This window comes from Lissotriton helveticus, chromosome 12 (assembly GCF_964261635.1).
Source record: "Lissotriton helveticus chromosome 12, aLisHel1.1, whole genome shotgun sequence".
NCBI lineage: Eukaryota > Metazoa > Chordata > Amphibia > Caudata > Salamandridae > Lissotriton > Lissotriton helveticus.
In genome coordinates this window covers 258,655,555-258,799,733 of record NC_136073.1, presented here as the reverse complement: position 1 = coordinate 258,799,733, position 144,179 = coordinate 258,655,555, and positions in this window count along the sequence as shown.

The window sequence follows — 144,179 nt, the reverse complement described above, 5'->3', positions numbered from 1 at the left end:
CAGAAAAAGGAATCAACCAAGCCTCAAGAGAAGGGTGGGAATAAATCTACAGATCAAACCACATCAGGGCCCCAAAAATCCTCTGAGGGGGGTGGGTCCCAGAATCCTTCTAATAACCAGAAGAAACCTTATTGTTATCCCTGTAAACAGGTGGGTCATTTGAAAACTGACAGCAGTTGCCCAAAGAACAACAATAAGGAGAACATACCCCCAAGTAACATTCCCAAACCTCCTGTTACTACTAGTAGTAATCCCCCAGGTGGTGGGAGTGCCCCCAAGAATTTGGGTGCATTTACTTTGGGAGTTCCTGGGGACTCTGGCCTAACCAGGTCCCCAAACTTAGATACTCTTGTCTGTGAGACTGGCATGGGGTTTGCCAACTTCACAACTTGTCCCAACACTTTGGGCAAGTACAGGCAGGAGCCCCTTATCAATGGTATAAAAGTTGAGGCCTATAGAGATACAGGGGCTAGCATCACCATGGTGACTGAGAGTCTAGTCCCCTCAAGGCAACTTTTACCTGGTGCCACATACCAGGTGACCAATATTGATGGAGTACAGAGAGATCATCCCATGGCAGTGGTCAATCTCAGCTGGGGAGGTGTCACTGGCCACAAGAGAGTGGCAGTGTCACCAAAGTTGCCTGTAGATTGCCTACTGTCGAATGATTTAGAGCTCTCAGCCTGGGCTGAAGTAGAGCAAGAAACCCATTCTAAAATGGTAAACATCCATGGTAAGGTTAGTGGGGCAGTGATAGCCACAGCCCCAGTCCAAGATGTCCTCCCTGAACAGGTCAGGAGGGCTGTGCCAGTCGCAGCCCAATCTCAGACACCTTCCTTCCCAGAACAGGGTGTCAAGGCTGTGATGGTCAAGGCCCACACCCAAACTGAGCCCCCTCCTGAAAAGGTTGGGAGAGTTGTGATGGCCACAGCTCAAACTCAGACAGATGATAGTGTTGTGAAGCCTGAAACTATGGATCACTCCACTCAGACAGAGAGCATTGAGGAGGAAGAGAAATCTACCTCCCACCAGACTTTAGGAAAGGATCAGCCTCCTCAGGGAACTGATCTGACCCCTTGTGAGGAAACTGCCACAGAGGTAGTCAGGCCTAGCCTGGCAGAACCCCTGATGTCAGTGGACCCTTCCAAGGTGGGACCCAGTCTGGAGCAGGTAACCTGACCCTCTCTACCCTGCCTCAGTCAGCCCAGGGCTGTAGAGGTCAGGGAGGCCAGTGTTGGACCCCAAAGGGCCCCCTGTCCAAAAGAATTCCACAATCAGCAGATTAAGGGCACTGAAGCTAGTAGTCCTAGCCAAGTGAAAATAAAACAAACTCCTGAGGGATCCCCCTTAAAATTAGTTAGGGACCTCCCACAGATGGACACTGTTGGGCACAGCCAAACTTGGGACCTGAGGGCCCCAGGCCTGACCTGTCCCTCCAGTAAGCCAAACAGAGGGACCCAGCCTCCAGCTTTAGGTAGCCAGAGGTTGACCCTGAGAGCTCACAGCAACTCAGTCCTGGAAAGAAAGGCACACGTGGTAGATGGTGATTGGAGGAAGTTGAGCCCAACATTAGTGGAGCCTCACTTCAGTACTCCATCCCAGCACCAGCCTTTTACTTTGCCAAAACACACCACAGGTAGAGATTCCCTATGGTGGAGACCCTCAGATACCCTTAGGGTGAGGGATTGCTTAGTAGACCATGAGATAGGGGGTAACCATGCCAGTGCTGGTACTTCCTTATATGGCCACTTAGGCAATATAGGCTTACCTGGTCAAGGATAGCCTTATCTCCTTTCGTTTGGGGGGGGGGGGGGGGGGTTATGTAGGAAGGTAGATCCCTGACTATGGTTGCCCCCAACTTTTTACCTGGTGTTTTGCTGGTTTTCTGACTTAGTTGACCTGGGGCCCTGCTATTCAGGACCCCAGGCCCACTGCTCTCTCTGTTAAAATGGACTCCATGTACCTTAGGTACATATCTAATTGGATACCGAGTCACCTTATCAGTCCCTGTACAGTGTACCTTAGGTACCCAGGGCATAGGTGTACCCAGGGCCTACCAGGGGCTGCAGCATGTATTATGCCACCCCTGGCTGGCCATCCAAATCTGACACAACTGGCTGCTTGACAGCTGGGGCAAAGTGGTGTACTCACCCTTTGCTTTAGATATAGTATACCTATATCTAAACCTAAATGGACACACAGATCTCCTATCAGTCACTCCTATGGCAGGCCTTGACAATCCTGAAGGCAGAGTGCGTGGAATCGTGTGAGATGGTGCTCTGGCATGAGCTGAGCCTGTCTGCGGCTTTCGGGATCTATCCCTTAGCCGTTTCCATGATATCGCATACCATATACTCTTAAGTGCATTATAATCCTCGCGGTTGTATGCCAACTCTGGTATCACTTTATCAAAACATGTCGAGTAAGGTGTCATACGAATTGGAATACTAACCCCTCGCCAATTCTGGCGACGGGGTTAGCATTCCACCCTTCTAGAGGGACACGACATGTATGTAGCCTATAACCCCGGTTAAAGTCAGACAGAGCCTTAGCTCCACAAAATGGATGCTGCCACCGAGACACAAGTCTGCCCTCCTGCTGCTGGGAGTCCTCCCAGAGCAGGAGGCAAGGACAAAGGGTTTCCTGCCAGGGGCGGTGCCAGCACCGTCCCAGACAGGGTTTTGTGTATTCTAGGTAGGCAGGGCTTTAGAGGAAGGTGACTGCAAGTGGCACCCCGGTGCTCACTGTGCATAGGCCGGCTTGAACCAGTTCCAGGGGCACACCAGACCCTGAGCTGGGGAAAGCCCGCCAAAGGAGAGGGGTGTAACCACCCCCCTCCTGGTCCCACCCATAGGGCAGGACTTAGTCGCGTGCCAGCCCCCTTTTTCAGGATAAAGGTAGGAGCAGGCCCCCTTCCAGATCAGATCATCTTTGAATCCTGAAACTACTTTCCACGAAAGGAACTCAAAGACTTCTTCCCAAGATTCTCCCTTGTGACTAAGGAGTAGTCACCCTGCAGCAGCAGGCACCAACCAAGCTCCGCGGTTTGTTGCCAGTCTCTCCATCGGATCAAGACTGCTTCATCACGACGAGAACCGGCTTCCCTGGCACCTCTGACCTCAACCTACATCATCAGCCCAGCTGTGATCCGTGGGTGCGACGAGACCTCGAGGGACCGGCCATCTTCTGAACTGCACGACGCTTGTCCAGCACGACACACGAGTGACCCTCGACCGAGTGCTTTGGGGTAAGAGAAGCCCCGACCCTGAGCAGCTCCAGCACCGAAGTCCAGCCCCCTTGCATCCACGAGATCTGCGTGGGGCCCTTCTGCTTGTTGCTGCCCACCGCGTTGTCCAGGTCGCTTGCCCGTTGGCTAGTGGCCCCTTCACGACGCTCCACGACAATCAACACTGCTGGTCTGGTTGCTCCAGACTGGCCCTTGCTTCCCTTCTTCAGAGAAGCACCTTGGACCCTCCTGGTCCCCTCAAGACGCCATTTTAGGTCCACCGCGTGGGCCTTGCATTTGCCAAGACTTGTTGCCCCAATCCTGGGTCCAGCGACGTCGACAGCAAGAACCTTTGTGGGACAGCTCGCACCTCCATCCTGGTCGCCGACAACGCCTCCTGGTCCGAGAGACTGCAGAGCCCAGCAGCGCCCACTCACCTGACTGCGGTGACTTCGCCCGGTGCCATCCTGGTGCCCACTTAATCACTGGCTAGTGATTCATAACTTGGTCCCCTCTGCTTTCAGGTTTTCTTCTTCCCTGATCCAGGCTTGGATCTCTTCGAACTTTTCTTCACTGGCCGCCTGCCAGCAACTTCTTCTTCAGGCTCCTGGTCTGTCAACGTGGGTTTCCGACGCAACTTGAACCCTATGCAGCCGCAGCCCCTGGGCTAGGTAAATCCAGCACTCCGGTGCCCCAGCATAGTCCAACACTCCAAGTGTTCGGATCCACTCCCGTTTTCGTCCCAGCTAGTCGGGTTCCCCCGAGAACAGTAACTTTGTGAATTCTAGCTTCCATAGGCTTTTTCCCGCCTTACGCGTGAGAGTTCCCACTCTGCACGTGGCTTCCCTAGGCCTCCTGCTTCTAACCTGAGTGTTCAGTATTGTAGGCCTAGCGTTTCTAAGGCCTCTGAGAATCGTTACTTACCTGCTAGTAATTCGCATTCCACTTTTGTAGTATATGGTTTTTCGTGCCCCTCGGGCATTTGTGTAAATTGTGCAACTTGAAGTATTTTTATAAGAGTTTTGTTGTGTGCTTAGCTCCCTGTCTCATAAAGAGCCAGGGTAGTCTTGTTATAAATAAATATACTGTTTATTTTCATAACAACTTGTGTGGTGTCCTTTCACTTGGTGTTCAAGGGGTAATGTGATGGTAAAACAGCTGGCTTAACACGCCCTCTAGAGTCTTAGCCTTAGACTGCTCGTATCCATGCTACTAGGATAGCTGGTCTATAAGGTTGACTTACAACCAATCATCAATAAGGGTTGTTTGGACTGATATATAGTGATCACTAGAATAGTGAGCACTGCACATCAGGCCAACTTCTCACAATGAGCCAATGCTGAAATCCGAGATGGAAAATATAGCCATTAAAGAGTCATTGGCTACTAGTGCCCATGAAGGAGACTCCCTCCTTCACTGAGAAGAGCAGCCCTGAAATCCCGCCCACGATCCCACCCCGAAGTTGTTAAATATTCCCCCACTAACGCACACGCTGGTGCCATGTGTGTTCATCAAATTGACCCACACTGTCTTTTGAGGCTATGCATGATGATATGTTCTCCAGGGTAGCGCAATACTCTGCTGCATACATGTGCCTGCTGAGACGAGGGCTAGACTAACAGGGATAGCGTGCTAGAAGACAGCCCAAGACCTGTGTGGGTGACTCCAGCCCATGGGGCTGGGAGAAGGTCTGGAATGGTTACGACCTCTGCTCTGAGGAGAGGAAGATGGTGTGTAGGCGGGAGACAAGACGGAGCCGATATGGGAGGAGGGTGAGATAGCTGGAGAGTTAATATCATCCTTTGAGTGAATTGAATGAATAATTCGTTCGAGCTCCAGGGGTGATTAAGGGACGGATTGGTAGGTTTTTGTGATTGTATTAGTGAGGCTGAACTTGTATATTGTTGATGATAATTGCTCTTGGATCTGTCCTATTAAAGTGGCCTGTTCAATAGAATGAGTGTAGACTTTGGTTAGATTTCTCATCATGACCAGGGTGCATGACTCCGGACCACAGGGTTCACAGTTCGATCCCCGGCACCGGCGGCAGGTTAGCCCAGCACCATGTGACTCTGGGCAATAGCTTGCTTAATCTTCCTGACGGCCCTCAGCGCCAGGACACCTCTCCGGAGGTAGCTGTGCGCTTTACAAATGCTGGTATTTCATTTCATCATGCCCGATCTTGACAAGAGCAGTACTCCCAGAGTTGATGTTCTTTGGGCAGCTGCTCTAAGGCAAAGGAAACTTGAAGTGTCACATCAATGCTGGCAGTTACAAGGAGAGGCCACTAGCTACGAGGGGGAGGAAAAGGGACAGAAGATAAACCCATGCAAAAACTGTACTTTTAGGGGGAAAAGGGAATGGAAAAACAGCAGCCAGGCCAGATGCTTCCCCTAGTGGTGGGCCAACATCATTGATCATAAAGATGCTGCGCACTCAGAGAGGCAGCCATCAGTAGTGCAACTGGTGAAGCAGCACCAGGGCACAGGGGGTCTGAGGTGTCCACTACAATCAAATTATAGCTTTTTTGAACTACCAAACCAGGGGACAATGGGGCCCATTTCCTTGCATGCATTAGGACCCGTGGAACATTTCCTTGCCACTGTATGATAATTACAGTAAGAAAGAAAAAAATACTTAATACGGTAAAAGTAGATCCAGAGGTGTATGGGGTGCAGAGGGATTTTCAGAATTTAACTGAAGAGACAAACTTTGATGGCCAAGTTAAGGCACTCAATGTGTGTTTTCAAACACAATGAAATTCTGTAAACAATTCTAATTTACAAACACACTACAAGACCGAGCAGAAAGAGTGAACTACAATTACGCACAACTTCATTATTTAAATGCCTCATCTACTTATTGTGACCCCCCAGATATTTACTTGCAACTGATTTATGAGTTTTGTAATCTACCCTGCTATACTGCTGTCCAGTTGCAGACATGCACAGTTGTAAAGAACCACAAATAACTAACGTTCATTTGTAATGCACCAACCCAACACCCCTGGTGGGAATGAAGCTCTAGAGCGCTGGACGCGTCAATTAAAATTCCACTAGTAACAGCCAGGTTGCGACCGAAAAAAATCAGCAGACTATTGCTTCAATTACGTGTTCTTTGCAATTACATTGTTATTTGTTGCATACATAAATAAAAATACGTAGGGGTTCGGCAACTATGAGTTTAGCCCTCAAAATGGGGCATAACATACAGATTTTGGTTCCTACTGCTCCGAAATCTGCATGTCAGATAATTTTCCAGAGTTTGTTTTACATGGTAAATTTCAGCAGGTTTGACCTCACAATATTTATCAGGTGAAAGACCCGACTGTTTTCCCCCCCCGAAATGCTCATATTTTCAACACCTATTTAAACAATGGTACTTATAATTAGAAATCCTTAATTGAACCTTTTGAGAACTCCCCACACACGCAAGAAGTGTTGTCCATGTCTAATCATTGTTTCATATGATAAGAAGGGGAAACATCCTTTACCACACAACCATTACAACGCGTAATGGTTACATCGTGGTTTTAACAACAAGTCGTTACATCGATTTTCAATGGAGGGCGCTCTAGACTAAGGACTAGTGTGAATTACTATTCCAACACCTTCCCTACTGTACGTAGACTGAAGTTGGAATAGTAATTCACACTGTTCCTAAATCCAGCGCCCTCCAACGCAAGATGATGTAACGACTTGCGTTGTCAAAACCGCGATGTAAAATACCGTGTTGTGATGATATGCGTGGTATCATCATACATTCGATAAGAAGTAGATGTGGCTTAGTGGGCAGAGCTGTCAATTTTGAAACTTGGAAATTCTGGGTTGAATCCAGCTTTGGTATTTGGTTTAACATAATTTGATATTGGGCAAATCACTGTACCTATCAATTGGGAAATGTATTGGTGTAATAACCACTTGATGTATAAGATCTTGCTGATCGCCTCCTCATCTAATGCTCAGTTACTAGCTGGTGATCTAGGTTCCTGGTATATAAATACCAATGCACACGAACTATCACTTACTCTGCAGGCAACGTTTCTTATAGGAAACAGAATATCAGCTGCAGAACATGCTGGTAGTGTTAGCACATGAAAGCTTCTGTAGTGATGCACAGTATGGCCAGTGGTGGCACCTCCGCTAAGGCGGAGGACAGTCGCCCCACTGCCAGGAGCAGCAAAGAAAGGAAAAAATAAAATGATAATAACAGAATGTTATTATCATTTTATTCTGTCCTCCTGCTGCGGCAGTGCTTGGGGGGTGAGGCTGAGCTGCATGGGAGGAGTGGTAGAACACTCCTGTCCGCAAAAACTGTTTGGTCGCCCTCTTGTGCCGCCCAAACTAGTCATGCGCACTTCCCTGTTCTCCATGTAGGCTACATTACAGCCAGCATTGAGAACATTCCCACCTCTCCAGCCGCTGGCTGAGTGCCGTTTTACAGTGCTCAGACCAATCACAACACTGCATTGCAGCGTTGTGATTGGCTTAGGGGTGAGAGCCTGGCTGCCTGCTTCCTGTTCTTACCTGGAGTCAGACGCAGGCGAGCAGGAGAGAAGACCCGGGACTCGGTGGCGACAAAGTAATTTGCCCCCCCCAACTGTGAGCTGTGCCAGCCGCCTCTGACTATGGTGTGGCACCTGGTCTGAAGGCCTCCTTGGCGTGCCTGGCCACAATGACTCCGTATTGTGGTACTTTAGACTGACCATGAGTGATCTGTTTTCAGTTGTTTATCCCCTCAGATGTGCCTAGCATTCAGGGTGCGCGTTCTTGCATTGTGGCCTAGTTGCCCACAACATCCCTTTCAACTTGCATTCGATTTGTACCCAACCGGGTCTGCTGAGTAACTCTGAGTAACTGCCTGTTTAACACACACAGTCTCATTATTTCTGAGATGATGTAGGATGAGGCTGAAGGTTGGACTGTTGACTTCTTCTGGATGAGGTGTTCTGGGGAGGTTCTGGTTCTTTCTGAACCTCACTCTGGTCAACTCTGCAAGCCGCATCTGGATCTGGGGAGCCAAGGGGGCTTATTGGAAGAAGGAGGTAGATTCCAGTTCTATTCATTGTCACTTTGTCACCGACTCTTGGCTGTTCTTCGAGACTGGCTTATTAATGGGGTGTGACTCTAATCTTTTGAATAGCAAGGTGTTGCAAGTCACATGTTCTTAGCCTTGCTGGGCGGTGACCATTGTGCCCTTCAGATCAGTGACTGTGCAATGACTTTTTTGAAAGGTGTGCAAAACAAACTTCCAGCCAGGGTGTCGATCTTATATCAGAACACAGGCCCTGATCTGGTGGTAGAGAATTTAGCTCTCCTACTTCTGGAGACTTCGCAGCAGGAGAGTTTTCACTTTGCCTGCTATGCTACGTTATTCAGTAGAGTCCAGAGGGAAGTGTATCCTTCATCTGTCTTCCGACCGTTAAGACTGCAGGTGCCGTGACGTGGTGCAATGAGGATTATTGGACTACATTGGCAGGAAGTTGATTATGTTCTACTTTACATGTTCTTGTTACTTAACATCAACACTGATCATTTTGTTTAGGGTTCTCATGAACCTGTTCACTTCCCCGTTGGCCTGGGGTCAGTGGGTTGAGGATGGTCCAGAGTTTCTGAAGACATGCTTGAAACTCATTCCTCTGAAACGGGGCCCATTGTCTGTCTTCACTTTGGAGGGTACTTCGTAGACTGCAATGGTTTCCTCCAACTTGTGCATGATAAGTGCTTAGGGCCACTGGCGAGACAGTTTCTGCCACTTGAAATTTTGTGCACAAGTCGTTGATGATCAGCTATTGCCTGTTCTCTACACTGATTTTGGACCACAGTCGTTCATACCTTTCATCAGCTATCTCGCGGCTGGACACTAACCTTCTTGTGTGAGTTGGCATATTAGGCACACTTGGACTGTGGTTTAAGCGAGATTGTCCAAGTTGGAAAACAACACTTTCTCCCTCAGGCTCACTTTGGTCTTAGCTATGCTCAGGAGTCCCTGATGAGTCAGTCGAGTCACTCGTTCTTTGCGTCCCTTCAACACCAATTCCTCAAAGGTGGAATTTAGTTTTGACCTAACACACCACTGTATTGTAAGGTGCGTTAAGAGAGTTTTCCAAAAGTTCATCCTTGATAACTTGATAGGCCAGCTGCAAGCAATTATTCTGCTCTGTAGCTGGTGTGATTTCTTCAAGCGACACTGTTGGGCCATGTCAATTGTTAATTGATATTTATATAGTTCCAATCACTGGCGGGTCTCTAAGCGCTTTAAGGGGAATAGCCAGAGGAAATGTGAATTGAATAATGAGATTGAGCTGCTGTTCAGTGCCATTGGCCTTCAGACTCGCTTTTGCCTAATGGATAGCCAGGTGACTCGAAAGATAGCCAACATCGTTGTTGACTAGTCATAGGTAGGCTACTGTGAAACCGTATTTCTGCAGCTTTATTACAGCTTCTCTATGTTCAGCACAGCATGATGGGACATTCCAAGGAACAGGTTAGTGGTCCATGAACACCTTGAATCCATGACTATGCAGAGAGTGGAAGTCTATGCACCCCTGCTTCATTGCCAGGACTTCTCTTTCAATTTGTGAGTTTCGAGTCTCTGTCTCGGTGAAAATCGATTAGTGCCACATGCCTTTAGATTGGTCTTGTAGCAACACTGCCCATAGGCCCGCTGGGCTGGCTTTGGCCACCATCTCGGTTTCCTTTTGAGAGTTAAAGTGTTTTCTGGTAGTGTCATGTAGTAATTCAGACTGGATGTCCTCGGTGGCAGTGCACTGCTTCTCTGACTATTACCAATTTACTTGGTCCTTTGTGAGATTTAAATGGGTTCCATCAGAATTGCAAAGTTTGGTATGAATCTGCAACAGAGGTTGGCCTCGCGAGGAAACTCCATACTTCAGAGGCGTACAGTGGGGCTGAAGCATTCTGCTGTCATCAGATTTCTTGGGGTCTATGTTGACGTTTTCTTTTGAAATCACGGACACAAAGAATTCACACTTGTATCAGTGTAGGGTGAGCCTGCACCCGGACAGTCTCCTGATACTGTCTCGGAGCAGAGTAAGATGCTCGTAGCCATTTTTGCAGAGATAAGTATATTGTCACAGGTTTTCACGATGCCATCCAGCCTCCGTAGGGTCTTTCAAATTGCATTTTGGAAGGCTCAGGCAGTATAGGCGTCTGCAGATTTTTTTTCCAGCTTGAGGGAGGGGCATAATTAAGATTATATAATTAAGTATTACACCAGCAGCGCGATATTGACATTTTATTTAATGGCATTTGAAAATCCAGGTTATTTGGGGGGAGAGGGGGAGAGGGGGAGCACCCTCCCTCCCACCCTTGGACGCCCATGTGCAGGCAGCCAATGATATTCTAAAGTTTATTTTCCTATATCTTCGAGACTCTACATGTGTAGAAAACATTGTGATGTGCCAGCTGTCAGCAGCTAGGAGAAACTGCTAGTACCCACAGCTGTGGTCTGATTAAAAAAACCACTAGGCTCTATTGAGATCAGCCAATATGTCATCAATCGTGAGGGTTATGTGGCATTCCTCTTAATGTCCAGATACATAGTTGAGTACACACCATTGGTTTCCTTCTGTTCCAAGTTGCTCCTAGCATGCTTTATCCACGCGTGCAGACTGGGCATGTGCCCGGCCCCCATGGCACGACTATGTAAAACCTTCAGAACTGGAGCGCAGTTACGCCCCTATCCCAATCGTTGTCCATAAATATTCACAACATCTCTATTTTCAATGTGTAAATCATTTTTCACAGTTTTATTCCGGTTTGTCCACTGTGTTTTCTAAATGTTCTCGATTCTCATGTAGGGCCCCATGCAGTCCAATTTCTTCTTATGCTAAAGATATGCCCCTCCGGGCCTTTTTCAAAAGCATGCGGTAATGCATTGTTCCTGCTGGGTAGTCTCAGTTGCATCAACCCAAATGCATTTCAGGCTCACTAGCCCTTCCTCAGGGGTAACTACAAAGTTAAAAAAAACACCATTAATTATTTTTACTACATTAAAATTGTGAAGTAATTTATATTTCATTCATCTAGATATGTAAAAGCTATAATTCATGCAACCAACATCACCCGTCATTTATCCCACAAAAAACATGATTGTAACCTAAAGCAATCCAATGACGTGTCCCACTAGTGTTTTACAAATCTACATGCATCCGCCGTCAATAACTTTTAACCCTGTTTCACCACACCCAAAGTGTTTTGAGTCAACTCCTACCAAAACGAACGAATAAAAAACAAACACCACGCTCTCAGGTGTGCCTGCAAAATCTTCCTCCTGTGTTTAACAGCAACACCGCTTCAACCGCTTTCCATAACTCCCACGTGAGAGTGCTCAACTTTGATCTCTCACATGTCGCTGATCATTTAAACTCTACAAACATACCCACACCCTCCTATTCCTGTGATGATGTTTTACGTGACTGCAATTTCCCAATCAAAACCCCATGCCTTCAAATAATTTGCTAAAAAAAATACAACTCCCATCTACCATTGTATCCCACCCACCACTGCTGCATGAACAGGCAATTTCCAACTTATTGTTAACATAATTATATGCATTCGCAAAATCTTTGTTTTTCATATTCCTCATTATGTTGGTAAAAATAATTACAAGTGAAAACTAGTAATTTTCACCAACACTCAGATGGTTCTTAGCCCACCACATAAACTCCAAAGTTGTGAACTTGATGTTGCCCAACTGCCCTGCATGTGACATTATGTTGTTGCATCTGTTTCATTCTTGATTATGCAGGGTGCAAACGAATAAAGGAGCACAAATAAACTGTACTCCAAATTTGATGATTCCCTCTTAATAGCCTATATTTATGCATATTGTGACCACTAGAAGTGAATCCCATGGGTTTGGTCTAATACCTTCTTATCACTTCCATTTTGCCAGCTCTTGCTCTACCAGTGGCCTTAAATAAAACATAACTCTCCTGTGACTCAAGGTGGTTGGCCTAACGGTCTTATATATGTGTAGTTTGGTGATTTTCGACTTGATGCACTGTAATTCGTGTAAGAGAGAGAAGCAAATTAATTGAAGATGTTATCGAAGCCATGCTTACTGACCCTCTTGCCCCCTTTGGCCGTCTTGCACCTGACTTATGTTCTTGACCATTTCTTGGTTGCATAGAAAAGGTGCTTTCAACTGCCACGCCAACATGTCTGACTTTCACGGAGAACGTTCTGGCGATGGTGATGGGTCTTATATGGAATTATTCTGGTTTTCCTGAATAGCAGTTTTGGTCTGAGTTTGAACTGAGCCCTATCCATTACATTGACTGAGGTTCTGGAGTCAATGAGGGCTGTTACAGAGAATCCTCGTACTTGTACCTTGCATTTGGCTTGAGCCCATCTGTCCTTTGCCAGTTATTCACATATGAGATGAGGTCCTCTTTCTCCTCTAGATCCCTGCTAATTGTCAAGCTAGATGTGGATCCTATTCAAGATTCTGCCTTCTGACAGACATTGCCAAGAGCTGTAGTTGATGGCGGGTGCTTCAGCTTTTTCTTCCCCTAGCACTTGCCCTATTGGCTAGTGATTTCTACCCACCCACAAACTCAAAATGGGCATACTTGTGGCACCCCTGGCTACCATCCTCAGAACACTGCCGGTCTTGGAAAGAACAGAAGAAAGACTGAACCTCAGAAAGAAAGGCTGCACCAAAAAAGACTGCATCTGCTGAGTAAAGACAGGCCTTCAGAAATAGAAGGCCGCTTCTGCTGTTGAACCCCTGGCGAGAGAACATAAAGTCTAGGTCTGCTCCCACTTGTGACCAAGGACCAGTGTGTGGAATCCAAGGGCTAGTTGGATAACCTCCAGTTAAGCTTCAGGGACACAAAAGGTAAAGAAGCCCTGCACAGTGTCCAGCTGACCAGTTTTCACTGGACTTGCTCTGGTCTCTGTTGATGTAGCTGTGCGATCCAGACCTAGTCCCCAAGAAGTACCTCCCAGGCCTTGGACCTTTGGCTAGTGCTAGAGTGTAACCCTTCTCCCCAAACAACTGCAACTTTCAAGCCTCAAGCCAAAGATAACGGTTTCTGAGTCCATATTCCGACGCTCATAGACTACCTCTACTTGCCAGTTTGTGGCTAGCCTTGAAGTTGCTGTGAACCAAGGCTTCACAGGACCATGGGACTTTGTCCATTCGTTGATGTCAACCCCAACTGTGAAGTCAAGCTGCAGAGGACCCAGTCAACCTCACTGTCGATCAGAAAAAAAAACCAGAAAAGTTTCCAAGTGGGAGGGTAAAATCTTCACTGGGAACAACCCGGGGCATGCATCTGAACTAGACTTCCATCATGGTTGACCTACAACTTTGAATTTGCCCGGGCCCTCGCGTTTGAGGCTCATAGACTTCCGCTATGAATGAAAAACAGTGATTTACCAGCTTTTAGGCATGAAAAGCAGTGGTATTATTTCTATTTTTATAATTGGAGTGAGATTTTTATTGTGTTGTGTTTCTTAATTATTGACTGTTTGGGTACTGATGAACGTCTTACACCTGTTTCTCTTTCACTTAAGCCTGCCTGTTCTGTGACACAGCTACCCAGATCTAAGCTACGGTTTGATTTAAATAAACATAACACAGATTAGTGACATTATTACTTGGTAAGGTCTAACACCACCCCAACTACTAATCCCCTTTTCTCACAGGCATTATAAACAGTCTGAGAAGAACCGTGTGTCAAACCTTTAATAAACCTCATCACCACAGCTGATTTAAAAAAAATGCAATTGGTCTGGAAAACATAGAAAGGCTAAAAGGCCAGAATAATAGCCTTTTAGAGTGCCCACTGCTGGGGCTTGCTGGGCTAACAACAACACAAATACAATGACGTCTGACAGCCTCACTCGTACGGGGTCAGTGTCCCGGGCACCACATCAGGTTACAAACTTGTCCCAGCACCCAGGGTAGATGGATTTTGTAGAAGGAACTCTGGAGGCAAGAATGGTATCCACCACTTCAGATGGCAAACTGAATGCAGCCAGTTGCCGTTGTCACATATGGGGGTGTAATTTACAGAGGTTCAGGTGTTGCTGGGACAAGAGGTCCTCTCAAAGTAGTAACCTGTTCAGAGAGTAAATGCTCAAGAGAGCCAGGTATCACGCTCACCTGGCCCAGTCCAGGGCAATGAGGATGACTTGGATTGTTTATTCTTGATCTTCTTCAGAACTCGGAGCAAGAAAGGTAGTGGTGGTATAGATGCACAGGAGTCCCTTGTCCATTTCAGTCAAATGCGTCTCTTAATGAGCAGCCCGGCGGAAACTACAACGCGCGAAATTGTTGAAACTGTGTGTTCTCGATGGTGGCTAAAACACTTAGCTAGATATCTTCCCACTGGTTGAATACTCTCTGCACCCCCAGGAAATGTAAACACCCCTTGTGCTCTGCCAGTCAATGTCGGCTCATTTCGTCTGCTCTAGCATTCATGGATCCTGCTAGATGGTCGTCAACATGGAAGATGTTCTGGTGTTTCAGCCACATTCCAAGAAAAAGGAGCCTCCTGGAGGAGGACCGAGGACTCGACTCAGCCCTGCTTGATAAGTACAACATGCCATCTCCTCTGACACAATCCTGATTTCACAATTAACAGGAGAAAACATCTCTCTGAACACCAAACTTGAAAGTTTTCCCAATGTTTAGAGTAAGCCTTCAGAGTGGAAGGATGTCTGGATTGGTTATGGGAAGTGCTAAATGACCAAGAATATCATTTTTGTATATCCTAATCCTTTGAACTTCGATACCAAAAAAGCTAGGTTTCATAGAGAAAGGGTCCCCAAGGATAGAACTGGAGATGGAAGGAGAGGACTCTTCAAACAGGGGTTATTGCTATAAATAGAATTGTACGAACACAATTGTTTCTGCTGCCTCCTGGATTTTTGCAATAAGAGCAATTGATGGAATGAATGCTGATCAATGTAACATATTCACCCCAGTACAGAGATCTGGGCCGAAATCCATCGTTTTTTTGCTCCCCATTCCATTCCAGTTTAAACCCAGCCATATGCAAATCAGTCTTGACCCTGTTCCCCATGGGAACAGTCCAGCCCGAACTGGATTTTTGTCAGAAGATGAGGAAGTAAAGGAAAGGGAGGAAAAGGATAAAGAAGAGAAGACCAAAGAATAGTTAGAGCATCCACTACTGAAGCAATCCAGTGCCTGAAATTGAGGGCGGAATTTCTTCAGGTGTGCAATGTGATGGGAGGCAAAGATATCTATTTGTGGATTCCAGAATCTGTGGCAAAATCTCCTCGAATACAGACTGTGTCAGACATAAATTTTGAGATATTACGAATTTTCCAACTGAGGGAGTCTGTTGTCATTTTCTCCTACCTCTAATAGATTTGGCAGTCAGAGATAGGAGATTACATTCTGACTAGACTCCTATATTCTTTGCCACAACGTTCAGGGATGATAATTTTTATCCGCTCTGTCTGATCACATAGGACATTTCAACCTGATTGTCTGTCTTGATTAGAACATGATGGTTCTTTACTCTTTTCTTTAAATTAATCAGGGCTTTCAAAATGGCACGTGTTTCTCAACAGTTCGAGGATTGTTGACCCTCCATTGAGAACCAGTTGCCCTGGGCTATCTGATCTTCTAATTTTGAACCCCTTGCATCTCTTGTGAAGATTTTTGGAGTTACAGATATTAGAGAAAACCCCCTTTTCAAGAGATTCCTTCCCCTCTGAAGTTGCCTCGAGATGAGAGGATTCATAGAAATCTGGCTTTCGAAATTCATTGATGAAGGTTACCAATACTGCAGAAGACTATCAGTAGAGTTTCATGTGTAATCTGGACAAAGGCATCAGAAATACACATGAAGCCATGTGTCCTTGGAACTTTTAACCAGGTTTTTGCTGATGCTTGACTCTGTGATAAGAGGTGGGTAAGAGCATGCCTCAGTGTGTTTGCTCTTTCCTGAGAGAGAAACACTATCCAGAGTCTGTTCTGAAATATACACCTTTGAAGATCTGGTCCTGAAAGGGGGGGTCACACTGGGACATTCAGGAGTAGACTGTGCCTGGACAGACAATCCATCATTATTCTTGAACCTTCTAAAGCTGCTTTTTCTGCCAGCTGCCAGCAGTCTGACGTCTAGATATGGGAAAACCATGAAGCCTTGAAGGTGTAGAAGAGAGAGAAAAAGAGCCGTCATTTTCGTAACGACTCTCATGGCAGATCACATGATGAAGTGCAAGACCTACAACTGATAATGTTTCCCGAGATGACAAAGCTTAATAACTTTTAATCAGCGACAGCTACAGTAATGTGGAAGTAAGTGCCCATGAGATCTAGGAAAATTAAAAATGCCAGTGGTTGAATTAGGGAAATTATTTTCTGCAATGTTTCCATCTTGAAGTCAATTATTTTTATCCACTTGTTTAGTTTCCTGAAGTCTTTGATCAGTCTGAAACCTCCAGTTGCTTTTTTAACAAAAAATATTCACAAGTAAGTTCCTTTGATCTCCTAGTTCTTGGGAGCTCGAGTTACAGCTCCTTTTAGAGTGAAGGAATGGCCGATTGTATAGCTTCTAGCATCAGGCAGACTTGACGTTTTTGCACAGGAATAGTCCCAGTTACAGGTGGAGTGGTTAAAAACTCAATTCGGCACCCTTCCTTTGCCACTGATAGAACCTATGAGCTAGATGTGGATTTTTTCCATTCTTGAAGTAAATGTTTTGTCCCTTCCCCAACCTGTCACTCTGGGCCATTTCTGGCATCACCTGGACAGATGTAAGCTCTTGGTAGAAGAAGATTTATTATTCTGATCCGATTGACTCTTAAAGCTCTTTACTTTTTGCTTCCTGGAATAGACGTTTTAATGTGTTCTCAAGGGTTGTATGAATGAAGATTTAGATATATTTTGACCCGTAAAGTAGTATAGTCTGTCTGAAAGAGGAGTGTTTCTTCTCCCTAAAAATCTTATTAAGTCTATCTTCAAGTTCTGATCCAAAGCGTTTGTCACCTTCAAATGGAAGACATAAAACTGCGTTCTTTTGTGCAGTCAGTAGGTCAATTTCTAAGGTTGATGTTGTGTCTGGCCGCTATGATGGCACCCTCAGAAAGAGCAGCTGCTCAAACAACATTAAAGGACATGTCTGAAAAAAATTAAGTTAGTTTTTCTTAAGTTAGTTTTTCTTGACTTTTCAGAAGTTTTGCACATTCAGTACTGCTATGGGTGGCTTTAATAAGTTCCTTGAAGTCAGAGATATGGCTCCAGCTAGAATAGTCTCCATATGTTCCTGCTCTCAAAGTAAGATTAGATCCAGCATAAGTTTTTTCACAGCAGAGTCTATCCTCTTATCAGTAGAATCCTTTAAAATATTTTCCTCTGCAACAGAGGATCTTCCTACCAGGCTTGCCACCAAAGAATCAATAGCGACTTTCTCTGGTATTTTCTTTTCCATCTTCTCAAATGGGTACTGCTTGGACATAAAACCAGGTATGCCAATTCTATCTGGATTCTTCCATTTGAATAGGATAACATCTTATGAATGTTGATGTAAGGGCAAAGAATGGGTGTTTGTTTTAAGATATTGGTGCCAAACTGGCTCTCTAGAAGATCTAGGATTTTTTTCCACTGGAAACCCCAAATTCTAGCGAATTCTGGATAATACCACTGGCAGGAGCTCCTTATCAATGTGGATGCCCCTCTGTTCAGCAAGGGATACATGTACTTCATCTTGTAATTAAGAGGAAATGTCAGCTAAATCAGTGTTCCTCTTGGTCTTTTCTTTAGATCTTGCTGGGTACAACGTTTCCCATAAGATTCTTCTAACTTTGTCCCCAAAATCTTCATCATCTTATCCCTTAGTGTGCTTCCCAGTCTTCTTCCTGGAAGGAGGAGAGGGGAAATCTAGAGCACAACTCAAAGGAAATATCAGAGGAAGAAATGCTGTGCTTCGATTTCCTCAAGGGTTTTCCAAGGTTGATCGATATCTGCTCAGGATCAAATTAAAACACCTTACTTGATACAGCGAGGTTCCTACTACTGCACCTGCGCCGAGAGCCAACACCGATCTCTCGCGCATACGCTAATTGAATCTAGAAGTACAAGGGCTCACTGCCAAGCCCAGGCTCCAAGAGGACACTACTACCAATCAGAGCACCGATACCATTCACAACAGAGTGAAGGTACTCACCTGTGTTACTTGCTAACTCACAACACCCACAGTTAGCAGGCTTTGCCGTGAGCTAACAGCCTTCCTTAAGGGGCTCCATGAAGCTTGTCCAATCCTGCTTTGCTCTTTACATCTGTATCACAGTCTTAAAGGTCCAAGTCCAGTAGTAACCCTTCTACCATCCGGGTCTATGTCATGAGACAGGTAAAACATCAGGGAGAACTGTTGGTAGTGGAGTCTATTATCAATGCCCATAGGGGATAGGTAGTATGCCTGAAAACACCTACTTCCTGGTTTGTTTCCCTTTCATGAGGTGGAAATCAGCTCAATAATAACGAGTGGGATGAGGATATAGGACGCACTGATAAATATAATTAAATGTCAACCTCTCCTGGGTGATTCTCACAAATGAAGGGGGTGTTGCCAGTGGAATGGGTGTTCACAAACATCCTGCGGCCAGGCAGGGTATATGCATCTAGTGTTTGGATACGTAAGCAGCAGCGCTGGGGCACAAGGTGACATCTCTCAGCCTCATGGTAATGGGAAGCTAATCCTTTTTTTCTAAGTTCAAGTTTATTGAAACCCAGCACAAAAAGATAGTACAATAGGAAAGCATCATACAAGATAATATAAATATATATATATAAATACATAATAAGGGCATATGAGTAAAAGGAATCAATAAACAATAAAGCCTGAGTAAAGAATAAAAGGGGGAGAGGGAAAGGGAAAGGAAAGAAACATGATGTTGAGAAGCAGATAGCAAAAAGTCAAACTTTTTTGTATAAGACTATACATTGTATGTATATACATAACAATAAAGGTAAAAGTACAAGCAACTTATAAAAATAAAGTGAACAATAATAATGAAAAAGAATTTAAAGAAACAAGACAACAAGGGAATGATCATGGGAAGCTTATCCTTTTAGCTTCACTATTTACACGAGCGTCCGACGTGTGCCCTGTAATGATCACATTGACCCCTGCACAGAACCCCGTTTTCACTGTTTGCTGTTGTCCGCTGCAGTTGCAAAGCAGGAATGAAAATCACATTTACTTTATGGCAGAAACTGTCTACTCGCCGAGTTCATTTCTCACTCCAGGTCTTTATTGTAGGCGCCTTTCTTTGAGACCAGTGTTTGAGCAAATCACTCTCGGAGGATGTTGGGCATAAGCACCAATGTAGGGCTCTTCTACTTATTAGTGAGGGGAGCAGGTTAGACCTCACAGTGCTTCTAGGCACACATGAGACTACAAAGAACAGAAGATCTTTCGAAATTTGCCATTATCGCTGGTAGCTTCAAAATTAAAAAAAAGTACACTTTTGAATGTTGATTCATTATCCACTTTGAGCGCTGAAAATGTGAAAATAGTCAAGTTTCATGGCGTGATTAAAAGAAATTGCATAATAACTGCCAAACTCGCAGAACTTTCCGCTTTACAACAGGGCTTACCCTTACTTACTGGCAGTTATTACCCAAATCATTGGTACTCATTTTTATCGACCTCGGAAGGATGAAAGGCTGAACCTAGACCGGGGATCGAACCGGCCCCAAGGAAAGCAATTTACTTTTACACACACAACGGATTCCATAGGAAGGAATGGGAAGTTATTCTCAATTTGCGATTCTCAATTTGCTAATCGCAAGTTGAGAATAATTTCAAGGGTGTCTTAAGGACACCCTGCTGCACCCCTGAAATTTACATGTGTGCGCATATGGCGCACATACATGCCCTGAGGGCATGTATGAGCGCCACATGGCACCTTTACAAATTGCAAAAAGTGCATTTCTAAAAGAATTCGCAAATTACCACCAACTACAAGTTGGTGGTAATTTGCGATTTCTTAGCCTATATTCGCAAAACTTAAATGATTCAAACATAGCATTTAAGGAATCGCAATTTGCGATTCCTTAAATGCTTACGCAATAATAAGAAATCGCCAAATTTGCGATTCCTTAATATTGCGAGGATTTTTTCTTGATACATTCCATTTTCCAATTTTTTGGTCGCAAACGCTGTTTTTTAGCGATTCGCAGCGTTTGCGACAAAAAATAGTTTGATACATCTGCCCCCGAATCTTTACTGCGCTATAAAACAGCAGCCAATGAAAAAACTGTAACATATATAAACACTACAAATCCCATGAGGCTTTGAACTGTAGTGTAGCTCCTATTTTCCCAATAGGCTCTGCGCATTGGAATAGTACCTACAGCAGTAAAGGCCTAGGCCAGACGTTAACTAGGTCTACTACTGTCGATACTAGACTTAATTTTTGGGTTTGCCAGCTAAGCTCAGAGTTCGCTAGAAACTTTCTCGAATGTTCAAGGAAGGATTAACTTCCCTGATTAGACAAGAAGGGATTTAGTTTCTGACAATCATAGAACATGACAACTTTGCTCTCCCCTAATCAAGAGTCAATCTCAAGAGTCGTGTGAGCATAAGGCAATTATTTTACTCAGTCAGTACGTGCATTCTTAGTCTCATCAGAATGTAGAGAAAAGGAAGAGACGGGCGTGTTCAATAAAAGATGTTATTTATTGATCAGTCTCTTTTCTCGTACAAGAGAAATGGATCGATATTATTGCGATACTTATAGTTAAGTAAAGTGCATACATTAGAAGCAATAGTATAAAATAATACTGTAAAAACATTGATATGGTTTCTGAGCCATATGATGTTTAAAATGATTAAAATATATTTACATACACATATACATTTGACTAAACGTACTCAACTGGTGTTTCTAAATACGCCTACCCCGTGTACCTGACCTAAGTCTAATACGTGGGCGGGAATAGAAAGTTACAGTTTAAGTTAAGTTTGTTTTTGCCAAGTGAATAACTAAAGAATTCTCTGTGAGGGGTTATTCAGTTCTGTACCTGGAATTTAGGATGAATGAGGAATGGTATCTCTTTCTCTGCTCTCGATATTCCAGGCTGCCTGCGAGGGCTGCCCAGAAGCGCCGGTGCTGGGTCTCTCGGCTTGAGATAGCAGCGCGTCTCTCAGCGCGTCAGGAAGGCGGGGCTGCTGCCTGCGGGGTCTGCTTCGGCTCTCTGCTTCGGCAAGTATGGCTGCTCCGTCTTGTCACCACGCGTGTGTTTTGCATAGGGCAAGGTCGGCAATATTTATACCTTAAAGGTGCCGGGATTGACGTAAGGATGGACATAGGTACGTCAATAAAGATGTCATACGACTTGCTCGTTAGCACATTCTTTACTAAAGTTCTCTGTGAAATCAAAACAATGGCCGCACGGATTATCCAGGTTGTCATAGGTTTGATTTGTTATGAGAACGTCGTATGCCTTATCAGGGGCTGGAGGAATATCGCTTGTCTAATTAGATCTCAAGCGTTATGACCTAATCAGATAACACGTTCCTGTGCCGTAGTGTGACTGCGTCAGATAACGGTATCTGCATCATGGGGGATTTCTTGCCTCATGGGCTGACTGTTAGTTAACTAGCTAGTAAGTTTAACCAGAATAGGGTCAGGAATAGGGGGATCGATTCAGAACCTATAGAAATACACGACACCCACTCCACGCTAACTATGGTCATATCTACTAATCTATGCATAGTATAACATAGTACAACATACTATAGAGTATTGTGTATACCTTACCACCCCAAAATACATAAATGCATTTTGAAATTTTCAAATATACTGAAAAATTGCAGTCATATATATTGTATGCACTTAAGCTATGAATTAAATGCAAAAGTAAACACGCATTGTTATGCATTATTGCTTGTTGGTATATGAGAAATACACATGAAATGGCTCTTAATATGGCTATACAGAAAAAAAGTCGAAACCATTTCATCACATAAAATATATTGTGAACATACCAGTGGGCAGCTAAAGTCTATATAAAGTCTATAAAGTATCTAAAAAAATAGAAATCTTAGTTCTCTAGGAATAGTTTCTTACTTTAAGCAGAAGATCAGTGTCCCGGGAAAAAATATATAGAAAAATATTTTAGGGGTTTGCTGAAAAAAGTTGCTGTCCGTGAACTGGATTGTAATTGTTCATGTGACTTTATTTTTAAAGTTGAAGGCCGAATTCAGGGAACGCCGTGTGCGAGTTTACTCAAAAGTCTCTATTTCTGTTCCGGAGAGAACATCATATCATTCAGGCTTTCGAAAAAACTGTCAACAGCTTCATGGGAAAGTTCCTCTAAGTCGGAAATAGGGGTAACCATGCATTCGTGCGCATGATTGTCTCCATTGACATTCTGATTTGCATTGCTGACAGAAGGTCGTACCTGTTCGATGCTGCTTTCATCTTGAACTTCACTACTCTTCAATCGCAGTGGTGAAGATTCCAGGAATGCCGTCATCAGAATTGGCAGCCTTTGAGGGCAGCACAGTGCGTGAACCTTGGTAGGAACCAACAGTGTATCTGCATCCACCGGCGCATCCGATTGTAGCGTCAGACAGGTGTCTAACACGCATTCTTCTCCGCATAGCAGACACCTTAGTACAGGTAAAACACACCTTTGCCACATTGGTCGAAATGATAGAAACCAAGTCATGTTTAGGTCTCTAAGCCGGGAGAGTCCCAGGATTTTTGATATCCGGTCCCGGTATCCAATGGCTAGGATCGTATCTTCCATTGTCGTGAGATTTTGTTCTGTGACATGGGTTGCCATAACGAAAAATAAGGACCAGGAATAGGATTCCTGCAATTAGTCCTAGGATCAGGGGAAGTCCGCCAAAAATCGAATGGACGAAATCTGGAAAAATACCCAGTATGGCTTTGAATGGTGTTAATGCCATCGAAAATACTGTCTTAAATACCTTTGAGACCCCAGTGGTATCAGAAATATTTAAGATTTCGCTCAGGATTTCCGCGAAATGTACGGGGGAATTGGTTGATAATAATGTATGTATCTCTGCAGTCGTCCTTGCGACTTGTAGATCATACGTTTCTTTAGATGACGTGAGCCTTGTAGGCGTCTGAAGAAGCACTGTTTTCATTCTGCTTAAGTGTCTATTCGAATAGAAGTAATTTTCAGACCGGGCCATGCCCTTGCCTCCCTGTCTGGAAAGGAGCTGGGGAACAAAGAACGTCCACAGCACTTGACCTTCGCCGTCGTAGTGACGAGATAAGGAGTCCCGGGCATAAGACTACAGCATCTGCGGTCTACAATAAGAATGTAACTCCCATTATAGAGTCTTTGAAAGAATGGTTCTATTTCAGTTGCAGGTGCGCCTTGCTGGTGACATGAAAGGTTGTATGAATTCCCTTCACAGGCTCCGTGCAAACTAATACCGTTACACAGAAGCGTGCCGCTTAGTGACATAGCACAATTGTTGCCACTAAGAAACACTTTCTGTCCTTTGTTACTGACACATGCATGTGAATAGGGCAGGTTCCAAGTTGTTTTAAGGTACCCCTTTCCCAATTTCTCGTACATGCCAGCCTGTATATATTTTTGGCAGTATTGAAACCTGAAGGTTGAGATAGGAATATTTATGATTCCGTGGATTATCCATTCACTGACAGGTCGTTCTGACATTGTCATTGGTAATCTTTCTAGTTTTTCAATGCTCAAGATTGTATAATCAGCACCCTTCTGCGCCATACCGATTTGTCTATCAGTAAGGTTAAAGATTTGGAATAGTGACGTAGTGTTGATTAAACGCCAAGGCACGTAGCCTGAACGCAGATTTTGTAACGTCCAGCCAAGCTGTACGATAGAACGCAATTGTGACTGACCATGTTGTAATAACAGTAAGTCTTGCAATAATATATCGATTGCTGAAGACACAATGCTGTCCAATGAAAAAATTCTGGAGGACAGAGTCATTAACCCATTGTCCACTACAGAAAGTGATTTTTCCAAATTAATACGGTCAATTTCCCGTATTCTTTCTGCTGTCTCAATTTGAGTAACCTTCCAGGCCTCATTGTATGCTGCATATACAGAGGCTGCTATGAAACGCTTATGACGCTGTTTGCGTGGTCCCAGTATGAAATCACGCAAGTCAGCACCATCAGTAAGTAAAGTTAGGTGTTGCTTAATTTCAGGCAGTGTGGAAGTTTGTAGCCATTGAAGGCATAATTTGCCCACACTGTAGGTTGTTATTATCCCTGGGTGATGTCTTTGGGGATATCTAGGGTCTGGCCTGTTCATTTTGAAACCCTGTGTTTTATTCAGGAATCTATCTTGACAGTTATTTGTATCTGTGGGCCAGATCAACCATTGTTTCCAATCAGGATGTGTTCTGTTTTGGTTAAGTATATGGTTTATGTCTATATCAGAGTTATTGCTAAACATTGTTGGCTTTGGAATAGACAGGTTATTTAAATCTTTGATTTTTGCTAGGCCAAGACAGGTGGTTTGTTGAACGGTGTCATTTAAAAATATCATTTGTTCTGGGATCATGCAGGCTCTAAACAAAGCTTCTAAACCCTGTACTTGCCATTCTTTTGTACCCCAAACACTTTTCAAATCAACATTTTTGTCCCAATAATCATATCCAAAGGTATTCATTTTTTCAAAGAAAGAATCTGAATATATCAATTTTGTGTTGGTTATCATGGTTTTCATCCCTGTCTTGTTTGACAATTTGTAATAAAATGTTTCAGCATTAGTTATGTTAAAACCTGAAAAATATGAATATTTGTCATAAACGGTTCTAGAGCTCCCTTTTGGAGGTGTAGCACAATGTTCCCATTGATTATAACTTAAAACATTTCTAGGTTGTGCAGATTTATGCACGAAATGGTTACCATAATGGTTATAGCAGTACATGCTGTCATAATTTGTAGAACCCTGCAAATAATCATGTTTTGTAAATTTAGCAGACATTACTAAGTCAGACATCATATTGTTAATACTTTCAAAGTCCCAATCATCAGCAAATGAGTTCGGTTTTGCAAAGTCACTCAAAGAGATCTTAATTTGGTGTGGATATTTCAGGATCTCGACCGGACCATAAATTTCATAGTCAGTGTTGTCCCAGGCTACCCCACCAGGTATTGGAATTGCTGTGAAGTTGGCTGAAGAAAGTTCTGAAGAAAGTTCTCGTTTCTCGACGTGTGAAGATGTGTGTGGTTTGAGGACCAAGTTGATGTTCTGACTTGCTGTGTCCATTTTAGCATATTTTCCCTCAATGAAGCGTCCCAAGGTAAATACCATGATGAGCCAAAGTATGAGGATAAATGCACCAAAACCCACCCAAAATTCAATCCATGGAGAGATCAGATATGTTTCTTTTAGTTGTTTCAAAAGTTCCTTCGCTTTGTCTTTAAAGGATTTTGATGATGGCTGTGTCTTTTGTTCGCTGAAACCGTCGGAGGAATCATCGAAGTTGATGAAGTAACCGGATGCAGTTCTGTCAATTGTTCCAATTGGTTCAGGATTTTTGTTTCTTGCATTTTCACTTGGTACTTCTGTATAGATTGGTGTGTCTCTGCTAAATGTCTTTATTTGGGTTTTCAGAGGTCTTAGTTCTATTGCATTGTTGCATAGTCCTTGTTGTTCTTCTGTAGGCGTTTCGAATGTGATGAGCCTCTTTGTTAGGACCTCTGTACTGGTAGCAAACCTTGGTGTTCTGCTACTTATTGGGAGTCCACTTGGCCTACTGTTTGTTATCGGCCACATGTTGTGGTTTTACCAGGTCGATGGATACAACTCGGTTCTCCTTTTTTCCAGCAAGTGGCGGTAGTACAACTGATCTTGTCCCGTTGACAGACAATACAGGAACTGCTTTTCTGTAAGAAGGCCCAAATTCCTTCTTTACCGCGATCTTCTCCCTGACTAGATCCCCGACTTTTGGAATCCAGACAGGTCTTGCTGGGACAGGTGGTGAATCTTCAGTGGTCGTTGGCTGTTCTTTCAACTGTATGTTGCTCAGGTCTTTTCTTGTTTTGTTTAAGTCCTGCAAAATAGCCAAACGGTCTTTGACATCAAAGCTTTTTTCTGTTACCACTGAAGTCTGACTATCAAGGTCAGAGATCAACATCCTAGTTCCGAATAATAATTCGTACGGACTGAATCCCTTCAGAGAATTTCTTGGCAAGTTATTTAGACTACGTTGGACACTTATTAGATGTTTGACCCACCCAGCTCCCGAACCTAATATCCTTTCTATTATAGATTGCTTTCTGTCTTGGTTTTTTCTTTACACCATCCCATACCCTCAGGAAGGAAGTGAGAAGATTCCCGCTGGGCTGTGCTCATTTGGCCATTCTTTCCCCCCCCCAGGCTGGATTGCCTGAGAAAAAGAAAAAATTGGTCGAACGTAGCATGCTCTTAGCGTATATGCCATTTAGACTCGCAAATCTTGTATAACAGTCCGGACGTCAGCCGAGTGCTGTGGATCTACATTATAAGTGGGAACTAGCCTGTATATGTTAATCGCAAGCCATTCTTTTTACTGGTAATATTATCTGCCTTGATACGACGAGGTATTAAACTGCTTCTCTCCCCACTGCGATCTCTGTTGCAGTTTGGGCAGTTTTTTACAAACATGGTGTAGTGCAGGCTCATGCCTGGCCACCAGTACCGTGATTGTAATTCTTCCAGAGAATCTTTTAATTTAAGGTGTCTGAGACCCTCGCCCATGTGTGCGTCTGCGATTAACAAGTTTCTCCTGTCCATGTTTGGAATCACTCTATCCCCCACTCCAGGGATTCGAGCAAAAGGAATGGAGTTTGCATCTATGATGTATGTGTAATTGAGTGGATAGTTGATCGGTAACGCCGAGCAGTCGCCTTTTGATGACGTTTTTACTGCCAGCAATGTTTCGCCGTCAATGTATTTTAATGTACGCTTTTTCCGATCTACGGGAGCCGGTTTACTGGCTGCCGCTGCGGCTGTTTCAGCCAATGAATTCCCTACAACGTGAACGCCATCACGCTGGTGACTCAGTGAGTGTGTCACGTGAGTCTTTGGTAGTTCTTTTTTCAAAAGAGCTACCTGTTCCCAGAGCAGTCTCTGCTTTATTGGTGCATCCGTGTCATCGTTGTAATCGTTCTGAATCCAGGTCTGCAAATCCTTGTTATATGCTTTGACGCAGAAATATGAATCTGACACTATAAGTGTCGGGAATTCGCGATCCGCATTATCTAGCGCCATTTTCAAAGCTAATATTTCAGTTTGTAGTTCTGAATTAGTTTCTACTGAGTGTGATTTTGTTAATAGAGGTCTTAGTTTACCTCCGTGCCACACTTCTTTTGTAATCTCACATGTGGGATTGTATGCATGTTCTCCCCAAACGGAGGGTTGAGCATGTCCGTCTGTATAGATTACACAGGCGTAGTGTCGTAGAGGCAGAATGTCGATTGGCAGAGGATACGTTTTTTCATATTTTAGATTTTTTAATTCTTCTAGTTCTGGATCAAAGAAGTAATATACTTTGTCCGTTGTGATTGAATTTACCCATTGTAACCATTCTGGATCCAATGTTGTTGTTGGTAAATTACACGGTGTTGTTAATGCCTCAAAGGCTGATTCTGCTGTTCTGACTGTGATATGTCTACCGTCAGCTATGTCTTTTTCTCTAGCTATTGCGGTTTGAACTGCTTGAACAATTTTTCCTTTGTTGTTGAATCTCTGTTCAGCTTTTGTGTACAAATGTGATTTAAATGCAATTGGTACGGTTTTACTGGTATTCCACCTAGACTATCTCTGCCTAGTTCTTCATAGGATTTTTCTATGATTCTGGCAATTTCAGCTGGTTGGTCTGCTATATCTGTCTCTTTTAACCTCTGGCGGATCGCCACGTTTGCTGCTTCACCCTTTATGTTGGCTAGTAATATAGCCGAGACCTGCTTGAAGTCTTTTAGTAATTTCATACCAAGAGTTAAAGCAGGTTCTGGACCATATTCATCTTGAATTTGTTTTAGCACATCTGGTATTACCGAAATGGATGGAACACCGTGCGTTTTTGTGTAGATGGAAGCAAAGACTGTACCCCAAGTGTCACAGTCCTCAATGTGTGGTGCGATTCCCATTGGGAGACATATAGTCAGAATTCTGTGTTTTTCCAGCGGGGTGGTGTCAGGAAACACCGCCTCTATTTGGGTAATTTTCTGTGCCAACCAGAATGGTATCTGTTCCCGTTTAGCTGGAACTTTACCTAGGCAGGATTGGATGTTCTGTGGTGTAATTTTATTTGTGTTCCCCTGGTGAGGGGTCAGCTGTGGAAGTTTAATCGCTGGCTGAATTGTTGAAGTCCGCATTACATACTGAACTAATTGTCTGTGAATTTTTAGTAGTTGTTTTAGCTGTATTAACAGCTCTGCTGCAGGCATTCTTTCGATGTCTGGATATGGTGTGTATCCGGCTAAGACCGGCCACGTTGCTCCTGGTCTTCCTAAAGGACCGAGCCTTGTAATGTGATTATTATGTTTTAGGGCGCCATCAAATAAGAGCAAATGCTCTTGGAATTTGAGTGGTACTTCCACCTCCTCGAAAGGAGTGTACTCATTAGGAGGTTCCTCTACTTTGTAATAGTGGAAGTACTTTGTTACAGCATTTGCTGCTGGAAAATGTATCCATGTATAGTATACCTCTGTCTGCCGATATTCGTGTGCCTCGATTACGAATATGACTGTGCCACCTCTAGGTGTCAGTCCATTTTCTATAAGTTTTAAGGTTATAGATCTCCTTTTAATGACCGGAATGAGTATTATATCCGCGTCTGCTGCTTGCATGGTAGCATCAGCATCTGCTATTTCAGTAGCTAATCTAATTGCCTCTCTTTCTCCATCACTGTCTCCCATTTTACTGACAGGACGGTATTATTTTTATTTGCAGATCAGGTTTCTTATGGAAACAGAGATTAGATGCACAATATTCTGGAACTGTTTTATCCTTCAACGTTGACTAGACCAAAAACCATACATAGGAGTTCCCTCCTGCGAGGTTTTGGAGGATATAATAACCTTTCACCCACTCCAGACGTCTTTGGAGTATTTGGAAAAAGGGGTCTGAGTGAGAAAGCACGACTGAGTTACTCTAAATGTCTTACGTTAGTTTTATCGCCCTTTCCAAACGCGTTGGGCGCCATGTAGTGTAGCTCCTATTTTCCCAATAGGCTCTGCGCATTGGAATAGTACCTACAGCAGTAAAGGCCTAGGCCAGACGTTAACTAGGTCTACTACTGTCGATACTAGACTTAATTTTTGGGTTTGCCAGCTAAGCTCAGAGTTCGCTAGAAACTTTCTCGAATGTTCAAGGAAGGATTAACTTCCCTGATTAGACAAGAAGGGATTTAGTTTCTGACAACCATAGAACATGACAACTTTGCTCTCCCCTAATCAAGAGTCAATCTCAAGAGTCGTGTGAGCATAAGGCAATTATTTTACTCAGTCAGTACGTGCATTCTTAGTCTCATCAGAATGTAGAGAAAAGGAAGAGACGGGCGTGTTCAATAAAAGATGTTATTTATTGATCAGTCTCTTTTCTCGTACAAGAGAAATGGATCGATATTATTGCGATACTTATAGTTAAGTAAAGTGCATACATTAGAAGCAATAGTATAAAATAATACTGTAAAAACATTGATATGGTTTCTGAGCCATATGATGTTTAAAATGATTAAAATATATTTACATACACATATACATTTGACTAAACGTACTCAACTGGTGTTTCTAAATACGCCTACCCCGTGTACCTGACCTAAGTCTAATACGTGGGCGGGAATAGAAAGTTACAGTTTAAGTTAAGTTTGTTTTTGCCAAGTGAATAACTAAAGAATTCTCTGTGAGGGGTTATTCAGTTCTGTACCTGGAATTTAGGATGAATGAGGAATGGTATCTCTTTCTCTGCTCTCGATATTCCAGGCTGCCTGCGAGGGCTGCCCAGAAGCGCCGGTGCTGGGTCTCTCGGCTTGAGATAGCAGCGTCTCTCAGCGCGTCAGGAAGGCGGGGCTGCTGCCTGCGGGGTCTGCTTCGGCTCTCTGCTTCGGCAAGTATGGCTGCTCCGTCTTGTCACCACGCGTGTGTTTTGCATAGGGCAAGGTCGGCAATATTTATACCTTAAAGGTGCCGGGATTGACGTAAGGATGGACATAGGTACGTCAATAAAGATGTCATACGACTTGCTCGTTAGCACATTCTTTACTAAAGTTCTCTGTGAAATCAAAACAATGGCCGCACGGATTATCCAGGTTGTCATAGGTTTGATTTGTTATGAGAACGTCGTATGCCTTATCAGGGGCTGGAGGAATATCGCTTGTCTAATTAGATCTCAAGCGTTATGACCTAATCAGATAACACGTTCCTGTGCCGTAGTGTGACTGCGTCAGATAACGGTATCTGCATCATGGGGGATTTCTTGCCTCATGGGCTGACTGTTAGTTAACTAGCTAGTAAGTTTAACCAGAATAGGGTCAGGAATAGGGGGATCGATTCAGAACCTATAGAAATACACGACAGAACCACGAAACACCAATCATATTAGTCCACGGGCACTCATAGTACGGCCCGCGGGCCGGCAGTGGCCCGGCAAGCCTTCCGTGGCGGCCCGCGGACCATGAGACATCGTACCCGTGTTTTCAAAGAGTGTCTTCAAACACTCTGCTGCTCTGTGGGGGCCGGGCGATTAATTCCAGCGAGGCCAGAGTGGAGATGCAGGGGCGCTAAGAGGAGGTGAAATACAGCACAGCCCCATTCACATGCAAATGGTCTTTTTAAAGACCTGGGAAGTGCTCAGGTGGGGCTATGTGTCTGTGCGCGCTGGGGAAGCAGGCTGGGGAAGCTGTCTCAGCGCAGGTGACACACATGCTGGCTGAGATGACAGAGGGTGACAGAGGGAGGTAGAGGGACCGAGACAGAGGGAGGGAGGGAAAGGGAGGGAAGACAGAGACAGAGGGATAGGGAGGGAAAGGGAGACCGAGAAATGGAGACAGAGAAAGGGAGCCAGACAGAGGGAGGAGGGCGACAGAGGGAGGGAGACGGAGTGAGGGAGATGGAGTGAGGGAAGGGAGTGAGGGAGGGAGTGAGTGAAGGGAGGGAGGGGGTGAGGGAAGGGAAGTGGGGGAGGGAGGGGAGGGAGTGAGGGAGGGAGTGAGGGAAGGGGAGTGAGGGAGTGAGGGGAGGGAGTGAGGGAGGGGGAGTGAGGGAAGGGGAGGGGGGAAGGGGAGGGAGGGAAGGGGAGGGAGGGAAGGGGAGGGAGGGAGTGAGGGAAGGGGAGTGAGAGAGGGGGTGAGGGAAAGGGAGTGTGGGAAGGGGAGTGAGGGAGTGAGGGAAGGGGAGGGAGTAAGGGGAGTGAGGGAAGGGAGTGAGGGAGGGAAGGGGAGTGAGGGAGTGAGGGAAGGGGAGTGAGGGAAGGAGAGGGAGAGGGAGTGAGACAGTCAGAGTGAGTAAAGGAAAGTCCACATTTGTAAAGCGCACAATCACCCGTAAGGGTCTCTAGGCGCTTGGGGCCTTCGGGAAGATTAAGCGAGCTATTGTCCAGAGTCACATGGTGCTGGGCTAACCTGCCGCCGGAGCCGGGGATCGAACCGTGGTCCCCAGATTCCAGCGTCAGTCGCCCTGGCCGTGGCTCCACACCTCTCTCACAAGTGAGACAGAGGGAGACTGGGGAGGGAGAGAGAGGGAGAGAGAGGGAGGGAGGGGAGTGAGGGAATGAGGGAAGGGGAGTGAGTGAGGGAGGGGTGAGGGAGGGAGGGAGGGAGTGAGGGAAGGGAGTGAGGGAGGGAGTGAGAGAAGGGGAGTGAGGGAGGGGTGAGGGAAGGGAATGAGGGAGTGAGGGAAAGGGAGTGAGGGAAGGGTAGTCAGGAAGGGAGGGAAGGGGAGTGAGGGAAGGGGAGGGAGGGAGTGAGGGAAGGGGTGAGGGAGGGTTGAGGGAAGGGGAGTGAGTGAGGGAGTGAGGGAGGGAGTGAGGGAAGGGGAGTGAGGGAGGGAGGGGCGAGGGAAGGGGAGTGAGGGAGTAAGGGAAGGGGAGTGAGGGAGTAAGGGAAGGGGAGGGAGGGAAGGGGAGTGAGGGAGGGAAAGAGGGAAGGGAAGTGAGGGAAGGAGAGAGGGAATAGGGGGAAGGGAAGGGGAGTGAGGGTGAGGGAGGGAAGGAGAGGAAAGGAGAGGGAATGGAGAGGGAAGGAGAGGGAGAGGGAGTGAGACAGTCAGAATGAGGGAGAGATAGGGAGAGAGAGGGAGTGAGACAGTCAGAGTGAGTGAGACAGAGGGAGACCGGGGAGGGAGAGAGAGGGATGGAGGGAGGGAGGCAGAGAGAGAGAGATAGAGGGAGGGAGACCGAGAGAGGGAGAGAGAGAGAGAGAGATGTGTACACCAGGTCTGGTAGCTCAGTGGACGAAGGCGTCTGCTGCAGGGACCTGTGTTCAACCTCATGGGCAAAGTTTTTTTTGTTGCTCTAGCCCCGCCCCCTCCCCCACGGACCCCACCGCCACCGGTGCGGCCCTCGGACACAAACCACACTGTAAATTTGGCCCCAGAGAGAAAGTTTGTAAGTACCCATGTATTAGTCCAATGTCTACAAAATAGTGAGGCACCATCTTACTGCCTCTTTCTTTGCTGCTCCACAGTCAAGATAAGTGCCTCGTTATTTTGTATACATTGGTTAAGCAGTATTGCTTATATTGCTTTGTATTTCCTTATATTGATATGTATATTTGCTTGTATTTGAAAGGTACATACCGTTTATGTTTGCAAGTGCTCTCGGTAGCGCATTTGTTCGAATTAGGTAATCGTTTTTTCAATTTCTGAAATGTTCCTATTTTCTTTATAGGAGTCCGCTTTCCAGCGGTAATTTTTTCACTCCCCACTGGGTGCATGTGCGCCTCTATGGGAAGCCGTTCACGTCAAAATTACAAATCCCCACATAAGACACCTCCTGAAATGCATGAAGTGCTGCAAAATAAGTTTGAGATACACCAGAATAAATGCAACATGTGTCTAAACAAATATGAAACCTGGCAGAGTGACTATGCTATTTAGTGATTAATATGAGTAATACACACTCCAAATTAAATAAAAGATGTAATGAAATATATATCAATCACACTGAAGTGAATATGGCCTTCACTGTAAACCATAGAGCAATCACTAAACGAATGCAATAAGCATCAAGAAGAATGGGACATTTCTTGAAATGACCTACATATGCCAAGAAGAATATTACATACTTTGAAATTAATATGATCGACTGAAATGAATATAAGTTACTAAAAGGAATGTGTTATATTCTGAAAAGAATATGATGCACATTGAAAATAATATAACATACACTGAAACAAACATTACACATGTTGCAATGTATATGACTTGCACTGAAATTAATATTGCCCAGTTTGCAATGAATCTGAGAAATACTGAAATGAATAGGAGATGATTACAAATGAATATAGATTGTGTTAAAATTAATATAAGCCCTATTGAATGGAATCTAACATGCCTTAAAATGAGTATGACCAAAGCTGAAATTCTCATGACATTCATCCAAATGAATATGGCATGCATTGACATTAATATGATACATATTCAAATGAATATGATATATATTAAAGTGGATACGTTGAATCTTAAAATTAATATGACAAGTGTTAATATAAATATGACATCCATTGAAATAAATCTAACATTAATTTAAAGGAACATGACACGTTAAAATGAATATGGCATGTGTTAAAATGAATTTGACACGATTTAAAATGAATATGAGTAATGTTGCAATGAGCGTGACATTCATCAGAATGAATATGGCTTTCATTGAAAAAAGCATGATACACATTAAAATAAATATGATATATGTTGAAACGGATATGACTTGTGTTAACAATAAAATAAGTGTTAATATGAATGTGATATCCAGTGAAAGGAATATGTCAGATTCTAAGATGAATGTGACATGTTGAAATGACTATAAGTCTAGTTGGAATTAATGCAACATGCCTTACAATAAATTTGACCAATGCTGAATTTAAAATGGCCTTCGTCAAAATGAAAATCACATGCTTTGAAATGAATATTGTATCATCAAAATGAATTTCACAAATGTTGGAATGGATATGACATGTTAAAAGGAATTTGGCAAATGGTAATATTAATATTACATCCACTGAACTAAATATGGCATGAGTTGAAAGGAATATAACACATGTTAAAATAAAAATGACATAAGTAGAAATGAATATGAGCTTTATTGAAATTAATTTAACATGTTTTAAAATAAATATAAGTAACATTAAAATGAACATGACATTTATCAAAATGAATACGGCTTGCATTGAAATTAATATGATGCACATTGACATGATTTTCATATGTGTTGAACTCGATATGAATTATATTAAAACTAGTATAAGATATGTTAATATGAATGAAACATTCATTGAAAGGAATATGACACATGCTAAGATGAATATGACATGCATTGAAATCAATATTAGCTCCTTTAAAAGTAATTCAACATTCCTGCAAATGAATATGACCAATGATGAAATTAAAATGAAACTTGTCAAAATGAATATGGTATCCGTAGAGAGGGAAAGAAAAGTATGGCAGTGGTGGGGAAGCTTGGTTTCCTGGAAGTGTGAAGCGACCTGACGGTTTGCAGAGTTGCACAGTGATTTCTGGGGCGCACCTGCTCTTCAAGTGCAGTGAGCATTAAATGAAATGAGGCCATAAATGTGTTTAACCAATTGCATACCAAGAGCCTTCAGAACTCGATATTTAGCGATTTAATATGGAGGCATTTTATGTTGCAAAATGCCAAGAGTTCCATTTTTAAACAGTACATTCTGGTAAGAAGAAATAAAAGCAAAACATTATGGGTGGCCATGCGCAGGAGACAGTTTAATTTGTGGTGAAAGGGCACTGACACGTTCAGTGTGAACTCCAGATTGTCCATAATGCAAGTTAGAGGTGCCCAGGCTGCATTGACCACTTGCAACAGAGAGAATTCAACTGCCAGGACTGAAAAGGCCCCATGAGGGCTCACCTAAAATGTCTTTGCGATCTGGTGGCCAGCCCTGCGTCACATCCACTCTCACAACATTTGTGCTAGAACTGGGGAGAAATGCACGCAATTGGCTGAGTGCTAGAATGTTGAATCCCGCTGTTACAAAGAGGGGAGGGACCAGTTGCTCCAGTGAAACATAGAATAAGGGCCACCCATCAACTCTAACTGTCTGTGCAGATCAGCATTGATCTCCTTTCAAACAGGGGAAGTGAGAGGACTGTTTGCTGCAGGAAGGTACTTCGGAACACGTTCAAAGCATAGCTTAATCTGATCAGCTGTGCAAGCTCTGCGAGGAGTAGCACTTTTGCATGACAAACTCAAGCATTGCGATAATGCAAGGACATTAACGAAAATGCGTTATTCTAACGAGAGATGCGTGGCACTTGGCAAGGTTGATCAATGGCATCGAAACCAGTTAAAAATGTGTCCAAGAAAATCGGACTAGGCCGGAACATGATCTCTATGATCATGGCCCCCTACCTCTCCCACAAGCTAGAATACGGGTCAACTGGCAGCTTACGGATCCTTTTTGCATTCACAGGGGTACACGGCAGGGTGGCCCCCTGTCTCCTCTGCTGTTTGCCCTGGTGGTAGAGCCTCTAGCGGAGATGATCAGGCAGGCTGCGGATATACATGGTCTTTCCCTCGGGGGTCGGCAGAATAAGGTAGCGCTTTTCGTTGATGACCTTATCTTCACATTATCACGTCCACATATATCCCTCCCGGCACTCCACTCCCTACTACAGTCTTTTGAGCGGACCTCAGGTCTTAAAATTAATCATGGCAAATCCTGGGCTCTGAACCTTACAATTCCTGAGGAGGAGATACCAGTCTTGAAAAAGCTCGCTCCTTATCAATGGGTCACTGACCACATTCGATATTTAGGGCTTCTCCCTTGACACGTGGACCCAAGTAAACTGGCAGAAGTGCAGGAGACCTGTTTTGGAGGATATGAGAGAATGGAAATCTCTGACCCTGTCCTGGCTGGGCCGACTTAGCAATATTAAAATGTCGATACTCTCTAAAATCCTGTATTTATTTCAATGCCTTCCCACCCCTATCCTACAGCACCAGATTCAGAGCCTTCAGCGAGACCTCACCAGCTTCATATGGGGCGGGCATAGGCCACGATTCTCCCACAAGGTCCTCATGCTCCCGCGAGACAGAGGAAGGCTAGCATGCCCCAAACTCCTGGAATATTATTGGGCCGCCCATCTTCGTGTTGTTTCGGGGTAGACAACCATTGAAAGTGAAAAGATATGGCTCCACATGGAAAGGATGGTAACTGGGCGTACCATCTGGGATCTTACGTGGCTCCACGGTACTGCGTGCTCTCGTAGCGCATATATTACAGTGCCCACAAAGACGGTTCTGATATATGGGACAAAGTGGCCATGCGTAAGGGACTTAAGACCTTTCCCTCCCCCACACTCTCATTGCAGGCAACCCGCTATTTCCTCCAGCCCTTAACCCGCAGACATTCGCCAAATGGTTACAAGGGGGATGCAGAGTGATCGGTAATCTGTACGAAGTGGGACCGCTTAAAACGTTTTCAGTGTAGAGAGGAATTCCACCTTCCAGTATGCACAGCTGCGACACTGGGTGTCCTCGCCTGAGATGCAACAGGCCGCCATTCGACTATTCACTCCCTTTGAGCGATTGGTTTGTTCCTTTGACGAATCGAAGGGCCTTATCTCTCTGACATACCAGATCGTGCAGCACCCCCCGTTAATAACTGTCCATCCATATCAACGCCAATGGCAACTGACTTCCTCCACGGAAATCACACCCGCACAGTGGAGTCACCTATGGCGCGACATTCCAAAGGTCTATCGCAGTATTTTGCAGCGGGAAACTGTGCACAAGATCATGACGCAATGGTATTACATGCCTACTCCACTGCACAAAATGTTTCCTGCCACATCCCCATTGTGCTGGAGGTGCTTGAATGCATCTGGAGACTTCATTCATATTTGGTGGGCTTGCCCACTCCTGACCCTGCTCTGGAAAGAAGTCCTCAGCCATATTAAGGAGGTATTAGGCTTCCCCCTGCCTGAGTCCACAGCCACGGTCCTTTTAGGCCTCAAGCCTGACAACCTAAAAGCACTTACCCACAGCGATTGGATTATAGCACTTCACATGCTTGGAGCTGCTAAACAACTTATAGCGTTATATTAGAAGAAAGCGGAGACCCCCCCGATTGCCGCTTGGTTTGTGCGCTTATGGCACGTAGTAACCATGGAACTATTTACAGCACGACTGCAATCGCGTGACACCCGCTTCACCACCATCTGGCAACTCTTAGTTAAATATCTTTGTAAAACAGAACATGCACGCTACCTACCTTCAAAACTCAGGGCTTTACGACTCTTTGAGGACGCTATACTCCTGACTGACCCCAACAGATTACTCATGCGCCCAGATCAACCCTGCGTGTAATCCCCTCTGACAAGTATTCAGACTCTCTATCTCAGTAACATGAGACAATGGCTTCGCGGAACCCTTCCCCCGTCTGCCCACAACACCCCCTTCGCTGCTGTCTACTTTTTTAGGTCTCGGCCTAGCGTACACTGCGCAGCAGTGTCGCGCAGCCGAGATTTTATGTTTCACAGTACTGGGGCTTAAACCCGCCTCTTTCTTCCATTGGCTGGCTTCCAAAACGGAGGCCAGCCATTGGAGGACAGGGGCGTCACTCAGTTCAAGCCCCGCCTTGAACGGATTTGGGGGCGTGTTTTTGCAATTTTTTAATCTTGTTATTTAATCTTGACGTCACTGCAAAAACACGCCCCCGATTGCGAAAATGTCAGAGCTTTGTGGCAGCTATTTCAGGCCCACCGGCGCCGGAAGAAGTCGTCCTCAGGTGAGTGCTTGTTTGCTATTTGCCGCTCCCGCTGTCCTCGTTCCCACCCCCACCCGCTGTCCGTATCCTCGTTCCCGTTGTTTCCTGCCCCCCTCCCGCTGTCTGTGTCTTTGTTCCCGCCCCCCTCCCGCTGTCCATGTCTCCGTTCCCGTCCCCCCTCCCGCTGGAGTGTCTCCTTTTACTGCCCCCCCTCCCGCTGTCCGTGTCTCCTTTTACTAACTGTGAAGGCTTTGCTCCCTGTATAGCGCCTCTTCCTCCTCCCCCAAAGACCGCTCTTTCACTCCCATTCACCCGGGACCCACCCGTGGGTGCAGCGCTCACCCGTGCCTGGCACTGCAACCCTCCACGCTCCTCTACATTCCTCGCAAGCCCCACTTGTAAATGCTTGTCTGTCTCTGTGTTCCTTTCTCCCTTCATGTCTTCTAAGATTTTTATCTTGCTTGGCCTGTGACGGGGTGAGTGTATCGAATGAGCTCGGTCATGCTTGTAGCACTTTTAAAGAATGAGCTTACATAATAACTTGCATAATGCCACAAGGACGCTGCTGCATAGAAACAAAGGATGGAAAGAGGAGGCGGAAGGGGTGCCTGGAAATGGAGCGGAGATTCTGCATTTCCCTTTTCAAGCGCTCATTTGTGCCTGGCACTGCAACCCTCCATGCTCCTCCACATTCCTCGCAAGCCCCATTTGTAACTTTCTCCTCCTGTATCATTACTGTTCCTATTGCGAAGCGCTACCTTCGGCTAAAGTCCTCGCTATATTAGAACGCCCAGGCTCGTCCCCCCCCCGAGGAACCACCCACCGTAAGGCCCCCTTCCTCACTGCGCTCTTCCGCCCCCCCGAATTCTTTTACTACCCTTTAACCCCCCCGCCGCCCGGGTCACAATTCCCCCCCACTTTTGCCTCTTGTAACCTTTCCCTCCTGTATCGTATCGTTTGCTACCTCTTGTATTTGCTGACAATTGTTCCTCTTGCCTCGTGTAACTCAACCTTGTCCTTTTGTAACCTGCTCACTTGTAATTCTCTCCTCCTGTATCCTTCCTGCTCCGACTGCGAAGAGTTCCGACACCTTCGGGTAAAGTCGGCGCCACACACATACGCATAAGTAAATAAATAATGAATTGCAGCACATCTAGTAGGGAACCGGCCATCCCTCGCCGGTGGAACCCCCCCTGCCGCCATTCGCTTCCAGCCCCAAAGGAGGCATATTTGTTTTTATTAAGTGTGCGGATACTTAGAAAAGGTGTCCTGGCGCTGGAACTGGTACACAAGCTTGTGCAATAGCAGGGTTAAGGTCTTTAGAGCAATCCAGTTTCAAATATGTGGCAAAAGGAAAACCGATTAGCTTTGGTTCTTCAATTCAGCGGGAGAGAGTTCGCGTTTAGCTGATGTGTCTGATAAAATCTGGCCTCGCGATCTGTCCAGTCTAGCTGATCGAAGCTGCATCGGAAGTTAATGGAACTGGAACTTGTTTTGCAAGTAAAGTGGATTGAGTCCATTTATGGCCTTGAAGACCGTACAGAGGGACTTGAAGGCAGTTTGTTTGGCCGTAGAGAGCCAATGTAATGTTTGCCTTGGTGGCAGAAGAGCGAGCTGGAAGCTGGCCAAAGAAAAAACAAAGAGTTGTTGTGGTTTGCAGCTCTTGTAACTGGTTCATGATATAGTCTGGAGCTCCAAGTAATAGTGAATTACTTACAGCAGCGCCTTGGTTGTGCTTACTTGTGATCTGGTTTTTGTGCCTCTGTTCCCTGCTTGTGCCTCTGTTCCCTGCTTGTGCCTCTGTTCCCTGCTTGTGCCTCTGTTCCCTGCTTGTGATCCGGTTTTTGTGTTGCTCCCCTGCCCCCTCGTTGGTTGTGCTTGCTGTCCTGCCCCCCCCCTTGTTGTGCTTACTTGTGATCCGGTTTTAGTGCCTCTGCTATCTGCTTGTGCCTCTGCTCCCTTCTTGTGCCTCTGATCCCTGATTATGCCTCTGTTCCCTGCTTGTGCCTCTGTTCCCTGCTTGTGATCCGGTTTTTGTGTTGCTCCCCTGCCCCCTCGTTGGTTGTGCTTGCTGTCCTGCCCTGCCCCCCTCGTTGGATGTGCTTGCTGTCCCCCCCCCTCGTTAGTTGCGCTTGCTTGTGATCCGGTTTTTGTGCCTCTGTGCCCTGCTTGTGATCCGGTTTTTCGTGCCTCTGTTCCCTAGGGCGTTACTGGGCAGAGAGTTGTGTGGGGCTCTGTGTGTGTGTGTGGCTCTGTGTGTGTGTGACTCTGTGTGTGTGTGGGTGGGTGCGCGTGGGTGGCTCTGTGTGTGTGTGGGTGACTCTGTGTGGGTGGCTCTGTATGTGTGTGTGTAGGTGGCTTTGTGTGGGTGGCTCTATGTGGGTGCAAATGCAATAGGTCTCGCATTTGTGAGAGATTAAGCTATTGGCATTGTAAATGACAATGCCATTTATTTATGTTTTAAAAACAAAAACATAAATAATGTCATGAGCAATCCCAATAGCTCTAACTTTAACAATGCCGAGACCATTGCATTGTAAATGCTTGTTTATGTACTGTCTCTTCTCTTTTTTGACACTTTTCTGTCTACTCCCCACTACTCGCTTTCTATGGGCCTCTCGCCCACGTTCTCAGTGTTGTTGTTTATAGAGGGTCTTGAGACTTCCCACAATAGTTCAGTACTGCTATATATAGTGCATCACGCGGCCGGCCCAACAAGGGTTGTAGGCGACATGCTGTGTTTAAAATACTTCACTAATGCTTCTCCAAAAATGTTGGAGACCCTTTTACATCACGCGGCCGGCCCTGTATAGGGTTGTGGGCCCAACGCTGTGTATACCTGCACCTTCTTTCTTTTTTTTTTCTAGAAAATAAAAACAGATAAAAAAAAAATGTGGCCAAGCATGCAAAATGAGGGAGGGATGGAGGTATAATGGGAATGTGTATACACACTGATTGCTGGACAAAAGCTCTAAATGTAATAGTACCCAAAGTGCCATCTCGGCCACATTTCAGCTCTGATTAATGCCACTGTGCTTTGGAGGTGCCATCCTGATGTGTGAAAAAGATGTTCTGGTAAAAGAAGGAAACTGCTGGACTGTTGTGCCCACATGCATCATTGAAAATTGCATTCGCAAACGGTGCAAATCGCAATTTTCGGCCGTTTGTGAATGCAATTCTCAAATTTGGGATGCATCATGCTTTTCGCAATTTTAGGAATTGCAACCATGTTGCGATTTCTAAAATTGCGATTGCATTTAAGAAATCACAATTTGAGATTTCTTAAATGCAATGCATGACCAATTTAAATTTGCGAATTCGCAAATTGGGAGAGGTAAATTAGCATGAAGTTGACCTTCATGCTAATTTGCGAAAACTTTCAAAAATGCATTTTTGAAAGTTTCATCTTACACACACACATGTCCTTGGGACATGTGTGGGTGAAAATTGCACTTACAGTTAAGTTTCAGGGATGCGGGGGGGTTTGGACCCCCCTCTGCACCCTTGAAATTGCATTAAAAAATTGCGATTCTCAAAGTGCGAATCGCAATTTCTGAATGCCTTCCCATTGATTCCTATGGGCCTCTTGGCCCATAGGAATCAATGGGAAGGGATTCCTTAATTACGATTCGCAAATTGTGAATCGCAATTAAGGAATTTTTAGAAATCGCAAATACAATTGCGATTTTTTGATGCATAGCCATTTGCAATTTCTTAATTGCGATTCCTAAATTTTCGCAATTAAGAAATGGCAAATGGTAAGTTTAATGCGTGTGGCTGTTAATGTACTAAATTATATACAGCTTCATGTGTGATGGTGCTGTAATTTACTGCAGGCAACTGTATTGTTTTGCAAAGAGTTGAGATAACACAAAAGGTAATTTAAAAAAGATTTTAAAAAGTTAACATTACAGAATGGTTTACATATGACAAATCTTGAAATTGATATAAATAATAGTGAAGCAAATATTACTTCTCTCGAAATAAATATGGACATCACTGAAATTAGATACGAATCACATTGTGTTGTATAGCATACTGCATGAACTGGATAAGCATGTGAATGAATCAAAAATTTGCTAGCATTCGCGACAAGAATTTTCAATTCTATTAAGGACACGGAGGCGAGGATTATGCTTCTCAAACTTTACTGCATCAACACAGCAGCCAATGAAAATATATTATTTTCTCAAGTAAACAATAAATTACTACATTTCCCATGAACACCATGGTTATAGGCACGCCCCCACAGTCCATAAGAACCCCTTGCGTGCACATCACTTCCTCTTTCTTTGAGGCGAAAAGTCCATAACGTGAACCAAACAAAACAGTCCATAACATGAACCAAACAATCCTCCAACGTGGAAGAAGAACTTCAGATCGTCATCTCGACGTCAGTCGTGTGTCGGTCCGACTTTGTCTCATCCTCTCCGGATTCGATTAATCCGACTTCTTATCCGATCCTGAAATAAAGGAAACAACACCCCGTAATTCTTGCATAAAAGGGTGGGTAAGCTTAATACATACAGTACATTAAGCCGGGTGGGATAATCCTCGCCTCCGTGTCCTTAATAGAATTGAAAATTCTTGTCGCGAATGCTAGCAAATTTTTGATTCTATTACAGGACCGGAGGCTTCAGATTATGCTAGTTTAACGCTGTTTAAATACCACAGAAGTAATATCTCCCACCGGCTTGTAATAAAACGTCTTAAACGTTGAATCAGAGGACCAATCTGCACAATGCATAATATCTTGGATACTGGATCCTAAACCATATGACTTGGACGCCATCGCGCCTCTAACTGAATGAGCACCAAAAATACTCGTATCAACACCAGCTTCCTTCATAATGAACCGAAGCCATCTAGCAATAGTGGCAGCCGCCACTGGTTTAAAGGGCTTTTGAATAGAAATCAACAATTGCGAACAGCCCTGCGGCCGCAAGGCCTTCGTACATTCCTCGTAGGTCTTCAAACAATGGACCACACATAGTTTTTCATTGTCAGGAAAAGCATTATAAGATATATGTCGAGACATTGTTTTAGTACGACCTGTAATATGAAAAGAAACCCCCTCCGGGGTAAACACTCTACCTGTTACGTCGAGCGCTCTGACATCTGAAGATCTTCTGCAAGAGGATAGACAAAGCAACATGGCTAATTTAGCCCACAATTGCTTCCTGGACAGGAGAGAATTAACCGGCCATCTGTCGAGCAAAGAAATCACCACCGAGACATCCCACAAACCTGAATACTTGGGTTTGGGAGGGTTCGCCACCCTGATGCCTTTCAACAACTTACAAACAACCGGGTGCATGCCTACTGGTTTACCATCCACCAGGGCATGCCCCGCCGAGAGGGCTGAGCGAAAGTTGTTGACTGAACGATACGCTAGGCCACTTGCCGCCTTCTCGGATAGAAAGTTCAACACTTGGGGTAATCCTGCCCCCACGGGATCCAGACGTCGTCCCACGCACCAATCCACCCAGTTCTTCCAGGCAGCGGAGTACCGCTTCCTGGTGGAAGGTGCCCAAGCCTGCTTGATAAAGTCAGCAGCCTTGTCCGAAATTCCTGGCATTTGCCACTGTTCCCTGAAAGCCTCCACGCCATCAGGGATAACCTGCCCTCCAACAGCAACGGGTGCTGTTCCTGACGAGGGCCCTGCAACAACCACTTCAAATCCGGCAGTAGCCGGGGGCGGTCGCAGCTCCACTGTAACAACTTGGGAAACCACGCTTGTGATGTCCACCACGGAGTCACCATGACAATTTCCGCCGCTTGCCGTATCACATGAGTCATTACTCTGGGAATCAACAGAAAGGGGGGAAATGCATACTGGGTCCCCTCCGACCAATCCTGGAGAAATGCGTCCGTCGCTTCTGCCATCGGATCCGGTCTCCAGCTGAAGAACCGGGGAAGTTGACACGTCAACCTGGAGGCGAACAGGTCCGTCTGAAAAGGACCCCAAATCGCCTGTAACCAGAGAAAGACCTGGGGAAGCAGCTTCCAGTCGCTGTAATCCCTCAAGTGTCTGGAATGCCAGTCCGCCACTTGGTTGGCCTGACCCGGGATGTACTCCGCTATGACTGAAATCTGGTTCTGTAGACAGTAATGCCAAAACTCTTTGGCTATCTGGACAAGAAGAGACGACCTCGTGCCGCCCAACTTGTTGATATACCTCACTGCGGACACATTGTCCAGGCGCAGGAGGATGCAACATGATGTCTGCTTCGGGGACAACGTGCGGACCGCGAACGATCCTGCCAGTAATTCCAAACAGTTTATGTGAAGTTCCAGATCCTGAGACGACCATCTGCCGCCTGTGGAAACCTCTCCACAGCGCGCGCCCCAGCCCCATCTGCTGGCGTCCGACTCGATTACCACATCTGGTCACGACCCGAAGATCGCTCTGCCGTTCCAGGCATCCACGTGGCCTAGCCACCATTGGAGTTCGTGCCGAACTTCGTCCGTAAGCGGAACCGAGTCCGTATACGAGAGACCCTTCTGAAGGTGTCTGATCTTCAGACGTTGGAGGGCTCTGTAGTGCAAAGGACCCGGAAATATCGCCTGGATAGAGGACGCCAGGACTCCTACAATCCTGGCCAGTGTTCTGAGCGAGACCAATTGCCTGTCCAGCAGTTTCCTGATCTCCTTCTTCAAGTCCCTCAACTTCGCCTGTGGAAGAAGCAGCTGCGCCGTGAGGGAGTTGACCGTGAACCCCAGAAAGTCTATTACCTGAGCCGGGGTCACTACTGACTTCGCTAGATTTATCACAAACCCCAGGCCTTGCAACAAGGAAGTAGTCATGGTCAAGTGTTGCTGTAACACTGACCGGTCCTGCGCCATGATCAGAATGTCGTCTAGGTAAATGATCATGCGCACACCCCTCTCCCTGAGGAAGGCCACCACTGGTTTCATTACCTTGGTGAAACACCAGGGAGCCGAGGAGAGACCGAAAGGAAGAGCTAAATACTCGTACCACTGGCCGCTCCACTGAAATTGCAGGAACCTGCGGTGTGGAGGAAAAATCGGAATAGAAAGATATGCATCTTTCAGATCTAATCGCACTAACCAATCTCCTTCTTGTAACAAATCCGCTAACATGTGGATACCCTCCATTTTGAAATGGTTGTACACTAGATGTTGGTTGAAATCTCTGAGGTTGAGTACAAGTCTGTTGCCACCTCCCTTCTTTTGGACTAGAAAGACATTGCTGGCGAAGCCGCGAGGACTTCTCTGGCAAAGAGCGATCGCGCCCTTCCTCAGCAAGTCTGCCACCTCTGCTTCTATAAAACTGTGATCTAGTTGGGAAAAATGGAGAGGTGGCGGGGGAAACGCTTGCGCAGGAGGAGAGTAGAATTCCAGCCTGAATCCCTGAACAGTCTGCAAGACCCAAACATCCTGAGTTAACATTTGCCATTGCCGCAGACAATGCTGCGTGCGACCCCCCAAAGGAAGGAAAGACACATCTGTCAGACTCACCGGAACTTTGATGGGCCTTGTAATTCGCCCTGTTGTTTCCCGACTGGAAACGGCCCTTGTTGAAGCCTCGTCGTGAGGGATAGAAGGTTCCTCCGCGGGTAGAGTCCCACTCGCCGCGGCCGCGGCCAAAATCCCCTCTCTGGGAGCCTCTCTGGAATCCTCGGCCTGACGAGCGACCCCCGCCTCGCCCGGCCCTGTTGAAAACACCCTGCGTGAGGGCGCGCTTAATACCACTCTGGGCCTTATCCAATGCGGTGAAGGTGCCAACATACTTGGTGACGTCCTTCACGAACCTGTCTCCGAAGAGACACCCACCGGCCAGAGGGCCAGGTTCAGCTTCCGCCAGCTCCGTTAAATTGCTGTCCATGCGCATTAGTAAGGACTTGCGCCTCTCCGAAGAGACGGCGCAATTTGCGTTACCCAGAAAGCAAATGGCGCGCTGAGTCCACTCAGCCAAGATGTCCGGATCTACAGGAGTCGCACCCTCCTTGGCCGCTAAGGCCATCTCTAGGATCTTCGCCAGGGGCCCAATGACATCCAGCATCTTGTCTTGACAGCCCCGCCAGGCCCTGTCAAGCCCCCTCTTAGGATCCTTGGAAAATTTTTTAAGAAATGTCAGCATGCTTGCGTCTATTTCCGGTGTGTCAGCGACACAGTCCGGAATATCCGGACGCGGGCACTCCGACCGCAGTCGGTTGCGCACCTCCCGAGAGAAGCTCTTCCGGAGGTGATCATGAATATAATCAGAGACGTCCGCCGGCGGAACCCAGTCCGAAGACCGGGGGTGGACGATGTCCGAAGGGTCAAAGTGGAAAGCCTTAGAGGCTTTGTCCTCCACTGATTTGGGAGCCGGCTTGGCTTTCTTGGGGGGAGGAGGCTGCTCCTCCGAGGTATCAGTATCCGTATTGGTGTCAGTATTAGTGGTGGTAGTATCCGTGTCTATCACTACCTGGCGCTTACTCTTCGCCTTGCCCCCAGAACGATGGTCAGTTGGGGCGTCACGAGCCGGCAATGAGGCCATGGATTGCGCATGCGGCCACAGATTGCGCTCTTCAGAAATAGAGGTAGAGGTAGAGGGAGTAGCCCGCTTCTGCTTCCTACCCTTGTCATATCCGTGTCGCTTAGCAAACCCTTCTAACTGCTTGCGAATGGGGCGCAGGGCCACTGCTAGTGCTTGCTGCACAGTCTGGGGGACCTTCGTCTCCATTGCTCTGTCCACCGAAGCTTGAACCGAGGCATCCAAGGCTTCGACTATATTGTCTTCCAGAACAGCTTCCTGCTGCCCATCATTATTATCTTCCCCATCAGCCTCCTCTTCTTCGGGGTACTTAACCCAATTCTCCATGCTCACTTTCTGATAGTAACTCACTGAGGCAGGTGTAGGGGTGGTGGGGGGGGTCAGCCCACTGCACACAAATAATAAACTGGCAACTGTACCCAAACCCCCTCAGCAAAGCTGTATTCCACAAGGCCAAAGACCTAGGTCACAAATATATAAAGAGTGTGTGCTCACTCTGGACCTTAGACTATTACAGCCAGCACTGGCGGTAAAACGAGGGGCCAGCCGGTGTGTGGAACGAGAAAACGCGCGTTCCAGTGAGCCTGGGGAACGAGCTGAGGCGCGCCGCCCAAAACGCTACCAAAAGCTACTAAAAAGTAGCCCAATTGAGCAGCGCTTTTTGACGCGCGCGTCGGCCGTGAGCCACCCGGCCTTTACACGGGGCGCATTAGGGAGCTCCCGTGCGCCCGCAGGCTGCCGGTGAAACGGGCTCAACTGTAAATCGCGGCGGCCCCCCGCCGGTCAGCGACCGTTGTAGCAGCGCTGAGCGCGCGCGCTCCACAGCGGGAGACGTCTGAGGCAAAAAGCCGGCCCAAGCCGAGCGCCGTGCAAGGTGAGCGCTCGCGATCCGTCTGCCCCACAAAAGTCCTAAAGCATGCTAAATAACAACAAGCGCACCAAATAAACATATGTCCCCAATTATGTAGCGGAGCGACCCGCCTCAATTCAAAGGTTATACACAAGTCTCCCTAGGACCCCCAAACCCACAAGCAGAGTGAGGGAACAGGGAAGGTGCACTTAACTCTGGCTTGAGCAGCAAAGAAAGAGGAAGTGATGTGCACGCAAGGGGTTCTTATGGACTGTGGGGGCGTGCCTATAACCATGGTGTTCATGGGAAATGTAGTAATTTATTGTTTACTTGAGAAAATAATATATTTTCATTGGCTGCTGTGTTGATGCAGTAAAGTTTGAGAAGCATAATCTGAAGCCTCCGGTCCTGTAATAGAATTGGATATGGTGAATTGTGTATAACATGCACTGAGAAGCACATGACACTCACAGCCAATCACAGTGGAGTTCAATGCAAGCTCAGCAAGAGGAGGGGTTGCCCCTACCCATAATTCCATTCAGGCCTTCCCTTTTCTGCAGTACATAAGAGCTCCCACTCTTGCTGAAGCGTCGGGCGGTAGGCCTCAGCTAACAGGTGCAGAGGCTTTTGGTGGGCAGTGGCACTGGCACTGATCAACTGCCTGCCAGTGCCCACCAGCCACACCAGCCCCAGTCTGACTGCTGAGCCCTACCGCCCCGGCGCTGTGTCACAGCAGCAAAAACAGAAATTAGGACTAGAAACAACCGGTATGTAGACCGGATGCAGCCCTTGTCCAGAAGCCGCGGTGTTAAGTGTGCGGGGGAGGAGGGGTTACATGGCATGGACTGGGGCTCACAGCGGACCTAAGGCTTCTCAGCGCTGGCAGGCTCACATTCCATGCTAAGACTACGTTTGACGTCTGCGTTGCATTATTAATGTTTCCCGCGGCAGGGCTCTCACTTGTCAGCCTGCCTGACGTCACCGCGCCCAGTCAGGTTGTGTGTAATACTGCCAGTGCGGGCGTGACGTCACATCCTGCGTGCTGGTGTGGAAGGCAGGAGGCGGAAGTTGCGCGCCTGGATACCATGCATTCGCATTGTCCTGCTGTAGCTCGCACCGGCCTGGGCTGCAGTGTGTTCTGTATTCGCTCACCCTGCCACTGCACGGGACAAATGGTGGTTAAAGGGGGGCTCTGTGCACAGGGCGCAGCACGGCCCGATCTGTTTGCATCACCTCCAATCACATGGCCGCACTGTCTCGGGGTTCACCTGCGGAACCAGACCCCGACATTGTGGTTTTGCCAGCCGTTCCTGCCCCTGTCTCTCTGGATTGCGCGCAGGCTCAGCCTCAAAGCAGATCATCTCATGCCTGCAGCTACTACAGAGGCACCAGACCTGTGTTCCAGACACACTGTCAGGTCACGGAGAGTGCACAAATACAGCATTACAGCATTTCATTCCTCAAATACTGATCACAATTGATGTAAAAACATGGTCTGCAAGTCGGCAAATATTGAAACAGATTTTACTGTTATCAAACTGTGTCGGTAGTAAGAGCCTCGCAGCTCTTTAATTTTAGAGACACAGACCTGCCCTCACTCTTGGAAGCACTCAGCCCAGAGCAGAAGAATCACATTTATTTTCTGCCTAACAATTTTTCTTTTACAATTGTATATACGCAACCAAAAGGTATTCAAGGGCTTTACACGAGCACCAGTTACATTATACTGGCACACATTCACATTTATTTTCCTACATTAAATTGAAAAGTAACCTTGGTGGCAAACCCAGTGCAAGGCTGCAAAACTACCCGATCAGAGAATAAAAATAAGTGCACAACCAAGCACAGACCTTAAGTTCCCTCCTTATCTATTGCTCACGTTGGTAGCGTAACCAACCCCTTTAGGAACTTATCCGTTTTCTACAAAGCACACAGTTTTATAGATGCATTGCTCGTGGGATCTGGCACCCGACCTACCAGTTCTGTGTGACCTTATACTCAAAGCTGCGCACCAGCATCTAATGTTCTAATGAGTCATTCTGTATTATTTCTTTTTTTACATCTAATATTTCAGCCGAGGTGGCTTGTTTAAAAAGTAATTTATGGCAATTTTAGACAACTCAAAAACACTATTGATGTATCTGTAGCTGTGGGTTTATATTTCAAAAGAAGTGTTAATTCCGGAAGTTGTTCGCCATTTTTTTACCTGCCCGGGTCTAAAAATACAGGCTGGGTAAACACTGGTGCAATATTGGTAGAGCCTTAAACCTAATAATGCCTGAGTGATGTACGTCTTTCTCAGTAACCACTGCAAGGTTTCTCTAGCATACCATAGTCGCCGCAGAATAGGGGTCTGATCAGTACTCCCCAAAAGTGATCAGGCAGCACCCATCACAAGGTGTCAAGGATCTTTCTAGAAATCACTATAGTAAGACCACTTTAGAAATGTAAATCAATTAGTGACCCTCCCTTTCAGGAGTTTACAGCAGTTTCCAGGGCTTCTACAAGGCTTCTTACTGCTCAGACGGTGGTAATTTCCAATATGTATCTCTTTAAATGAACATTATTCCTCAGTTTCACTTGTGAGAAAGTGGCACTTGAAGTGTCACACATTTGGCACTACAATGTCCCTCATAAGCGCACCTAATTCTTGGAAATGTCACACTTGAGCAATCTGAAAATCGGCCACTATGTGTCAGCTGTGCTGCACCATGCCGAATTCAGTTCTTAACGCAGCCAAGGGAGACAAAGAAGGAGTCAGTGACCCGGGTTACAGCAGCCACCAGGACAGTTTGTTACTGGAAGGGTCCCACCTGGGACGGACTGGACAGCCTGGACTAGGACTGACATCTCAATTAGGATACTTGAGTGATAAAATATATATTCACAAAATTCAACTTCAACATTTACTTTTATCCGCTTTCATTTTACCAGGTCATGGTGATAATGTTGCATGAGTAGTACTACGCCATGTGTCAGCCGTTTGTTTTCTGAGTGCTAAACTGTCAACACAGTATAAAGTCTTCCTGCCAGTGATAGAGCGCGGGTTTTTTTTTATTTTTTGTTTTAAAAGTTTTATATAGCGCTGGCTAGACCCGGAGGTATCAGAGCGCTTTACATGAGCATCAGATCATAGTTACAGGTTACATTGTTACAAAGGTTACACAGTTCTTAGAGCATGGCAACATAGTTACTTGTAAGGTCGAGATAAACAATAAGCACTAATACGTAAGGGGAAAAGAAGGCAAGGTGAGAGATTCAGGGGGGGGTGGAGTAGGGGGAAATAGACAGATAATGAAGGTGGGAAAGAGGAGGGTGAGAGACACAGCATGGGGAGAAGAGGGGAAGGGTGACGGGGACACAAACCATACTCACCTGGGCCCATAAATATAGTAATACCTTAAAACAGTTGAAAACCCTTTCACTATACCAGGATGTTATTCACTTTACACTTAGGACTTTTAACTTATACCTTGACTTACCAATCCTTGTCATCGGTACCTAGAGTCCTAAGGGATCAAGGGAGTTAGCAAGAAAGTAGGTAGTTATAATAACATTTCCTATATAAATAACCACAAACTCGGGAAAGGTTTAAACACTTTATCTAAGAAAATTAATAAATGTTAGAGTCCATACACTTTCAATTAGAGCCCTTTCAATTAGGAAGATAATAATCAAAGTAAAGATATGCAAAGATGTTATGCGACTGTCTTTAAGCATTAGGACATAGGATGGGTAGAAAAGGGAAACAGCACTTTGACATACCCACACAAATTTATATATACCTAGATGGTGTGAAGACCAACCCTGGCCACGGGCTGGGACCAAGAAACAGGATTCCCGATAGTTCAGATACCACCAGGACAGGACAGGTGTAGACAAAAACCAGGATAGGTGCGGACCAATATGGATCCGGATAGGACGGATGCAGGTCAGGACAGGTACCCCCAGCTAAGTGCAACACTAGCGTTACACCCCTCTCTGTGGCTAACAGTCGGACCCCGATTGGGTTATCGAATTTCCTCCAGAACCCCGATTGGGTATTCGATTCCTCTCCCTAACCCCCATTGGGTTATCGAATCTTCTGACAGAGTGCTCCGCCAGCACCTCTGCTCTCGATCGCCTATTGAGTGCGTTGGGTCAGTGACAGGTCAGCTATTCAGACAAGTCCGACAATCTAACGAACTAAGTCTACCTTAGTTATACCATTTTCCAGGGCAGTGTACCACCCCCCAATGTTGCCAATGTGTGTATTCCCAATTTTGATTGGCCAAAAAAGATGAGGTCACCACACCATGTCAGTATGAGATCATATATTTCAAATTAACGTTCCCTCCCATAACTTCATTTTCCCATGCACTTTTATTCCACCCAACAATGGATGTTTCATTAAATGTATTTTATTTGATACAGTTCAGCATCCTCTTGCGAGGTCACAGGGTCAGGTTCCCGGGGATCTTGAGGTCAAGGACGTCCTTGGCAGTGTGTCAATGCCATGACTTGGGACTCTTGATCTCTTCTGCGCAGTTGCGGAAAATGTCATCATGGAAGCAGCAAGAGTTTATCAGGCCCAAAATACGAGCTTATAGCAAAGTAGAAGAGAAACAGTTTTAGAACAAAGAATAAATGAATATTCTGTATACCACTTATCTCTACACTATTCCCATTTATTTTATTTTAACTACAGCGTTAGTTATTATGCGAAACAAACATGGCTTAGGAAAAGCGGTAGCAGGTGCATTAACGATTAGTCACATGTAGTAGCCATCTTAATTCTAGTGCGCAGCTGCAGAATTTCCCACCAAGCATTAGAAGACGTCACACCACGTGAGTGTGGTAGACGCATGCGCAGTACAGTTCCCACGTTCTGGTGGCCATTTTAATTCACTTGCGTTATTGTTAGTAAAAGCACATAGTCAAGCTTCCCCTAGATACTAGAAATATCGTGTGGTGGAGTTTATTAGTAATACGAAACAGGACAAACATACGATAAGTACGTTTATGCGTTATTCGAGAGGATTGATCCAAGCAAGTCTCTTTACATCCAAAACCCTGCTCCATCACCAGCTTCATGCAATCATAGATATACGCTACTTACGGTGAGTGGTAGTTTTAGCAAGGAAAGAATAGTCTATTCTGGAAAATCCCCACACATCTGATTACGAACTGCTGAAATCAGATGGCTCCTCATTTTATTGGCTGACGATACGCACGGTGGTCCGGAGCCATGTTTGAATGGGAGTGTATTTTACAAACAGGGAAGGGACACAAGGCCGGTATGTTGATAGTGCTATAAAATGTGGCCCGCAGAGATACAAATACCTGACGTTTCCTGGTAAGCTTCAAAGTGTGTGATAACCCTATTGTCTAGCAAGGGTGATTTGGTTTCTGCATCACTGACCCTGAATAATACCATTGTGGGTGGCGTGGTTTCTACATTAGTGATCTGATAAAATAATGACATGACTGCAAAAAGCTTGTTTTTAAAACTAAAAAAAGACTGGCATTGCAACTTGTATTTGATAGCACTATCACGTGTTCAGAGTAAAACACTGTCAAGTTTTGCGCTGGTGTTTCCCACCATTCTTTTTTACCTTATTGCATTAGCAACTGATTATGCCTGTGACTGAGTGATTATGCAAAGGAAGGGGAAATGCCCTAAAGGACAAATACCGGGGCAGGCGTATTCAATAAGTACAACAAAGGGGAACCCGGTATTCTGATTAACTCATGCAATTTCCTTATTACAATAATCACACTGAATTATTTCATGTGATTAGGTTATTTATTTCACCTTTTTTCTTTTTAGTAGCTTCTTATCTTTCCAAAAGTATATACATTAAGGAGAACGTAGGTGCAAAAAGACTTCTAATCCTTCTGGTCCAACACATATCACAACAATTCCTGCTATTTACACATATTCACATATTTTTACAACATTTACCACACTATACAGTCCATACGTTTATCAAAAACAAATAATAACAACAGGGGGTCACTGCGGCTGGCCAGCGCTTCTCGCTGTGAGGGGGGCCTGAGGTCGGCCCTGGAATGTATTCACGCCTGACCTGGCTGACATCTTGGGGCCCCGGTATGTTGTTGTGGCTCCATCTTGCTGCCTTCTGCAGGGCCTGAAAATCCACCCAGAGACTGCCTGTGAGTGACTCCTGACACACGCTGCTGGGACGCGCTGATTGGGAGTGCCATCATCTCTTTTTTATTTTCTGCTTTTCTGTCACTTTCTGCATTTTTTCTGTTTTTCTGTCACTTTCTTTCACTTTCTGCATTTTTCCGCTTTTCCACTTTTTCCTCTTGTCACTTTTGTGCGTTTTCCTCGCTATGTCCCTGCCACTTCTCGTCCCCTGTGGGCACACCCCCCTCCAGCACCGCTTACCTGCTTCTCCCACCTCCCAACTGTCTAGCCCTCCCCCTCATGCTACTTAATGGCGGCTGCTGCGTGGCGCACTGTTGCATGCCGAAGGCACCTGGACCACGCTCAGCTCCACGGACCCTGGTCCTCGACCGTCCACCTCTATGACACCAACACCCTGCATGTCCGCAACACCAGTTGCCAGCAGCAACATCATCTTCAGCCACACCTCTGAGTCTGAGCTCTTTTAGACCGACCACCACTGCGTCCAACCCCACCGTACACCACTGCACCCATCGCTACCCTTACAGAAGTTGGAACAAAGTCACAGAAGAAGAGCTCACCATCTCCCTCCACGAAACCCCACCTCCAATATCCACGGACACTAATACCCCAGCACGCAACCACCACATATGGCTCTCCAACTGAACAGCAAACACAACAATGATGGACAGAATGTGGATCAATGCTTGTTTCCGTTCTGGGAAGGACATGGCTTTTGTAGTTCGGACTGGACTGTTCCCATGGGGCACAGGGTCAGCGCTGATTTGCATATCGCCATTGTCTAACCCAGGGTGGTGTGGAGTGGAAAAACGATGGATTTGGGCCCAGATCTTTGGACTGGGGTGAATGTGTGACATTGATCCACATTCTGTCCATCATTGTTGTGTTTGCAGTTACCGCTCTAAGTGTACTGGGGATGCTCAGACGTGAGTCCCAGTTACTCCACACCACTGGAATCAAGCTAGCCGGGCTGAAGAGAGGTGTTACCTCGAAACCGGGCCGGTCCTCGGATGCTTGTTTCCGTTCTGGGAAGGACATGGCTTTTGTAGTTCGGACTGGACTGTTCCCATGGGGCACAGGGTCAGCGCTGATTTGCATATCGCCATTGTCTAACCCAGGGTGGTGTGGAGTGGAAAAACGATGGATTTGGGCCCAGATCTTTGGACTGGGGTGAATGTGTGACATTGATCCACATTCTGTCCATCATTGTTGTGTTTGCAGTTACCGCTCTAAGTGTACTGGGGATGCTCAGACGTGAGTCCCAGTTACTCCACACCACTGGAATCAAGCTAGCCGGGCTGAAGAGAGGTGTTACCTCGAAACCGGGCCGGTCCTCGGATGCTTGTTTCCGTTCTGGGAAGGACATGGCTTTTGTAGTTCGGACTGGACTGTTCCCATGGGGCACAGGGTCAGCGCTGATTTGCATATCGCCATTGTCTAACCCAGGGTGGTGTGGAGTGGAAAAACGATGGATTTGGGCCCAGATCTTTGGACTGGGGTGAATGTGTGACATTGATCCACATTCTGTCCATCATTGTTGTGTTTGCAGTCTCCAACTGAACAGACACACTGGCTCCCCTCTAAGAAAACTCAGTCAAGCGACATTCCAAAAAAGCCAACTGGTTCTCTCCCACCCTTCATGAGTCCAGACCCACCTGCAGATGGCTTGCAAAGAGATGAAGGAGCAGCAAGACCCCGGAGGACCACTCAGCCTTGAAAACCGCTGTCACTGCACACCCCCACCTCATTAGAACAAAGAAGCGTCCCTACAAGAAAGGATCAACACCAACGCACTCAATAGCAAAGAACGTTTTGCCATGGTCAAAGAAATCACCAAACCCAGGGCAGAGACAGCAGGGATCCCACCCTCCCAAGACCTTTGCAACAACCTCAGCACCTTCTTCCACTGCAAGATTAAGGAGATCTACGACAGCTTCAACAGCCTCAATACCCAAGACTCTCTCACCCCACCCATTACCACCACACCAAATGACACGGGACCCCAGCAGACCCTGCTCAGTTGGACTCCCCTCACTGCTGAAAACACTCTCAAGATCATGAAGAGCATTCTTTCTGGAGCCCCCTCGGTTCCCTGCCCGAACCACATCTTCAACAGAGCTGCCCCCCAAATTGCCCTGAACTCTGCTGCACCATCAGCTGCTCCATCAACTCCGCCACCTTCCTGAAAGACTGGAAACACGCAGAGATCAACCCCTTGCTGAAGAAACCCTCTGCTGACCCGAAGGACCTCAAGAACTTCAGACCCATCTCTCTGCTCCCTTTCCCACGCCAAGGTCATTGAGAGGGCAATCAACGCACAACTTCCTGAGTTCATTGAAGAGAACCTCATCCTGGACCTCTTCTAATACGGCTTCCAGAGAAGAGAAGACTGAAATCCTCATCCTCGGCTCCACTCACTCCACCTGGGACAACTCCTGGTGACCCACAGATCTTGTATCCCCCCACACTCACAGATCATGCACAAAACCTCGGCACCATTTTGGACTCCTCGCTCACCATGAACCACCAGACCAATGCAGTCTCATCCTGCTTCCACATGCACATCTGCTCCGAAAGATATTCAAGTGAGTCCTGAAAGATGGTCACCCACTCACTCATCAGCAGCAGACTCAACTACGGCAATGCACTCTGTGCCAGCATCAATCAGAAACTCCTCAAGAAACTCCAGAACATTCAAAACGCATCTGCCAGACTATTCCTCAATATCCCCTGCCGCAGCCACATCACCGGTCACCTGAGAGACCTCCACTGGCTCCCTGTCAACAAAAGAATCACCTTCAAGCTCCTCACATAAGTCTACAAAGCCCTACATGATGTGGGACCTGCGTACCTCAAACGCCGCCTCTCTATCCACTCACTCACCAGAGTCCTCCACTCTGCCCAACTGGCCCTGGCCACGTATCCGCATGTCCACAGCCTACCTCACAGCAAATACCTGGACCTCAAGCCCTGGCTCTTTGACTGAACCACAGTGCCTTCAATGGAGCAGCAGTCCCTCCCCACCAGTGTCTTGAGACCCTATGGGTGAGTAGTCGCACTTTACAAGTCACATCATTGACTGATAGGCTTACATGTGAAGGGTTGCTTTTATTCAATTCAAAGCTGTGATACAGTGCCTGGAGTGGTAAAACGCTTTGGTTATTTTATATTTCGGCATGGCTGGCACTAGCTAATTCTATGTTTAAAGACTTTGCTGTAAAAATGACAAAAAACTTAGGGCCTGATTACGAATTTAGCAGTCCGATGGACCACCAAACCCACAGTGGTGGTGCGGCTATTGTTTGATGGTCGGACCAGCATAGGACCCTGTTACCACAGGGATCCACGATCCCTATCAGTCTTGCCGCAGTCTGAGGCCCTCAATATGACAGTGGTGCCGCTGCGGCACAGCAAGCAAATTACGAGTTTCCTCACCGCTACAGTTTTCATGTCAGTAAGCCCACCATGAAAACTGTGGTGGCGAGGAAACTAAGGGGGCCCAGTTGTTGTTTCTAGGCCATGGGATGCATGCAGGGGGGCACATTGTTTGCACCCATCTGTATGCACCCCTGTACCAACACGGCATGGACTTCACAATCCATGCTGTATTGAAACGCTCTGTGATGGTTACATGGCGCTGCCTTTCTAAGGCTCACATATGAGTCTTTGATAGGCACCGCCGTGGGCCAGCTAGCCGCCGCAGGACTGCTCAACCTGTATTCCAATTGGAATACGGCAGGCGGCCAGACTACTGGTTTGGCTGTCTTGGAGCATGGCGCTGGCGTGGCAGCCACCTCCAAGTCTGCCAAACTCATAATCAGGCCCTTAGTCACTTTCTAGCTTGGAGTGGATCGAACTGTACAAATCCTATGTTAAAAAACTTTGCTAGAATAATGGATATTTGAGGTAAGCAGATTTAGTGGTGTTGTAGAGTGCTCCATAGAAAGGAGCTGCACTCCATGTAAACTTAGCTACTACCCAGAGTTCCCTGCTTCCTCTTTTGCACAATTTAGACGGGACTCTAATCCTGAAATGACAAAGATATGTACATATGTGTGCACACCCATGTATATGGATGTTAATGTGTGTTTTTTACTTTTATTTTGAACGTGAGAACCCCTTTTTTATTCCTTACCTCCCTTTACCTCTACCCCCTTCCTAAACCCTAAAATCACCATTACTTCTGTTTACCTTTACCCACCCCGAAAATCAACAATTATTCTTACCTCCCTTTACCTCTAACCACCTCTAAACCCTAAAATCATCCTTACCTCCCTTTATCTCTACGCGCAATCAATCAATCAATCAATCATTTGTAAAGCGCACTAATCACCTGTAAGGGTCTGAAGGTGCTGGGGGGGGGGAATGCAGCTACTGCTCAAACATCCAGATCTTGAGATGTCTCCTGAAGGTCAGCAGGTCCTTGGTCTGGCGCAGTTGGGTGGGGAGGGTGTTCCATGTCTTGGCGGCGAGGTAGGAGAAGATCTGCAGCCAGTGGTCGTCCTGTGGATGTGTGGGACGGTGGCGAGGGCGAGGTCGGCGGAGCGAAGCTGGCAGTTCGGGGTGTAGAAGGTGAGTCGTTTGTTGAGGTATGTTGGGCCGGCGTTGTAGAGTGCTTTGTGAGTGTGGGTGAGGAGCTTGAAGGCGATCCTCTTGTTGACTGGGAGCCAGTGCAGGTTTCTCAGGTGGGCTGTGATGTGGGTGTGGAGGTGGTCGTCGAAGATGAGGCGTGCGGAGGCATTCTGTATGCGTTGTAGCTTTTCTGGAGTTTGGCCGTGGTTCCTGGGTAGATGGTGTTGCCGTAGTCTAATCTGCTGCTGACAAGGGCCTGGGTGACTGTCCGTCTGGTTCCAGTGGGCATCCATCTGTAGATCTTGCGAAGCATGCAGAGGGCGTTCAAGCAGGAGGAGGAGATGGCGTTGACTTACGGGGTCAATGAGAGCGATGAGTCCAGGATGACCCCCAGGTTGCGTGCGTGGTTGGTAGGTGTCAGTGCGCCTCCCAGAGCGGTCGGCCACCAAGAGTCGTCCCAGGCGGAGGGGGTGGAGCCGAAGATGAGGACCTCTGTCTTGTATGAGTTTAGCTTCAGGCGGTTGTTCCTCATCCAATCGGCGACGGCCTTCATTCCTGCGGGTAGGTTGGTTTTGGCTGTGACAGGGTCTTTGGTGAGTGAGAGGATCAGCTGGGTGTCGTCGACGTAGGAGACGATGTTTAGGTTGTGCGATCGGACGATGTTGGCGAGCGGTGCCATGTAGACGTTGAACAGGGTTGGGCTAAGGGATGATCCTTGGGACACGTCGCAGATGATCTTGGTGGCTTCGGATCGGAATGGGGGGAGGCGGACCCTTTGGGTTCTGTCGGTAAGCAAGGAGGTAATCCAGTCCAGGTCTTTGTCACAGATCCCTGTGAAATGGAGGCGTGTACGTAGGGTGTGGTGGCACACGGTGTCGAAGGCGGCTGAGAGGTATAGGAGTGCTGTGGTTTTGCCGTTGTCCAGCAGGGTCCTGATGTCATCAGTGGTGGCAATGGGGGCGGTTTCGGTGCTGTGGTTGCTGTGGAATCCGGATTGGGGCGCGTCCAGGATGTTGTTCTCTTCGAGGAAGCAGGTCACTTGCCTGTTGACGATCTTCTCAATGACTTTCGCCACGAGCAGGGAGATGGGCCGGAAGTTCTTGAGGTCCTTTGGGTCCGCTTTGGGTTTCTTGAGTAGGGCATTGATCTCGGCAAGCTTCCAGCTTTCCAGGAAGGTGGCGGTCTCGATGGAGCTGTTGATGATCTTCTGGAGTCGGGGTGCGATTATGTGGTTTGCTTTGTTGAAGATGTGGTGAGGGCAGGGGTCGGAAGGTGATCCGGGGTGGATGGTGTTCATGGTTTTGAGGGTGTTGTTGTTGTTGATGTGGGTTCAGGAGACCAGGAGGTTGGTGAGGTTGGGGGGTGGCGAGTCTGCGTTGTCGGTGGCTGTCTGCCGGGTCTGGGTGTTGAAGCTGACATGGATGTCTGCGATCTTGAGGTGAAAGAAGGTGGCTAGGGAGTCGCATAGGTCTTGCAATGGTGAGATGTCGTTGGAGCTGGGGTTGGAGAGTTCCTTCACGATGTTGAAGAGCTCTTTGCTGTTGTGTGCGTTAGTTGTCGATGCGTTCCTTGAGGGAGGTATTTTTGGTGGCTCGAATGAGTTGGTGGTGCTTGCGGCTGGCGTTCTTTAGGGCAGCCTGGTTGTCTGGTGTCTGTTTGTGGCGCCACTTTTTCTTGAGTCTTCGGCAAGTCCGCTTGGATTCCTGGAGGTCGTGGTGAACCAGCTAGCCTTTCTGTCTGTGCATCTGTTGGAGGGTTTTCTGATCGGGGCGAGAGTGTTGGTGCGGTTGTCGATCCATTGTCTGAGGTTGCAGGCGGCTGTGTTGGTGATGTCGGTTGGTGGATCTCGGGCGAGAATGGTGATGAGCTGGTCTTCGGTGACCTTGTTCCAGCTGCGGTAGGGGGTCCGTTGCGGGTGGTGGTGCATTTCTTGAAGGTGAAGAGGATGCAGCGGTGGTCGGTCCAGTGTGGTTCAATGGTGTGGCTGTAGGTGACGTGGTCGCTGGCGGAAAAGATGGGTTCGAGCGTGAGTGGGTCCAGCAGAGTGGGTGGGAGTCGTTATGAGCTGCTTGAGTCCAAGGCTGGCGAGGTTTTCGAGCAGGGCAATGGAGTTGCTGTTGTTGGCATTCTCGAGGTGGAAGTTCAACTTGTTGGCATTCTCGAGGTGGAAGTTCAGGTCTCCGAGGAGAATGTAGTCTGTGGAAGCAAGGGCGTGCGCGTTGACGACATCAGTGATGGCGTTGAGAACTGTGGTCGGGGTCCGGGGGTCTGTAAACGAGGGTTCCTCTGAAGGTGGTGTTGGGATCAGTGTGGATCTGGAAGTGCAGGAGTTCTGCGGCGCTGTAGATGTCTTCAATCCTGGTTGAAATACTGAGGGTATTCCTGTGGATGATGGGGATTCCTCCCACTGTTCTGTCAGTGTGGTCCGTTCGGATAATCTTGTAGCCGTCCGGGATGGCTATGGAAATGTCAGGTGCTGAGGAGGGGCTCATCCAGGTTTCCGTCATGAAGGCGACGTCCGGGGAGGCTGAGTGGATGCTGAGTGGAATAGGTCCCAGAGTTCGATGGCGTGCTTGTGGACGGAGCGGGTGTTGAGTAGTATGCATCTGAGATGGTTGCTTCCTGCCCTGGCAGGTGGGGTGGAACCTGCGGGTTTTCGTCGGCTGGTGAAGCTGGAGCTACGGCAGGAGAAGGGTCCATGGGTGAGCTTAGGGGTGGCCTGGAAGCAGGTGGACGATCGGTCGGCATTGAGTTTGTGGAGGAATTTGGTGTCGTTGCGTCGTTGGGTGTCGTGGCGCTTGCGAGGGCCAGGGTGTCTAGTGCTGGGCGCGGTCCAGGCATGGACGGGCGCAGACGGGCTTGCCTTAGGCATGCCTTTTGCGTGCCAACGGCGCACCCACTGGGCGTGTCCGCCCAGCGTCCACCAATAAGTACGGAGGGTGGCGGGACTGGAGATGGGGGGGCGGGAGCGGGGCTGTCGGTGGGAGGGGCTGCAGGGCAGCAACGGGAGGAAAGGTTGCCTGGAGTGAGGCAAAATCCTCAGGTCAGGAGCGAGATGACGGAGTCAGCTAAATAAGTAAAAATGAGTCAGGACCAAGAACAGCTAAATGGAAATGGAACTTGAAAACACGAGTCTCCTAACAAGTCTGGAGAGGACCAGGTGGTGCTGGGTGAAGCGCAGGAGCGGCGGACTGCCGGCGCGAACCCAGGAGGCGGGAAGGCTCTGCATCTGAGGCTGGGAGGCGCTGCAGGCGGAGCTGCTGGGGAGTGTGTTGCCTGGACCGGAGGCGCACATAAACAAATTATGTTATTTACAAAAATACTTACCTGTGTGATAAGTAGGGTGTGACAAATGTAGATTTATTTAACTGCGTTGCAAATGGATGCATGTAATGGATGCATGATAAAGGCTGGCTCCTTGTTTTATATTCTGTTAAATGTGTGTTATATTTATTTTAGTTAATTCAATGTAGTCCTTATCATATCTCTTCAGAATATGTAATATTCATTTCAATATGTAATATTAATTTTAAAGCAAATCAACATAAGTTCATTGCAAGCCATATTAATTTGAACAGGGGTCATATTCATTTAAACATGGCTTGGTTCATTTCGATATGTGCTTATTAATTTCAAATCATGCTACATTTATCTCAAATTGTTTCATATTTATTTTAAAAAATTGCATATTCATTTTAATCAATGTCATATTCATTTTGATGTGGCCATATTCATTTCAACAGGTGGCATATTCATTTCAAAGTGGTTCATATTCATCTTAACATGTGTCATATTCCTTCAAAAAAATGTCATATTCATTTCAATGGATGTCAGATGCAGAGTAACGCCTGTCATATTAATTTTAACATGGGTCATATCCATTTCAACATAGGTCATATTTATTTCAATAATTGAAATATTCATTTTGATGTATATCATATTCATTTCAAAGCATAACATATTCATTTTGTCAAGTTTCATTTTATTTTCAGCCATTTTAAGCCATTTGGAATCAATGTCAATGGGGCGCATAGTCATTTTAATGCATGTCCTATTCATCTTAGCATATATCATATTCCTTTCAATGGATGACTCATTCAAAATAAAAAATCTTATATTAATTTTAACATGAATCTATCCATTTCAACACTGATCATAATCATGTCAATGTATATCAAATTACTTTCAAAACAAGTTGTATTCATTATCATAAATGTCATGGTCATTTTGATGTTACTCGTATTCATTTTAAAACATGTCAAATTCATTTCAATGGACTTCATATTAATTTCAACTCATTTCATCGTCATTTTAACATGTGTTAGATATTTTTCAATCAATGTTATATTTATTTGAATAGATGTCATATTCATATAACACCTGTCGTATTCATTTTAAGATGCAACGTATCCATTTTAACATATATCATATTCATTTGAATATGTATCATATTAATTTCAATGCATGCCATATTAATTTTGACAAATGTCATGAGAATTTCAGCTTTCTTCATACCCATTTTAAAGCATGTCAAATTCAGTTTAACAGGGCTTATATTTATTTCAACACAAGCCATATTCATTTGAAATCATCTCCTATTCATTTCTTATATATATCTCATCTTCATTGCAATGTAGGTAATATTCATTTCAACTCAATTTATGTTCATTGCAACATGTGTTATTTTCATTTTAGTGTATGCTATTACAATTTCAATATGCATCATATTCTTTTCAGAATATAATATATTCATTTCAGTAACTTATAATCATTTCAATCTGTCATATTCATTTTAATGTATGTCATATTCCTCTTGGCATATGTCAGTCATTTCAAGGAATCTCCAATTCTTTTTGATGCATATTGTATTTGTTTCACTGATTGCTATATTGTTTATAGTGAGGGCCATGTTCATTAAAGTATAATTGATATATATTTCAATATATCTCTTATTCAATTCAGAGTGTGTGTTATTTATATTAATCACTAAGTAGTATATTCAATCTGCCACGCTTCATATTTGTTTTAGTTCAAGTCAGATTCATTCTGCCAGCTATCATATTTACCTTGACAGATATTATATTTCTTCTGGTGTGTGTCATAATCATTTTGCATCATGATATGCATTTCAGAAGGTGTCGTAAATGGGGATCTGTAATTTTGACGTGAACGGCTTCCCATACGCCTCTTCCCCGTTCGCTGTATAGTTATTTGTGCCCGCGACCGTGGTCATAGCGGCCGGGCTGAGGCAGACGTCTGCTGCGCTGTTCCCATGAGTGGCCTCTCCCTGGAGTGAGGTTGCAAGACAGCCCAATTGGGCTGCATCCATGTACCTCGGGAGACCACGCGCAAGTGTGCTTGCAACAGCCTCCCGTTCCTCGAGCTGGTGACGCCTGACCCGGGCTTGGATGACAGGATGTTCCTCAGCTAATTTGCATACGGTACCGGGCCACTCTTATATTTTCCTGGATCGGACGATTGTCTCTACACTCCTGTCCTAGTAACAGCCTGATTTGGCAAATGTAATAATTTTTGGACACTTTTAGCTACTTCCCAGGCTTAGGGTCTCCAACCCTTTTAAGACCTATGGAAACAAGCTAGGGTACCAAGGTTCAGCTCATTGCTCCTAACCTACGTCCTCCCTCAGCTGTTTAGGGCTGCAATAATAATTTGGCTTCCCTCTGGGGAATTTTGATCTAGGAAGTACCCTCTTCACTACACCATGTCTGATTACGAAGTGTGTGAGTAGGAACTGGCTGCCTATGGTCCACAGGACAATGAGGATTCTTATTATGACGAAAACATGGAAACCATGATCGACAAAACCCTTGACAAGAAACTTGACAAAGTTTCGTCCTATGCCCTTCTACCCATATCTCAACGTCTTGACAAACTTGTAGGTAGCAACCCATCCCCGTCTCACTCCAACCCTCTGTCTAATCCTCTCCCACCTTCAGTGCCCCCCGGCCACTACTGGCCTCATGTGAAAGTCTACACTAAAGTCACATAGAAGGCAAGGGATCATGAATATTTTACCGGTCCGTTGGCCCTTCTGGCCCCCTCTCTCCCCCTTCCTTCCCCTAACACAGACGCAGCTACTGATTCTTCCTCCTCCCAGTAGCCACAACCACATAAATGCTCCAAGAAGCTCAAGCGTCCTTCTCCCCCTTCAACTCAGTCCCCCTTCACTTTTGACCCCGCTAGCATTGTTCACCCTAGATATTCCGACTGTTCCTCAGCCCCGGCGGTGGCTGATTATATGCACACTAATCTGCAGAAAAGTTTTGACAAGGAGATCAGATCCTGCCTTAGGTCCGAATGTCGCCGACTGGACCTTCTTAAGAAGACCGCTCTCACTCCTGACATAGACGCATTGATGCAAACCTTTCTCAAATTTTTTTGCAAAGATCCAAAAAAGAGAATTTATCGAGCCCTGTGAGCATGACAGGACAAACTTCTTGATGTGACGACCCTCTGGCCAAGATCTTAGAACTGGCTCTTCAGGCACAAGAGACGGGTGCGGCAATCCACACAGAAGTCCTCACGGGATGGAATCAGAGAGCGATGTGCCTCCTTGGCAACGCAAATTGCGCACTCTCTTCTGAAAGGCACAAATTGGTTCTCCTACGAATTGACCCCCAATTAGCCAACCTGGCTTCTGCAGAACCTGGCCCCTGTCAGAGGGGCAGCTGTTTGGAGACCATTTCGAGAAAGACATCGCAATATTTGTCTATATTGCACATCATTGGACAAATCTCAGTCATCTCTTATTCCATCCCCTCTCTGATAGGGTTGATCGTGGCAGAGCATGCTCGACCGGCCGCTTCAATCAGCAAGGTCCTCACCGTGATTACAACCCTAGACGCAGGGGATATGCTCAGGACCCGGACCCAAGCGGAATTCTATGCAACCAAATCTCGAGGCTTCAGGGGCTGCTTCAACAGAGGCTTCCGCAACAATGATGCCCAATCCTCAGGTATTGATTCAACCTTTTCTCCCTTCGATTCCCTTGGGGGGCAGGCCGATGCACTTCATACACAATTGGTTAAAGGTCACTTAAGATACTTGGGCCCCCGTTCAAGGGTATCAGATAGAATTGACCTCCCATCTGACCCAGTTTCCCCCCCTTCTCCTCTCCATTTTTCCCAACAAGAAGAAACTTTTATAGACTCAAAACTGAGAGATCTTTTGGCAAAACAGGCCATTACTGTGGGAACTCTCCAACATGGAGGTTTCTTCAGCAACGTCTTTTTAGTTAAAAAGAAAAGAGACGGGCAGAGACTATTTTTGAACCTCAGAGCTTTCAATCCCTTTGTGACCTATCGTCACTTCAAGATGGAAGGCATCCATCTACTGAGGGACCTGTTGTTGGAAAAAGATTGGATGGTTCGGTTAGATCTAAAGGATGCTTATCTAACAGTCCCGATCTATCTTCCTCATCAGCATTATCCCCAGTTTCAATGGATAGACCGGTGTTTCCGTCATCAATCCCTACCCTTTGGCCTCTCCTCCGCTCCTCAGATTTTCACCAAACTCCTGAAGCCAATGGTGACACAATTAGGAGAAATGGGAGTTCGCATGATTGTCTATCTGGATGACATGCTTCTATTAGCACAGAATCGTTCATTGCTTACAACACATCTACAATGGACAGTGTCTCTATTACAAGATCTAGGCTTTGTGATAAATCACAAAAAATTCATGACAAGTCCCTCTCAACAGATAGAGTTCCTGGGGTTCCAAATCAACTCAGTGTCAGCTCAATTACTCCTTCCAAAAGTAATAATAAATTCTATCAAGAGAGAAATCAAGTCAACATTGTCGAGACAGATGGTTTCTTTGAGGTGAGGATTGTTGGCCTATTGGCCTCTTCCATCCAAACAATCTTCCCAGGCCTGCTTCATTACAGACCACCGCAACACCTAAAAATGCATTATCTCCAACAAAACTTCAGCTATGATCATTCCATTGTTCTGACTCCGGAAGGGCAAGAGAAGCTTCTTTAGTGGCTGACGCATATGGAAGCCTGGAATGGCAAGGCCATTTTCAGAGTCTCTCCCGATGTAGTCATCAAATCAGATGCCAGCCGTTGCGGCTGGGGTGCAAGATGCAGAGATTTCGCTACCGGCGGTCGCTGGTCAGCAGAAGAATTGAACATGCACATCAACTGTCTAGCGGGCTCCTTTGCCATCAAGTTCATCTCACCATTGAAGAGCAAATGTTGCATCCTCCTCCGAATGGACAATGTGTCAGAGGTACGCCTAGGAGGGACGTGGTCTCGGCTACTAGCCAACATAGCTAAAGAGTTCTGGCATTTCTGCCTAGCTCAGAAGATCACTGTCTTAGCGGAATACATCCCAGGCAAAGACAACTTAGTGGCGAACAGGAATTCCCGGTTCCTGAGGGACTTCACCAACTGGAAGCTCCATCCTTCAGTGTTTCAAAAGATCACTGCTATTTGAGGCCCTTGCCTCATGGATATTTTTGCCTCTCATCTGAACGCTCAACTTCCCAGATTGTACAGCAGGAGACCAGATCCGATGGTGATGGGAAACAGATGTTTTTCTCCATCCTTGGGGAACTCAGACAAATTACGCCTTTCCACCCTTTGCGATGATCCCCAGAGTAGCGGCCCATGTCCGTCGACAGTCAGCATCATTGATCTTAGTTACACCTCTGTGGAAGACACAGTCAAGGTTTCAGACGCTCTTGGAGTTGTCAGTAAATCTACCTTTGCAGCTTCCTGTATTTTCACAGCTACTCCTGGACCCAGTCGGGTCCCCTTATCCGTTGATTCTTCAGGACAAGCTGGTTCTCATGGTGTGGATCTCAAGAGACACAAACAGATTGAAGGCCTTTTATTGGCAGCTACCGGATTCATACAGCAAGCTTGGGCTCCTTCCACCCATAAACGATATTCTGCTGCATGGAAGCGTTGGGTGGGTTGGTGCCCATGGGATCTGATTTAAAAGATGTATTTACTTATATTGTTTTATATTGCGCGAACTTGACCCAAGAGTGTATCAGAGCGCTTTACATTTAGGATCGTTGCGTTACAAGTTACATCAGATACAAGAGCATAGTAAGGTACAGTACACATAAACAATGTTTCAATAATTCGTAGGAGGGAGGGGAGGAAGGGGTAAAAGTGGGGAGACGAGGAGGAACAATGCCCAATGTCCGGCTGGGTAGGTGACGGTCAAGGGGAAAAACCAAGGCCAGACTCCTCATTAGCTGTCAAGCAGCTCCACCGGTCATCAGCCATGTTGCTCAGGTCTCAGCGTTCAGGAAAAAACAGTTTTTAGTTTATTTGATTTGCAAAGGTAATATAGCGCTATCTAGACCCGGAGGTATCAGAGCGCATACCCAGGGGAATGTTGCATTAGAAGGTACATCAAAAAGATTATAAAGCGCTGGCTAGAACCGTGGGTATCAGAGCGCTATAGCAGAGGAACATTGTGTTACAAATTACATCAGTTACAATGGATGTATGACATTACAACGCATGCTTTTACCACGCATGCCTTTACAACGCGGTTTTTACAACGAAAACCTTTACAACGCATAGTGCTTTGGGGTGCTGGATAGTGAATAGTTTAATTTACTATTCCAACTCCAGTCCCCGTGGACACTAGGGAAGATGTTGGATAGTAAATTAAACGTATTCCCTATCCAAGAGCGCCCCCAGCGCAATGCGTTGTAATGGTTTGCGTTGTAAAAGTTGCGTCGTAAAGGCACTGCGTGGTAAAAGTTGCGTTGTAAAGGATGTTTCCCGTTACAATAGCATAGAAGGGTACAGTAAACAAACAACCCAGTTGAGAGAATTTATAGGAAAGGAGGGTAGGAAGGAGCCATAGCAGGGAAACTAGGAAGAACTGTGTCCAATGTCCGGAGAGACAAATAGAGAGGGAAATGGGAGAGGTGGAGTGAGAATGGAGAGGACAAGGGGGAAGACAGAATAGAGATAAAGGGAAAGTCATTACAAAGACCGAATGGGTTGGTGACGGCCAGGGAGATAATCAAGGCCAGTCCCCTCTATAGCTCTCTAGGAAGCTCCAACGGGTATCGGTCAGAAAAATGGAAAGAAAGGAGACGAGGAAAAGGCAGACACGGCAGAAATACACAGAGGGGGGAGGGCGAGACAGGGAGAAGGGGAGAGACAGTGTCCAGTGTCCGGCTGGGCAGGTGACGGTCAGGGGATAAACCAAGGACTATCTCCTCAATTAGCTGAACAAAGCAGCTCCACTGGGCGTTGGACAAAATGCTTGAACTCCGCTGTCCTGGTAGGGGTCAAGTGTACTCAGGGGAATGTAAGAATAGTGCAGGCGGGGGGGGCGGGTGTCATGGTCTGAGAAAATTCCAGACGTCCTCTTTAAAACCCAGTCTTTGGCAATTTTTGTACAGCTTTTCAACAGCATCCACAGTGAAATCTTTTCAGAAACTGAGATTTAGGCACTCTAGTGTTTTGTTACAATAGCTAGCCAGCAAGCAAACACCCCTTTTTCCAGATCCCATAGAACTTGAATCAAGATAACAACGTTGATGGCAGGTTCTTCCTAGGGCCTGGATCCCAGTGTCTGTCACCTTTTTGCATCCACTTACATCAAGATATCGAACTGTGAGCAGATAAGTGTTTATCTCTACAAGGTTTACATCAGTCACTTGCGAGCACGAACTGATAGTCAGTTTTTCCAGTTTTGGACATTGCTTTACAATATGATGTACAACACGATCTCTAACCACATTGAGCCCTGTTACATTCAGCATGGTTAGTTCTTTCAAAGCAGAGGCTATCTTTCTTAGGCAGGCATCGTTACTTTAGGGATTCTGCCAATGTTCAGGGTCTTCAGATGGATGCAATCTGCAGCAGTGGAGTTTATACACTGCGGCGTTAAAGCATGGTAGCCAAAAACTTCTAATTTGTTGAGACTTTTGCAGTGCTTCTTAACCAGGACTTTCATGGCATCATCAGTGATCTTACATCCATTAACAGACAGGCCCTGCAGACTGCATTATTCGCGTCCACAGTTCAAGCAAATCATATCACAGAGCTAGGCACGGATTGAGGCCTCAGCAAAGGATCGGTCTCATGGGACGCTGCGCCTGCGATTCAGGCTTGTGTGCCCCTCCCCCTCCAGCCGCAACCTTAACTCGGCAGCGGCTGCGGGTGCGGTCGTGATTTTCAGTCCGGTCTCATAGGACGCTGCAGGTCAGGCTTGTGAGCCTCCTCCCGTCGTTACCAGGTTCGGGCCCCGGTGGAAGTCCGTTCTTTTGGGATGCAGCAGGTAAGGTTCATGCGCCCCTCCCCTTCCAGCCGCACCCGTGCCGGACATAATCACATAGATGGGAAACCGGTAGGTGTGCACCCGGTTGTTTGTAAATATTGAAAGGCACTAGGGTCGCTCGACCCCTGAAACCCAGATACAACACTCTATGGGATGTCTCTATTGTGTTGTCTTTATTCGAATCTTTACCCGAAAATTAAGATTTAACATTAAAAAACGTTCTGCAAATCTTACTATGCTTTTGTGTCTCATCTCCTGTCGGAGAGTTTCAGACATACGTGCATTAGATCTAGCAGGTAGGCTATTTTCACTACATGGTGTATCATTCATGGGGCGTGGCTAGCAAGCCAACATGGCGGACGGAGACTGCTAAAGCTCCGGTGCTGCCGGGAGCAAAACGATCCTGTACGCCGTTTCCGGGGGTAGCCCTGTGCCATCGAGGACTGGATCCTGCTCCTACGGTGCCCTGCTAGCCTCGACGGAGTTTTTACGGCCCTGGGAGGCACGAGCGCCAGACAAACCGACGAAGAGAGATGCGGCCTGGTCCCGCACTGTGAGCCGGGGACTCGAGTGTGGCCTGCGCCCGAGACGCGAGGACGCCGCCAGCCGAACCGCCGGAGGACTGCCTGGCCATCACTGCCTGGGGAGCGACCTCGCTGCTGGTGAGACTGGGGGGCGAGTGCACATCTTCCGCGACCCCCCCCCCCCTTCGGCGACCACTGGAGGCACGACCCAGGAGGCCTGGGGGAGCTGCGCTGCCACACGTGGAGGTGCCCTGCCTACGAGGCCCCGGACCTGCGCGGCGCCGACGGCCCGGGGGGGAACCCAGAGGACTGCCATCGTGGGAAGCGGGCGCAGGGGCTCTGAGGACGGCGCCGCACTGAATCCATCTGCCCTCTCTCTGGTCTCTTCCCCCCCTCTCTTCCTCCGAGGCCATTACAGTCACCGGCGGGCCGGACCGGAGACGCACTGCTGGCGTCACTGAGTCGGGCTGAGACAGGGGGCACGATACTGGACCACCGCCATTACCCTGGGTGAGGAATGGGGTCTGAACGAAGGGGCTTTGCCGGCCTGGACCCGCGCCGCGCTGGAGGGCTGGGGTGACGGCCGACTGGCGCCGAAAAGAGAGGGGAAGTGAGAGTGGACCCCGGGAGCCGCCTCCAGGCGCGAAGAAGCCCACCGTCTTCCCCCCGGGTGGGGACTGTAACAAGGTCCTCTTTGGTGATTGCGAAGCGGCGGCCCTGCCTGACCGGCCCGTGCGCTGGCCCCCTGCCGCCTTCACAGTGAGGGACAGACACGACTGCGGCCTGCGTCTCCACGTCCAGCGGTCCGGTGCTGACGAACTCTGTGAAGCTGCCCGTCTGCTGCGATCTGGAGAGTCTAAGGGACGTAACGGACGCCCGAGGGGACGTGTCTTGAGTAGAGGTTGGAATCTGCCCTGCAATAATCACCATGGGGCGCAGGGGCGCGAGGGCGACAGATGGCCAGGATGGTACAACTACGGGACCTATCCCTGATGCGACCCTGGATGGCTCCACGCCTCTGGCATTGAATTCTACCCCCTCAGAAGTCCACCAGGGAGACAAACTGGACCTGATCCTTAAAGAAATTAGAGATTCTAGGGCTGCGATGGAGGCGCAAATGGGCACCCTTACTACTAACCTCTCCCTGCTTAAAGCCGATCATGCCAAACTGTCGGACAAAGTCAAGGACCAGGGAATGACCCTGCGGACCTTACCCCGACGGTGGCGGAACATACAGACTCCCTCCAACATATCCAACACCAGGTACAAACTCTTATAGACAGAGTAGAGGATGCGGAAGGACGCAATAGACGCAACAACATACGCGTCATTGGCCTGCCGGAACGCTGTGAGGGGCCCCACGCAACGGACTTTATGGAGCACTGGTTCCGAGATAATGTTGCTGCAGAAGGATTGTCCCCGTACTTCTGTGTGGAGAGAGCTCATAGGATCCCTACGGGTCAGCCAGCCCGGGCCGGCCACCACGACCCCTGATTGTGAGGATCCTCAACTATCGGGACAGAGACACATTGCTTAGACAAGCCCGGCTGAAATCCGTTATAGAATACGAAAACAAACGCATATCACTCTACCCGGACTACACCAATCTAGTGCAGAAACAGAGGTCTTCCTACTACGAGATTAAAAAGAGACTCCAAAAAGCCAAACTCCGATAAGCTCTGTTGTTTCCTGCACGACTCAAAGTGATCCACGATAACGAAACCCACTTCTTCGACAGCCCCACGGACGTGGAAGAGTGGCTGGAAGTGATGGACATTGAGAAGGACCTGGATCCAACTCAGTGCTCAACGACCAGCGGATCTAAGGACGGAACGGAAAGTGCAAAGAGTGGATCAAGAGCGCGTAGTGCGGAACCGAAGAGACGTGGGCCTCCTGTCCACGAACAGAAAAAAGGGCAAGACGACGCTGTTGCGATGGTGGGTTCCTTCAGGGAAGACCGAGGGCAAGTAAATACGGACACCGAAGATAGCACTGTACATTCGGACTCAGAAAACAGTATGGTGCTGTTCCCGACTGTGACGCCCAGAGCTGCGGATGAACTCCTGGACACCGCCCTGGAATAAGGACTGTTGCTGATATGATCTGAATCGTCAGGTCAAACTGGTATCCTTTTTCTTTATTGTAACCTTGATGCACGACCGAAAAGTGGGGGGGGGGAAAGGCCCTATGGACGGAGTGCGCAAATGTGTTTATGCACTACCTGTTAGCTCCTGAGGTGAACTATCCTTGTCCACTATGCACTGTCTCAGACGTGCGGCCCGTGTGCGACCCACACTCTAACCCATCCCAGGTCTACAACACTGAATGTGCGGGGATACAGGCCCCCCCCCCCCAAGAGGCGGACAGTAACAATGATTGGTTGAAAGATAACCCTCCCGGCGGCGCCGTTGAGCAGGCGGCACAGACTGGCATGGTCCATTGGATATGGCTCAAGCCTAGCAGACCCCCCAAGAGCGTATGCACTGTTAAATGTTTGCTTTTGTTTTACAGTTTCATGTTCGGCACAGCAAGGTTCCGAGGCTGTGCCTCCAGAGTTGGGGTTTGGGATAGGGAGGGAACCGTCTCCGGGCTGACACGGCCGATGTACATACTGCACTGCATAATGTTGTCCCCTTGGACGTCTGTATTTGGATATGGCTGAAGAGAAAGGGAAGTATAGGCTGGTTACGTGGAATGTGAGGGGGTTAGGGGCGATACAGAAGCGGCATAGGGTACACGCCTTCTTGATTCGCCAGAGAGCGCATATCGTATTCCTCCAGGAATCCCACCTGACACAGCCTGAGGTGCACACTTTACGGAAAAAATGGAGGGGAGCTGTGTTTTCCACAACGTACTCTGCCTTTTCCAGGGGATCCACGATATGGGTACGATATGGGGTCCCCTTCGTGGAGCTGGAGAGGAAAACAGACGACCAAGGGCGTTACCTTCTGGTAAAGGGCACACTAGACGGTATAATGGTAGTCCTGGGTTGTATTTATGCCCCGAACTACGACCAGGACAGATTCCTTTCAACGGTTGGCAGGGCCCTGGCAGGCTGGGTGGACATCCCGTGGATTTTGGGAGGGGACTGGAACATGGTCCTAGATGTAGGTCTAGATAGATCACACCCTCCCCTTCAGGCGGCAGGAGTTCATAAACTGTCTGACTCGTTTGGCACATGGCTTCAGGGGTGGGGGTTAGTAGATGTGTGGCGAACACTGTACCCGACACATAAAGAATACTCATACTACTCCCCACTACATAACCTACACACCCGCCTGGACAGATTCGCTTGCACCAATTCCCTGACGGCGCAGTGTGTATCGGCAGCCTACCTTGCCAAAACGTTCTCGGACCATAGACCGCTAACGCTTGATTTACAGTGGGGCAGGATTCCCTCACCGGTACCCACCTGGAGGCTCAACCCCTCATTGCTTGAAGATGGCCTGTTCCGTGCTCACCTTGAGGACACGTTAACCGGCTACTTCAGAGAAAACTGGGACTCTGCGTCCTCGAACCTGGTAGTGTGGGATGCAATGAAGGCTGTGGTGCGGGGAGCTGCGATTGGCCGGCTGGTGGGCGCCAGACAGGAAGTTCATGATAAACTCTGTACGGTGGAGAGCCGTCTGAAAGAGCTCGAGACCGCGGTGGGAACGGACCCAGGTCGCAGAGATGACCTACAACTGTGTAATGTTGAGCATGCGGAACTCCTAGAAACCTTACGGGTTATTGACTATAGGGAATACTTGAGGCGACAGCAGGCGGAGGCGGACAGGTCGGGGGCACTGCTGGCTCGATTGATCAGGGATACCCCTGAGACCCCAGTAATTACGAGCGTCCGGGACGACACGGGCAGACAGGTAAACACGCAGATGGAGATTAACAATGTGTTCAGGACCCACCTAGAGAGATTGTATGCTCCTCCCCCTAATGATAATCGGGATGCATGGTGGACTTCCTGGATGAGTTGGTAATCCCAGCCCTGCCCCGGGAGATCCAGACGGCCCTAGCCGAACCCATATCGCAACAGGAAATTAAAATTGCCATCCACACTTTAAATCGGGGCAAGACTCCGGGTATGGATGGTCTACCTGGGGAGTTTTATCAAACTTACTCCTGATACGCTGGTGCCTATCCTGGAAAAAATATACAACACTGCTTATGAGGTCGGCCATCTGCCAGCCCCGACTATGCAGGCCTTGGTCATATCCATCCCGAAGCCCGGCAGAGACGCCCTAGATGTGGGTAATTATAGGCCTCTGTCTATGCTCCCCTCGGAGTATAAAATCCTTAGCAAGGCTATCGCCATGAGAATACAAGCCCACATCCCTGGCCTGATACACACTGATCAATGTGGTTTCCTCCCGGAGAGAAGCACTTCTCAGAACACGAGGCGACTACACGCCCTAATGTCATCCACCCCCCCCCCCCCCAGAGTTCCCGAACGCTGGCTGCATAACCTTTGACCTACGACAAGCATTTGACTTACTGGCATGGGACTTCATGTTTGAAACCTTACGCCGTTTCGGCTTCCCAGATGCCCTGATAAAATGGATTTGTCTATTGTACACGTATCCAACGGCTAGGGCGCGCACCGGCAGACACACTTCGGACAGCTATGACGTTCACAGGGGCACCCGACAGGGATGCCCACTGTCACCGCTGTTGTTCGTGCTCACATTAGAACCCCTGGCGATTGCACTCCGGACTAGGGCAGCGGAGGAGGGCATTATGGTTGGAGATACTCATAACCTGATCTCCATATACGCCGACGACATAATACTGTTCCTTTGAAATCTACAGGGTGACCACACACACCTAGCGACAATCTTTACTCGATTCGAAAGAATCTCTGGCCTGGCTGTGAACCCCCGAAAATCACTGGGTTTCTTTTTCCGAGACGGACAACAGCCTACCCAAATACAATTTGGCGCTCACGAGATCCAGGTAGCTCCAACTACATTTAAATACCTTGGTATTAACGTATACCGGAACCCTGAAGACCAGATTGAGGGCAATGTGCGGAGAGCGATCAATGGCCTTCGGAGTAGCGTGACCTTCTGGGCGTCCCTGCCCCTCTCTGTAATGGGCCGGGTGGCAATTTCAAAGATGGTCCTTCTTCCCCGAATATTGTACTACTTTGTGAATTTACCCGTCCTCCTCCCACAACACATATTCACCAGACTAAACTCGTTACTAATCAATTTAATTTGGGGATCGGGGAGACGGCGGGTGAGTCTCAAGAAGTTACAGCTGTCCACCAGACAAGGGGGCCTGGGGGCACCTGACCTGCGAAGCTACTACTATGCTAGCCAGCTTCAGTGGCTGGCAAGATGGATGGCGGGCAGAAACCTCCACGAGATCGCCTTCACGGCAGACAAACTGGCGCGTGGAGACCTCCATCCCTCCTACTGCCTGCGGCCCGAACTCCCAGGGATTGTCACCCCCTACTACTCGTGGCTCTGAAATGTTGGCGGAAAGCACTAAAGTACACTGCAGGAACCCCTCCCTATGCAGACAACATCCCCCTAATTGGCCTCCCGACTCCACAGGGGACTCTGTCAAGACGCAGATTACAACCCTGGACGGATGCCGGGGTAGACAGGGTGGGAGACTTATTTGGTGACGATAACCTATTAGATCATGCTACCTTCGCACAATCCACAGGGGCCCCGCAACGACTGTACTTGTTACACGCCTCGGAGACCCACTATGTTAGACGCACCTGGGCTCCACAACGCACTAAGCCGGACCAACACGAACTGGTCCATCTCCTCCACTATATGGGGACGGGCGGACACTTAGTGAAGTGGCTCTACGTGGGCATCAGAGAACACGCAGCTTTGCCCCTCACCGCACTTAGGGAGGCTTGGACTACAGACACAGGGGAGGCGATCACAGACGGCGATTGGAAGACCATCCTTGGTCATCCTAGGAGAGTGTCCAGGAACGTTAAATTCAAATTTATACAGGCCATGGTTTTGCACAGGGCATATCTCACTCCCCAAAGACTAAATAGGATGTTTCCCAACACCCCCCACAACTGCCCTAGGTGTCGGGAAGATGATGCTAATATTATTCACATGTTATGGACATGCCCGAGAATACGTAACTACTGGGTGACAATTAGAAACACACTGTTCACTATAACTGTTCTGCAGATTCCTGAGGGTGCATTGCCCTGCCTGATAGGTAACAGGAAGAGACCCAAGGCCTGTAAGGCACAATTGAAATGTATAGACTTGGCTCTCTTGTTGGCACTCCGAACCCTCACCATGAGATGGAAGCCACCTAGGCCCCTGGATGTAGAGGTATGGAGGTCCGACATGCTGAAATGGGGAAAGGCAGAGTCTGCGGAGCTGCGCAGGGAGGAAGAGAAGGGCCACCATAAATACCCTATTGCACAGGACTGGGACCGTATGTTAATAGAACTGGAGTATGATGACCCAGAAATGTGACTGGCACATATTGTATGACCACACGCTTGGTATGAGGAATGCCTGCATGCGCGGCTACCTAGCCCAGTTACACCGATAACCACGCCTATCCATTGTAGTATTCATTCATGCAGATATAAAGCTGATATATCCATCTTATGGACGATGTACACGGGAACTGCCAGGAGACGGGACGAGGGAGGGGGGAGTTGGGAGGGATGGGACTTGAAGGGGCAATACAGTATTCTACAGACGCGGAATACATGTTATACTGAATTGTTCTCTGGGAATGTTACGAGGTATGGCGAATAAATAGATGCAAGGAATAATATGCCAAAGTTAAGTTACAGAAAAAGGAAAAGACTGATAATATGTAAGATGATTAAATGTACACTGTAATGCTTGTCACAGTCATGAATAAAGAGTTTTAAAAAAATGGTGTATCATTCATTCAATCCAGTGGAACTAAGACTGCGTTGCCCTCAATTAAATATCCTGCGTTCCCGCATAATGATAAAGTATGTGTTGTGAAATGTTTAAAATCAAATGAAGAACATACATTGTCTCACAGAACAGACCCTCTTGGATCTTTGCTTCTAGCTATTCAGAAACCCTTCCGTCCTATTTCAGCAGCAACGTTGGCTCGCTGGGTTCGATGGGTCATGGCTGAAGCTGTTATAGATATTTCTGTCTGTATATCGTGCTCACTCGACTAGAGGTGCAATGGCGTCCAAGGCTTTTGCCATGGGTTCCAGATTGGAGGATATTCTTAAGGCAGCTAATTGGTCATCTGACTCAATGTTTAAAATATTTTATTACAAACCAATTGTACATGTCGCTTCTATTGTTGTTGGTCAGCTTTGTAACAGCATAATCTGAGCCTCCGGTTTTCCAATAGAATAGAACATTTTCCAGCATATGCGACAAGAATTTTAGATTCTATTAAGGACACGGAGACAAGGATTATTCCACCCAGTGGGACAGGTAAGAAAGAGTTCTTAACTGCCATACTGTCATGTGATATCTCTGACATGTTATTTTTCCCTCCCTTGAGATAAGAAGTTTCTTGGATTCTATGATACTCAAACTTCTTTTTGATTTTAGGAACGGATTCCAAACAGAATTGAATATGAAAATTGGTCGGATGGCTTTCCGCACTCCTTTGGATTAAGTAATCTCTTTTCAGACCTGCTGTTGAATGTTGCTCCCTGTTGAGAGTTGGAACTATATCCTGTTTTGATGCACTTTAAAGAAGACTGCTTGTGCAAAGAGAGAGGCATTAAGATGGTGCCTCGCTATTTTGTAGACATTGGACTAATATGATTGGTGTTTCAAAGAGGTGTGGTTCAAAGCCTCATGGGATTTGAAGTGTTTATATATGTTATTGTTTTTTCATTGGCTTCCGTTTTATTGTGCAGTAAAGATTGAGAAGCCTAATCCTCTCCTCTGTGTCCTTAATAGAATCCAAAATTCTTGTTGCATATGCTGGAAATTTTCTATTATGTTTCTCTTTCTTTTACTGTAAAACACAGCGGCAATGAAAACATCAACTACACTTCCCATGAGCCATATGCCCATCCCTCATGGTGTCCAACCAATCAGGTACCATCAGCACCTATAAAATGGCATGAGTCCATTCCTTTTTTTTGCTGCTGTCCAGCAACGGATAAGTGTCCCTCTTACATGTATTGCATAAAGTTACCAGGGGCGGCTCCTCCACTATGGATGGGGATCGTCGCACCACTGCTTTCTCGCAGTGCAATAAGCAGAAACATAAAATGGTAATAACTTTTAGTTATTACCATTTTATGTTTGCGTTGCGGGTAAGCAGGAGGGTGGACGGCTGCTTTGCTCTCCGAGCAGGGCAGGGGAGGAGTAGTGTGCCCACTCCTGAGTGCGCAAAGGCTGTTTGGTCAGCCTTCTCGGTGTCAGGAGTCACGATAGCCATGCACTTCCCAGCAAACCAAGAAAAGCGTGACTTGCTGGCACTACAAATCCCGGCATCCTCAGGGGACGTCGGACGTGATACACGGCATATCACGTGACTTCCAGGATACCTGAAAAGATGTTTCCTCGGCAGGAGACTCTGCCGATTATTCCGAGTGTCCGGTTCTGGGGGCAGCCCTGTTCTTCATATTGCTGGAATTCCTTGGTCGGGCAAGGGTGTCGGAAGACACTGCTTAACTTTCTGATTCTTTTGCAATTGCAGTGTCATTAGGCGGGTCTGCCCGCATGGAACAATATCCTGTGACATACCAGTAGTTCTTAAAGGTGTCCCTCATTGGAGAGTCCGCATTCCTGACGTATTTGGGTCGGACTCATGCGAGGGACTCGTATTGGTGTATTTGGCGCAACGAACAACAGGTGTGCAAAAACGAACTCTGATTTGGGGAGGAGTAATCGGGGCGTGTCAACATAAACTGAGCAGGAACGGGCACATTTGAAGCAGAACTCCATGCAGATATGGCGCTGAGGAAGGCTTATTGCTGAAATGCATTCACCAATGCTGCAACGTTCCAAATAAAGCGGTTCTCCTTGCTGAAATCCCCTTTGGCCTCTGATCTTTTCTTTTGGAGAGATGTGGTGGTATATTTGCTGCGCCGGCCAGGGGCGCAGAACAGATGGCCCTGCTGCACAAAGCGACCCGGACTTCATACTGGCACCACGCAGTTTCACAGCGTTATTTGGCTCGGGGTACCGAGATGTCCGGAGACCACCGTTTGTGAATGCGGCCTGCATTAGAGATTTGAGGTATTTTACCTACATGGGGGTGCTTGATTGTCGTAGTGAAGGCCCCTACTCCACTGCGGTCACGCCCACATTGGTAGCAGCGGTACGAGGGGACTCAGAAAGGTGCCGTGGATGTTGGACATCATGTGGAGACTAGCATCACCTACCTGCAGACTTTTTACACGCCCGCACCTACGTGTTTCACTGCTTCCCATGCCGCCAACCCAGGTGCATAATCATGATGCACTCTGGGAATTGTAGTTGGTGTATTTGGCGCAATGAACAACAGGTGTGCAAAAACGAACTCTGATTTGGGGGAGGAGTAATCAGGGCGTGTCAACATAAACTGAGCAGGATTGGGCACATTTGAAGCAGAACTCCATGCAGATATGGCGCTGAGGAAGGCTTATTGCTGAAATGCATTCGCCGATGCTGCAACGTTCCAAATAAAGCGGTTCTCCTTGCTGAAATCCCCTTTGGCCTCTGATCTTTTCTTTTGGAGAGATGTGGTGGAATATATATATATATATATATATATATATATATATATCTATATATATAATTTACAACGTGCTGATTGACGCTTTGTTTCTGACTTGATTTACGCTACTTCACGGCAGGGTATTGTGTCCTGGTAGTGAGCCCGTTTTGGCAGTGGTTCCTATCAGGAAAGGCTTTATCTGAAGTGCTAATTCTCCCCTGTTGGCGAACCAGAGAGGTTCATGCAGGGTAGAACCTGAGGAGATCTTGATTGGATGTTGCACTTGTTTTTGGGAGTGATATTAATCTCTCTACTTAAACCTTTGATTTCTTTGTTCGCTCTACGGATTATATTGCCAGGGAATGTGCAACCAAAAGACAATGCTGTTGGAAGTGATATATGTTCTATGTGTTTCATATTGCGTTGTCTGCTCTTTCTCCTTTTCATCTTCACAGGGGGTGTAGAGACAGGTGGTCATCTCCACTACCAAGTTCACAGGTCTTACAGGTATATACTGTAAATAGTAGTGTTTAGTACTCTAGTAGTTACAGGGAGAGAACAAGAAATATGTAACCCTATCATATGTTTATTCTTTGCAGTATCCACCTGTCAATGTCTGCTCCTCACCCCGTATCTGCACAACATTATTTTCTTTCTTTACAGGTTAGTGAAGGATTGGGTTTCACTTAAGAGTAGTACTGATACCTTATTGTAGGACGTGGTCTGACAGTCTCTTCTCTTGTATTTTCAGGTCTCCTTCCCCGCTGTTCCCATCCTTCCCTTCCCCCGCTTGATAATCCTACACGTCTGTGTCTGTTATATATCCAGACGTGGGGTCTGTCGAGAAGTGGACCCCTTAAAGCATCGGTTTGATCCCGAGGATACGTTCAGGCCTGGGACACTCGGGCTGCCCAAACCAGTCGTGCACACTCAGCCCTTCTCTATGCAGGCTGAATGCAGAACATGCCCACCCCATAAGCCCCTGGCTGGGTGCCGTGAGGACCAATCACAACGCTGCATGCAGCATTGTGATTGACTTAGGGGAGGGAGCCTGGCTGCCTGCTTCCTGTTCCTGCCAGAGACAGGACAGCAGGAGAGCAGGAGCCGGGAAGACACTGAACCCTGCCTCAAGGTAAGTTTAATTCATTTCTTTTTAATTAACCCCCCACACCCGGACGCCCGCCACCCACTAGCCATACCAGCGGCGACTCACGCAACTCACGCGGACTCAAGCAACTGGTCAACACCCCCACCCACTACGTCGGCCACACGCTTGATCCCATCTTCTCATCCAGCAAGCACATCACCTTCAGCCACTCCACCGACTCCACTGGACCGACCACAGCTGCGTCCACTTCAGCTTCAGAAGAACCACGACCCACCACCACCCGCAACAGGTTCCTCACAGGAGCTGGAACAAGATCACCGCCGAGCAGCTCACCACCTCCCTCAGCCAGAACCCACCCGCCAGCACAACGGACCCCAACGAAGCAGCCCGCAACTTCACGCAGTGGCTGACCGCCAGCGCCGACGACCTCGCGCCACTGAAGAACCCTCCCAGCAGACCCAGAAGCAAGAAAGCCTCCTGGTTCACCGACAAACTCAAGGACTCCAAGAAGAACTGCCGCACCCTCGAGAAAGCCTGGCTCCTCGACCAGTCCACATACAACATGACCGCCCTCAAACAAGCCACCCGCAAGCACCACCAGCTTATCCGCACCACCAAGAAGAAATCACTGAAGGAACGACTGGACAACAACGCCCACGACAGCAAGGAACTCTTCAGCATCGTCAAGGAGTTCTCCAACCCCAGCACCGGCAACAACGACATCACTCCTTCACAAGACCTCTGCGACTCTCTCGCCTCGTTCTTCCACCGCAAGATCACCGACATCCACAACAGCTTCGGCGCACCATCCACGCACCCCACCGTTGAACCGACGCACCCCACCGCCACCCTCCGCACCTGGACCACGGTGACCACCGAAGACACAGCCTGCACGATGAACACCATCCACTCCGGATCTCCGACCGACCCCTGCCCCCACCACGTCTTCAACAAGGCCGTCTCCACCATCGCACCCCAACTCCGGAACATCATCAACACCTCCTTCAACACCGCCACCTTCCCGGAGAGCTGGAAGCATGCCGAGCTCAGCGCCCTACTGAAGAAACCAACAGCGGACCCCACCGACCTCAAGAACTTCCGCCCCATCTCGCTCCTCCCTTTTCCTGCAAAAGTCATCGAGAAGACCGTCAACAGACAGCTTGCCGCCTTCCTCGAGATGAACGGATCCCTCGACCCCTCGCAGTCCGGGTTCCGAGCCAACCACAGCACCGAGACCGCCCTCATCGCAGCCACCGACGACATCAGAACCCTGCTCGACAACGGGGAAACAGCGGCCCTCATCCTCCTGGACCTCTCTGCAGCGTTCGACACTGTCTACCACCGCACCCTAGTTCAACGCCTCAGCAACATCAGTATCCAAGAGAAGGCACTGGAGTGGATCATCTCGTTCCTCGCCGGAAGAACACAGAGCGTCCGCCTCCCCCCGTTTCGATCCGAGGCCACTGAAGTCATCTGTGGCGTACCTCAAGGATCATCACTCAGCCCCACCCTCTTCAACGTCTACATGAGACCTCTTGCAGCCATTGCACGCCAACACAACCTCAACATCATCTCCTACGCCGACGACACCCAGCTAATCCTATTCCTCACCAGAGACCCCGCCACCGCCAGAACCAGCCTACACGAAGGGATGAAAGACGTCGCCGAGTGGATGAAGAACAGCTGCCTGAAACTGAACTCGGACAAGACGGAAGTCCTCATCCTGGGACCATCACCCTCCGCCTGGGATGACTCCTGGTGGCCCCACGCCCTGGGCACCACTCCCAAGCCAACAGACCACGCTGCAACCTGGGCTTCATCCTGGACTCCTCCCTCTCGATGACCAGACAAGTCAACGCAGTCTCCTCATCATGCTTCAACACCCTACGCATGCTCCGCAAGATCTTCCGATGGATCCCGACCGAAACCAGGAAGACGGTCACCCAGGCACTCGTCACCAGCCGACTGGACTACGGAAACACCCTCTACGCCGTAACCACAGCCAAGCTACAGAAAAGACTCCAACGCATCCAGAACGCCTCTGCCCGACTCATTCTGGACATCCCCCGTCGCAGCCACATCTCCGGCCACCTGAGGGACCTGCACTGGCTCCCCGTCAGCAAGAGGATCACGTTCAGGCTCCTCACCCACGCACACAAGTCTCTCCCGAACCTGTGTTACACAAAAAGGGGTTAAACCCATATAGTCACGGGGACCTGGGTGCAATATGATACATATAGAGGGGAGTGTCCCCGTGAAAAGAGTGTGTGCCGCAAGACCACACTAAAACACAACAACTCAATATTTAAGCAATAAACAATGACATTTCAAATGGTAATAAAGTTTTATTACCAAAAAAGCAGAACACAAATTCAATAATAATACAAAATTCAATATTGTCAAAACCCCAAGGTGGGGGAAAAAAGGGGAAGGAAAGAAGGAAATACTAGGGAGGAAGGTGGTAAAGATAATAGACACAGTAAAAATGACCTAATTATTACAAGGTTACGTGACACAATACAAAAAATAAACAATATAAAGGCCTAGCTATGACCAGTTACAACCAATTAACAAATAATCCAAAATATATCCGGTATGTCTGATAAATCAGATTAGTAAGGACAATGTCCGGTATATCAAAATAGAACAGTCGACGTTTCGACCCCTATTAGCAGGCTGAATGTAGTCCTTTCACGGGGTCTTCATCAGGACGTCACACAGGGAGGGGGGGGGGAGGTTGGGGCGGGCCAACTGTGGGAAAAGACATTACGACTTTAGTACATGGTCAAGACAGGAGATAATCCACGGGTCTAAACCTATTAATTAATTATAAACATATATACAAAAATTACCATGGGGTACGGCCAGGGAAGGCTCTGTACTCTGGATTTGCGCCACGCTACGGAGTCGCGGTCAATCAATAACGGTGGGGAACCACCACTACAGAGGAGAAAGACTACAGTTAAAACTGCACAGTGACACAACATCACAGTACTATAGATTAAGACCAAGAGACTCCATTACCTTTTTAAAGTAATTGGACTATCCACACGCGGGAAACAAGCTCCCTTGTTCCCGCTAAAATGATGATACAAGATGGTTAATTGCCTTGGTGCTCTGGCGGTATATTACGCCAGGAAAGGCGTGTTTAGCACATATATTAAATTATGGCCTCTCAGACGAGCTACAAAGGGGGATGAATGAAATAACGTTACTAAATATGTAACATTATTGACCGCAAAGATTAGGCAAGTTAAAAAAGATGGAATGGGTGTTTTCAACTTACGAGAGAAATGGTATGAGACCGACTTATCTTGAAAGCCTCAGAGATACGAGGTCGTGTGGAGAAACATAAAGGCGATACACCGTATCTTTTGGAGGGCGCAACTTGCTGTGGGAGATTGAGAAGAGCAAGGGTCAATATTTATTTTATTTTAAGCCGTCAAGCAGACTGTGCAAAAACGTCCAGGCACTCTTACTCACAGGGATGTTTGGTGTGGCAATGCGAGTTCGTCTATGAAGGGAGCCGGTGGCCAAAAGGGTGACTTGCCTTCGTTGGGCTGTTATTTTCACCTTTTGCCTAAAAAGCGGAAAAGATGAGTGAATCTGTTTAACTCGATTTGGAAAGGGTGCGGCAAGGCGCCCGTCGGTTGTTTTGCTTACTTCAGAAATGAACGCTTCACAGGCTGCAAGGATCCGCGCTGCACCGTGTCTGCACGGGTCCGGACAGCAACTCCGCCAAACCACAAAGCGGAGTTTGTGGGCGGGGCCTATTGCTGCCTGCTCCATAAAAATGGAAAAAATACTCAAAAAGGGCTAGTTACTGGCGGTGGAATTTGCAAAAAGATGAATTTGCGGTGTAATTACAGTTAAGCTGTACAAACAAACCCACAGTGGCCCAGCAGTTCAGATAAATAAATCGGCTAAGAATAACATGGTGGGTGCAAATCCAATGTATGAAGACAACATAATTATCAATATGACGCAAGTGGTGCTTCTCTCATACAAGAGGAAGTAAACCCCTTATTGCATCGATCTATGACTAAACGTAATAGAAGGTCTGTGAAAAGACATTGATGATTATAATTACAATCAATAGAAATTGCGGAGGCATAATTACAGATTCCCAAATTACAAATGGAACAACTGCACAGTGGTTGAAAAGAGAAAGGAAATCAGTGGGTGCATCTCTCACACAGGAGGATGAAGACCCGTTTAGCCCCTACTCCACAGGTTACCAGAATTAACTAAAAGGTCACATTTGTCATAATGTATCAAAGAGAGCCTTGTTAGATCTATCAACCTAACGCTGCCAATTGTGATAGACTGCTGTCCTGTTCATTCAGTCCATGTTTTATGGAGTCCAGAAGGGACATCCATTTGGACTCCCGTGTGTTAAGGATAGCCCGGAGGTTGCCTCCACGTCTACCCAAAGTCACTTTTTCAACGGCGAACCACCGCAAGTCTGTGACCAAATGGCCAGCTGTCTGCCAATGGTCAACCAGGGGGGCGCCTGCCACTTTGCATCTTAATCTACTGCAATGAGATGAGATTCTGGCCTTAATTTTCTGTTGAGTTTGACCTACATACAGTTGACCACATGGGCAACGGATGATGTATATCACTCCCATGGAATTGCAATTGGTATAGTGTCGGAGGGTGTACGTTCTCCCATGATGATCAAATGTTTTGATCTGAATTGTGGTATCGCATGCCGTACACCCGCCACATCTGTAGTGGCCAATTACAGGGGGCAAATTCCAGAGAGAGGTTAGAGTAGGTTGGTTCTCACCTTCAAGAAAAGAGTGGACAACCATGTCCCTAATATTTTTTGCTCTCTTAAAAGAATGAAGAGGCAACTCTGTTTGGTTAATGACATCGGCCACTAATGGCCAGTTAAGATTAATGATCTTCTTAATCTCATTGCTGCGAGTGGAAAAAGTCGTGACACAGATCACACGATCAGTTGTGGCCCGTGGAACATCATTTGGATTAAGTAGAGAATCACGAGGGTTATACCAAGCCCGTTTCCTGGCTCTTTTAACCAGCCTGGTGGGATAACCTCGTGATATCAGACGGTCACTCAGGACCTCCGACTCTGAGAAATAATCTGCTCTGGTGGAACAGTTTCTCCTAATCCTAAAAAATTGGCCAACTGGCAAGTTGTCCTTAAGACCTCTAGGATGGTGACTCTGGTATTGTAGAAGTGAGTTTCGTTCAGTGGGCTTCCTGAACAGAGTAGTATACAGATGGTCTGAGTCTACGCAGATTGAGATGTCTAGGAAAGGTATAGCTTTTTTACTGGATTCCATCGTGAACTGGATTGCCGCATTGCGGGTGTTGAGCCAATCATGAAACAATTGGAGTTGGACGACATCTCCGTCCCAGATGCAAAGGACGTCGTCTATATATCTGACCCAGAGTGGCAGATGGGCCTTAAAGGGGTTAGTAGCTGGAAAAATATGCTGATGTTCGAAATAATCCATGAAGATTATAGCCAGATTGGGAGCGAAGGTGGCCCCCATCGCTACGCCCCTAGTCTGCAAGTAGAACCGATCTTCGAAAATGAAAAAATTTTGCATCATTGCAATTTCCAATAGTTCAATAATGAACTCAGTAGGGACCTGGGCCGGAGTGGGTCGAGTATCCAATACCGTTCTTATTATGTCCAATGCTTCTTGTTGGGGTATGCTCGTATAGAGCGATACAATATCGCATGTGACCAGAAGGGAACTCTCTGGATTAAAAGGTCGACCGTCTATCAGATTGATGACTTGGGTTGTGTCTCGTAAATAAGCCTTAGTTTGTAAAGCAATAGGCTTAAGGAAAAAATCCACGTATTGGCATAAAGGTTCCAAGAGAGACCCGCAGCCAGAAACTATCGGGCGTCCGGGGGGTTTTTCCAAGTTCTTGTGAACTTTAGGCAAAGTATAAATTGTTGCCAGTCTCGGAAATTTCTGATTAAGAAATTCGAACTCATGTTTGCTTAAGAAACCAGTATCCATACCTTTTTGCGTAACTCTTAAGATGGTCTTGCTCAAGTTACTTGAGGGGTCATTGGGTAAAAGACGGTAACTGATGCCATCCGATAGTTGTCTATGAATTTCTGCTCTGTAGTCTGAAAGGTCTTGAACCACAATGGCACCGCCTTTATCCGCCGGTTTTATAACAACCTCTTTGTTGTTACTCAAATCAGCCAATGCCTTCTTCTCTATTTTGGATAAATTCAACCTCGTGAATTTAGGCTCTTTGAGCGACTGGTCTATAGTAGAGGTTACAATATCCTCAAAGGCCAGGATCCGGCTGTTCATAGCATACGTCGGTGGAAAGAAGGTCGAAGGAACCCTTAAGCCGGTAGCTGAATTGTTCAATCTGATCGTCTGATTTCGGAAGAAATATCGCAGCCTGATCCTTCTGAAAAAACTATAAAGTTCCGTTTTCAGCAAAAATTTATTCACTGAGGCAGTTGGGACATAGGAAAGTCCTCGGCCGAGGACTTTAACTTCTGCCTCCTGGAGCTGATATTTGGAGATGTTGATCACGGGACTAGTGGTAATAGGAGTGCCAAGGTCTGATGGATTCGGCACGGCTACCATCTGTAGGTGTTCCTCCGTGTCGATATCTCCCCGTGGGACTCGGGGCGGAAATTGACCCGCTTCTGTTGCTTGCCTCGGCCTCCTTCCCATCCCGCCTGATTCTGTGGTTGGCCTCTTGTTTGACCACGGGGCCAATTGCTGCCACGGCCTCGTGGTGGGCGCCACTGTCCCCGTCCCTGATCTAAAAAATGAGGTGGAAACTGGGGGGGATACTGCTGGTAATTGGGGTCTAGGATGGGGTAGGGGGGGTATGGGTAGGGGGTACTTGGTCCTGCCTCAGCCTCACTCCCAGAACTATAGGAGGAGTCCGAGAAGGTGGTATAGTTCTGTCGTCCTCTATAGCCCCCACGGCCCCGATTGGTGAATCGGCCTGAGTTATCCTGTTTGTAATACTCGGGCTGTAGGTATGGGTACACCAATTTTTTGTCGAAATTCCTGAGATCACGTGCCAATTTCTCCAATTTCTTGGTTTGCGCAGTGGTGTCAAAATCTTTGATGGTTACTTCCAAATTATCTATGGCCTCCTTGGCTTTGGTTAGGGTACTGTCACCCAAGATTTCTGCCTTCAGATCTGCGATCTCTTTACTCAAGGAGACTACCTGTTCTGCGGCTGTCTCCACTCCCAGCACCATCCAGTGCCGGGAGCAGTTGTTAGCCACGTAACGAAACCCCTCTTTAAATGTAGGTACGTCAACGAATATTACTGGTTCGATTTTAATTTGCAAACCCACCGGGATTATGTTCTCTTGCAGGTACCTCGTAAAGAGGTGACCGTGAAGTCGTGTTCGGATAAGTTTTTTCTCAAGTCTTTCTAGACGGGCTACTTTATCATTGAGAGTGATATCAATAGCCGGGACTGAGGTAGACAAAAAAGTGGACGACAGGTCTTTGGTTAACTGATTAATATACTCCTCTGTATATGAGAGTAATTCTGATTCCACCATGGTATGACTAAAATTAATTTAGGAAAAAGAAAAAACCTCGCAGGTCAGCACCTGCTCAGAGAGTGTTACACAAAAAGGGGTTAAACCCATATAGTCACGGGGACCTGGGTGCAATATGATACATATAGAGGGGAGTGTCCCCGTGAAAAGAGTGTGTGCCGCAAGACCACACTAAAACACAACAACTCAATATTTAAGCAATAAACAATGACATTTCAAATGGTAATAAAGTTTTATTACCAAAAAAGCAGAACACAAATTCAATAATAATACAAAATTCAATATTGTCAAAACCCCAAGGTGGGGGAAAAAAGGGGAAGGAAAGAAGGAAATACTAGGGAGGAAGGTGGTAAAGATAATAGACACAGTAAAAATGACCTAATTATTACAAGGTTACGTGACACAATACAAAAAATAAACAATATAAAGGCCTAGCTATGACCAGTTACAACCAATTAACAAATAATCCAAAATATATCCGGTATGTCTGATAAATCAGATTAGTAAGGACAATGTCCGGTATATCAAAATAGAACAGTCGACGTTTCGACCCCTATTAGCAGGCTGAATGTAGTCCTTTCATGGGGTCTTCATCAGGACGTCACACAGGGAGGGGGGGGGGGAGGTTGGGGCGGGCCAACTGTGGGAAAAGACATTACGACTTTAGTACATGGTCAAGACAGGAGATAATCCACGGGTCTAAACCTATTAATTAATTATAAACATATATACAAAAATTACCATGGGGTACGGCCAGGGAAGGCTCTGTACTCTGGATTTGCGCCACGCTACGGAGTCGCGGTCAATCAATAACGGTGGGGAACCACCACTACAGAGGAGAAAGACTACAGTTAAAACTGCACAGTGACACAACATCACAGTACTATAGATTAAGACCAAGAGACTCCATTACCTTTTTAAAGTAATTGGACTATCCACACGCGGGAAACAAGCTCCCTTGTTCCCGCTAAAATGATGATACAAGATGGTTAATTGCCTTGGTGCTCTGGCGGTATATTACGCCAGGAAAGGCGTGTTTAGCACATATATTAAATTATGGCCTCTCAGACGAGCTACAAAGGGGGATGAATGAAATAACGTTACTAAATATGTAACATTATTGACCGCAAAGATTAGGCAAGTTAAAAAAGATGGAATGGGTGTTTTCAACTTACGAGAGAAATGGTATGAGACCGACTTATCTTGAAAGCCTCAGAGATACGAGGTCGTGTGGAGAAACATAAAGGCGATACACCGTATCTTTTGGAGGGCGCAACTTGCTGTGGGAGATTGAGAAGAGCAAGGGTCAATATTTATTTTATTTTAAGCCGTCAAGCAGACTGTGCAAAAACGTCCAGGCACTCTTACTCACAGGGATGTTTGGTGTGGCAATGCGAGTTCGTCTATGAAGGGAGCCGGTGGCCAAAAGGGTGACTTGCCTTCGTTGGGCTGTTATTTTCACCTTTTGCCTAAAAAGCGGAAAAGATGAGTGAATCTGTTTAACTCGATTTGGAAAGGGTGCGGCAAGGCGCCCGTCGGTTGTTTTGCTTACTTCAGAAATGAACGCTTCACAGGCTGCAAGGATCCGCGCTGCACCGTGTCTGCACGGGTCCGGACAGCAACTCCGCCAAACCACAAAGCGGAGTTTGTGGGCGGGGCCTATTGCTGCCTGCTCCATAAAAATGGAAAAAATACTCAAAAAGGGCTAGTTACTGGCGGTGGAATTTGCAAAAAGATGAATTTGCGGTGTAATTACAGTTAAGCTGTACAAACAAACCCACAGTGGCCCAGCAGTTCAGATAAATAAATCGGCTAAGAATAACATGGTGGGTGCAAATCCAATGTATGAAGACAACATAATTATCAATATGACGCAAGTGGTGCTTCTCTCATACAAGAGGAAGTAAACCCCTTATTGCATCGATCTATGACTAAACGTAATAGAAGGTCTGTGAAAAGACATTGATGATTATAATTACAATCAATAGAAATTGCGGAGGCATAATTACAGATTCCTAAATTACAAATGGAACAACTGCACAGTGGTTGAAAAGAGAAAGGAAATCAGTGGGTGCATCTCTCACACAGGAGGATGAAGACCCGTTTAGCCCCTACTCCACAGGTTACCAGAATTAACTAAAAGGTCACATTTGTCATAATGTATCAAAGAGAGCCTTGTTAGATCTATCAACCTAACGCTGCCAATTGTGATAGACTGCTGTCCTGTTCATTCAGTCCATGTTTTATGGAGTCCAGAAGGGACATCCATTTGGACTCCCGTGTGTTAAGGATAGCCCGGAGGTTGCCTCCACGTCTACCCAAAGTCACTTTTTCAACGGCGAACCACCGCAAGTCTGTGACCAAATGGCCAGCTGTCTGCCAATGGTCAACCAGGGGGGCGCCTGCCACTTTGCATCTTAATCTACTGCAATGAGATGAGATTCTGGCCTTAATTTTCTGTTGAGTTTGACCTACATACAGTTGACCACATGGGCAACGGATGATGTATATCACTCCCATGGAATTGCAATTGGTATAGTGTCGGAGGGTGTACGTTCTCCCATGATGATCAAATGTTTTGATCTGAATTGTGGTATCGCATGCCGTACACCCGCCACATCTGTAGTGGCCAATTACAGGGGGCAAATTCCAGAGAGAGGTTAGAGTAGGTTGGTTCTCACCTTCAAGAAAAGAGTGGACAACCATGTCCCTAATATTTTTTGCTCTCTTAAAAGAATGAAGAGGCAACTCTGTTTGGTTAATGACATCGGCCACTAATGGCCAGTTAAGATTAATGATCTTCTTAATCTCATTGCTGCGAGTGGAAAAAGTCGTGACACAGATCACACGATCAGTTGTGGCCCGTGGAACATCATTTGGATTAAGTAGAGAATCACGAGGGTTATACCAAGCCCGTTTCCTGGCTCTTTTAACCAGCCTGGTGGGATAACCTCGTGATATCAGACGGTCACTCAGGACCTCCGACTCTGAGAAATAATCTGCTCTGGTGGAACAGTTTCTCCTAATCCTAAAAAATTGGCCAACTGGCAAGTTGTCCTTAAGACCTCTAGGATGGTGACTCTGGTATTGTAGAAGTGAGTTTCGTTCAGTGGGCTTCCTGAACAGAGTAGTATACAGATGGTCTGAGTCTACGCAGATTGAGATGTCTAGGAAAGGTATAGCTTTTTTACTGGATTCCATCGTGAACTGGATTGCCGCATTGCGGGTGTTGAGCCAATCATGAAACAATTGGAGTTGGACGACATCTCCGTCCCAGATGCAAAGGACGTCGTCTATATATCTGACCCAGAGTGGCAGATGGGCCTTAAAGGGGTTAGTAGCTGGAAAAATATGCTGATGTTCGAAATAATCCATGAAGATTATAGCCAGATTGGGAGCGAAGGTGGCCCCCATCGCTACGCCCCTAGTCTGCAAGTAGAACCGATCTTCGAAAATGAAAATTTTTTGCATCATTGCAATTTCCAATAGTTCAATAATGAACTCAGTAGGGACCTGGGCCGGAGTGGGTCGAGTATCCAATACCGTTCTTATTATGTCCAATGCTTCTTGTTGGGGTATGCTCGTATAGAGCGATACAATATCGCATGTGACCAGAAGGGAACTCTCTGGATTAAAAGGTCGACCGTCTATCAGATTGATGACTTGGGTTGTGTCTCGTAAATAAGCCTTAGTTTGTAAAGCAATAGGCTTAAGGAAAAAATCCACGTATTGGCATAAAGGTTCCAAGAGAGACCCGCAGCCAGAAACTATCGGGCGTCCGGGGGGTTTTTCCAAGTTCTTGTGAACTTTAGGCAAAGTATAAATTGTTGCCAGTCTCGGAAATTTCTGATTAAGAAATTCGAACTCATGTTTGCTTAAGAAACCAGTATCCATACCTTTTTGCGTAACTCTTAAGATGGTCTTGCTCAAGTTACTTGAGGGGTCATTGGGTAAAAGACGGTAACTGATGCCATCCGATAGTTGTCTATGAATTTCTGCTCTGTAGTCTGAAAGGTCTTGAACCACAATGGCACCGCCTTTATCCGCCGGTTTTATAACAACCTCTTTGTTGTTACTATACATCATCCGTTGCCCATGTGGTCAACTGTATGTAGGTCAAACTCAACAGAAAATTAAGGCCAGAATCTCATCTCATTGCAGTAGATTAAGATGCAAAGTGGCAGGCGCCCCCCTGGTTGACCATTGGCAGACAGCTGGCCATTTGGTCACAGACTTGCGGTGGTTCGCCGTTGAAAAAGTGACTTTGGGTAGACGTGGAGGCAACCTCCGGGCTATCCTTAACACACGGGAGTCCAAATGGATGTCCCTTCTGGACTCCATAAAACATGGACTGAATGAACAGGACAGCAGTCTATCACAATTGGCAGCGTTAGGTTGATAGATCTAACAAGGCTCTCTTTGATACATTATGACAAATGTGACCTTTTAGTTAATTCTGGTAACCTGTGGAGTAGGGGCTAAACGGGTCTTCATCCTCCTGTGTGAGAGATGCACCCACTGATTTCCTTTCTCTTTTCAACCACTGTGCAGTTGTTCCATTTGTAATTTGGGAATCTGTAATTATGCCTCCGCAATTTCTATTGATTGTAATTATAATCATCAATGTCTTTTCACAGACCTTCTATTACGTTTAGTCATAGATCGATGCAATAAGGGGTTTACTTCCTCTTGTATGAGAGAAGCACCACTTGCGTCATATTGATAATTATGTTGTCTTCATACATTGGATTTGCACCCACCATGTTATTCTTAGCCGATTTATTTATCTGAACTGCTGGGCCACTGTGGGTTTGTTTGTACAGCTTAACTGTAATTACACCGCAAATTCATCTTTTTGCAAATTCCACCGCCAGTAACTAGCCCTTTTTGAGTATTTTTTCCATTTTTATGGAGCAGGCAGCAATAGGCCCCGCCCACAAACTCCGCTTTGTGGTTTGGCGGAGTTGCTGTCCGGACCCGTGCAGACACGGTGCAGCGCGGATCCTTGCAGCCTGTGAAGCGTTCATTTCTGAAGTAAGCAAAACAACCGACGGGCGCCTTGCCGCACCCTTTCCAAATCGAGTTAAACAGATTCACTCATCTTTTCCGCTTTTTAGGCAAAAGGTGAAAATAACAGCCCAACGAAGGCAAGTCACCCTTTTGGCCACCGGCTCCCTTCATAGACGAACTCGCATTGCCACACCAAACATCCCTGTGAGTAAGAGTGCCTGGACGTTTTTGCACAGTCTGCTTGACGGCTTAAAATAAAATAAATATTGACCCTTGCTCTTCTCAATCTCCCACAGCAAGTTGCACCCTCCAAAAGATACGGTGTATCGCCTTTATGTTTCTCCACACGACCTCGTATCTCTGAGGCTTTCAAGATAAGTCGGTCTCATACCATTTCTCTCGTAAGTTGAAAACACCCATTCCATCTTTTTTAACTTGCCTAATCTTTGCGGTCAATAATGTTACATATTTAGTAACGTTATTTCATTCATCCCCCTTTGTAGCTCGTCTGAGAGGCCATAATTTAATATATGTGCTAAACACGCCTTTCCTGGCGTAATATACCGCCAGAGCACCAAGGCAATTAACCATCTTGTATCATCATTTTAGCGGGAACAAGGGAGCTTGTTTCCCGCGTGTGGATAGTCCAATTACTTTAAAAAGGTAATGGAGTCTCTTGGTCTTAATCTATAGTACTGTGATGTTGTGTCACTGTGCAGTTTTAACTGTAGTCTTTCTCCTCTGTAGTGGTGGTTCCCCACCGTTATTGATTGACCGCGACTCCGTAGCGTGGCGCAAATCCAGAGTACAGAGCCTTCCCTGGCCGTACCCCATGGTAATTTTTGTATATATGTTTATAATTAATTAATAGGTTTAGACCCGTGGATTATCTCCTGTCTTGACCATGTACTAAAGTCGTAATGTCTTTTCCCACAGTTGGCCCGCCCCAACCTCCCCCCCCCCTCCCTGTGTGATGTCCTGATGAAGACCCCGTGAAAGGACTACATTCAGCCTGCTAATAGGGGTCGAAACGTCGACTGTTCTATTTTGATATACCGGACATTGTCCTTACTAATCTGATTTATCAGACATACCGGATATATTTTGGATTATTTGTTAATTGGTTGTAACTGGTCATAGCTAGGCCTTTATATTGTTTATTTTTTGTATTGTGTCACGTAACCTTGTAATAATTAGGTCATTTTTACTGTGTCTATTATCTTTACCACCTTCCTCCCTAGTATTTCCTTCTTTCCTTCCCCTTTTTTCCCCCACCTTGGGGTTTTGACAATATTGAATTTTGTATTATTATTGAATTTGTGTTCTGCTTTTTTGGTAATAAAACTTTATTACCATTTGAAATGTCATTGTTTATTGCTTAAATATTGAGTTGTTGTGTTTTAGTGTGGTCTCCCGAACCTGGGCCCCAAGTACCTCAACGACCGCCTGACCTTCTACACGCCCACCCGCCAGCTACTTCTACAAGCCTCGCCCTCGCCGCCGTACCACACATCCGAAGAGCCACCGCCGGAGGAAGATCCTTCTCCTACCTGGCGGCCAAGACATGGAACTCTCTCCCCATCCACCTTCGGCTGACCCAGGACCATCTCGCCTTCAGGAGACAACTCAAGACCTGGCTGTTCGAGCAGTAGCGGACCCCTTCCCCCAAGCGCCTTGAGACCCTTCCGGGTGAGTAGCGCGCTATACAAATGATATGATTGATTGATTGACTGTAGTTATCAGTGTTTTCACACTATTGATTTATGCCCTTTGTTTCTGTGACTTTACACATGGTTTGCCTTGTACTGGGATATCGATCCCTTTGGTATTTTAGACAGCTGAGAGCAGGGAAGCGAGCATGGCCAGAATGGGAACAGCAACCAGCCTTGGCTGACAGGGCTGAATTCATGCGGCTGGGCCCCGCTCTAGGGGGATAATTCCAGGTGGCTCCCTCCTAATGAATTGCTGCCATTGGGCAATTTTATTGCCTTATTATCACCTGGCTGGGTTCACCCTACCCCCGTTTTCATGGCTCCATGTTTTCCAGTGACTGACTCCTTTAGAGTTGACAGAGCGGTGCACTGCACTACCATGGCCCATTACTACCCTCAAGAGGATAAATACCTGGATGTGATATATGAACATCAGGTGGAGGAGCGACTAGTGTAATCATTGGACAATCATGTTCAGGACTCGGTTAATAGGGCATTGATGAAATCCCTCCAACCCCTTACCAAAACAATAGTGCGTTATGCCAGGAGGGCACTGGACACAAACATTTCAGGGAACCTTCTCCACAATAACTTAAATCCCTCAGAGCCTGGTCCTCCACGCAAAGGGGTGGATGATTGGCCTCATTCGGATGTGCTGGATCAGATGACCTCTTCAGCCCTGTTGTACCATGAATGTGGCACTTTCACGCGTCCGGGTTCTTCTAGGGTGATCCTCCCCCACAATCCTCAGATTCGCAGAACGACTTGCAAGTCTCTGGCAAGAGAAAGCGCTAATCCCATCATACAGTGGAAGATCCAGCTGGCCTCCCACTCCCCCAAACCAAGAATCTCCTCTTCAATCACGATAATATTATCCATCCTCGCTCATCCGATTGGGTCCCTTGTCCTGAGGTGGCCGATTGCGTGCAATCTAGATTGCACAAAGGTTTTGTGAGAGAGGTACACAACACTTTGCATTCAGAATGTCCGATGCCCTCGCTCCCTCCAAAGTAGCAGACACTCGACCTTAATATGGCCACTTTTCGCAAGAAGTATTCCTAAGATCCCAAGAAAGGGATAGACAGGGCTTGGCATGGATGCCAGGATAAGATGTTGGATCTTTTGGGCCCCCATACCAAAATCTTGGAGATGGCAGTTTGCGCAAAATATACCAACACCCCGATTAAACCAAGTTCACTGTTGGAATGATCTCAAAGGGCACTTTGCATCTTAGGCAATGTTAACTGAGCCATTTTCACTGAAAGGCGTCTTTTCTGAAGCATACTGATCCACAGCTAATGAAGTTGGTGTCTGTAGTAGCAGGTCCTTTAGCCAACTGCCTCCTTTTTGGCGATAAATATGTCAAGGACTTGGGTAAATATGTGGCCACTTGTGTGCTCTGGACAATACGCAGACTTCAATCAAGAAGTTACTTGGTGTTTTTTTTAGTGCGCCAGGCACCAGGCTGCGGATCTCTCAGGCCTCTCCCAGAGGTGGTTCGTACAGGGGTAGAGGAAGTGCCTACCCCAATTCCACCTCCTTCTACCCATCCTGGGCTCAGAGAGGCCGTGGCCATTTCAACAGATGCTCCTATCAGGCGGTAGCATACCTGCAGAGTCCTCTTACTCTGGTAAGTATTATTCCTTGTTCAGATGTAATTTTAGAGGGCAGGATACAGCTCTTCCTACACAACTGGAAGCTAATAACGCAAAATGCTTGGGTACTGGAGACAGTACAAGGTTTCAGGTTAGATTTTTATGCGACACTCTCTCAACAGATTCCTCCCCCTCCTCTGAGTTTTTCCCAATCAGATAAGGGTTTTGTAGTCTCAGAAATTCAGGAGTTATTCCAGAAAGAGGTGCTCACCCCTGCAGTGTGACATCCTTGGGGCATTGCCAGTGCAATTTTTCTTGTCCAGAAAAAAGACTGGGGTTTCCATCTAGTTTTAAATCTCAGACAGTTCAACTTCTGGGTAGTGTACTGCCATTTCAAAATGGATGGTATTCACCTGCTCCCAGATCTTCATGTGGGGGGAGGGGGGATTTGTTGGTGCGGTTCGACCTGAAAGGCGTGTATTTAACGGTCCCAATTTTCTCTCCTCACAAGAGGTTCCTCTAGTTTCTATGGGGTCAAAGGTGGTACGAGTTTACGGCTCTCCCCTTTGGCATCTCTTCGGCCCCTTGGTGTTTCACCGAGCTCCTTCACCTGGTAGTCCAATATCTCAAGGAGAGAAGAGTTTGTCTTATAATATATCTAGAAGACGTCCTCATCATGGCCCAATGTCAAGACACCGTCCTTCTCCATCTTTCATGGGCAATTCGACTCCTTCAAGACTTTGGGGTTGTCACCAACTCCAAGAAATCTCATTTGATTCCCACGCAGAGACTGGAATTCTTGGGTTTTCAGGTAGACCCGGTTTCCAACCAGCTCAGACTTCCCTCAACGTAAGAAAGTGATGTTTATCAAGAAAGAATTGAGATGAGCCCATGCCTCGATGACAATATCCTTGAGGATTTTAGCCAGACTGGTGGGCCTGTTGGCTTCTATCATTCAAGCTGTTTTACCGGGTCCCCTCTGTACTGTGCCCTTCAGGGACTCAAGATCCTTCATCTCTAGAAAAGGCTGTCCTACGCGGAACACATTCCTTTGGCAGAAGATGTCAGAAGAGAAATCTCCTGGTGGCTGACTCATATGGATGCCTGGAACAGCAAGACCATTTGGCCCTCTGTTCCGGAGATAGTCATGGAGTCGGATGCCAGCAGATTGGCTTGGGGTGCAAGATGTGGCTCGGTGACAACTGTCGGAATATGGCTCAGGGAGAACTTCGCCTTCACATCAACTGTCCAGAGCATCTAGAGGAGTCATTTGCTGTGAAGACACTGTCATCCCGGGGGGTGCAATGTTGTATTCTCCTACGCATGGATAATATTTCAGCGGTGAGACATATGCAGATTTAGGGGATACACGCTTGTGTCTCCTGGAAGAGATTGCTAAAGACTTTTGGCATTACTGCCTGGAATGCCGGATTACTGTGATGGCAGAATACCTTCCGGGTCAGATGAATGCAGAAGCAGACTGGAACTCGTGTTTTCTTCACGACTCCAGCGATTGGAGACTTTACCCTTGCATATTTCAGTCCCTGAATTAGAGATGGGGCCCATGCATGATCGATTTCTTTGCATCTTGATTCAACACCCATCCCCCTCTTTTCTATAGCTGGAGCCTGGACCCTAGGCAAGAGTTTGGATGCCTTTCTCCAGTCCTGGATGGGGAATTTACTTGATGCCTTTTCTCTATTCGTGATGATTCAGAGGGTTCTATCTAAGTACCCAAGTACTGCGTCTGACAGCAGAGTTAGTCCAGGTGACACCTTGTTGGAAGGCGCAATCCTGGTTTACTGTGGGGATGTCACTCTCACGCTATCTTTTGTTGCAAATTCAGTCATTCATGAATCTTCTTTCGGATCCGTTGGGGCTTCCGCATCTGTTAATGCTCGATGATCGGTTGGTTCTTTTTATCCCAGTCCTGGGCCTCCGTACCCATAAATGGTATGTTGCAGGGTTGCAACGATGGGTTCATTGGAATGGTGAATGGGGTGAGGTTCCCTCTTGAGACCTCTGGTTAGAAGATTGTGAATTTTTTATCCACCTTGGCCTCTCAAGGTTTGACTTATAGGACGGATAACAATTTCCGTTTTGCCATTTCTGCAGGTATTGTTCATCTGGATGGTAAGCCAGGGGGAGGAACACCCTTTGGTATGTAAACTGTGTAGGGGTATCAGGATGGTTCATCCTCCGGCTCCCAAATATTTTGCTCTGTGGGATGTAGATGTGATTCTCTGAATTTTGCAAGCATGGCCAGCGAATTTATCTGCGAAGTTAACTCTTTTTGTGTCTCATTTCTTGTCGATGAGTCTTAGACATCAAGGCTCTGGATATAGCAGTTACAGTGCTTATAACCTCTGGGGTGTCTTTTTGTGTATTTCTGATAGTCCACAGTTGTATGTCCAGTTGTATTAGTTACCCAGCTTTCCCTTTCAACCAAAGGTTGTGTGTGGTTAAGTGTATTAAGGCCTATGAAGACTGTACCCAAGAGTTTTGCACCGATCAGACTGGGCAATTGCTTGTTTCTATCCAGAAGCCATTTGGACCGGTTGCTTTGGCGACTCTGACCAGATGGGTTAAGTGGCTCGTAGCTGAGCAAGGTTTTGATGTTTCCATTTTTGGAGCTCTTTCGGTTCAAGGTGCCATGGCATCTTAAGCCTACTCTATGGTCTAGCCTTGAGGATATTATGACTGCCACTGACTGGTCATCTGACTCCATCTTCACAATGTTCTATCACAAACCTATTGTAGATGTGGCTTCAGCTGTGGTGGCTCAGCTTTGATCAAGCATAATCTGAATGCTCCGTTTCTGACATAGAATAAAATAAATTCTAGTTATTGAGTCAAGAACTTTCAATTCTATTAAGGACATGACGATGAGGATTACCCCACCCGATACATATATAATTTATATATATTAATATACATGCTATTCTATTCTACATACTGCTGTTCTCTTCAATAAACAAAGTTGGCGAAAAACTTACCCGGTGGTGTGGTGTCTTCCACAGCAGGCAACTCTGTTAGTTGGATTTATGCAGCTGGCCTGAGCCTCGGAAGACGCCCGGTGCTGTTTACAGCATCCCTGCTAATCTGTCAACCAGCGGATTAGCTTCGGGCACTGGTGCCGTTTATAAGGCGACAGAGTTGTGGCATGGACGGTAACTTCAAGCCACAAATCCACTGTGATTTTATTCAAGCTAATGTTCGAGGGAGCAGCAGGCAACTCACTGGAGAAAGACAGCGGCACTACTAGTACCAGCAGGCCATCTTGTGAAGGCCACGCCCACTGAGGCGGGGTATTTGAACTATAATTAGTTCCCTCTTAAATTGCTCTGCCGCTCACGCTCGAGTCCAAATGCCCCTGAGGAAGTGTACTACGAAACACGTTGAGTTGGACGATTTATGCCTGTGGACTGAGCTATTGTACATGCTACTGTTCTCTTCAATAAACAAAGTTGGCGGAAAACTTACCCGATGGGTGTGGTGTCTTCCATATATATATATATATATATATATATATATATATATATATATATATATATATATATATATATATTCAATTCAATTCAAAATATCTTTATTCGATTATTGTGTACAATCATAAAAGTACAAATAAATTACAAAATATATATGTATGTGTGTGTGTGTGTGTGTGTGTGTATATATATATATATATATATATATATATATATATATATATATATATGAATTGCAAATCGCCGCTTGCAACTGCCTCTCCTGGGCAGAAAATGATGAGAAGTGGACCCAAAGGTTTATGCCATTCAAAAGTGCTTTATTGTTCACCCAGCCAGTCTGCCATATTTATATATATATCCAACGCAAAATTTGCTCATGTAGAAACGCCATCACACCTGAAAGTTAGTTCATTGCTTTTAATGTGGGCAGCAGGAATATCGTGCACATTCCCCCCACAGAAGTTGCCAAACATGTTTTGGACTTCCACGCCCATGATCACTGGCCATACGACTGTCCTGACAGCCAGGGAAACGTAAATACCTTAAGACCGGTCCCTGTGGGCTTCCTATGCCTTCTGGTCTTGGTAGTTTCTTGCCTTCAACGTAGTGAGTGCTGTCCAGGACAATATTATGCAAAAATGTGTACACCCCAAGTGGGTTACTGCGGGTAGAAGCCACAGCATCTCTGCTCCTCGAACCTCACACTCCTGGGCTTTTAAATCCTGCTGTTGCACCCGGGGCTCTAGGCGTACGCAGCTGGGCGTTTCCGTGACGGGGCGCGCCGCAATTAAAGTCCAACACAAAATCTGCCCATGTAGAAACGCCATCACACCTGAAAGTTAGTTCATTGCTTTTAATGTGGGCAGCAGGAATATCGTGCACATTCCCCCCGCAGAAGTTGCCAAACATGTTTCGGGCTTCCACGCCCTTGATCACTGGCCATACGACTGTCCTGACAGCCAGGGAAACTTAAACACCTTAAGACCCGCCCCTGTGGGCATTCTATGCCTTCTGATCTTGGTAGTTTCTTGCCTTCAATGTATTGAGTGCTGACCGGGACAATAATATGCAAAAATGTGTACACCCCAAGTGGGTTACTGCGGGGAGAAGCTACGACATCTCTGCTCCTCGAACCCCACACTCCTGGGTTTTCAAATCCTGCTGTTGCACCCGGGGCTCCAGGCGTATGCAGGGCCGCTTGTTACAGCCACGGGGCCTCTCCGCGACGGGGGGCGCCGCAATTAAAGTCCAATACAAAATTTGCCCATGTAGAAACGCCATCACACCTGAAAGTTACTCCATTGCTTTTAATGTGGGCAGCAGGAATATCGTGCACATTCCCCCCGCAGAAGTTGCCAAACATGTTTCGGGCTTCCACGCCCTTGATCACTGGCCATACGACATCTCTGCTCCTCGAACCACACACTCCTGGGCTTTCAAATCCTGCTGTTGCACCCGGGGCTCTAGGCGTATGCAGGGCCACTTGTTACAGCAATGGGGCGTCTCCACGACAAGGCACGCCACAATTAAAGTCCAACACAAAATGTGCCCATTTAGAAACACCATCACACCTGAAAGTTAGTCCATTGCTTTTAATGTGGGCAGCAGGAATATCGTGCACATTCCCCCCATAGAAGTTGCCAAACATGTTCCGGGCTTCCACGCCCTTGATCGCTTGCCATACGACTGTCCTGACAGCCAGAGAAACTTAAATACCTTAAGACCCGCCCCTGTGGGCTTCCTCTGCCTTCTGGTCTTGGTAGTTTTTTGCCCTCAACGTAGTGAGTGCTGTCCGGGACAATAATATGCAAAATTGTGAACACCCCAAGTAAGTTACTGCGGAGAGAAGCCACAACATCTCTGCTCCTCGAACCCCACACTCCTGGGTTTTCAAATCCTGCTGTTGCACCCGGGGCTCCAGGCGTATGCAGGGCCACTTGTTACAGCAACGGGGCCTCTCCGCGACGGGGGGCGCCGCAATTAAACTCCAATACAAAATCTGCCCATGTAGAAACGCCATCACACCTGAAAGTTACTCCATTGCTTTTAATGTGGGCAGCAGGAATATCGTGCACATTCCCCCCGCAGAAGTTGCCAAACATGTTTCGGGCTTCCACGCCCTTGATCACTGGCCATACGACTCTCCTGGCAGCCAGGGAAACTTAAATACCTTAAGACCCACCCCTGTGGGCTTCCTCTGCCTTCTGGTCTTATTAGTTTCTTGCCTTCAACATAGTGAGTGCTGTCCAGGACAATAATATGCAAAAATCCACACTCACAACATCATCACACAAAAACCAAAAACCTGCTCCACTGTAATCAGGTGTCGTGGGACAGTTGGGTAGCATTCGGCTACCCAACTGGGAACCCAATGATAAAGCATGACACCAACCAGGTTGGTGTGTGAGGGCTCTTTTAAACAATTCCTGTGATGTTAGACACTACTCAGGTTAACTAGTCACTCTCTAGTGACCAGTCTCTGTTGGTTATTTGAGTATTAAATTGGGACAAGGACGGCCCACACACTGCCCTGACTCTCTCCTTCTGTTTTTTTTAGACATACAGGGAGACTACATCTATAGTTGCCATCAAGTATTTATTGTTCCAACTGATCCCTGTTAGTATCCTCAGGAAGTCTCCTGTATCCCTGTTGTTAGAACTGAGGCTTTTGGCTATGGGTGCAAGAAACTGATCCACATGTTTGGATATATTTTCATAAAGTGAGTCATATGAGAAAACAATTGGTCTGCCTGGCGGGTGATGGAGTATTTTATGGATCTTTAGTACAAAATATATTGTTGGAATTAATTGGAAATCCTTTGCTAAAAATTGGAATTCATCATCACTGAGAAGGGTTGCTTCATACCATTCCTGCAATTTTTTATTTAGATCCAAAGTCATCTGACTGATTGGGTTCCTTTGAATCTTACAATAGTTGGTGGTATCACTTAGTAAATAACATATTTTGATGATATAGATACAATTGTTGTTTTGTTACCTACCGTCGTATATTCCTGGACTTGAGTGTTATGGTTCTTTTTCCCTTTGGCAGGCACAGATTCAAAGTCGGCGTGATAGTTATATGGGTCTGGCGACAGGTCCAGAGTGGAAGCTACTCTTCTCGCTTCTTGAGGGCCGATGTTCCCTTCGCTGTGGACTACTGGTTTGTGTTAGCCCTGGGTTACCACGTGGATGACATGTGATTTTTCAAGTTATCTGGATGTTCTAATTTCGCGAAGAAAGAGGAAGGACTACAGACTCATGGTGTTTTATAGTTGCTGATGGTTTCCGACTGGTGGGACACTGTGAGGGATGGGCATGTGGCTCATGGTAAGTGTAGTTGATGTTTACTTTGTATATTATTGGCTGCTGTGTTTTGCAGTAAAAGGAAGAGTAGCATAATCCTTAATAGTACAGAAACTATTGATGCAATAGCTAGAATTAGTTTTTATCCTCTGCAATTATGTTTTACGTGATCGGTGGGACCACTGCCTGCTCTTAAAAAATCTTTGCGCCCACATTCACAAAGGGTAAGAGGTCCCTTAGGGACCCCTTCTCATTTACGAATGGGTTACCACCAACTTGAAGTTGGCAGTAACTGCTAATGTTTTGCAACCGCATCTCTGGTGGCAAAACATTCCTACATACCAGTGCGAATCGCTATTATGAAGGGACGCCCTAAACCCTCCCCTTTCTAATAGCGATTCGCAGACCCTATTTTGCTGATTAGCAAAATAGGGCTGGTACGTGACAAAAAGCATTTTACCGGTCGCGAATGGCCAGGTGGGAAATTTGCGAGCAGTAAAATGCTTCGCACATCTGGCCTTAAGTCTCTACCTAAATGAGAGGGAACAAACGTCTGTGAAGCAGCAAAGGCCAGTGGAAGAGGATAACATATACACAGAGAATACACAATATGGGCTTACCCAGTGCAAAAAGTTGATGAGCTGTAACTGGTTCCCGAGCATATACCAGGCTTCCCGTTTGGCACGGGTAAGAAGGAAGCATGGTGTTGGGATCACAACCAACACATGATGTAGAAATGCAGATAACAGGTAACCACAAATAAGGAAACAGGACAGGACCGAGGGCAGAGAATTGGAAGACAAACACCAGACGTTGAGGGAGTGAATAGAAAGGTGAGAACTGTAGCAAATATAAACAGCCACAACCACCGATGTTACCAGATAGCTTGCCCTTGCACATGTATTGTCTTAAAACCTCTGTCTGCCACCAACAACACAGAAGTGTACCTGTGAGGAACATAACTACGGTGACTGTGGCTGCATGACTGACTCTGGGAGTTGTAGTCCAGATGGTGTTATTCTGTATTCTCCATTGCCCTGTGGTTTTTTATTATGCCCCATCCTTTTATCAACAGCCACAGAATGTGGTTGTGATAATGGAACGGGTATTGCCTAAAATATAATGCCCTTCAAGTAGTCTAAGGGGGGAATATCTCTGCTGTCTGCATAATCTTCCACGACTGATCATCATTATACACTTCAAATCCTCTTTCGCAGACATAAAGAGTGCCCAGTGGTACTCCTTGATGTAAACAAACAGTATACATTCACAGTACATTGCGCCACTAAACTAACAGTACCCTGTCTAGTTGGAGCTGACTGCACCTACTGTAGCTGCATGGGTAAATCTAAATGCAACAGAAAAACTCTACATATCATGGGATTGTATAATCCCAGAAGGTAACAGTAAGCAACCTCACAGGAGTGAAGTCCCTAATGGAACTGTACCAGGTTGCTGCAGTCAACCTTAACCAAGAGTCATGCCTACTGTAGGTTAGAGAAAAATATGCTGTGTTCATGGAGAGACTCAGATGTTTACGTTATATACCACTTATATGGCCATATTGACAATGAGGCTGATAAAGTTGGAAGACTATTGGCATGGCTGAGTGAGCAGCATCGACCAGACACCCAAATACCTTTGGTATCGCGCATTATGCACACAGAAATATCAATGCAGTCCTTTACCACTATCACAAAAATATTTTTACAGCCACAGAGGCACTAAATGATGAACATTTTTATCTGTTTCTATCAGGTTTAATGCTGCCCTGGTTGCCTTCTGCACAGTCAGATATGTTACAATTCCTTATTTTGAAACAGGAACTCTAGCTACTGGGTGTCATCCTGCAGATTATTTTTCAGACCTTCCCTGGCCAATTGGTTCCTAAACTGGCAAAACTATTTGAAATGTCCCGACAAAATGACATTCTACTCCATTCCACTCTATGCCCCTCCACTCTACGACACAGTACTCTACGACACAATACTCAACTCAACTCCGCTCCACTCCCCGCCACTCTACTCCTCTCCATTCTATTCCACTCCATTCTATGCCACTCCACTCTATGCCACTGTCTAGGCCACTCTACAACACTCTACAACTACACAATTCTCTATGCCACTCCTCTCTACGCAACTCTATGACCCTCCACTATACGACCCTCCACAGCATTCTACTCCACTCTACGACACTCTACAATACTCTACGTAGCCTAGAGTGGAAAGGCATAGAGTGGAGTGGCATAGAGCGGAATACACTGTTGGAGTGGAGGGTCCTGATACAAGGTGGAGAAGTGTGTCAGAGTGGAGTAGCGTGGGGTGGGTGGAGTAGAGTGGCAGAGTGGAGTAGCATGGAGAGTTGTAGAGTGGCCTAGTGTGAAGTGGAGTGGTATAGAGTGGAGTAGAATGTTGTATAATAGAGTGGAGAAGCGTAGTGGTGAGTATGCATGGTATGGTAGTGCACTGCCATTACAGCCAACATATTTTCAATTCAAAAGACAATTACATTTGCTCATAAAGGTTTACTGATAAAACTATACAGTTCACAAACGATAATATGCGGAAATGGCATAACCTGGTGTATTGATTTGTTTTGGTCATTCTAAAATATTTGTTTCCACCACACTTCCAAATTACAGAAAGTGCTTCTTTTGATCTTTCCTAATTCTTATATATTCTGAAATATTTGCACAGTTCATTTACAGACATTTAGATTCTGTTGTGTTCCAGAAAAAACCTTTTCTTTCCATGTACCCTACAAGATTGTCTCATAAATCTTGTCACTTTGAAGTTAGAGAAAGAAAGTAAACAGCAAGCTCCCTCGGAAGACAGTGCCTGACATTTGACCTTTCTTTTTGAACGGACACCACATGTGACAAGATAAGAACACAATTCAAAGGCCTGTATATAAAAAGTGAGGATTCGTGGAAGAATACAAGGAGGGATAGTAAACAAGGTTTGTTTGCTCTAAGAGAGCAACAAAGACATGCTGGATAGTCTATAAAGTGCTACGCAAACAAATGATGGTCGGAATGCTGAATAAATCATACATTCACCCCCTGTCAAGGGATCTGAGTTAAATCCATCGTTCTTTTGCTCATCATGCCACCCCAGTTTAGACCCAGCCATATGCAAATCAGTCTTGACTCTGTGCCTCATGGTAACAGTCCAGACCGAACTGTCAAGCCAGGTCCTCCCTGGACCGGAAACAAGCATCCTGGGACCAGTTTCTGGGTATTACCGTTCATCAGCACAGGCTAGCTTGAATCCAGTGGCACAGTGAGCAAGGGACCCACGTCTGAGGATACCATCCCACTTGGGGTGAAAAGTGTTACGCAAACAAATGATGGACAGAATGTTGAATAAATCATACATTCACCCCAGTCAATAGATTGGGGTTCATTTCATCGTTCTTTTGCTCACCATGCCATCCCAGTTTAGACCCAGCCATATGCAAATCAGTCTTGACCCTGTGCCTCATGGAAACAGTCCAGACCGAACTGCCAATCCAGGTCCTCCCTGGACCGGAAACAAGCATCCTGGGACCGGTTTCTGGGTATTACCCTTCATCAGCCAGGCTAGCTTGAATCCAGTGGCATAGTGAGCAAGGAACCCACGTCTGAGCATACCCATCCCACATAGGGTGAAAAGTGCTACGCAAACAAATGATGAACGGAATGCTGAATAAATCGTACATTCACCCCCAGTCAAGAGATCTGGCATTTGTCACCCCCAGTGGGACGGGTATGCCCAGACGTGGGTCACGTGCTCTCCATGCCATTGGAGTCAAGCTAAGATGGGTGAAACCCCAAAACCGGTCCTAGGATGCTTGTTTCCAGTCCAGGGAGGACCTGGCCTGGCAGTTTGAGCTGGACTGTTCCCTTTGGGCACAAGGTCGAGACTGATTTGCATATTTATTTATAAAGTTTTATATAGCGCGAACAAGATCCCGAAGGATATCAGAGCGCTTTACAAAAGGATGGAAGGAAAGGGTTCAAACTGGAATGGCATGGTGAGCAAAAATACAATGGATTTAGGCCCAGATCTCTGTACTGGGGTGAATGTATAACATTGTTCTGTATTCTGTCCATCAATTGTTGTTTTTGCATTTGTCACCCCCCGAGTGGGACGGGTATGCCCAAATATGGGTCCTGTGCTCTCCATACCACTGGAGTCAAGCTATCCTGGCTGAAAAAGGGTGAAACCCCGAAACAGGTCCTAGGATGCTTGTTTCCAGTCCAGGGAGGACCTGGCCTGGCAGTTCGTGCTGGACTGTTCCCATTGGGCACAGGTTAAAGACTGGTTTGCATATGGCTGGGTTCAAACTGGAATGGCATGGTGAGCAAAAATACAATGGATTTAGGCCCAGATCTCTGTACTGGGGTGAATGTATGACATTGTTTTGCATTCTGTCCATCAATTGTTGTTTTTGTATTTGCCACCTCGAGTGGGACGTATATGCCCAGCCAGACGTTCATCAGGGACACTCCATGCCACTGGAGACAAGCTATCCTGGCTCAAGATGGCTGAAACCCCGAAACCGGTCCTAGAATGCATGTTTCCAGTCCATGGAGGACCTGGCCTGGCAGTTCGGTTCGACTGTTCCCATTGGGCACAGGGTCAAGACTGATTTGCATATGGCTGGGTTCAAACTGGAATGGCATGGTGAGCAGAAATATGATGGATTTAGGCCCAGATCTCTGTACTGGGGTGAATGTATGACATTGTTCTGCATTCTGTTCATCAATTGTTGTTTTGGACAGCCTATAAAGGCAGTAAATAGAAAGCTTGAAAATGTGAGTTATAAACCGCAAAGCCAATGGTAAGCAATGGGTGGAATGCATCCCCAGGGAATCTTTCAGAATGCCCACAAGAAGTCTTTTCGCAACCAGACACCTGTGCTCTCTGGTAGGCTTTGACCTAAAGATGGCATGATCTATGCCAGAGCTAGTCTATACCTTCCTGGCATTCCTGTTTGGATGCAAGACCCCCACTCACCAAAGATGTATGCTTGATCTTCTGGTCTGCTTCGGTGGGTTTCTGTGTACAGATTCCTTTAAGGGGATCTTTTCATAAAGATACACCGCTAGGACCAATTCTGCAATTACTGGGGTCAAAGGACTGACTGGTATTTAAAAAACTCCATTAAAAACACCTAGTGGCAGACAATAAATGATTTGTTGTTAAAAAACATACACAAATAATGAGTGTGTTAATCATCCCTTTAATCAATGTATCAACCACATAACAACAGCCCTACCTGGGGGTCTGTGGCTTTCACCTGGACCAGTATTCAAACTGAATTACTCACTTATTACCCGTTTGTCAATAGGATCATGACGTGTGTAGTGATTAGGATGCATGCGAAATCAAACAAAAGGTAAAAACTGTTATTCTACTAGACGAGATTCATATGTCTGTGTGAGAAGTTGGCCTGATGTGCATTGCTCACTATTCTAGTGATCACTATGTATCAGTCCAGACAACCCTTAGTGATGACTGGTTGTAAGTCAACCTTATAGACCAGCTATCCTAGTAGCATGGATACGAGCAGTCTAAGGCTAAGACTCTAGAGGGCGTGTTAAGCCAGCTGTTTTACCATCACATTACCCCTTGAACACCAAGTGAAAGGACACCACACAAGTTGTTATCAAAAATAAAGTATATTTATTTATAACAGGACTACCCTGGCTCTTTATGAGACAGGGAGTTAAGCACACAACAAAACTCTTGAAGAATTACTGAAAGTCGCACAATTTACACAAATGCCCGATGGGCACGAAAAACCATATCCACAAGAAGTGGAATGCGAATTACTAGCAGGTAAGTAACTATTCTCATAGACTTTGGAATCGCTAGGCCTACAATACTAAACACTGAGATTAGGAGCAGGAGGCCTGTGGACGTCGTGTGCAGAGTGGGAACTCTCACGCGTAAGGCGGGAAAAAGTCTATGGAGGCTAGTAAAGACAAAGTTACTGTTCTCGGGCGAACCCGACTAGGTGGGTCGAAAACAAGAGTGGATCCGAACACTTAGGGTGTTGGACTATGCTGGAGCACCGGAGTACTCAGTTTACCTAGCCCAGGGGCTGCGGCTGCATAGGGTTCAAGTTGCGTCGGAAACCCTCGTTGTCGAACCAGGAGCCTGAAGAAAAGAAGTTGCTGGCAGGCGGCCAGTGAAGAAGTTCGTGGAGATCCAAGCCTGGATCAGGGAAGAAGAAGACCTGTAAGCAGAGGGGACCAAGTTCTGAATCACTAGCCAGTGATTTAGGTGGGCACCAGGATGGCACCGGACGAAGTCACCTCGACCAGGTGAGTGGGCGCTGCTGGGCTCTGCAGTCTCTCGGACCAGGAGGCGTTGTCGGCGACCAGGATGGAGGTGCGAGCTGTCCCACGAAGGTGTCTGCTGTCGACGTCGCTGGACCCAGGATTGGGGCAACAAGTCTTGGCAAATTCAAGCCCACGCGGTGGACTCAAAATGGCGTCTGGAGTGGACCAGGAGGGTCCAGGGTGCTCCTCTGTTGGAGGGGAGCAAGGGCCAGTCTGGAGCAACCAGACCAGCGATGTTTGTCGTCGTGAAGCGTCGTAAAAGGGCCACTAGCCAACGGGCAAGTGACCTGGACAACGCGGTGAGCAGCAAAGAGCAGAAGGGCCCCACGCAGATCTCGTGGATGCAAGGGGGCTGTACTTCGGTGCTAGAGCTGCTCAGGGTCGGGGCTTCTCTTACCCCAAAGCACTCGGTCGAGGGTCACTCGGTGGTCGTGCTGGACAAGCGTCGTGCAGTTCTGAAGATGGCCGGTCCCTCGAGGTCTCGTCGCACCCACGGATCACAGCTGGGCTGATGATGTAGGTTGAGGTCAGAGGTGCCAGGGAAGCCGGTTCTCGTCGTGCTGGAGCAGTCTTGATCCGAAGGAGAGACTGGCAACAAACCGCGATGCTTGGTTGGTGCCTGCTGCTGCAGGGTGACTACTCCTTAGTCACAAGGGAGAAATCTTGAGAAGAGTCTTGAGTTCTTCGTGTAGAAGGCCGGTTCAGGATTCAAAGATTGATCTAATTTGGAAGGGGGCCTGCTCCTACCTTTATCCTGAAAAAGGGGGCTGGCACGTGACTAAGTCCTGCCCTATGGGTGGGACTAGGATGGGGGTGGTTACACCCCTCTCCTTTGGCGGGCTTTTCCCCAGCCCAGGGTCTGGTGTGCCCCTGGAACTGGTTCAAGCCGGCCTATGCACAGTGAGCACCGGGGTGCCACTTGCAGTCACCTTCCTCTAAAGCCCTGCCTACCTAGGATACACAAAATCCTGTCTGGGACGGTGTTGGCACCGCCCCTGACAGGAAACCCTTTGTCCTTGCCTCCTGCCCTGGGAGGACTCCCAGCAACAGGAGGGCAGACTTGTGTCTCGGTGACAGCATCCATCTTGTGGAGCTGAGGCTATGTCTGACTTTAACCGGGGTTACAGGTTACCAACATGTCGTGTCCCTCTAGAAGGGTGGAATGCTAACCCCGTCGCCAGAATTGGCGAGGGGTTAGTATTCCAATTCGTATGACACCTTACTCGACATGTTTTGATAAAGCGATACCAGAGTTGGCATATAACCGCGAGGATTATAATGCACTTAAGAGTATATGGTATGCGTTATCATGGAAACGGCTAAGGGATAGATCCCGAAAGCCGCAGACAGGCTCAGCTCATGCCAGAGCACTATCTCACACGATTCCAAGCACTCTGCCTTCAGGATTGTCAAGGCCTGCCATAGGAGTGACTGATAGGAGATCTGTGTGCCCATTTAGGTTTAGATATAGGAATACTATATCTAAAGCAAAGGGTGATTACACCACCTTGCCCCAGCTGTCGTGCAGCCAGTTGTGTCAGATTTGGATGGCCAGCCAGGGGTGGCATAATACATGCTGCAGCCCTTGGTAGGCCCTGGGTACACCTATGCCCTGGGTACCTAAGGTACACTGTACAGGGACTGATAAGGTGACTCAGTATCCAATTAGATATGTACCTAAGGTACATGGAATCCATTTTACAGAGAGAGCAGTAGGCCTGGGTCCCTGAATAGCAGGGTCCCAGGTCAACTAAGTCAGAAAACCAGCAAAACACCAGGCAAAAAGTTGGGGGCAACCATAGTCAGGGATCTACCTTCCTACATAACCCCCCCCCCAAAACGAAAGGAGATAAGGCTATCCTTGCCAGGTAAGCCTATATTGCCTGAGTGGCCATATAAGGAAGTACCAGCACCGGCATGGTTACCCCCTATCTCATGGTCCACTAAGCAATCCCTCACCCTAAGGGTGTCTGAGGGTCTCCACCGTAGGGAATCTCTACCTGTGGTGTGCTTTGGCAAAGTAAAAGGCTGGTGCTGAAATGGAGTACTGAAGTGAGGCTCCACTAATTTTGGGCTCAGCTTCCTCCAATCATTATCCACCATAGAGGCCTTTCTTTCCAAGACTGAGTTGTTTTGGGCTCTCAGGGTCAACCTCTGGCTACCTACAGCTGGAGGTTGGGTCCCTCTGTTTGGCTTACTGGAGGGACAGGTCAGGTCTGGGGCCCTCAGGTCCCAAGTTTGGCTGTGCCCAACAGTGTCCATCTGGGGGAGGTCCCTAACTAATTTTAAGGGGGATCCCTCAGGAGTGTGTTTTATTTTCACTTGGCTAGGTCTACTAGCTTCAGTGCCCTTAATCTGCTGATTGGGAAATTCTCTTGGACAGGGGGCCCTTTGGGGTCCACCACTGGCCTCCCTGACCTCTACAGCCCTGGGCTGACTGAGGTAGGGAGGGGCAGGTTACCTGCTCCAGACTGGGTCCCACCTTGGAAGGGTCCACTGACATCAGGGGTTCTGCCAGGCTAGGCCTGACTACCTCTGTGGCAGTTTCTTCACAAGGGGTCAGATCAGTTCCCTGAGGAGGCTGACCCTTTCCTAAAGTCTGGTGGGAGGGAGATTTCTCTTCCTCCTCAATGCTCTCTGTCTGAGTGGAGTGATCCATAGTTCAGGCTTCACAACACTATTATCTGTCCGAGTTTGAGCTGTGGCCATCACAACTCCACCAACCTTTTCAGGAGGGGACTCAGTTTGGGTATGGGCTGTGACCATCACAGCCCTGCTAACCTTTTCTGGGAAGGAAGCTGTCTGAGATTGGGCTGTGACTGGCACAGCCCTCCTAACCTGTTCAGGGTGGGCATCTTGGACTGGGGCTGTGGCTATCACTGCCCCACTAACCTTACCATGGAGGTTCTCCATTTTTAAATGGGTTTCTTGCTCTACCTCAGCCCAGGCTGAGGTCTCTAAATCATTCCCCAGTAGGCAATCTACAGGCACGTTGGATGACACTGCCACTCTCTTGGAGCCAGTGACACTTCCCCAGCTGAGATTCACTACTGCCATGGGATGAGTTTTCTTCACTCCATCAATGTTTGTCACCTGGTATGTGGCACCAAGTAAAAGTTGCCTTGAGGGGACTAGACTCTCAGTCACCATGGTGATGCTAGCCCCTGTGTCTCTGTAGGCCTCAACTTTCATTCCATTGATGAGGGGCTCTTGTCTGTATTTGCCCAAAGTGTTGGGACAAGTGGTGAAGTTGGCAAACCCCATGCCAGTCTCACAGACAAGAGTATCTAAGTTTGGGGACCTGGTTAGGCCAGAGTCCCCAGGAACTCCCAAAGTAAATGCACCCAGATTCTTGTGGGCACTCCCACCACCTGGGGTTTTACTACTAGTAGTAACAGGAGGTTTGGGAATGTTACTTGGGGGTATGTTCTCCTTATTGTTGTTCTTTGGGCAACTGCTGTCAGTTTTCAAATGACCCACCTGTTTACAGGGATAACAATAAGGTTTCTTCTGGTTATTGGAAGGATTCTGGGACCCACCCCCCTCAGAGGATTTTTGGGGCCCTGATGTGGTTTGATCTGGAGATTTATTCCCACCCTTCTCTTGAGGCTTGGTTGATTCCTTTTTCTGGTAACCACCTTGGTTCTTAGGCCTAATCCTGGTTCTGACCCATTTGTCTGCCCTCTTACCCAATTCTTGTGGAGAGGTCAGATCAGAGTCTACCAGGTGCTGGTGTAATAACTGGTTCTGACAATTATTTAAGACTTGCTCTCTCATAATAAGATTATACAATCCTGTGAAGTCAGTAACCTTGCTACCCAGTAGCCAGCCTTCCAAAGCCTTAGTGGCACAATCAACAAAGTCAGACCAGTCCTGAGACTGAGTTTTCTGGGTGTCTCTGAACAGCAACCTGTACTGCTCAGTGGTTAAGCCAAACCCATCAACTAGTGCATTTTTCAGGACCTGGTAATTGTTAGCATCCTCAACTCTAGTAGTGAGGAGCTTATCTCTACCTTTGCCATCAAAGGAGAGCCACAGTATAGCTGCCCACTGACTCTGGGGGATGCACTGGACAGTGCAGGCCCTCTCCAAAGCAGCCATCCATTTCTGGATGTCATCCCCTTGTTTAAAGGGGGGGACTATTTTTGTCAGGTGTTTAGTATCTAAACCCTTCTCTTTTTCTCTTGGGAGATTGCTGCCACCAGTGGGAACTGTCCCACTCATCTTCTGCTCTCTAGCAAAGGCAAGCTTTTCTTTGGCCAGGGCAAGTTCTTCCCTTTCAATCCTCAGAGCAGCCTGTTGCATCCTAGCTTCATGTTCTCTTCTCTGAGGGGAAGTAAATCTCCACTGGGGAGAGTTCCTTCTCCTCTGAGAAGAGGCCTTAGAGTGCAGAGATCTATTGGAGTCCCTAGAAGGAGATCTATCTCTCCTAACTCCAATGTTAGGCCTGATTAGGGTCAGTACTGGGGGGCCCCCAGCTCCTTTCCCAAGCAGGTCTAAGTTGGCCCTAGTGAGTCTGCTGACTAGTTCAGGCCTGTCTGCCTCATCCCCAGAGAGTTCCTCTTGATCCTCCTCCTCAACTGCATTTTCAGTGTCAAGGAGGTCTGGATCACCACGAGTACCCTCTAAGGCTGGCATATTCCCATCTGCCTGGGATGCTTTCCTAGCATCATAAGTCTCTAAGAGACCTATCAGAACTGGAATGGTGGGGTTAGACCCCTGTTTCAGTTTCCTGGAGGTACACACTTGTCTCATCTCCTGGAAACTGAGAGCTGCATATCTTGAGATGACCTGTGGAGGGTCAATAACCACAAGGGGAGTCTCTGAAGACTCTCCATGGGTAGACATGCTTTTCTAGTGAGGTGTAAGTGGTGCACTTACCTACACTATATGTTTACCTAATGATCCCTTGCTAGAGTTGTAGTTTAGGGTGTGCTAGGCCCTAGGAGCTACAACAGCTGGTTCAGTAGAACTCAGAGTATTCTAAGCTAAGTTATATGTACCTTAGTACTTATGTGATCTTTCAAATGATATTCTTAGGATACGTGTGGTAAAACAACAGCAAGCTCAAATCCCAACCGCTGCTCACCAATGTGAGAAGTTGGCCTGATATGCAGTGCTCACTATTCTAGTGATCACTATGTATCAGTCCAGGCAACCCTTATTGATGATTGGTTGTAAGTCAACCTTATAGACCAGCTATCCTAGTAGCATGGATACGAGCAGTCTAAGGCTAAGACTCTAGAGGGCGTGTTAAGGCAGCTGTTTTACCATCACATTACCCCTGGAACACCAAGTGAAAGGACACCACACAAGTTGTTATCAAAAATAAAGTATATTTATTTATAACAGGACTACCCTGGCTCTTTATTAGACAGGGAGCTAAGCACACAACAAAACTCTTGAAGAATTACTGAAAGTCGCACAATTTACACAAATGCCCGAGGGGCACGAAAAACCATATACACAAGAAGTGGAATGCGAATTACTAGCAGGTAAGTAACTATTCTCATAGACTTTGGAATCGCTAGGCCTACAATACTAAACACTGAGATTAGGAGCAGGAGGCCTGTGGACGTCGTGTGCAGAGTGGGAACTCTCATGCGTAAGGCGGGAAAAAGTCTATGGAGGCTAGTAAAGACAAAGTTACTGTTCTCGGGCGAACCCGACTAGGTGGGTCGAAAACAAGAGTGGATCCGAACACTTAGGGTGTTGGACTATGCTGGAGCACCGGAGTACTCAGTTTACCTAGCCCAGGGGCTGCGGCTGCATAGGGTTCAAGTTGCGTCGGAAACCCTCGTTGTCGAACCAGGAGCCTGAAGAAAAGAAGTTGCTGGCAGGCGGCCAGTGAAGAAGTTTGTGGAGATCCAAGCCTGGATCAGGGAAGAAGAAGACCTGTAAGCAGAGGGGACCAAGTTCTGAATCACTAGCCAGTGATTTAGGTGGGCACCAGGATGGCACCGGACGAAGTCACCTCGACCAGGTGAGTGGGCGCTGCTGGGCTCTGCAGTCTCTCGGACCAGGAGGCGTTGTCGGCGACCAGGATGGAGGTGCGAGCTGTCCCACGAAGGTGTCTGCTGTCGACGTCGCTGGACCCAGGATTGGGGCAACAAGTCTTGGCAAATTCAAGCCCACGCGGTGGACTCAAAATGGCGTCTGGAGTGGACCAGGAGGGTCCAGGGTGCTCCTCTGTTGGAGGGGAGCAAGGACCAGTCTGGAGCAACCAGACCAGCGATGTTTGTCGTCGTGAAGCGTCGTAAAAGGGCCACTAGCCAACGGGCAAGTGACCTGGACAACGCGGTGAGCAGCAAAGAGCAGAAGGGCCCCACGCAGATCTTGTGGATGCAAGGGGGCTGTACTTCGGTGCTGGAGCTGCTCAGGGTCGGGGCTTCTCTTACCCCAAAGCACTCGGTCGAGGGTCACTCGGTGGTCGTGCTGGACAAGCGTCGTGCAGTTCTGAAGATGGCCGGTCCCTCGAGGTCTCGTCGCACCCACGGATCACAGCTGGGCTGATGATGTAGGTTGAGGTCAGAGGTGCCAGGGAAGCCGGTTCTCGTCGTGCTGGAGCAGTCTTGATCCGAAGGAGAGACTGGCAACAAACCGCGATGCTTGGTTGGTGCCTGCTGCTGCAGGGTGACTACTCCTTAGTCACAAGGGAGAAATCTTGAGAAGAGTCTTGAGTTCTTCGTGTAGAAGGTTGGTTCAGTATTCAAAGATTGATCTAATTTGGAAGGGGGCCTGCTCCTACCTTTATCCTGAAAAAGGGGGCTGGCACGCGACTAAGTCCTGCCCTATGGGTGGGACTAGGAGGGGGGTGGTTACACCCCTCTCCTTTGGCGGGCTTTTCCCCAGTCCAGGGTCTGGTGTGCCCCTGGAACTGGTTCAAGCCGGCCTATGCACAGTGAGCACCGGGGTGCCACTTGCAGTCACCTTCCTCTAAAGCCCTGCCTACCTAGGATACACAAAATCCTGTCTGGGACGGTGTTGGCACCGCCCCTGACAGGAAACCCTTTGTCCTTGCCTCCTGCGCTGGGAGGACTCCCAGCAACAGGAGGGCAGACTTGTGTCTCGGTGGCAGCATCCATCTTGTGGAGCTGAGGCTATGTCTGACTTTAACCGGGGTTACAGGTTACCAACATGTCGTGTCCCTCTAGAAGGGTGGAATGCTAACCCCGTCGCCAGAATTGGTGAGGGGTTAGTATTCCAATTCGTATGACACCTTACTCGACATGTTTTGATAAAGCGATACCAGAGTTGGCATATAACCGCGAGGATTATAATGCACTTAAGAGTATATGGTATGCGTTATCATGGAAACGGCTAAGGGATAGATCCCGAAAGCCGCAGACAGGCTCAGCTCATGCCAGAGCACTATCTCACACGATTCCAAGCACTCTGCCTTCAGGATTGTCAAGGCCTGCCATAGGAGTGACTGATAGGAGATCTGTGTGCCCATTTAGGTTTAGATATAGGAATACTATATCTAAAGCAAAGGGTGAGTACACCACCTTGCCCCAGCTGTCGTGCAGCCAGTTGTGTCAGATTTGGATGGCCAGCCAGGGGTGGCATAATACATGCTGCAGCCCTTGGTAGGCCCTGGGTACACCTATGCCCTGGGTACCTAAGGTACACTGTACAGGGACTGATAAGGTGACTCAGTATCCAATTAGATATGTACCTAAGGTACATGGAATCCATTTTACAGAGAGAGCAGTAGGCCTGGGGCCCTGAATAGCAGGGTCCCAGGTCAACTAAGTCAGAAAACCAGCAAAACACCAGGCAAAACGTTGGGGGCAACCATAGTCAGGGATCTACCTTCCTACAGTCTGTATTAAGTACAATACCTAAATATGAAAGCATAGGAGATACTGCACATGTATATAGTTAAAGAAATCACTTTCTGTTCGTGTTTCCCTTTAAATAAGCAAAGTTTGCCTAATTTTCGATTTACAGTGATGAATCCTCATTTACCTGATGTAACCCAATGTAGTGTAAAGGAATTCGGCATACACATGATAGGTGGAACACGATGCCATCAAATAATGTATAGCAATATATTAGATGATAATACAGCTTTCCACTTCGGCTACGCTTTGGTTCTCTGGTGACAGGAACCATTATCAGTCACTTTTGGCCTGCAGCGGACTGCCGGGTCATTTCACGATGGCACACTTCTGGTGTAGTCTTAGCCACAGTGTCAGGGAACCCCATTTCAGAAAGGGTCAATCCTTGATCACTCTCTGAAGGTTAACAACTTTCCCTGGCCTTTCTTTCACGGACAATCTTTCCTCCTGCAGGGTCAGGCACACACTTTCCCTCTCTCAGCAGGCAGGCAAGCTTCTTGACTTCTGTAAGTAGCTTTTCCAGCAAAACATAGTGGCTTCAGGTATCGTTCTATCACTTTTGGGAGTCTGGCTGGCAGGCAGACACCAGCACTCTGTGGAAATCTCCCTTTGACAAGAAAAACTTGGGCTTGGAACAAAGTGGAATGATTTCAGTCCCTCTTTTATGCTTATTTTCCTGAAGGCGGAATGTGGATTCACTTTCTCAAACTTTCCCGTCTGGTGGTGATAGTTTTTTTTTAATGTCCTTCTGTTGATGATATCCAGATAGTCTTTCTGTAAAGTGATACTTCTCATTTCTGGTGGCACAGGGACTGCTTTCAATCAGGAAAACCCACAACACAGGCACACTAAAGTGTGAGTCGTCTGGACCTGCTGTCATCAGCCTTCCTGAAGCAATAATCAGTAACACACAAAAGGGCAGGCTGGCCTAGAAACATCCCCACCTTGAAGAATATACAGCAGTCCCACCCTTCTCTCCTAATGTCCACCAAATGTAAGTGTCATGAATACCTAATCACCAGCCTCTGGCTAACAAAGCCATCTTGGAATTGCAATGGTGCCCTATCTCTATCATCCTCACTCCATTCTCCAGCCACAGAAATGCAGCAAATACACTTTCACTGTCTGGGTAAGCAACACTCATCCTCCTTCTAATGCCATGCTAAGCTAGGGTCATCCAAAATGGATGCAACTAGCTTTAGTACTCAGACCCACAGACACACAGAGTCCTACTACCGTACATGGATCACAGGCTCACTGTACATGTGCGCGCACTCAACAAACATAGGGGATGTTAGCGTAAGGTGTTGGGTATCGCATAACAATAGAACTTTACGTAGAAGGGGTCAGTAGGTGATGCTCACCTTGACACAGATAAAAAGGTTTGCACACTATAATTTTACCTTGGGTTCCAGAGAAGAGGGCTACTCTTCATACAGCGCTTCACCGCCTAGTCAGGGCTAGTAAGCGCTATGTAAATGCAATTACAAACATGGTACACTGCCACCACCACCACTTTACGTGATGAACCCAGAACAGTGATAATAGGTCATGATGAGGGCAACCAGGACAATAATTAAAGGTCTCTGCCCAGATGTTGGATTAGCGTGATGGCAGGGCCAAAATAAAAGTCAGGCACCAGGTTGACCAGAATGCTTGGTATTCTAGATTCGCCTGTGCACGAAAACCACTTATCACCTGCAGTGGCTTTCTGCCATTGGCAGCGAGTTCCTCAACATTTCTGGCATCCTTTTCAAATCGTGTGGTATATGCACACAGGCCTCTGCTGACTGCTGGTCGCACTATCATACCATCATGCCATACACAGCCAGCTGGTAGGGCAGCCTCTACACACTAAGCCAGTGGCTGTCCATCAGTATTTCTTTGCGTGATGGAGAGGATGGGGCAGATGGCACCACCACATCGCTTGTGCCATACACACCTTGTTCCCATGTACTAAGTGAGCAGAAAGAAATACTAAACTTCGCACCTCAACAATTTGACCTTGGGCGTGCAGGGTTCTTAACATAAATAGAGTGGAATGGTTGGCTGGTGGTAGGCAAGATTAGAGCTCCTGGCATGCAATTCAGCCTGATACCATGTTCCTTCAACAGCTAAAAGATTTGGTTAGGATATTGTTCCCTAAACACTGTCCTATTAAATGGTTTAATGAAAATATTCTGAGGATAGCAACTGGGGGGCGGCTTCTCAGTTGGAGCGGAGGACCGTCACCCCACTTAAAATCCCACCCCAAAGCCCCAGAGATGAAAAATAAAATGGTAACTCATTACCATTTTATTTTTCATCTCCCTCCCGAGCTGAGTATCAAGACGCGGGCGAGGCCGCTGCTGACTGACAGCAACAGGGAGGGTGGGCTGTCTAATGCACTGTTTAAAGGGCCCATGTATTTGGGCCTGCTGTCTTGCGACTACCAGCCACACATGCACACTTTAAACCTCTCAAACCAGCTGTCTTAAGACAGATGGTTTGAGAGTTTGTGCAGGACTCCAGTGTGCTCTAGAGTGATAAGTGAGGCTGCTCCCTCCAATCAGGGTGCTGCTCACATACTCACAAAGTATACACATTTAGTGTTCCCTAGTTAGCCCCACAAGGCCCTCTAGGTTACTTGATATGTTAGAGGGGAAAACACTATCCTTCAGTGCAGACCAGATTCAGAAACTTATTTCAGACCCCACCTTGTTTTCTACAGTTTCATTAAGCAGCACTGCCAAACAGCAGAACGTTTCCGACAAACTGATTAGGCTGCAAGAAAAACATATAAGAACAGAACTCTGGGCATTTCTTGGTGGAACATTTAAAAGCGGGTACCAGTCCTGGGGACTCCAGGTCAAGAATGTTCCTGTAATTTTCATTGAGGACCCACATTACAAAAAGGGCTTCAGCTACATCAGCACCAAGTGTAGCTGTAACTTGATGGTCCACTCCATTGAGACGGCCCACAGGATTTGCAAAAAGGAGGCAGAGGAATTTGAAGAACCGTTACAGGCGATCAAAGGTAACCACGTGACGACGGAGGCCAAAACCCTGTTTGATAAAATTGACAAGGAGATTGCTACCCTTAAGGATCACACAATCAATTTCAAGATCAATAAATTTGAAAAGGATAAGAAATCCTTCAACATCGAGGTTGTGTATCCATATTTGATGGACGACTTCTACTGAAAACCGGACTCCAGAAGGTTTTTACCAGAGTATAAGGGGACGTCCAAACACAGATTCTTGACTTTTTCTGACACATCTTCCTCTGAATCTACAGGGGACTCCTGAGGGGACTCCGACTTAGGAGAACGGTCCTCCGGTCGCAACCATCAGATGAAGTTTTTTTTAGGGGACGGCCAACAGAAGCCGCCAGGGAGGTACAAACAACAACCCTGGGAAATGAGAACACGAAGACAATATTAAAAATCATGAAGAAATCCTCGATTATTAATCTTTTTGATATGATCCTTATGAAGGAACAACCAGAGGTCCTGAAACTGGGACTTACCTTTTCCCTCGGGTCATCATGGACTTCACAAAGGGCAAGATGGACATTTTGGAACTGTTTCGCAAGATACGGTTAAAGGCATTTTTTATGAATAAAGAGGACAACATGCGACCAGAGGCTTCTGGACTACGCAATAAATCCATGTTCTGCCCACCGACACATAGCATTCCTAAGAACACTATTTCATTTGAACATGCTGTGCTGTCCTTACTCAATGTACTCGAAAAGAAGCGAGTCTATGTTAAGAGAAATATTTCGCAGGAACACTAGAGAGCTATTGCTGCACTGAAGGATCAACAAATAGCAGTCATAAAGCCAGCGGATAAGGGTGGGGCTGTGGTAATCTAGTCCCAACAAGCTTATCTAACTGAAGGAAAAAGCCATGTGCAGAATCCACTGTGGTATCGATGCATTCCACAGGATCTGACCAACGACGTTTCCCAAGAAATTTTGAAAACAGTCACCGAGGGCATAGATCAGGGAATATTAGGACCCAGAGAATCGGAATATCTGATAAAAAAGTACCCAAAGTTACCTGTACTCTATTTCCGCCCCAAGGTGCACAAGGATGCAACCAATCCGCCCGGCCACCCTATTATGTCCTGGTGTGATTCCATTCTGGAACCATTGTCTAAGTATGTAGACTTTTTTTAAACCATTTTTGCAGGAAGTTCCATCGTACCTGCGTGACACCATGGATTTTATCAATAAAATTGAGGGTTTTCCTTTTGATCTGGATGTACACCTACTGGTTACTATGGATGTGTCATCATTGTACACACAGATCCCCAGCAAGATGGGGTTGATGCTATGGAGTCATTTTTGGAATCTAGACCCAGACCACATCAGGTACCCACAAAGTTCATCCTAAAACTGGCATCAATATCATTGCGGCGGAATTTCTTCAAGTTCGATGATGCATTTTTTGTCCAAATCAAAGGGACAGCCATGGGCTGTCCCTTCGCGCTGGAGATGGCAGTGCTGTACATGACCAATATATGAACAACTACTGGTGTACCAGAATAATCCATACATTGCCCATATCAAGCAGTGGTACAGATATATCGACGACGTTTGGTGCCTGTGGGAGGAGCCTCAAACTATCCTAAAAGAGTTCCACATGTGGGTTAATGATCGCAGCCGGATATCAAATTTAGTCTGGCGTACAGCAACCATAGCCTTCCATTTTTGGATGTTAATGTCAAAACATCACCCAGTGGCCTGATCACCACGTTGCATACAAAACCTACAGACAAAAACAATGCTCTCCATTATCAAAGCTATCATCCCAGAAATCTCAAGAAAACCTTGCCCTTTGGCCAATTTTTACGTATAAGGCGTAATTGCTCAAGACGTGAAGATTTCGAGCTACATGCAGAGGCACTTGTCAATAAACTTATGGACAGGGGTTATCCGCAAAAATTGTTGAAACACTCTCTGAAAAGGGCATGGTTCACTCCTAGGGAATATCTGTTAACAAAGAAAACAAATATCCCTACTGATCGGGGGGCGTGGCCAACCAGGAAGCGAAATGGCCGCTCTGTGAGCGAGCTCCGCCGGCTACAACGACAAATCCTAGCATAATCCTGTTCCAGAACTCAAAAGTGCTACAATCGCATAGCGCAAGGGCAGAAGACGTCAGCCACTACCTCCGACCCGACTTTGGTGACTGAAGATAACCGCTGGGCACGGGTGAAACCTCCCTTGCCTTTGGCGCTCTACACTTCGTCCGCGACCCAGCTGGCGTGGAGACACCGCCGGGCGGCACTGCAAAATTGAAGTCAGGGATTTGAGGGCCGCCCGGAACCTGACGGAACTGCTGCGAGGCCCGCGAAGGGACTGTGCCTGCCCCGGACCACTCTGCCGGTGAGTCGCGATTACACTCGGCTTCGCTGTGAGCCTGGGGAATCGCCTCCGCGCTGCACTACGTGCTGCTGCTAAGCCAGGGGAAGCCTTTGGGAGCGGACCAGCGGTGTAACCGCCATTTTGGAGGCAGCCTATCGGTGCATTACGTGAGGCGGCAGAAACTTGCAATAACTCACGCACTTGAAGGTTCACGGCGCTACGACCTGCCTGATACTGGGGGGGGCCCCCAGTCGAAGCCTGCTGACCCTACCTGCCGGGTATCCTGCTGCACTTGGTATCTGCTGTTAGCAAATCGGCCCCGTTCCCTGCTGAGGGGTGAGCTCCCTGGGACTGCTGGCTGCATTATACTCACTCCAACATGGCGAGGCTCTGCTGAAAGAACGTGAACGTCTGCTGTGCAAGGGGGCCCCCATACTGCCGCAACTTAGACCACGCAGAATCCAAAACTGTCACAAAGCTGTGCATATAGCGCCGCCTATATAGCTGCGACCTACCTGTTCATCGGGGGGCCTAGATAGTAGTCGCCCACTGCACATTTACTATTCGAACACTGCTACAGCTAGGATCTAATTCTATTAGCCGGCTCCATATCCCTGCTGCTGAGAAGGAATCCCTGACACTACTGATCGTCAGGTGTGAGATCAGAGGGGTAGAACCTTTTTCCGAAACCGAGGTTCACCGGTAGAAGAGGAGACTTTCGGATTGCCGCCATTTTGTAGGCCTGCGACGCATGGCTAGGCCCGCGCTGTGAGACGAGCCTCCCATACCTATCTGAGCTGTGCTACGGACGCTCGTATATGGTCTGAAGGATCCACCGGAGTTGAGTGCACACAGATCCCGAGACGACCGAACGCCTGCCGTTACCCTGTTCTTCGCTGTGTGAGCCACCAAAAGACCCGTTCAACTGTCCTACTCCTCCTGAGCTGCTCCCTTCTTTGCAAGATGGGGAAGAATGACGCAAGACAGCCCAAGATCACGTTCGAGCAAAAACGCCTGGACAAACCGAATTCAACGGACCAGGCTGCGGGCGCTTCGATGTCACAGGGGGCAGGTGCAGACATGGATTTTGGGGCTCTGATGATGGAGGTTCGGGCGAGCCTCAAGAGTATTGACACCAAACTAGATGCAATGTCCACACAATTGGAATCAGTCAAAACCAAGGTGGATGCCCACGAAACACGGCTGGACTGCTTGGAAAATAGGCAAACCGAGTGCAGCGAATTTCAGCAACACACCAAACAGCACATCACCAACATAGAAAAAGAATTGGAATCCCTGCGAGCGAAAACAGACGATTTGGAGGCACGCTCCAGGAGGTCGAACATCCGCATCACTGGAATTCCGGAGTCTGATAACACTGGCAAGATGGAGGTGTTTGTGGCGGATCTTCTACATGAGCTCTTCGACCCGCATCTATCTCAAGTGTTCACGGTGGAACGAGCGCATAGATCGCTGGGGAAGATACCAGCTCCAGGCACGCCGCCTCGTCCCATCCTTGCTAAACTGATTCATTTCCAAGACAGAGACCTCATACTACGCCTCGCAAGGGAGAAGGGTAAGATTACACATAAAGGTAATAACATTTCCTTTTACCCTGACTTTACCCCCCTGGTCCAAGCAGCGAGAAAAGAATTCCTGCCAGCCAAGAAAATCCTCTTGCAAGCTAACATTAAATACGCACTTTTGTATCTAGCTAAACTAAGGGTCATCCATGAACGCACCCCGCATTTTTTTACGGACGCAAAGTCAGCACTGAAATTTGCGAAACACATTAGTGGCCCCGGGGCGAGGCGAAAGTCACCGAGACTTGAGACTGACTCTGATCACCTTAGTGATAATGACTAAAGCACTTGCGTAGATGCACTACTGAGCCTTCCATTTTAATTCTAAAGTAATGCCTTTCTGTTCTAGGTCACACTCTTCACTCTATTGCGCTCCGTGCTGGGCCTAGAAGAGTTGAGAATAATGCAAATTACTGCCCTGTTACGCTGAAGTTACTGCTGGGTCAACAGCTTTGTCATTTTTCCGCTGTAAAGCCTGGTTGGGACCCTGTTACTTGATAGCCAATTGGGGCATGGAACTGCATACCTGAATGTAGCCACCCTGTGTAAACGGGGGTGTAAGCCTGGAGCACCACGCCTCACGGGGTGTCTCCCTTTGTTGGAGTGTCTAGTTTGAGACACGAAATGGGAATGAATAGTGGGGTTTTGTCACGACCTGATTGGGGGGTTGGTGAGGGTGGAGGGAGGTGGGGAGTGTTCAATTGTTTGCTAACTGTTCAAAGTTTGTGTTTTGGGGATACACTCTGATTGCTGTAACACGTATAGTATTTTTGCACACAAGATGGGCCACGGGGCTTGATGACAAACGGGCGAATACCGGACTGTTAATTTGTGTTTTGAATGTAAGGCTTTATGGGGGAAGTTAAGCTGTGGACTTGGAACATCAGGGGGCTGGGGGATTATAAAAAGGCCAGGTTGATGCATGGCATGCTGACTAGACATAATGTTGACATATGTTTTTTGCAGGAGACTCATGTAAATTCTACCCCGTCGTCCAGGTTGAAACACTCAAGATGGTCACAGGGGTACTCTGCAATTTTTTCGAACTATGCGAGAGGTGTAGCGATACTCATTCGTAGAGGCCTAGACTGGCGGGAACATGATGTTATACTTGATGGAGAGGGCAGATATGTCATTGTGCATGGTTCTCTACATGGCAGACCATTGATACTTGCCGCACTTTATGGCCCAAATGTAGACGACCCGGAGTTTTTTAGAACTGTATGGGCCAAAATAGCGATGTTAGATTGCGCGCATATTGTCTTAGGCGGGGATTTTAATGTTCCACTGAATGATGATTTAGACTGGAGAGGTGTGGGTAGGCCTACACACACTGGCGCAAGACAGGCCATTCTTGATGTGATGGCGGAAGGGACATTATCTGATGTGTGGAGGGCTAGACATCCAGTTGATACTGTAGGTACATGCATAACCAGCCACCATGCCGCCTGGTCCAGACTGGACTACTGGCTGGTGTCACCAGTCGTGGCAACGTGGATGATGGACACATCCATACAGGCCAGGTCCCTCTCTGACCATGCCCCCTGCCAACTAGAGTTGAAGATACCTGGGGTCCCTAAAAGAGCGTTTACTTGGCGGCTGCCCCCCCATGCCCTGACAGATACTGTTTTCACAGAGGAAATCCGAGCAGATATTGTACATTATTTTGAAGAAAATGAGGGGTCGACTTCCACGGTGGCTACGGTGTGGGACGCTTTCAAGGCGGTGATCCGCGGGCAATGCATCGCTAGGCAAGCTGGAGTGTTGCGCTCTATACGCACCTCGCTGACCACGCTAGAATCGGAGATGCGCAACCTAGACCTGGTATTCTGCCGGGAGCCGTCTCCGGAAACGGCGGGCCAAATGAAGGCAAAATTGATTGCTTTTGATGAGGAGGCTCAACGTGAGATTGCCTTCCTGGGGAAGCATGCCGAGGCCCGTAGATACGGGGAGGGTGACAGGCCGAGTAGGACGCTTGCGAGGGTGGTTGCTCCTCGCACTCAACCCAACTACATACACTCCATTAGAAATAGTGCAGGAAACATGGTTGTGGGGCAGGAAGAGGTGCTGGCGGCGTTCGCTGCGTTCTATGAATCTCTGTACACCTCCAGACAGCCCACGGTTCCTGAGTCTCTGGAACACTTTCTAGACTCCATCGCTCTCGTCTGGTTCAACGACCTCCACCGCTAGTACATGGACGTCCCCATCACTGTCCAAGATATAGCTCAGGTGATACAAGGCATGCCTGCAAGCAAGGCCCCAGGCCCAGACGGTTTGACTACGGCCTTCTATAAGGCATACTCCGAGGAATTGGTGCCCAAACTGCATGCAGTCTTTGTTGAAGCCCTAGAGTTGGGCTCACTACCCGAGTCCATGCGAGAAGCTCTAATTATAGCGCTGCCCAAACCAGATAAAGACCAACTGCTCCTAGATTCCTACCGTCCGCTCTCCTTAATTAACGTAGATGCGAAAATATATGCCAAAATCATTGCGGACAGGCTACAACCTTTACTACCGATGGTGGCACTCCCGGATCAATCTGGCTTTATACCGGGTAGAGCTACGTCACATAACCTAAGGACGATTTTCTCTGTCCTTCACTACTTGCATCCCTCTACACAAGCTGCAGTCGCGTTCTTAGATGCTACTAAAGCATTTGATTCACTAGAATGGCCCTTCCTCTTCAGGATCCTTGGACGAATGGGATTTAGTCCCCTCTTCATAAACTTAATTAAAGTGCTGTACGTCGCGCCCAGAGCTAGAGTACACGTTAATGGACTTGTATCGGAGTCATTTGCAATATCCCGCGGGACCAGACAGGGATGTCCCTTGTCCCCGCTATTATTTGCGATCGCGATGGAGCCCCTTGCCGCTAGGATTCGACAACACCATACAGCGAGAGGGATAGGTTTCAGCTCCAGGAGTCTGCTTATATCCCTATACGCAGACGATGTCACGCTGTATGTTCTCAACCCCTCGGAGAACCTAAACCCCCTTCTGAGGGAATTCGTCAGATTTGAAGGTTTGGCTGGGATATCCATAAACTGGTCAAAGTCTGTGGTGTTCCCTCTCACAGATAACACGCGGGAGACGCCCTCTGACTACCCACTACGCTGGGAACTTGAGGCTGTAAAATACCTCAGGATTTGGATAAGCCACGATTTGCAGGAACTGTGGTCTCTTAATTTTGGGAGAGCAGTAGACTGGCTGGAAGGCAAGGTGGCGATATGGAACAAACTGCCCCTATCGCTGGTCGCAAGGATAGCACTGGCGAAGATGGTGGTCCTTCCCAAGTTCCTTTACTTATTTGTAAATCTTCCCATACCGCTGACGGCGCATTTTCATGCGAGAGTACGCTCACTGCTTCTAACCCTTGTGTGGGCTGGTGGCCAGGCGAGAACATCTTGGGCACTACTTACACTCCCGCTGCGACAGGGCGGTCTGGGGGCTCCTGACATGAAACTATATTCACTGTGTGCACAGGCGCAGTTCTTGCACTTCTGGGCGTTCCCCACCCCTTACCAGCCACATGTAGCTGTGGAGATGGCTGCGGCGGCCCCTTCCCCTCTGAATGTAGCGCTATATGGCGCGGTGTCTCGCCCTTCGAAAGACGTGGACACAGTTGAACTACTTCGCTGGACATGGCGCGAATTGCGAAACAGGGCCAAACTGCCATTGCTATATGCGCCAGCGATTCCACTCCGTGGCAACCCTATGTTACCCTGCCTACACGAGAGTGGTGGCACAATTAAGATACGAGGACAGTCGCTGCACACGTTTGCGGATCTGTACCCTAAAGGCAACTTCCGCGACCTAGACACACGCGGGGAGGAACACCAGGAGTCATTTTCTGACTTGCTCTTATACCACTCGCTGAAGGCGTCCTGTAAAAAGATGTGGCCCCAGTTCCCCGATGAGCCGCCACAGCTTGTGGCTCTCCAGAATCTGCTTTCTACACCCTCCCCCAGAAAACTTGTGTCCCGATTGTACAACTGTATGCAGAACCAGTCACCCATTGTAGTGCCTTCTTCACAGCAGGCCTGGTCTGCGGACCTGGAGGAGCCCCTTACAGAGGAACAGTGGGAATTCTGTTGCGGCCAACTTACGATGTTATCGCCCAATTACAGGCTGAGATTGATACATTTTAAGTTTTTGCACAGATATTACCGCACGCCAATATCGCGACACCGCATGGGTATTAGGGAAGGCTCTGAATGTTGGAAATGCGGCTGCGACAATGCCTCCTTTATACATGTGGCGTGGAGCTGCCCTAGACTGGAGCAATACTGGCTAGACATCTTCACCGCTATTAACCAGATACTTCATAGGTCTGATTCACCGACTCCGCTATTGGGGCTACTAGGCTGGGTTCATGACACATTACCCGCACACAGAAAACTGCATGCGATACTGCTCCTTTATGCTAAGCGACAGGTGGTGGTGCACTGGGGTAGGCGGGCAACTCCTTCATTTGCTGCATGGATTCGAGATGTGACATACGGAAACACACAACTTGAGAGATACTGGGAATTGATGCCCTCCGCTTCCAGACCTAGAGACATATGGGAGCCCTTTACACAGTGGACGCGAGAGCGTGCATCCTCTCCAGACTCTACACAATCGCCAATTGGAGCGATATCCGATGATATGGGGTGACCTGGCTTTCCCTACAGCTACTCTCCACTGAGGGGACACACCCTGGTGGGTGGCTGCATTTTCTGTGGGTGCACTAAGTGTGATGGAGACCTGAGTGTCTGGGGTATGATCTGCACCTCATAAACAACATGTCTTTCCCCCCCCCCCCTCCTATACAAATGGCCCCCTCCTCTCCCCCCTGCGCTTCCATGGTCCCCCTTGCTATTCTGTCTACTGATTATGCCGGTATGTTCGCTGCATGTCGTCTCGCCCACAGACATTAATAATTTCATACGCCTGGCCTGATGCCCGTTTAGTGAACTTATCCTATGCAACAGAGTTTAGTTTAACCAATGGTTTTTTGGTCTGTTGGGGTGGGTAGGAGAGGGAGGATGAAAGGAGACTTAGGTAGATAGACGCTCCTGGAATTGAAACATGCTGCTTTCTGATCTTAGGGCATTCCTATGCTTACAAACAAGATGTTTTCATTTTCATTGCCAGCTACCTGTTGCATGCCTGTCTACCGAATGTTGTAACCATCTCTGATTTTTGCTGCGACATATGCCAATTGTCGATGATTTTGGGTTGCAGCTGCTGTCTACACATTGCCTGCTGTGAACTAAACTTTTATCCTTAACGCTCACTACTTGTTTAATAGCGGCCCGCCTCAGGGTTGTCGGCATGACGCTGTGTAAATGCAATTTGGTCTCAATAAAAACGTTTAAAAAAAAAAAAAAAAAAAAGATCCCTACTGATCACATTGTCTGCGTGTCCACATTTGGACCTTATACTCAACATGTCAAAAAGATAATATGCATGAATTGGCATTTAATTGAGGGAACTATACCCAACATTGGACTCCCGCTTTTTGCCTTAAAAAGAACCGGTGTATTGGGCAACAAGTTACTAGCTCGGCAGGGAAACCTAAAAAACCAGCTACGCTTCATACTATGTTAAATCTTCCGCCCATACAAGGACATCATAAATGTGGGATGTGTTCGGTATGCAACTCCATCGTTGAAGGGACTTTATTTACTGATTGGCAAAGACATTGGCGCTATACTGAGTTTACAAACTGCAAATCGAAAAATGTGGTGTATGCCATTACATGTCTGTGTATGAAAATCTACATTTGAAAAAACAGCCAAGAAGTGCGTCACTTTGTAGCCTCAAGGTACAGATAAGATGATTTCACCTGGACAGTGTTGTCTCTTATACCAAAGAATCATCAAAGAGGAGATGATCCGGAAATGCTATTGGGCCAAAAAGAGGCCTTTTTTTTTTTTTCTTTTCATTTTCACTAGTTTTTATTGGGAGTTTCAACAGAAAAGAAGTAATACATACAGAATGATAACAAATGAAAAACTTAAAGCAATCAGTGAGAGAAGAAAGAAAAATACATAATCATGGTGCAATAATATCTAAGTGCGAAGATCACATCCAAACATAATAATAAAGTAAACAGACATATTGATGCAGGCAAAATTTAGACGCTTGGAAACGTCATGTCATGGAGAGTAAGCGTCACATACAGTATCCACATTGAGAGAGGAGTGATGATGCTCTCGTGATAGGCGCGCTCTGAGGCCATCAAGTGCAAGCTGTAGTTGCCGGGACAGTGTTGGTTGTCAGTGTAGGTGCACTGGGTAAGGTTCAGTCTCAGAGGCCAGGGTGCGTTCCGGGTGTTCATGGGGGTTTGTGTAGGCTAAAGTAGTTGTCTAGCGAGGCCCACATTTTTCTATGAGGGGGCCGCCATGGGGTGTTCAGAAGTGAGATGTTGTCAGCACCTCTCAAATTGGAGACACAGTTTACCCAGTGTGGGAAGGATGCCTTACGGGTGTCTTTCCAGTTGTTCAGGATCACCTTAACAGCAGCAGTGAATAGGAGGTCAATCAGGGCTTTGTCGTCGTCATTGAGTGCAGTGGCTTTCGCAAATCCCACAACCAGGGTGGAAAATTCTCTTGTAAGGGAGACGGAGAATACCTTATTGACGAACTCAAAGATTCTGTCCCAGTAGGTTGTGACGCATGTGCATTTAAATACTAAGTGTTCAAGTTCGCCCCTCTCCTTTGAACAGCTCCAGCATGTGTCGTCATCTCTGATGTTATGCAGGAAGAGTCGCGCAGGAGTCCAAAAGGATTTGTGAAGGAGCCAGAGCTTAGTCTGGGAGAGAGTAGGGCTAATTTTGTGTTGTGTAGTAGATGCCCACGTTCTGGCCCACTCCACATCTGAGATTGGTGTAGAGCAGGGGTCTTCAAACTGTGGGGCGCGACCCCCAGGGGGGCCGTGGAGCAATGCAAAGGGGGTCGCGCCTTCACAGTGTCACTTCTGCCCTGGCCTCCAGGGCTTCAGCCCCCCTCCTCCCCCATCCTGTGTCTCAGCCCGGGCTGCTGCAGTGCAGCTCGCGTTCCTGGGGCCTCGGCTGGGCAGTGGCTGGAGTCTTATCTCCGGCCCGAGTTTTTCACAGGTCTTTAAAGACCATTAGCATATTTTCATGCCTTTGTTAACTGATTACCAAAGCTTAGTATTTTTATGGTTCCAGTACCCCCTGGGCCCCCACTCTGCCTATTCCTTACATTTGTCTTTTTACACTTACGGCTGTAGTGTGAGAATGCATTTAATGAAAAGAAATATAAAGTTGGGTTGCCAAAAGAAACATGCCTGCTATGTGTTGTTTAAAGATCCTGCAGAGACCTGCTCTTGACACTAAATTGAGTTATAAATAAAAAAGTATGTATTAATTAGTTATGTGACCTTTCTGTCTTTATTCTCTTTAATTTTTAGTCATGGATCATTGAGGCATCCCTAGAACACAATTAAAAGTGCTTTCTATTTATATTTGCTGTTCTAAGTATTCACAGATAAGTGCAAAAAATACAGCTGTAGGTGACTGCTTATTTCTGGGCCATCAAAATAATGAGCTGGTAACCCTAATCATTAGACTGGAAGGTTGTTGCAGGATCAGCACATTATTTATTTCTTCCACCCTCGAACCCTGATTAATGCCATTATAGCAATAGTTTAACTTATATCTGAAACCCTACGCTTCAAGTTTCTGGGAATGCACCCTGCTTTCAGACTACTCACTTCCCATTCTCGCCTTTACTTTCACGCTCACCCTGCACTCGCAGCGATCACAATGCACTCACACTGATCACCATGCACTCATAGCGATCACAATGCACTCACACTGATCACAATGCACTCACACTGATCACAATGCACTCACACTGATCACCATGCACTCACAGCCATCACAATGCACTCACACTATTCACCCGCTCACCCTGCACTCACACTAATCACCATGCACTCACACTGATCACCATGCACTCACACTGATCACCATGCACTCACACAAATCACCATGCACTCACACCAATCACCATGCACTCACACCATTCACCCGCTCACCCTGCACTCAAAGTGATCACAATGCACTCACACTGATCACAGTATACTCACACTGATCACTATGCACTCACAACATTCACCCACTCACCCTGCACCTACAGTGATCACAATGCACTCACACTGATCACAATGCACTCACATCATTCAACCGCTCACCCTGCACTCACACTGATTACCATGCACTCAAACCATTCACCCGCTCACCCTACACTTACCGTAATCACAATTCACTCACACTGATCACCATGCACTCACACCATTCACTCGCTCACCCTGCACTCACAGTGATCATAATGCACTCACACTGATCACAATGCACTCACACTGATCACCATGCACTCACAACATTCACCCACTCACCCTGCAGTCACAGTGATCATAATGTACTCACAGTGATCACAATGCACTCACACTGAACACCATACACTCACAACATTCACCCGCTCACCCTGCTCTCACAGTGATCACTCTGCACTAAACATTCGCTTGCATTGTTCACTCTGTACCTCACCCTGCAGTCACACAAGCACACTTCTCACCCTGCACTCATGTGACACTCCACTCACATGCCCCCCCCTTACTGTTCAATCTGTAGCTTGATCCAGCGGCCTATAGAAAATATGCCATAACTAATGCTACCCAACTCTATATCCTGTTACCTAAAATATTACTCTAACTTATGGACCCATTAATCAAACATGACATATTTGACCTACTGAATCAGGTGATCAAATTAAATCTATATACACCTTATTCACAACTTATGTACACATTATATACAACCGCGGTAAATGTTGACGTCATTTGAACAAAACCTAATTATTTAAATGACCACCATGGCGATGGCATCTAGCTAATAGGAACCTACGCTTCTGAATAACCAAGACCAGCTTGTTTCAAAAGTAAGATTTTATTAACTAATTGTAGATAAATCAAAATATAGTTTTATAAATGCAATTTTATTAGTTTAAGCAAGGAAATATAAGTTTAACATTTCTAAAAACCTAAGTCCCTAACTGAGCTAAATAAAATGGAAATAAAGTAAAGTTCTTTGAGGATTCTTACGTGCTCCACGCAAAGTTCATCAGCACGATACCCTCATCGGAAAGTCAGAAAGCAGCAGCCAGCCCATCCCCAGGGCATGGACTTTTTATACCTTTCTATGCTAGCTAATCTAAGTAAAGGAAAGTTTTCTGCAAATGACGAGATCTTATTGGACGAAGGGTGACAAGTGACATGTCACCTACATTTCAAAACTTCCAATTCGGTCATATTCTTTGGGACCATTGTCTTTCTTGTACGTGTTTCCAAGCTTCCTTGGTTTGCAACAATTTGAACAAAAGTTCATACTGACTCCATTGCACTTCCGCGGATGCCAAGTTAGCAAAAGTTCTTTTCTACCGGTTTCTGACCTTGGCCACGTCCGCCAGAATAATGACAGCACATCATCTTTGCTGAATGAATGCAACTTTGATGGAAAGCTTTTTCTTTCTCAGAGACATCTCGTGCTCCTTGCAGAATTAAATTCATCGTTTAGCAAACTCGAGCAAACTAGGCCCAAAAGCAGGCAACTTATTTTTCTAGTATAAAACAAACACAAGGAAAGTATTAATGTAAGAATTGTCATTTATTCTGTATCCACCCTTCATTTACTAATTGATTAACCCACCCAATTAGTCTAACGTTACCTAGCACCAAGCAACATATAAGCAGCATTTTATATCTACCAGTCTTCATGAATCCATGAAACCTTATGTGCACCTAGAATAGTAGAAATGACATCACATAGACAAGGAAAGCAAAATAAGCACATGTTCTTTAAAATCTGCTGCAGTTTAGTAATGACAAAAATGAAAACGACAAATTAATTTATTATTTTGCACGAACAAAAGATGCAACATTTATGCACATTTATGAGCACACGTGTTACCAACCCCATGTGTAAAGTTTAATCTAGGTTGTGTTAGCAAAACACACCACCAACGTCAATATTATTATTTATGTTATGGAAATGTGACTTCACGAGTTTAAACAGAATTCTATCTCGCTCCATCAACTCCCTCATCTGGTGATTAACAAATCACCACACCACCACCCAAAATTTGGAAATTTAAACTAACAGGAAAATGATTCAAATTCATCTGTGTCAGTATTTCTAAAAATCTGTTTCGGCAAAATCCTTGCAATTATCATAACGAACTCTGTGTAATTCCTGCAACTCAATCTCCCTCTCCTCTTCTTTTTTGAGTTTATAAATTCTTTTCTTTTCTTTCATTTGTCTCTTTCTCTTATGCAACAAACAACCAATTTTTGTCAAAATAAAAATGAATATTATCACAATCAAAGGTGCCAAAATCTTGCCAAGAACTGAGCTTCCAATGTCATGAAACCAATTTTTGATTGCTTGGAACCTTTTTGAAAGTCTTTCTGAAAAATCTTCTTCTAACGTAATTATTTCTGAATGCATTTCTGTGATGTTTTTAATGTACATTTCAAGGTTTTTACTCTCATCAGGGATATAGGTACAACAATGTTGCACATGTAATATGCCACAGACTCCTCCCTCTTTTGCCAGGAGTATGTCTAAAGCAAGACGATCTTGAATCACCATGGATCTAATTGCAATGACCTCAACATTTACTAATTGGAAACCATCAGCTGTATCTGTTGACAGTCTGTCAACAATTGTGGACAATTTTCTGATTCTACCTGAGTTCAGGGTTATACCTACAATAGGTATTACTGCTTGGAAAATATCTCCCATTACTTCTGTAAAGGATTCTCTTTTAACTCTATTTACATGATTATGAATTTTGAACAAACCCTCTGAATCTCTGTCAACATGGAATATCTTAGGAAACACAATCCCAACATAACAGGTTCCGTACCAATGGTCCGGAAGGTTATAATAAGCCTTATCACCACACACAAAATAAATCCCAGGGAAAATTGGATCTTTTCCACCTTTGAATCCCCAACCTCCCATGATCTGATATGTATCTTCACAATTACTCGCACCCACAAAGTAGTTATCAAAAAGTGTATTGTCTCTTCTAATGCAAAGCTTACCACTAACTGGTTTGTCTATGTGAATTGCAACATTATCAAGCATTTTGCCATTAAGCTTCTCGTCTTCTTTCTGCCAGAACCTGGATTTAGTCTGCTTGACTATCTCATTTCTCTTATAAATTGCTCTCCTTTCTTCAACCAGGTTCAAAAACTTCTTTCCCTCAGCGCTTAGTTTGCAAGTTAAATTATTTTTGTAAGCATACTCATAGGTAAGTTCATTAGTAACAAGGAAAAATTCCCTCATCTGTTTAGCTCTCTTATGCCTATTCAAAGCACCCTCAATTTTTAAATTAGCAAAAATCTCGTCAAAATCTGAATAATAGTATTCTAAACGTCCAGTCTGATAGAACAGACTAGCTAACACACTGCATGTCACACCATATGTAAGAGGAAGCATATTGTATGTCACTCCCTCAGAAACAGAAGCAGGTAACTTGACACAGACGTAGCAGTCTTTTGCATCCATTACCTTGACATATTCACTCAAAAGCTTTGTGAATGTATTGCTTGAAAAATCACTAATTGAATTATCCTGATGAATGTTAGGTTGATGATCAATAACTTTGCCAGTTGCACTATTTTTGTTTTGACTAACTGAAGCTTTGCTTGTCATATTGACTTTGTGAAAATCTTTGTTATATTCAAATGGAATAATAACAGCTAAAACTACCCAGAGCAGAATTAAAATGAGCAAACACACCAGAGTCATCTTACAACATCTCTTAAAAATGGAACATCTTGAAGTACTTTGTTCCATAACGTAAGGCATCTTTGGTTAGTTTTGCCTTAAAAATAAAAAATTAAAACTATTTTAAAAATTAAACTAAAAGAATTATTTACACCCCCCTTTTAAAATATTATTTTATTTTATTTATTTTTTTTAAAACCCTAACAGTATTTCTTCGACCTTATGTCACAAATGAATTTTCTTCAACTAAACAACTTTTCTTCGACCTTGTGTCACCTAACAAGATTTCTTCGGCCTTTTGCCAAAAACTAAAAACCTAAAACCCAATTAAAATTTCTGTATTTCAATCATTGTCACTGATTTCTTCAATGTCTTCTTCTTCTTGACTACTATCGTAAATGTCAATAACAGGTGGAATTACTAGATAAGTCCACTCAGGTGATTTGTACTTTTGATTTGGCCTTACAATCCTCTTTCCTTTCCTTGTCACAACTTCAATTTTTCTTCCAACTCCAACTTCCTTTTCAGAATCCTTTTGACTACTGATTTCTTCCACCTGGTCCTTTGGTTTCTTTATCAACCTAACTCTCAATCTTCCACCAGGCCAGCAATCTGCTTTTTTCACAAACTTTCTTTTTGGTTCTGAAGTTTTCTTGTCAGACTTCCAGGATCTTTTCTTTGGACTTCTATTTTCACCATCCACGTCACTTTCTCCAGAATCACTGTCTGAAACTTCAATTATTGACTCAGGAACTTCTCTATTCGGCAGTTTCACTCCTTCAGGAACACTTTGTCTTCCATCACTGGTACTCGGCAATTCGTCTTCCTCCTCCTCTTCAATTACCTCCAACTTCCCAGATTCTGGACTTCTGTTCCTTACTTCAGAGCTTAACTTCTGCTTTTCGATACTCTCCTGGTCAGAAATTTCTTTCGGTTCAGCCTCACTGTCTTCAATGGAAATCACTCCATTAATCTTCTTGACTGACTCCTCAGTCGTTTTTCCTTCTGATAGATTCTCTTCTTCTCCAGAATCTATTTCAATTATTTCAGAGCTTTTTCTTGTCACTAATCCTTCATTCACAGGCACAGGTTCCAGATGTCGACTTCCCTGTCGATCTTCAGTCTCTGGATTTGTTTCACCTTCTCACTCAAACAAGGCCATCACTAACCATGCACTAATTTGTCCCACTCCGAACCCAAATTCATATGGTCACCTCACTCACCCTGCAGTCACTCCTTTTACCCTACTCTCACACTGTTGCATTGCTCACCGTGCAGTCACATGGGCACTCTTGTCACCCACACAGTGCAGAAGGTTAAAGTGCCTGGTACAAAGAAGATGTACCATGCACATCACAGAACTGAGTGTGAGTAAACTATGAGTAGCGCTATAAAAAAATGAAATGTTTGTCAGACAGGTGCTATAGAGAGATGAGGCGTATTGTTGGTGAGTGGTAGTGAGGTAATTCATGGAGAAGGTGGAAAGACTGTTGCACCGTGTGCGACCAGTGCTTGGACAAGCCCTGGCTGGGAGTGTTAACCCCTCCCCCCCTGAAGTTCGGGTCTAGTGGATCCCCTGCTTCTGCCTATTATTTACATTTGTAGTGCGCTACTGTTACCAAAAGGTGTCCTGGGGCTAATAACCATCTGCCTGCAATGTGAGAGAGGGATCCGGGGTTGGGAGAGGAGAGAAGAGAGGGATTGAAGGAAGGGGGTGAGAGGAAAGGGGCATGGGAAAACTGCTTAACTCTGCACAAGACCGCCACGGTTTGAATGCACCCTTGCTGCTCCCGGCCATGGCCAGGTGAGCTTCTAATGTGGCAGCGCGTATTCCTGCGGATTGGGAGGCCCTTCACAGAGGTTGACTAGACATCTTTCTGATGTTAATTGCTGTATTTTGGTTATAAACTGGTACTGATAGGGTGAAATCTTTCCTCAGTATTACTATGTTTAAAAAAATTCTAAATAATAAAGCAATGCTACCCCAAAATACGCAGCATCACAAAACATTATTTACATTTTCTACTCACACAATTTAGTCAAGCCTGTCGCATAATTTCAGCTAATAAATTCTTGCTGAAAACTGAATTATAGAGATTCTTCAGAAAGATCCGATTGAGATATTTCTTTCGCAACCAAACAACCAGGCAACAAGGATCTATCACAGGCCTGAGAGAGCCATCCACCTTCTTCCCACCCACGTATGCAATGAGCCCTAGAATTCTGGCATTTGAGGACATCGTGACCAAATCAGTGGATCAAGCTTTGGACAAAAGGAAGTTTGTTAGACTGAACCTCACTAAGAATGAAAAACGGGCTTTGACGAACTTGTGTGCTGATAAAGCAGTGGTCATCAAGCCCGCCGACAAGGGCGGGGCAATTGTAGTACAGGACCTGTCTAAATATAAGGAAGAAATCAATAGACAACTGGGAGATGGGGTCAGCTATCAAGAACTGTCCCATGATCCATCAAGAGAACTAGCCCTTAAAATTTTGTCAACTACCCAGAGGGGTTTGGAAGATGGTTTCTTAAGTGAACAAGAGTTTAAATTCTTAAACCAAAAATTCCCGAGATTGGCTACAATCTATACCTTGCCCAAGGTCCACAAAAATTTGGAAACTCCCCCAGGACGTCCGATCGTGTCCGGGTGTGGATCCATGCTGGAACCATTGTGTCAATACATTGACTTTTTTCTCAAGCCCATTGCTCTTAACACCAGAGCCTATCTACGTGACACCTCTCAAGTAATCCAATTGATAGACGAAAGACCTTTTGATTCTAGTACAACACTCTTGGTGACATGTGATATTATATCACTTTACACCAGCATCCCTCAACAAGATGCTTTGGATGTAATGAGAGACGTATTAAACAGCAGACCGGCGCCTGTCCAAGTTCCAACGGATTTTATAATTGATCTGTTGAGTATTGCAATGAAACAAAATTTTTTCATTTTTCAAGAAAAGTTCTATGTGCAGACGAAGGGCGTGGCCATGGGAGCTACATTTGCTCCCAATCTAGCCATCATTTATATGGACCACTTCGAGCAAGAACATGTCTTCTCACCCAACAATCCATTTTCAATAATGCTGACCCTTTGGGTTAGGTATATTGACGATGTGCTGTGCATCTGGCAAGGCAACAATGACCAACTCAAAGAGTTTCATGGATGGCTTAACCAACGGAACCCTCACATCCAATTCACTTTGGAATCTAGTAATATAGCCATTCCTTTTTTGGATATTTCCATTTATGTTGAAAATGACCATCTAGAGACAACCCTCTTCAGGAAACCGACGGAGCGGAACTCTCTACTACAGTATGGGAGCCACCATCCCAGAGGTCTAAAAGACAATTTGCCTATAGGTCAATTTCTCAGAATCAGGAGAAATTGTTCAACACGTTCAAACTACATCAAAGAATCTGAGATTCTTAATGAACGTCTTATTTCACGGGGCTATCCCGCTCGTATGGTAAGACGTGCTAGGAAACGAGCATGGTATAACCCACGGGAGAGTCTGTTGAATCCAGAAATTCGTGACCCAACTGAGTTGAATCGCATGATTTGTGTCACTACTTTCACCACAAGAAGTAATGAAGTGAAACAAATCATCAACAGTAACTGGCCTTTGATAGCGGGAGAGATTGATCAACCGCATCTTCCTCTCCATTCCTTCAAAAGGGCGAAGAATATTCGTGATATGGTAGTACACTCGTACCTTGAACCAGAATGTTCCCCCACACTCACGAGCTTATGGAATTTACCACCGATAATTGGACATTTTAGATGTGGCACATGCACAGCATGTGAGACCACAATCCAGACAAAGACATTCTCACACGGCGATAGGGTCTATACCTTAAAACATCATACTAACTGCAACACAAGCAGCGTTATATACATTATAGTATGCCCATGTGATCAAGTTTATGTTGGACAAACGCAACAAAAAATTAAGTCCCGCATTTCTTCCCACTGCAGCAGACTACGCTGCAAGGTTCTGGGTGCCCCTTTGGTGGATCATTGGCAAACCGCTGGCCATGTGGTGTCTGATTTAAAATGGTTGGTTATTGAAAAAGTGGCCCTAGGAAGGAGAGGTGGTAACCTAGCTACTGTCCTGAATTTACGTGAATGTAAATGGATGTCTCTTTTAGACTCGATCAAAAATGGGTTAAATGAACAAGACAGCAGTTTGGCACAATTGGCAGCCTTAAGATGATGTTTGTCCAAATCAGTTCATGCTGCCTCTTAATCTGCACTCGTCTACACCCTCATGCTTGAGAGATGCACGAATTACATTGTTATACTGATGTGACTTTAATTGACATGCATGCTCTGAAATGATATCTTTACTGTTTACAATATGCTTGCTCGCTTACACTCTCATGTTTGTGAAGTGCACGAGCCTCAATCTCTCGCACACCAATGTATCGTGAAGAAGTCCTGCAATCTGATGACCAACGTATACATTTTTATATACAATTTTAAATTTGTCGTTGGCCGCTGAAAGACCGTGCTCACATCTTTATGTTTAAGCGGTGCGAAAGTTATTTGTTGTGTATCCCACTGAACTGATTACTCTAAAGTTGCCTGCTCGTCTACACTCTCATGTCTGAGAAGTGCACAAGCTTGAATTGAGTTACCAGAATTCTTTGGGCAGATCAAAACATTGTTACTAGACTTGCTAATGGTAATCGATTTATGGTTTTAATTTCGTGTTATATCACTAATTTTTGACAGCCTGGTGAAAATTTAATACTGACATCGAATATCGCCATATATTTTTGGAGCGATTTCCACCATAGCGTCTTTTTCAAGTATTTTTTCTCTGTCTATGATGGAGAGCAATGAGTAGCCCCGCCCCTAACTCCGCGTAGCGGCTGGCGGAGTTTGCAGAGACGAGTCAGACTATCGTGACCCTGCCTTTCTAAGACGTTGTGTAAGTAACGATTCCCGATTTCGGCTCCACAAGACGTTGACTCTGTGTTAAGCGGGTCATATCCCTGTTTAGTCGCGCTGACCGGCATTTCATGTCTGTTTTAGGATTTATTGACAACACGGATCTGTTGACGACACGTATTTGATACGTTTTATACATGGCGGTTCACGCATGTAACTGAACACGGCGTGGTCCCTCTAGTACAGTGTGTACTTTGTCAAAAAGATCTCCATATGAGGTATGTCTTGATTTATTGAATGGGGTTTGGCTGTCCCAATAATGGGAACACGTCAACAAATTGCTTTTCGCTTTTATTTTTTTCAGCGTATGAATACGCCACAGCACAATATTTGATTCCTCCGTGGCCTGACATTGATATATACGAGAGCCACACCAGCTATTTAATGAAGGTATGATGGTATGGTTATATTGCTGCGGCAATTGCTTTAATTGACAACATGGGCCAACCTCTAATAAAGGTTATATGTTTTTCAACAGTTTTAACCGACGAGGACGAACAATACCTGTTATCAAATTTGATTACCAGTGTTTTCATACCTTGATAGCCAATGTAAGTTGGTAATCACACTGTACCAATGAGTGTAACTTGTATCTTAGTCATATATTAACATCAATTTCATTATTATTCAACCTAGAGTTGGTGTTTGTCTTGGAGCAGCTAGTCTCGCATGAAAATAGTTAAACAAATTGGATCTCAGACTTCAGCGGTCTGATTATTCTTATCTGAAGTGAGTTCACTTTTGCAGGGTTTTCTAATATGTTCTTTTCATTCGTTGTTGGTTACAAGTATCCTCTGTTAAATTGACTGATACCACCGAGACAGAGCATGATTAATTACGTGCTTTGTTCTCGTTATCCTAGTCTTGAGGTCTGTTATGACCCGGACTTCATGGTTCATTTTCATTTTGATTGCCTATTGTGGGTACGATGATAATGATTGTTGTGTCGAATTAATTCATTTATTTTGACACGGGTCTTTTAATCTTAATTTCACAGATAGGACGGCCCCAACTCGTCCCTTCCCCGTTGCACCTGTCCTGATGAAGACCCCGTTAAAGGACTCAATCTAGCCTACCTATTGGGGTCGAAACGTCGACGAGTTTCTCCTTTTGGGTTTTCCGGCACATTCCCTGTATTATAGTTATTCATATATGTGACCGTAGAATGTCCTCATGAAAATTGTATTTACAATATACGCCATAATTGATGTTGGCTCTTTTGCGTTTGCAAAACAATTCTCATTACGTTTTGAAGATTGTAAATATTTATTCCTTTTGAGTCTGTGTACTTTGCTAGACTTTCTCACCGCTTTTGAGCACTACCCCCTCCTTTCCCTTTTCCTTTTCCAACCTAGGGGCTTTATATTGTTTGAATTTGAATGTATTACTACACTGATTTATACGAAGTGTTGTTAAATAAATGACAACATTTGCCTTTGAATAACTCCCTGGTTATTGTGTGACTGTTTGTTTTATAATTTTAGTTGTGTGTGTGTTTGACCCGACACCTCCTCCTTGCGGGGACCCCTTATTTACATTTACCACATAACGCCCAGGTCCCCGCGACTGCATGGGTTCAACCCCCCTTTTTTGTAATGTCCTCTGAGCAGGTGCTGACCTGCGAGGTTTTCGGTTTCTTAGTTTTCCTTCTAATTAACCATGGTGGAATCTGAGTTATTATCGTATACAGAGGAATATATTAACCAATTGACCAAGGATTTATCAGCTACATTTTTGTCCACAACTGCACCTATAATTGATATCACTTTGAATGATAAAATATCTCGTCTAGAGAGACTAGAGAAGAAACTTATCAGAACTAGATTACACGGACATCTGTTCACTAGATACCTCCAAGAAAACATAATCCCGGTGGGATTACAGATCAAAATAGAACCAGCCATATTTGTAGACGTCCCAAAATTTAAGGAAGGGTTCAGCTACGTATCAAACAACTGCTCCCTGCACTGGATGGTGCTGGGAGTGGAGACAGCTGCGGAACAAGTGGTGTCACTCAGTAAAGAAATCGCGGACCTAAAAGCCGAAATTTTGGGGGATAGCACCTTGACCAAAAGTAAGGAAGCTCTAGAAAGCCTAGAGGCATCAATTAAAGACTTCGACATAACAGCGCAGACAAAAAAATTGGAGAAACTTGCCAGAGACCTTAGAACATTTGATAAAAAATCTGTTTATCCTTATCTGCAACCGGATTATTATAAGCAGGACAACCAAGGACGCTTCTCCAACCGCGGCCGCGGTGGTTACAGAGGAAGACAGAACTTCTCAACTTTCTCTGACTCGTCATACAGTTCAGGCAGCGACACTGAGGCAGGCCCCAGTACTTCTTACAACTATCCACCAGGGGATACCAATTACCAACAATATCCCCCACAATTTCAACCTCATTTTTTAGATCAGGGTCGGGGACAATGGCGCCCCCCACGTGGACGCGGGGCGAATTGGACCAGAGGCCAGAGGAGAGGTCAGCAACAAAATTCCGGATGGGAAGGCAACAGGGGCAAACAACAGAAACAAGTGACCTTCCGCGCCGAACCTCACGGAGAGATCTCGACCCGGAGGAACACTTACAGATGGTGAATGAAATAGCCACCACAGACTCCAATGCACCCTCTAACAACGGTCCCATGGTCAATCCTGTGATTAACATTTCAACGTACCAATTGCACACTGATGAGATCAAGGTCTTAAGTAAAGGCCTGTCCTATGTGCCTACGGCCTCAGCTAATAAATTCTTGCTGAAAACTGAATTATATAGATTCTTCAGAAAGATCCGATTGAGATATTTCTTTCGCAACCAAACAACCAGGCAACAAGGATCTATCACAGGCCTGA